The sequence below is a fragment of the Mchenga conophoros genome, linkage group LG1, assembly GCF_057382185.1.
Source record: "Mchenga conophoros isolate Kocher_MC1m ecotype Shallow Benthic linkage group LG1, M_conophoros_male_GT1.1, whole genome shotgun sequence".
Lineage (NCBI taxonomy): Eukaryota > Metazoa > Chordata > Actinopteri > Cichliformes > Cichlidae > Mchenga > Mchenga conophoros.
This window is the reverse complement of record NC_140526.1, coordinates 4,834,705-4,978,883: the sequence shown is the minus strand read 5'-3', so window position 1 is coordinate 4,978,883 and position 144,179 is coordinate 4,834,705. Positions and strand designations below refer to the sequence as shown.

At 39.6% G+C, this 144,179-nt stretch overlaps 5 protein-coding genes across 6 annotated transcripts in view; 1 reads left to right on the top strand and 4 right to left on the bottom strand.

The window, feature by feature from the left end:
• LOC146582777 (adhesion G protein-coupled receptor G1-like) overlaps window positions 1-19,266 on the bottom strand; it is a 20,800-nt gene extending 1,534 nt beyond the window's left edge. Inside the window, exons 1-13 of the mRNA XM_085289309.1 lie at window positions 19,214-19,266; window positions 16,243-16,361; window positions 11,549-11,624; window positions 11,249-11,390; window positions 10,424-10,543; window positions 9,604-9,729; window positions 9,436-9,481; window positions 6,904-6,998; window positions 4,280-4,398; window positions 3,787-4,055; window positions 3,612-3,699; window positions 3,193-3,322; window positions 2,878-3,034 (exon numbers count right to left, since the gene is read on the bottom strand). Of these exons, the coding sequence (XP_085145435.1) occupies window positions 2,878-3,034; window positions 3,193-3,322; window positions 3,612-3,699; window positions 3,787-4,055; window positions 4,280-4,398; window positions 6,904-6,998; window positions 9,436-9,481; window positions 9,604-9,729; window positions 10,424-10,543; window positions 11,249-11,390; window positions 11,549-11,624; window positions 16,243-16,361; window positions 19,214-19,221 (1,495 nt within the window). The 5' untranslated portion in view covers window positions 19,222-19,266. The remainder of the gene's footprint in view (window positions 1-2,877; window positions 3,035-3,192; window positions 3,323-3,611; window positions 3,700-3,786; window positions 4,056-4,279; window positions 4,399-6,903; window positions 6,999-9,435; window positions 9,482-9,603; window positions 9,730-10,423; window positions 10,544-11,248; window positions 11,391-11,548; window positions 11,625-16,242; window positions 16,362-19,213) is intronic.
• Window positions 19,267-22,926: 3,660 nt separating this feature from the next.
• LOC146582776 (adhesion G protein-coupled receptor G2-like) lies at window positions 22,927-38,379 on the bottom strand. Of its 2 annotated transcripts, XM_085280118.1 has the most exons (15): window positions 38,312-38,379; window positions 32,423-32,553; window positions 32,232-32,336; window positions 32,016-32,085; window positions 31,075-31,219; window positions 30,471-30,590; window positions 28,911-29,018; window positions 28,723-28,768; window positions 28,456-28,550; window positions 26,825-26,967; window positions 26,266-26,534; window positions 26,095-26,191; window positions 25,436-25,565; window positions 24,396-24,552; window positions 22,927-23,481 (listed from the first exon to the last, which is right to left on the bottom strand). In XM_085280118.1, the coding sequence occupies exons 1-15, from the start codon at window positions 38,317-38,319 to the stop codon at window positions 23,387-23,389; spliced, it is 1,719 nt and encodes a 572-aa protein (XP_085136244.1). In that variant the 5' UTR covers window positions 38,320-38,379; the 3' UTR covers window positions 22,927-23,386. The 2 variants fall into 2 exon arrangements, with proteins under 2 accessions (XP_085136244.1, XP_085136253.1); XM_085280127.1 differs by lacking the exons at window positions 31,075-31,219; window positions 32,016-32,085; window positions 32,232-32,336; window positions 32,423-32,553; window positions 38,312-38,379 and having other exon boundaries at window positions 30,471-30,602.
• Window positions 38,380-42,767: 4,388 nt separating this feature from the next.
• Window positions 42,768-44,113, bottom strand: LOC146582775 (uncharacterized). Its single transcript, XM_085289181.1, has 3 exons — window positions 43,483-44,113; window positions 43,056-43,224; window positions 42,768-42,944 (listed from the first exon to the last, which is right to left on the bottom strand). Exons 1-3 carry the CDS (start codon window positions 44,096-44,098, stop codon window positions 42,821-42,823), a joined length of 909 nt encoding a protein of 302 aa, XP_085145307.1. The 5' UTR covers window positions 44,099-44,113; the 3' UTR covers window positions 42,768-42,820.
• Window positions 44,114-58,374: 14,261 nt separating this feature from the next.
• On the bottom strand, window positions 58,375-76,208 carry LOC146582774 (adhesion G protein-coupled receptor G2-like). Its single transcript, XM_085279624.1, has 12 exons — window positions 76,196-76,208; window positions 74,245-74,386; window positions 73,614-73,733; window positions 65,746-65,871; window positions 65,558-65,603; window positions 65,296-65,390; window positions 63,195-63,310; window positions 62,594-62,862; window positions 62,356-62,446; window positions 61,953-62,082; window positions 59,210-59,366; window positions 58,375-58,457 (listed from the first exon to the last, which is right to left on the bottom strand). The coding sequence occupies exons 2-12, from the start codon at window positions 74,323-74,325 to the stop codon at window positions 58,375-58,377; spliced, it is 1,314 nt and encodes a 437-aa protein (XP_085135750.1). The 5' UTR covers window positions 74,326-74,386; window positions 76,196-76,208.
• A 23,344-nt stretch (window positions 76,209-99,552) lies between these two features.
• Window positions 99,553-133,525, top strand: mmp15b (matrix metallopeptidase 15b). The gene is made up of 10 exons (XM_085289055.1): window positions 99,553-100,495; window positions 110,740-110,888; window positions 111,205-111,327; window positions 111,652-111,959; window positions 118,500-118,661; window positions 118,789-118,985; window positions 121,685-121,823; window positions 124,880-125,030; window positions 126,642-126,760; window positions 127,879-133,525. The coding sequence occupies exons 1-10, from the start codon at window positions 100,379-100,381 to the stop codon at window positions 128,385-128,387; spliced, it is 1,974 nt and encodes a 657-aa protein (XP_085145181.1). The 5' UTR covers window positions 99,553-100,378; the 3' UTR covers window positions 128,388-133,525.
• The last annotated feature ends 10,654 nt before the right edge of the window (window positions 133,526-144,179 follow it).

The following is a 144,179-nucleotide window of genomic DNA, read 5'->3' as shown; positions in this document are numbered from 1 at the left end:
TTTAACAAAAATCTTAAATAGTTCATTGGTCCTCATTAGGCAGAAGAGAGAGTTCATGTCTCCCCTATAATGGAAAGTAACATCACATTTACAGTCTATTATTACACGGCAGACATTTAACAATAATGTGGATTTTATTGATTCCCATGGGGAAAGCACTCTCTCTCCATTTGACCCATACCTTGCCCAGAGGTATGGGTCAAATGCATACCTCTGAGCAAGCATACCTCAGTGGATTCGAACCCCCGCCCTTCCGATCATGGGGGCGGCCACTCTACCTACTGAGCTATGTGCGCCCTAAACTTCACAAGTCTTATACTATTACTTCCCCTTAAATGGTATCTATAAGGAAAATGCATTTGTGTATTAAGCAGCAGAGTTGAGTATGTGTGTCCACCCATAAAAAAACTTGTCAATACCAACAAAGTGGGCGTCCAAAGAAGACGACACCACAAAAAGACTGTGTCCTCATTCTGTCAGCACTTGGGAACTGCAGACAGACTTTCAAGGCAAAGTTTGCAGGACAATATGGCTGACAACTCTGTCCTCAGACAATCCTGAATAGGCTGAAAGCCGCCTATCCCAGACTCACAGGGCTTAACATGACTGAACTTCACAGTCCAGCCTGTTTAAGCTGGTGTCAGCAACATCTGCACTGGAATAGAATAGAATAGAATAGAATAGAATTCAACTTTATTGTCATTGCACATGCACAGGTACAGGGCAACGAAATGCAGTTTGCATCCATCCAGAAGTGCTTTAGTGATATAGATATATTACAATATATATTAGCAATAATATAGATATGTGAGTATATTACAGAAATGGGTCTATTATGGTATGTTATAATGTACACGGTATGAAGTATGTTGTGAATATTCTATAACTATAAGTATGTACAGGCTGTAGTGAGTACAAGCTATGTACAGGCTATGAACAGGATATAAATATGAAAAACTATACAGAATATGAAATAAATAACTTTACAGAATCTGGGATATACAGCTATACAGAAATGGGAACTATGCAAGTTGTAAACAGTTGTAGGATTAAAGATTATCGAATGTACAGAATGATTATTTACACAGAGCTATACAGTAGTGCAGTTAAGATAAGTGAGGGTGTAGATAGTTTCTACAGAGGCTATATAAAGTGCTAGTGGTTGTGAGTGGTGGTTCACTCCATGTTATTATTGTGTTTGAGGGTACAGTTCTCCATTGTGGGTGTGTGTATGTTCAGTCCATGAGTTTAACGTGGGTCAGATGTCAGGAGGCAGAGTTCAGGAGTCTGACAGCTGTGGGGAAGAAGCTGTTCCGGTACCTGGTGGTCTTAGTCCGGAGGCTCCTGTGGCGCCTCCCAGAGGGCAGGAGGGTGAAGAGTCCATGTGATGGGTGACTGGGGTCTTTGATGATTTTCCCAGCCCTTTTCAGACACCGCTTCCTGTAGATGTCTTTTATGGCAGGAAGTGGTGCTCCGGCGATGCGCTGGGCAGTTTTCACGACCCTCTGCAACGCCTTCCGGTCTGAGGCAGAGCAGTTCCCGTACCAGACTGTTATACAGTTGGTCAGGATGCTCTCGATGGTGCAGCGATAGAAGTTCACCAGGATGTCTGAGGACAGGTGGTTCTTCCTCAGAGTCCTCAAGAAGAAGAGGCGCTGGTGAGCCTTCTTGACCAGCTTGGAGCAGTTGGTCGTCCAGGTGAGATCCTCGGAGATGTGGACTCCCAGGAACTTGAAGCTGCTCACACGCTCCACAGCCGTCCCCTTAATGTGGATGGGTGGATGTGGGTCAGCATTCCTCCTGTAGTCCACGATGAGCTCCTTGGTCTTCTCGGTGTTAAGCAGCAGGTTGTTTCTGTCGCACCACTCAGCCAGACGATCCACCTCCTCCCTGTAGGCGGCCTCATCGTTGTCACTGATGAGGCCAATCACCGTGGTGTCATCTGCAAACTTAATGATGGTGTTGGAACCATCAGCAGGTCTGCAGTCGTGGGTGAAGAGGGAGTAGAGGAAAGGGCTCATCACACAGCCTTGTGGTACACTGGTGTTCATTGTGATGGTAGATGAGCAGCGGTTATCCAGCCGGACATGTTGGGGGCGGTTGGTCAGGAAGTCCAGTAACCATTTGCAGATGAGGGAACTGATGCCCAGGTCTGTCAGTTTCCTGATGAGTTGTGAGGGGTGGATTGTATTGAATGCTGAACTGAAGTCTATAAACAGCATTCTGGCGTAGGTGTTGTTGTTGTCCAGGTGTGAGAGGACAGAGTGCATTGTGATGGAGACTGCATCCTCTGTGCTCCTGTTCCGGCGGTATGCGAATTGGTGGGGGTCCAGGGTGGGGGGGAGACAGGATTTGAAGTGTGCTAGGACCAGTCGCTCTAAGCACTTAGTGATGATGGGGGGTGAGTGCTACTGGGCGGTAATCATGTAGAGGAATGTTATGTTCAGCAATGTGTCCTGAATCTGCCTAAGGCATGGAGTGAAAGTGTGGAGCAAACACAGAGAATGATGTGCTGATTGCTGCACCATGGGTGACAGCGTTTGGTGGAATCAGTGTGATGTTGTGAGGCAGCAGCTCCCTTACTAGAAAAGCAAGCCTTGTCATCAGTTTCATCCATGTCAAGGAACAGAGATATTGAGATGAGATTCTGCAACCAGTGGCAGTCCCATATCTCCACAGTCTGGGCCAGAACTCTATCCTCCAACATGCACTTCCACAAAGCGAGATTTAGCACATATGACTGAGAACCCTGTTTGTTGAATTAATAAACTGTGAAAATGGCAATATGTCTAGTTTCTAGAAACTTTAATCACAGTTTTTCTGTGGGCGCAATCCACATTGTCAACTCTGCCGCTATGATTGTGTGTGTTTACAGACCTTGCAGTGAGTTCAAGATGCAGAAGAGGTAGAGGACAGGAGTGGTCAGGAGGCCAAATGAGAAAAAGACCAGGCCCCAGGTAATGCCGAGGAGAGTCATGACTCCAGCCAGGGAGCAAATGTCTTTCTTTGCTTTCTCAAGGTTATTCTGCCCAAACTGATTTGCCAAATATAAAATGACATACCAGGTTACACACAATCTTAAGTTTGAGACCTTGAATTGTCATAAAAAAAAATACTTCATTCATTGCTGGTTTTGGGTTTCAAATGGATACACTGATGGATTAAATATTTCTTTTAAGACTACAGAATTACCTCTCTGGTGTGGTGGAGAATCAAAACACGTCTGATTGTCACCCCAAACATGATTACATTAAAAAGGAACACCAAGCTGAACAGTACCACTGTAGTCCATATTTTCACGTAGGAATTGGTTATATAGCATCTATTAAAAAAAGAGCAGATCATGTTTTAACCTCACAAACTGAAAAATTAACAATGTGCTCTGTAAAAGACACATTAATGCAGATCTATGTAGTAAAAGCATCCCCAGGGCTACAAAGGAAATAATGTTTCAATTTTAGCAAGTTAGATGCTTGGTGAAATGAAGCTTTCTGATTCTCCCTTAAAAAAATAAACATGCATGTATACAAAAACCCATGTGTAAAACAATTAATAAGTAAATAAGTAAATGTAAACTACTATTCCTGAATTTACATGCTAGCAAATCTTACATTGTAGAGTTAGATGTTTCCAGAGCAACCTGACCATAAAACTTTCTGTCTATGATCACCACCACTGACACAATCACTGCAGGGACGCCTGGAGCCAAAAAAAAAAAAAAGATTATTCACCATACCATTTCCAGATTGATAATGACAGGTTCCTGATTAAAATTATTCCACTCACCCCATCCCACCACGCTGAGTTTGAGCAGGTATTTCTTGACATAGATGTTGAAGACTTTGACCAGGAGAAGATATAAGTGGAAACCTTCCAAGGCCATCCAGCTGAAAGTGGCCAGCAGGGAATAATGAAGTAAAAGAGCCATGTATAAGCAAAGTCCAGAGGAAGACCCTGCTGCCGCTGCCTGACTGGGCAGGAAGTGCAGGTTGAGGAGCATCAGAGCAATTACAAGGTTGATGTGGACCTTCATAGAGACATCTTGTCTGAGTTTTCTGTCAAACAGAAACATACTGTATCACAACTGGAGAAATAGTAGGCCGTAAAAAGAGAAGAAAGAAAAGATGAAGTGATAAGTACAGAATAAAGAGAGCATTTGCTGTAAGAGATGATTCAGAAAAAGAGGACAGGAACTGAAGCAAATGAGATTACAGGAGGTACTAAAAACGAGTGGAAGAACTGATGAAGATGGGAAGAATATGAAAAATGAATTTATTACCTGTTTGTAATAAAGAGCAAAATGGCTATGACCAAAGCAAAAAGGGAAATACTACAGCCGATCACAGTAATGTGTGTTAAAATCTCTTGGTCTTTCTTTGTGATGGAAGGATCAGGTATCTGTGGAGAAAACACGTGATTATATCATCTTTCACTATTTGTATTATAACTAGGGATGCACCGATACCACTTTTTGGAAACGAGTACGAGTACTTGCATTTCAGTACTCGCCGATACCGATACAGAGTACTTAATAAAAACATGATTTAAATTTACAGGTAACAGCTTTAGTCCTATAATTTAACAAAAAAAACCAAAACAAACAAAAACAAACAAACAAGGGACTGGTTTGGAATTAAGAGCATTTATTTAAAATGAAAAGCATGTTGTATGCAGCATATTACAGAATAAATAATTATGAAAAAAAAATTAAACAGTGACAGTGCAACTCAAGTATTGTTTTCAGTTTATTTTAAACTCTGCCGCTTTGGACAACACAAGGGGCATTAATAAACATCTTTGCTATTTAGTGCACAATATTTGAATAAACTAACAACATCCACCAACATAGAACTGTGGCAGTCAGTGCAACTGAGGTAGGTATTAACATCATGTCTAAGATAACTCACTTAATGGAGAGAATAAGTGAGTGGCAGTTTTTTTTTTAAGAAAAGTAGCTTTTCTGCATTATCTCAGTCAGACTGTTTCTGTTTTCATCTATAATGTGTGACACTGAGCTACAAAGACTTTCACTTTCCACACTCCTACATGGGGCTGAGAGGTATTTACTCGGTATTTACTCGGCGCCTGTGATTAACCCCTTACATGCCGCTCAAACATAGACAGGTCTCAGACCGTGGTATCGGTCCCCAATATCGGGGGACTTTTAACGAGTACGAGTACTTTAGAAAATGGGGTATCGAGGCCGATACCCGATACCGGTATGGGTATCGGTGCAACCCTAATTATAACAATTAGTCACATTCCAGAAGCAAATACTTTCTTACTTATTATTTTTACACTGTAACTTTAACTTTAACCCATTAAGTTAATAAGTATGCTTGTTATTCCTAATGGTACAAGTCCCTTGAAGACAATGGGGGCAGGGCTAAAAAGAAAGTTAAAAGAACAGCTGAATACATCTGAAAAATAAAATAAAGCATTAAATAAATATGCTACATACAATCATAACAACAGAGGCAAACGGAGGCAAACGATAGGTAAGCAAGCACGAGCAACACACACAAACAATTAACATGAAAAGCAATACAACATAGCAGCAATACAGGAACGGCATGCAATAACAGACAGCACTGCACACTTCCTGTGTGTGTGATTACAGTGCAAACACTTTCTCTGTGTGAGTGTGGATAGTTTTGGCTGCAGTGTTTTCAAGTGCGGTCAGAGGAATAAAGGTGCAATGATGGGCTATGCCGCAAGCCAGACTGTGCCCTTAGCAGTTGCATGTAACATTGCCATGCTCTGACCAGGGCAGGATAGTAATTTGATTGAAAACAAGTTGAGCAGAGCAGGTGAAGGGAGAACACATTCTGTACAAGAAATCATTTCAGTTTGGTGTCATCTGGTGGCACCATCAAGAATGAAACCAAACTGAAAAGAAGAAAAGAAGGAAATGCACAACTAACGTATCTACATTTATAACAAATCATATTTGTTACTGTATTTTCATGCATAATTTTTACATTCAATGAATGTGTAGGTTATATAAACTGCACATTTATTACATACATGTGCAGTAACATGGCAAAATGTTTCTTTTCTTTGCATGCAGAGAGCAAACTACATTGTTTACTTTCACACACCGGATAAAGAGATTTGCTAACATATAAAAGATGCTTTTGGCTTTTTCTTTCATTAGTTGTACTAATACAATGAGCGCACAGTTACCCATGTTTTAGTCACTTTAATTTATAAATTTATATCACATGCGGATTTCCTGAATTGTTGTGTGTGTGGGTGTGTGTGTGGGTGGGTGTTTGTATGTGTGTGTAGCTGTGCAAGTTTATGGGTTTATTAATACTTCATCACCATTTCTGATAAAGGAAACTGAGGAAACCGAAGATCTAAAGAAGAAATCTAAAACACTTATCTTTCTGAGAAGCTGTGCGTCTTTCAGTCACCACTATGACTAAATTTTGCTGGGGTTTTTTTTAAGCTTGCTGTCTTTTGCCCCACATCACTTGACAAGCCTGTTTGAAGGTTTGAGGTAAAATTAAGGTAGATTGATTAATGGTCTGGCATGTCCTTGTGAAGCTAGCCAAACAAACATGTCTATATGTTAATGTGCCCCTCCCAAGCATGCTGTGCCAGAAATACATGGGGAAAACCAATTGACGGAGAATGGCTTCTTCTTTTTTTTTAACAGACTTATATGAGAACCACTCATCTGATGAACATCAACTCAGTAACACATTAACTTGAGACCCAAGAAATTCAGCTGCAAAGTTTGAAGCAGTTCAGATAAATGTTTGGTGACATAGGTGAGAAGAGATGGACAGACAGAAGGACAAGAGAGCTCTCAAATTCTTTACAAGATGTTGTATTTATACTTTGTTTTGCAGTTCACTGAATCCCTCTTTATATAATGAATGAGTCCAATCTTACTATGAGGACGCCAAAGTATGTGAGGTGGTTACAGGAACAGGTGATGTTAGTCTGACCACGTGTCCAGTGTGTGAGGCAGCCATCCTCACTAAAATCTGGTAAACAAAACAAACAGATCCATTATGCAAAAGATTAAATTTCTGAACATCAACTCAGTGTCGGGGCCCTGAGTGAAAACACAAACCCCAATGAGTCCAACTTATGAAAGAAATAGGTGTCTTGCTGCTCAGAAAAAGATTAAAGGAACACTTTAAAAACACATCAGATTTTGAGGGGGAAAAGAATCACGCTGGTTATCTATAATGATATCAACTGGGTAATGTGTTAAGAATGAACAGATCCCACATTTTTTGATAGAAAGGGAAATATAAACCTACAGTGGGTTGAATACCAATTCAAAATGGTACTCAGTAGTTCGCAGTGTTGGGGAAGTTACTTTGAAAAAGTAATTAATTATAGTTACTAGTTACTTCTCCAAAAAAGTTAGTAACTGTTAGTTAGTTAACATTTTTAACTACTCAAACTACTTTTGATTTTCCCTCCACATTTCACCTTTAAAAACTATTTACTTTGCCTTGTTTGGTATCATCCTTTTAAGCACAACCTCACGTGTCTGAATTTACAGTTATCTTTTCATTTAGACATACTGTATTAACACAATTGATCTAAAATCAGACAAAAAATGTAAAATCAGAGTAGAAAAAGTTATATTTTAACAACCACAAACATGTTTAATGAATCATATTTCAGAACTTTAAATGCAAATATAAATGATCAATTTTAAAATCCTATGCAAAAGTTTTGCAAACAACAAATTCATCAATTTACCTTTTACCTTGATTTTTTTTAAATAACCATTTCAATTACAGAACAACCAGCTGTTCTGCATTCAATAAGATGCCACACAAGTTATTTGTTCCACTCCAAAAACACAATTTATGTCCACTATAAAGGAGAACATCACAGCCTGATACCTGCAGGCCTGACAGCAGCAGGTGTATCACTCCTTTTTCTATTTGGAGACAGCAGTCGCCTCATTGTTCTGACACACAACACAAAACTATCCACATCACTACACACTAACTACACAAGACAACATATTAACTACACACTCCAAAGACGCTAAACGTCACAATTCTCTCACATCTCAAAACTCTCTCTCCCTCTTTTTCTGCTGTCTTACTCTCTCTCTCACTGTCACTCCTAAAACTTATCCTGTTTTTTTTTTTTTTTTTTTTTGGGGGGGGGGGGGGGGTGTTTGGGGGGGGGGGGGGGGGGTTGCTCAGAGGTCTCGCTGCGAAACTATTGAGGAAAAACACCGCGTATCTGTTGTTTATCATGACTCTGGTTTTATGTGGCCTATCAACGCAATTTATAAACTGGTATGAATCACCTTGTTGCTTTGTCTTTAAGTGGTCATGTGATTGGCTTACCACAGCTACTTTACTCTTCCTCAGTCAAACAGCAGCACTCATGCGATTGTTTTGCCCCCTTAGCTCCAGGTGTTGTGCTAGACAGTGATCGTGATCACCGTCCGCGGGAGCGCGCGCAGCTGCTTAAAGCTGTAGCGTCCAGATTACTTATGTAGTCAGCTACTTCCATGCAACTGATACAAGATGTGGTAAGCTGAACACAGCTTCAACCGTCTGTTTGTTGAAAAATAGTAACGGACCGCATTTTCTTGTTAGTAACTGTAACAGCATTGTAACGATAGGAATAGTAATTAGTTTGATTACTCGTTACTGAAAAAAGTAACGCCGTTAGTAACGCCGTTACTTGTAACGCCGTTATTCCCATCACTGGTAGTTCATATGTCCCCCACATGCTTCTGTGCTTGCCTGACAAAGCTGGGGCATGCTCCTAATGAGACTGGATGGTGTCCCTGGCGATCTCCTCCCAGATTTGGACAAAGGCATCAATGAGCCTACTTGAGGATGTCGGGTCTGCTGGAAGTCGTTTTGTAGGCCTCTATCTGTGCTCTTCCTGTTCTTCCTTACACAAAGGGCACATGTGGTACTTATGGATTAAGGACCTTTAACAGTCTTGTCCAGCTCTCTTAAAGTAACCTCCTGCCTCCTAGAATCTCTTCTATGCTCTTGCAAAGTGTGATGGGAGACATAGCAGATTTTCTGGCAATGACATGTCTTGATGCGCCATCTTGAAGGAGTTTGACTGCCTCTGCAACCTTTGTAGGGTTCATGTATGTCCTCATGTTAACAGTAATGAGAATGATCCCAGTCAAATGCAAAACTAGTGAAAAAACAGAATAGATGAAGATGGAAAGATATCGGTGTCCACCAACTGTAAAACCATTCTTTTTTGGGAGTTTGTCTCATTATTATCCATCTAGTACACCTGGTATTAATTTTATTAACGCCAAATTATCTACCCCCTCTGCTACTTAGCTGACCACACCTATAGCCCATAGGTTTAACTGACTTGATGCTGTACTCTGATTAAAAAGTGTTCCTTTACTTATTTTTTGAGCAGTGTACATTACTGTTCATGACAGATGTGATGCTTGTTACTTACTGCATGTTGAATAATTAAGGAAATGACACGAGGGTTTTTGAGTTTCCTATGACACAAACATATTTCATGTTTGTACAAAATGTACAGCATATTATATGTATCAATTAATTATGCAATAAAGTAACAAGAGGTAGAAATGAAATAAATGATCAAAAAAAGCATAGTTACGTCGATTTTCTTGGTAAACTCCATCGTGATGTTGATGCGCTCCTGCAGTCCTGATATCTCCTTGTTCTGCACACTCAGACCAACCAGTCTTTGATCATATACTTCATGTGGGCTTTCAAAAATGCTCTACAATAAAATGCAGATTTGTCAGCTGGTTTAACAATTTTGCAAAGACAGTTTTAATATTAGTTTCGGGGGGAAAAAACACACTACTCAATGATCTAGATGCACCGTTTGATATTCAAGTAATTTACATTTAGTTAAAAATGTGATTTTTCTTTCCTTGTGTACCCAGCTTCCTTCAAAAATATGCGTACTAATTTACATTTTATTTATCAATAAAAGATCAACACACAATAAATACAGAGGCTAACAAGGGAATACATAACAGAAGGGAGACACAGTTGAACCTAATCTGACAAACAAGACGGGGAGGAAGCAAAACAGAATACTCTAACCCGGGACACAGGACTGTCAAAGTAAACCAGGAAATACACAAAAATAGAGACAAGGATGACTAGACACACACAAGGGAAACAAAGGAGGCACAGTAACAAAACCTAAAGACTAGAAATCACCAAAAACACTAAAGAATTACTAAATTAGCTAGAAATACATATTTCCTAACAAGTGGTAAAAATAAGAAAAAATATAACCTGAAATCCAAATGTTATTAGACTAAAACAAGCAAAACCTCGAGCTCCATGAGCGGTAGTTTAAATTTAATGTGTAAATACAAAATTGGCAAAAATCCTATTGTTCTATAGCTCACCAAATCCTTTTCCTACATATTGTTATATAAGAAAATGTAGTTTATGACCTCGTTCATTTTAGGCCATTTAAACATGCAGAACACAATCTTGTTATTCGGTCCAGCATCCAGTTCTCTTGGCAGCTGGACAAGGACTTTACTGTTGAGAAGAGGCACATCTGGTGTTACCTGTATCAGCATCAACATGCCAAGAACAGAAAGAAAAAAACTGCATGTGAATAGCAGTAACATAATGCAACCCTTGCTACTGACATTGTAAATAAAATACATTGATGTCATGGTGTTGCTGTTTGGAAAGTGAACTGAATTTAAAAGTTCACTTTCCCAACTTTTTCACAAAAAGTATAATAAAATGTAAAATATAATATTTTATAAGAAATATAATAATTATAATATAAAAATATAATGTTGATAACTATCCAGACCTTAATCTGCACATAAACTAATGCCCACAGACTTCAGTGAAATAAACAATGTGTAAAGAAAAGTGGGCTGAATTTTTCTTCACTTCCTTGCACACAGATTTGAGCTGACAAATAGAAATGGAGTAAAACACTCAAGGTAATGCCAAGACGTTGTCATAAATTTAATAAAAGCTTTCCTAGTTTGACGTTTATTTCCATTATTTCCTTTTTTACAAAGAGTTAATTACCTGTTCGATGTAATTAAGTTCCCCATAATTACCTTGAACAGAACATTAGACTTATTACAATGTATCAGACCTTAAAAAAGCAGGTCCTAACCAATATCTGACCCAACCTCAAAATTGGATCCAAATATCAGCTCAGTAGTTGGTAGGTATTTCTGGCTACACTTTGAGTCTGACTACAAACCATTGTTCAATAGGATCATGTGATGTTCTTTTTTTTTTACCTGTGTGTCATCAGCATAAATTTTAAGGCCTCCAAAGGTATCATTGGGTTTGTGCAGAAGCGCCACAAAAGTTTTGACACACACTTGCATGCTCACATTCACCTCTGTTCTCTCTAGAACACTTTCTAGAGTCCTAATGGCTCTTGGGGAGGAGGATAGGAAAATATTAACAATATTAATGATTTACATCCTTTAATTAATGTAATTTTTTTCAAAATAATTAATAAACACAAAAAAACACACAAATTTGAAATCTTGTTTTAAATACTGAAAATTTTGTGTAATAATTAAAATGTTTACGTCATAGCGTCAGTGCGGTTTCCAGTTCTCAAAACCTTGTCTGTATAATCCATACAACACTCTGTATGATTACGACCTGTAGAGAAAATGTAAGAACACACATTTTACCCTTGTACAATTAAACCACCCACATGTCCCCAGAATGTATGAAAGTTTAATCTTAAAACATTATACAATTTCATATTTCGTTATGAAGACATTTATAGGGGAATGGAGATGTGAGAAGCAGAGTTGAAAGGTTCATTTTTAAATGCAATATCACCATGTAAGAAAAATGGCTGTTCAAAACCAGTTATAGTATATAAAACATGAATTCCAGAAAAGTAGGGATGTTCGTTAAATTTTGACAAAGATGAGAACCAAAAGACTTTCAAATCACACAAGCTAATATTTTATTTACAACAAAACATAAATAATAGATGTCTGAACTGAGAAATTTTACATTTCAAACTTGATGCTTGATACAGGTCACAAACAATGGCTGAAATAGCAAGAAAGATCAAAACGTTTCAGCTGGGAGAACATCTAGCAAGTAACACGATAAGCTATAAAACGGATGTCTTACAGAGAGCCAGAGTCTCTCAGAAGAAAAGATGGGCAGCGGCTCTTCAGTCTGTGAAAGAGTACCTTAAAAGATTGTGGAATACTTCAAATGTTCCTCAACATCATCATCTGCAATGCATGACATCATCAAAAGATTCAGAGAAACTGGAGATGCGTCTGTAACCATTTACACTGAAGGTGCTACAGTCTCTGTGCATAAAGGACAAGGCTGAAAATTTTTATTAAATGCCCATGGTCTTCGGGCCCTCAGACAACACTGCATCATTCATCGGCATGATTGTGTCACTGACATTACTAAGGGGCCCAGGAAACCACTGTCGATGAGCACAATCTGATATGATATCTGCAGATACTAACTAAAGCTCTGTCATGCAAAAAGGAAGCCATGTTTGAACATGATCGAGAGGCGGCGTCATATCTGTGAAATGTACTGTTTCAAAATGGAAACGTTTTCTATGGCCAGACGAGTCCAGATTTGACATAGTTGGTAATCACAGACGTCTCATCCTGCAGGCTAAAGAGTGGGAGACATTTTTTTATTTTTTTTTTTATTTATTTTTTTATTGATTAGCATTCAAATTCAAATCTCAGTGAAAACAGTGAAAAAAAAAACAGTGAAAAAAGAACAAAAATCTACCATAAAGAAAGAAAGCATGAGACAAGGCTAATCAAAAGGTATTGGCTGAAGCATTTGCTTATTACGCCAACCCTTTTCACAAAATATATTTTTGTATGCAGCTCCTGTACACAGGGCTTGAAGAAAATAATAAAACAAAGCAAAAACCAAACAAACAAACCAACAAAAAAAAAAAAAAACAAAGAAAAAAAAACTTTCCACCTTAGATAAGTAACTACATCAAAGCAAAAGAATCAAGAGGTTATTTTTTTTCTCCTTTTTGCTCTTTTCATTCTTGATTTATATATTTTTCTAATACTCTATTTTTAAACATGTTTTTAAGCAAGGAAAATGAACTACACCTTTTTAAATCACTGTCATAACTATTCCACAGGTTAACTCCTCTAACAGAAACACATCTCTGCTTTATATTTGTCCTTATCTTGTTTTTTTTAAAGAAATCTGTTCCCCTTAAGTCATATTGACTCTCTCTGACTTTGAACAGCTTCTGAGTACTGGGGCAAAGCAAGTTATTTTGTGCTTTATACATTATCTGTGCCATTTTATATTCAACTAAATCATAAAATTTCAGGGTATTCAGATTAATAAACAAAATGTTAGTTGGTTCTATATAGTTTGATTGGTTTATAATTCTTATAGCTCTTTTTTGTAACTTGAAAATACGAAGAGTGTTCGTTTTATATGCATTACCCCATATCTCCAGACAGTAAGTCATATATGGAAGCAACAGAGTACAATAAAGTGTGTATAATGTTTTTTTGTTCAGGACATGCTTTGTTTTATAGAGAATAGCAATGGTTTTTGACATTTTTGTTTTCACGTGGTTTATATGAGACTTCCAACTCAGCTTATCATCAATTATCACTCCAAGAAATTTGTTTTCGTACACTCTTTCAATTTCAATTCCATTAACCCTTATTTTAGATACATTTTTCATTTGTCTAGTGCCAAAAATAATCAATTTTGTTTTCTTTATATTTAATGATAACTTATTTACATCAAACCAGTTTTTTAATATATTTAACTCCTTTTCCGCTGTAGTCAGAAGCTGTTCTAAGTTTTTACCTGAGCAGTACAGAGTGGTGTCATCAGCAAACAATACACATTTTAACAGTTTGGAAACACTACATATGTCATTTATATATAATTTAAATAATTTAGGGCCCAGCACAGAGCCCTGAGGAACACCACAAGTTACCTTCAACTGCTTAGATTTTACATTATTGAATTCGACATATTGATATCTGTCATCCAGGTAACTTTTCATCCACTTGTATGCTATCCCTCTTATGCCATATCTCTCTAGTTTATTCATTAATATAGAATGATCAATTGTATCAAACGCCTTTTTTAAGTCTATAAAAACAGCAACAGTATATTCCTTATTATCTATTGCATTAGATATCCCTTCAACAAGTTCCATCACTGCCATCGAAGTGGACCTTTTCACTCTAAAGCCATATTGTTTATCACTTAGGAGATTATGCTTCTCAATATATTTATCAAGTCTATTAACAAATAACTTCTCTAAGATTTTTGAGAACTGTGGGAGTAGTGATATTGGCCTATAATTGGTAAACTGACATCTCTCTCCGTTTTTATGGATTGGAATAACTTTTGCTATTTTCATTTGTGAGGGAAACACACCAGTTTGAAAGGACAGATTACAAATGTATGCGAAAGGTTGCACTATATATTCTATAATACTTTTAACTAATATCATGTCAATACCAAAACAGTCAGTGGACTTTTTATTTTTAAATGTCTTCACAATGTTAATTATTTCTCTATGAGTTACAGCACCAATAAACATGGAGGACACATTCTGAGTAATATGTTTATTTAGGTCGTTATTATTTCTTGACTCTGGAATTTATTTTGCTAAATTAAAGCCAACATTTACAAAGAAATCATTAAATTCATTTGCAATGTCTTTAGTTTTATCAAGCACAATATCTTTATCTTTTTTAAAATAATCTGGATAATTCTTATTTTTTGAGCCCTTTTTGATTAGACTGTTTAATATCCTCCATGTTTCTTGTGTGTTACTTCTACTTTGCTCCAATAATTTGTGGTAATATTCTTTCTTACTTGTTCTTATAATATTTACTAATCTATTTTTATATAACTTGTACTTTATTTCAGCATCTTTTGTCCTCTGTTTTATGAATCTCTTATATAGATTATTTTTCTTTTTACATGCATCTTCTATCCCCTTTGTGATCCATGGCTTATTTGATCTGTGATGCTTTCTAGTGATTTTCATTAAAGGACAATGTTTTTCATATAGTGAAATTACAGTTGATAAGAATGCATCATACGCACTATTTGAATCTTCATTCAAAAAAATCTTCAAAAAAAAAACTACTTTGCACACACGAGTAATTACAGTAATATACAAAAATATCTTCATTCCAGCGTGTTATCAGCTTTCAATTCAAAAGTCAGCATCTTTGATGATATATGTTGGAATAAATGCATTCAGTATGGGCAACTTGCGTGTTTTGGAAGAAACAGTGAATGTTGAAAGGTTTTGGACCACCTTCTATTCGGGTTAGCTTTGGAGCCACTTGTTGGGTGGCGGGAGTGGAGGGCATCACCAGTGACACTGGAACTGTCATCTGCAATATGTTCTTTTTTCTGTATATAAACAAAATCCTCATAAAACGATTTATAAAATAAAATGCATAAAGGTTTTAGAGCAACATATGATCCCTTCCAGAGTACATCTGTTTCAGGGAAGGCCTTTTGTATTTCAGCAGGAAATTGCAAAACCACATACTGCCACTATTACAACAGCATTGCTTCATCGGAGAAGAGTCTGGGTGCTGAATTGCTATGCTTGCTTTCCAAATCTTTCACCTATAGAGGTGCATCATTAAATGAAAACTACATCAAACAAATTCCCACACCAAAACCCTAGAAACTCTAAACCTTGATGCCCAGACGTCTTCAAAATGTTTTGAAAAGAAGAGCAGATGCTACACTATTGTAAACATGTCCTGTAGCAAGCATCAAATTTAAAATGAACTAATTTTGTGCTTAAAATTGAAAAATGTCTCACTTTAAACATCTATTGTGTTATTTCTGTTCTGTTCTAAATAAAATATTGGCTCATGTGATTTGAAAGTGTTTTAGTTTATTTATTAAACTAAAACACTTGAAGAAATTTAAACTTAAAGAAATTTAAAGAACATTTAAATGAGGATTGAATCCTTTCTTCTAAAGTGTAGTAAAGTGATTTAAAGGGACATAACATTTTATGTCTGACATTTTAGGGCTGTGGTAGAATAGAAGAGGAGGAGGAGGAGTAGGAGAGAAATAAACACATGTAGCTAAAAGACTGACAGAAAACAAGCCGAGTTTATATAAACTCATAAAAGGCAAAAGGAAAAGTAAATAACTCACACCCCTTGTTTCTTGGGTTAGAATCTAAATTGTCTGCTGTCCCCAGATTTAAGTAATTATTTTATTACAGCAGTTAACAACTTACCTATGTTAGATGTTATATTGCACATAGTCTCACAGGAACCCTGTCCTGACACCCAATTCTCATAAAGCATTTCATAAGACACAAAAGACATCAGCCACCAGAATATCCAGCTCTTCTTCCTGTGAAGAGACTCACATTTAGAATGAAAAAAAAAATCTATGCTTTTCCGTCAAATGTTGTCAAAGTTCCTTTCAGATTTAAATTAGTTGATTCATTTACAAATGATCTTCTTATGGCCTCTGACAGTGGACTCATCTCTGTGCTTGTCCTGCTAGACCTCAGTGCAGCGTTCGATACTGTTGACCATAATATCCTATTAGAGCGATTAGAACATGCTGTAGGTATTACAGGTACTGCACTGCAGTGGTTTGTATCATATCTATCTAATAGACTCCAATTTGTGCATGTAAATGGAGAGTCCTCTTCACACACTGAGGTTAATTATGGAGTTCCACAGGGTTCAGTGCTAGGACCAATTCTGTTTACATTATACATGCTTCCCTTAGGCAGCATCATTAGAAGACATAGCATACATTTTCACTGTTATGCCGATGACACCCAGCTCTATCTGTCCATGAAGCCAGATAGCACACACTAATTAGTTAGACTGCAGGAATGTCTTAAAGACATAAAGACCTGGATGGCCGCTAACTTTCTGCTTCTTAATTCAGATAAAACTGAGGTTATTGTACTCGGCCCTGAAAATCTTAGAAATATGGTATCTAACCAGATTCTTACTCTGGATGGCATTACCTTGGCCTCCAGTAACACTGTGAGGAACCTTGGAGTCATTTTTGACCAGGACATGTCCTTCAACGCACATATTAAACAAATATGTAAGACTGCTTTCTTCCATTTGCGCAACATCTCTAAAATTAGAAATATCCTGTCTCAGAGTGACGCTGAAAAACTAGTTCATGCATTTATTACTTCCAGGCTGGACTACTGTAACTCATTATTATCAGGATGTCCAAAAAACTCGCTGAAAAGCCTTCAACTAATCCAAAATGCTGCAGCAAGAGTCCTGACAGGGACTAGAAAGAGAGAGCATATTTCTCCTGTTTTGGCTTCCCTTCATTGGCTTCCTGTTAAATCCAGGATTGAATTCAAAATCCTGCTCCTCACATACAAGGTCTTAAATAATCAGGCCCCATCTTATCTTAATGACCTTGTAGTACCATATCACCCTATTAGAGCACTTCGCTCTCGCTCTGCAGGCCTACTTGTTGTTCCTAGAGTATTTAAAAGTAGAATGGGAGGGAGAGCCTTCAGTTTTCAGGCCCCTCTTCTGTGGAACCAGCTTCCAGTTTGGATTCGGGAGACAGACACTATCTCTACTTTCAAGATTAGGCTTAAAACTTTCCTTTTTGCTAAAGCATATAGTTAGGGCTGGACCAGGTGACCCTGAATCCTCCCTTAGTTATGCTGCAATAGACTTAGGCTGCCGGGGGATTCCCATGATGCATTGAGTTTTTCCTTTCCAGTCACCTTTCTCACTCACTATGTATTAATAGACCTCTCTGCATTGAATCATATCTGTTATTAACCTCTGTCTCTCTTCCACAGCATGTCTTTTATCCTGTCTTCCTTCTCTCACCCCAACCGGTCGCAGCAGATGGCCGCCCCTCCCTGAGCCTGGTTCTGTCGGAGGTTTCTTCCTGTTAAAAGGGAGTTTTTCCTTCCCACTGTCGCCAAAGTGCTTGCTCATAGGGGGTCATATGATTGTTGGGTTTTTCTCTGTATCTATGAAGCGCCTTGAGGCGACTTTTGTTGTGATTTGGCGCTATATAAATAAAATTGAATTGAATTGAATTGAAAATTGAATTTAGATTAGCATTATTTTACAAAGCTATTCAAGCATTATGTTATTTGTCTTTTTTTATTTTGTTGCCATTATGATGAAGGTAGACAGAAAATCATTCCCACTGCATTTAAGGTTTCTAATTGATTAAAAACGGTAATTTGATTGTACAGTACGGGGAATGAAAAAGTGTTATGTTTTACTGTCTCACAGAATGTATGATTGGATAAAGGGATTTAAGTTGGTACTGAGCCATATAACCATATAACTGAGCCACAAGAGGAGGTCTCGGTGGATGGAGGGGTCATCAAACCTTTGGAAACTGCCCTCGCTCCTGTTTCAAACTGAAAGTCAATGTTCCTTTGATGTATGGCCATCCCATACCCTTAACTACATGTTTATTCTTAATTCTTTATTGTTTTCATTCTTAAATATTAGTAATACTTTTGCATTTCCACTAAAAGTAGGTGTAATAATTCAAGGAATGTTCCCACATCTTATATTCAAAAGACAGGGGGAAACCACCTATTACTGCAGATTGGAATGCAGCATGAGTAATGAATGCAGTGGTAATGTAACAGACCAGAACTTATTACATGTTATCAGTATCAACACTGTTTATAACCATTCAGCAAACTGATTGGTAAATGAGTAACAGGTTCAGATGTTCAAATTCCTCTAACTGGACACATGTGAGATGGTATGGGTTCCATGTCATAGCATCTTTCATTGTACTGTAGCACACTAATCGATTTAATGTTATACTGTTAAACAATTTGAAATTCAAATACTACAAAGATATTTAAAGCTAAATTATCATTGTGGTCTATTTGACAAAGTAAGACCTTTAGTCAATGTAGAGAAATTGAGACAGCCACCAAAGCTCTCACACCATCACCCTGAAGACTCATCAGTCAAAGTGCTACTCCACAAGATGTTTTCTATATAAAGATGTCCAGTTTTAGAGACTGCACCAACTTTTTTTTAAAAAAAACACAGATTAAGAAATAAAACTTATACAACTTCTTCTCCTCCTACTTCTACTATTAGTAATACTACCAATAATCCTAATAAATACATTGAAATAAAATGTATATTTTTTTATTCCTTGTTATTAGCATCAACACAAAAAGTGTAATGTACTTTAAAGTGAACCAAAGCGTAGCCTACCTTTGCATGTTGCTGTGGAAATCAGTTCATTAGGACAGAGAACACAGCAGAAGTGACAGCAGGGGGGGAAAAGAGCTGAATAGGAAGAGGTGTAAAGGAAGTTGATGAAACAAATGTAAATGACATTCTAAGTAAGAAAGCGGAAGTATCAACGTGCTAGAAAGCTAAAAATACACGTCTTCCCTTCCTTGTCACTACTGAGCATGCAGCAAATACAGGATGACGTTATTAAAATATAATACTGAACACTGTTCACATTTTCAGCACTAAAACACATTCTTTTCAAGCTACTTCTTCCCTTAAAGCAGGTCAAATTGAACAGAAAGTACCATGAAGTACCATGAAATTGTGACAAATACCTTATTTGTGTATAAAATTGGTAATAAAACTGATCCAAATTCTGATTTCAAAAAGAGATTAAGCTGAACAATTTATGTATATTGGAATTTTCCTCCCGTTGTTACAAGAATGAAATTCAAAGTTAAAGTCTTTGAGAAACTAGCTGTATCTAATCTCTTCATGTTAAAGTTTTGCATTTTGAATAAAAACCTTGATTTGCACTGCAAAGCATGAACAACAAAGTCATAGTGATGAAACCTGACATTGTCATAACCCTAAATTAAAGCTTCGTGCTAAAGGCTAGTGGACACATCTGAAGTGTGTCTACTCTGCATGCCTTTAATTACTGTGTGTTTGTGTCATTTCATCTATTTAGAGTAAAAATAGGATGACTAGGGACAAGGAAAAATAAATAGTTTCCTGGTAATTTCATTGAAATATTTTGCATTTAAGACTCATTAAAAGCAGATGCAGTAACAAGCTGGTCACAGTTAGGTGACCTTTTCCTATTTAATAATATGTTCCATCAAAAAAGGCTGTGCAGGCCCAAAGTGGGTCGGTCCAGATGAACTCTGAAGCTGTGTGGGCCACACAAACCCAGACTTATCCCACATGTATCTCAAGTGGATGTGCCCACACAGTTACAGTAAAGCTGTAAGGAGCAGACATAGCAAAACTAGATGAGTTTGAATAACTTGGTCAATCATCCAAAGCAACAAACAACACACAAGAAAATTGAAGAGGAGTGCGAAGGCAGGCTGAAGTGGGTGGAGAGTGTCACAGGTGATTTGTGAAATAAGGACAGCAGCAAGAGTGAAAAGGGTGAAAGGGAAGGTTACAAGATGGTCGTGAGACCTGCTGTGATGTATGGTTTGGATGCAGCAGCTCTGAAAAAAAGACAGTAGCCAGAAGTAGACAGGGAGATTTTTTTGGGAGTGACCAGGGTGGACTGACTTCAAGTATAACAAAGAAGTAGATCAGAGGTACAACTTAGGTTAACCAGTTTGGAGACAAAGTTAGAAAGGCAAGGTTGAGATGGTTTTGACATGTGCAGAGGAGAGGTAGTGGATATGTTGGAAAAAAGAGGCTGAATATGAAGCTGCCAGGTAAGAGGAAAAGAGGAAGACCACAGACAAGATTCATGGATGCAGTGAACGAGGACTTGTAGCGGGTTGTTGTGATGTTAGGGATAGGGTGGCTCTCCACCCTATATTGAGATATTGAACTGAGACAAGGACAAAAAATATGTCAGAAGCACATAGTTGTGTGTAAGCTAGGTGTTGGTGCTTCGTGTTTCATTGCTTGTCTTAGTAACTGCGGTTTTAGCCTTTTTCAGTGACATCATAAACCACAGGAAGATGAAGAAACCTGCATGGAACAAGAAAGAGCGAGAAAAACAACTGTTTAGACTTTATACAGGAGATGCAATGAGTACGCACATTTGAAAATGAAAGTAGTAATTCATCCGTGTGTCAGAATCTGCAGGATGTGCAGATTGTAGGTTGTGAAGGACCAAAATACAAGCATGTGGAGACAGAGTGCGTTAAACCTAAAGTGAGTCAATTTTTGAGTGAGTACAAAAGGAAAGTGAAGTCTAAAAATCTAGAATTTAAAAACACACACTAGCTAAGCATGAAGCTGAAGAGAGACGCAAGACTAGGGAGGAGCAAAAAAAAAAAAAAAACACTGAGAAGGGAGGAACAGAAGCATCTACTTTGACGAGGGAAGAAGAATCAAGACGACAAACAAGGAACACAAACTCTAAAATAACACAGAAAGTGAGATAACTAACTAGAGAAAACACAGACATATGAATGAACTAAATACAAGATGCCTGAAATAGAAGGAAGGGCACACAGTGGGGAACATTTGACATACTCCATGGTGCCATGTCAAACTAATTTGAACCGGTTAATAATAAATTGTGAAAACTTGTCATTTGAGCATATTTGTTTTCTCTCTCATAAAAAACTCAAGCACCATGTATAATAGAAAGTTCTTTCCCTTAAACTGAAATGCATTGGAAACAATATTATCCCCCTCCTAAGTTCCAGGGACTGAGCTTGAGTATCTTGTTCGAGTTCACTCTTGAGGCTCATCTGTCTGCGGACAGCACGTAGTGACAGTGCTGGGGGTGGACCTTTGGGTCATTGCCTTGCTCAGCCCTCCACTTCAGCAGGTCCCCTCCCTGTCTGTCAACAGCACTGGGCGGCTTTGGCTCTGTGGATGGACAGGTCTCATCCCTAGCTTGACCTGCTACTATAGGCTGTGCCCCCCTGGCCTGCTGCCCGCTTTGCTGGCTTACACTCGCTGTGGTGAGTAAGAGTTCTTCAGCCTGTAGCGCCGACTCTTTGTCTGGCATTGCCTGCATGTTGTAGGCCTATGCGACCAGCGGGATCCTATTTGGCAGCCCGGTGTGCTGCGCTCCCTGGTGGTCTGCCTCGTGGTTCCCGGGCTGACCTTGAGCGGCTGATCACTTGAGGTCCTGCATCCTGCACAACCAGTTCGGGCCAGTCTAGCATCTGCAGACTGCTGCCTCCAATCCCCCTGCTTGGCCTTCGCGTCTGGCGAATCCCTGACCGGGGTGGTCTGCTTATGGGTACTTTGTCAATAGTTTATTGCACCCTTCGCTCTCGGCGGTTCAGTTGTACTGTCTCATCGCGGGATGTCTTACAGAGTTACCCCGTACATATGTAACGGTGTGGAGAGATAGTCTTGATATGCTAGAGAACATACGATTACTGTGTAGCTTTGGTTCTTTTAGCGAGAAACCATCTCTCCACCGTCAGGCTGCTCGAAGACGCCCTCTGATCAAACTATCACCGGTGTCAAGTCTGCACAGCTGTTTTATACATGAGCTGTGGCCGGGCGTGCCGGAGTGTCTTAAGTAAGTATCCTTGTGCCACGACCAAGGGGAGTCGTACCCCGTACATATGGAATATGTGATGGTGTGGAGAGATAGTCTTTCACTAAGAGAACCAAGGTTGTACAGTAACCGTACGTTATCAAAGTGTGGGTAAAGAAGAGACCTTTCATGTTGTGTCTCTGAGCAGCCTTCGGTCCCACGAAGTGATATGACCACTGTTTACCCAAAATACACTTTTTAAAGGGTTCTCTACCTATATGCAGGGTCCCGCTGTTTTTTTTCTGACATTCTGTGTTGTAAACATTAAATTAGTACACTTTTGATATTTAAACTATGAGTTACCATATGATAATGATACTGAACAAAACTGAGATTTTCACTTTAGAATGCCCGTAACTCGTAAATGTCCATAGGGTGAAGGTAATAAGACAGCTATTACTGTTATTACTAACACCACAGCCTTTAGTGATTCACAATGTGCTTTAATATAAAATAATTTTCAGACCAGTTCAATTAAAATAAAGCAAAATGCTGTATGTGCAATCAATCAACATAACAGCCTCTTAAAATACTAAACTAATGCCAGGTGAGATTCATTTGAAACTAAGATCTAATGTGCAGACTGGTGAAAATGTGACAAAATAGCAATTTTATGTTGTTTTGCCTCTGATCTCTGAAAGCGAGTGTAAAAAGAGACAGGTGATCTATCCTCTAACAATAAGATAAACTGCTTGCCATAAAAACTCTGTCTATTGCAATAAAAAGAAAACTTCAAACTAAATTTGAGCTGTTAAAATCTTCACAATTAATACATTCACATACATTTTTTTAGTGTCAGCTGATATCTTATCTGATACAATTTCTTCTTGAACTCATGTATACAACAATGTTTCTAAGTTAATATTACATTAAACATTCCAACAGCACACACAAAGGAACTTCTCGGGGTATTGGTAGTTGTGTGTAAGCTAAGTGCTGGTGCTTCGTGTTTCACCGCTTGTCTTAGTAACTGCAGTTTTAGCCTTTCTCAGTGACATCATAAACCACAGGAAGATGAAGAAACCTGCATGGAACAAGCAAGAGAGAGGGAGAGAAGTAAATGTTTAGACTGTGTACAGGAGATGCAATGAGTACGCACATTTGACAATGAAAGTAGTAATTCATCTGTGTGTCAGAATCTGCAGGATGTGCAGATTGTAAGTTGTGAAGGACCAAAACGCAGACGCTTGGAGACAGATTGATTGAAACTTAAAGTAAGTCATTCATTTAGTAGAATAGTTTAATAGAATAGAATAGAATAGAATAGAATAGAATAGAATATACCTTCATTGTCATTGTACATGTACAATGCAAAAACACCACAGGCTGACTAACATGAGTACAAAGGGAAACTGAAGTCTACAGATTTAAAAACACACTAACTAGAACATAAAGCCAAGGAGAGATGCAGGAGCAAAGAAAGGAAGAACAAAAACACTGGGAAGCAAGTAACAGAAACAGGTGCTTTTTGAAAAGGATCCATGTAGACAGTGACAATATATATACTGAAGGTTGATTTGAGGAGCGAAGAGAGGTGGGGAGAACAAGACATGGCTGAACAGAATGATCAGACAACACAAGGGAAGTAAAACTCATGACAACAAACAGATATATGCTCCATATATCTGGAACAAACTCCCAGAAAGCCTCAGATCAGCTGAAACACTCCGTTTATTTAAATCCAGGTTGAAGACTCACCTATTCTCAGCTGCATTTGAATAAAGCACCAAATCCACACCGTTTTACTTTTAAGCTTAAATTTCAAAACTTACATTTTAACTACTGATTTTATCTACTGTTACTTCCTTTTTTTTATTTTAAATCATGCTTTTTATTTGTTTTTGTTTCTAATGTCTCTGTAAAGCACTTTGAATACCCTTGTTGTTGAATTGTGCTATATAAATAAACTTGCTTTAACATACAAATGGTTATACAGACCTTGCAGTGAGTTCAGGATGCAGAAGAGGTAGAGGCCAACAGTGGTCAGGTAGCCAAAAGAGAAGAAGACCAGGCCCCAGGTAATGCCGAGCAGAGTCATGACTCCCAGCAGGGTACAAATGTCTTTCTTGGCTCTATCACGGTTACTCTGCCCAAACTGATTTGCCAAATATATAGAATGACACAGGAGATTATATACAATCTCACACAGTAAGACAAATGTGTTTAAATAGTCAATACTAAAGTATGTTTTTTTTGTTTGTTTGTTTTTAAAAAAATGACTACAAAATACAATACAGTGCTGAAAAGATTTAAAGGAACACTTTAAAAACACAACAGATCTCATTGCAAAAAAATGAGATGTTGGAGGGTGTCTTTAAGGATCTCCTCACAGATCTGGACCAGTGCATCACTGAGCTTCGGGACAGTTAAGCTGTAACCTGGCACCATCGGATGGACCAAAACATAATGTCCCAGAGGTGTTCTATTGAATTTAGGTCAGATAGGTGTGGGAACAGTTAATGGTATCAGGTCTTTCTTCCTTCAGGAGCTGCCAAATGAGTCTTTGAATTGTCATGCACCAGGAGGAACCAAGAAACCACTGATCCAATTTAGGGTCTGACAATGGATCAAGGATATCCTGATATCTAATGGCATCCATAGCTCTCGCTGTTTATTTCATTAACGTCAAATCAGCTGAGGCTGATTAACACTCCCTCTGCTACTTAACTGACCAGATCAGTATCCCAGAAGTTTACTTCATCAAGTTGGCTTAATGCTACACTCTGAATAAAAAGTGTTCCTTTATTTTTTCTGAGAATTTACTTGGTCTTAAAAGCTAACAGACAACCCATCTCACAGTTCATCCTTTAAAAGGAACGACTAATGTAAAATAAAAATTAACAATAGTGATGACTAGAGTTAGCCTATATTTTTCTTGTTATATAAAACTACCAGTTGTTTATAAGACTAATTCATTAATGTTATTTTTAAGCTTTCATAGGACATGTTGACAATAGCAACATAAAACTGCACAGTACCTCTGTGCTTTTGCGTAGAGTCCAAACTCGTCTGATTGTCACTGCAAACATGATCATGTTAAAGAGGAACACCAAGATGAATGGTCCAAGTGTAGTCCCCATCTTGACGTCGTCATTGGTTATATAGCATCTAAAAGAAAGGGAGTTCAGATGACCCATGTTTCAGTTAAGAAGTACTTTCTATAATAGAAATCTTATTGCAGGCGTATTGATGCATGCCCAATCATCCAGGATGGGAAATCGCTCCAAAAGGTTGATTCTGTTCATATGGACGTGGTGTTTTCATTGCAAGAAACTTTTCGTCACTCATCCAAGTGACTTCTTCAGTCTCAGCTGACTGCAGGTTTCCCCAGCTTTTCCCGTCATTTGAATGAGTGATGAAACGTTTCTCCTACTGAAAACATTACATCCAGATGAACAGAATTAACTTTTTTGGGGGTGGGTATAGCGGATAATTTAGATGCATGTGGTGAAATATACCAGAGACTACTCCGTATAGGCAAATAAGTGTTTGGTAAAATTGAGTTTGATTCCTATCCCTTGTATGACACTTTCCCCTCTACACTCTGATGCGTACACCAACAGTTAATAAATAAATATGAATTGTTATTTTAAATTTTCTTTATTCAATTTTAGATGCTTGCAGATATTTTCCTTACATATAAGTGTTGTTGGATTTAGATGTGTCCAGAAAGACAAGACTGTAAAAGCCTCTGTCTATGATCACCACCACTGACACAATGACTGCAGGAACACCTGAAACACAAGAATAGTTATTCAGATGATGATGATGATGATAAACAGCTTCTTGCCTAAATTATTCCACTCACCCCATCCCACCACACTGAGTTTGAGCAGGTATCTCTTGATGTAGATGTTGAAGACTCTGACTAAGAGAAGGTAGAGATGGAATCCCTCCACAGCCATCCAGCTGAAAGTAGTCAGCAGGGAGTAGTGAAGGGCAAGAGCCATGTATAAACAGACCCCAGTGGAGGACACTGCTGCCACTGTGGAACTTAGCAGGAAGTGCAGGTTGAGGAGGATCAGGGCGATCACGAGGTTGATGTGGACCTTCATAGAAACATCTTCTCTGACCTTTCTGGCAAATGCAGATGTGATTCATGGTAAGTCACATCTTTTTTTGGTATTATTCTGTTTGGAATACAATTAGACCAAATCTACATGTATGGACAATAAAAATAGAAAGATGATGTGATAAGGAACAAAGATTAAAACAAAGAAAAAAGACAAAAAGGTTATTAATTGACAGTGGTGTTAAAAAGTCAGGACTGGAAGGCGATAGTACATGCTGAATAGTCAATGGGATAGGAGGAGTCTAATAAGAAAAGCAGAGACAGAAAGGATGAAGAATGTCATTAAATAAATTACCTGTTTGTGATGAAGAGCAAAACAGTGATGACCAGGGCAAAAAGAGAGAGACTGCAGCCAATCAGAGTGATGTATGTCAAAATCTCCTGGTCTTTAGGTGAGAGGGACCCAGTGCCATTTGTGTCAGAGCCAGAAACAGGCAGCTGTGCAGAAAATACACACTCACTTTTTTTTGCAGCATTTTGATTGTGAGACGTAGTCAGCGAGTAGAAATTAAACAAAAGACACGCAAACAGTGAAGCAGTAAAGTCAATAAAAAATAAGCCACAGGAATAGAGGAAGTGCATGTAACAGTACAGTTCGATACAATAAAATAAGCAGGAGACAGACACGTGATTGGGGAAATACAGTCTTGTTTGTCCAGTTTTAGTATTTCTTTTCTTCATCATTCAAGTCTTTGGCTATATCAAATCAAAATCACAACACCCTGAACATGGTTTTTATTTCAGAAAGTTTTCAGTAAATTAGGTGTTGTAAAACAAAGATGTAGATGAGGAAAAGTAAGTCACAGATAAGATAATCAATGACAAGTCAATGAGCCAATGAACTGTGCGTGAGAACAGATGACACTAACAAAAGAATGAAGATTGTAGTCATGGTGTAAAGGGAGCATTTGTAACAGAAAAAGATTACTTTTGTTCACATTGGGGCATCTAGTGATAGTATCAGGAATCACATGACGTAGGCAGGGCACACCCAGTGCAGCTACACTCTTAATAACACACTATAGTTGAGGAAACATTTTGGCAAGAGATGAGTGTTGTACGTTGTACAGTATAAATGAATCTTTTTTGTTTTAACATATATTAAACATACTGTAAAGTAAGTACTATGAAAGTCTTGAGTCACACCTCATGTCTTTATATTTAGCTTCTAATTCTTCAGAAAAGGCTGATGCACATTAAATTACATAAGAACTGTACTGAAAATCACTGGTAACATGCCTGATGGAGGAATGACATTTTTTGGTTCACATTTTTTTATATGGAGGAGGTCAGGAGAGAGGTACAACAGTGAGTGTCTGCAGCTGTCTGTAGAACACAGCGAGGGCTCTGTCATATTTACACAGTGGTGTTGACAATCTTATCAAAGTTGATGTAATTATGAACACAGTAAAGGTACTGTCAGATTTTGTTTGTCCATGCAATACTATGTGTTGACAGTTTCAGCATTAAAATGATTCAAAGATACTATTACGACAGTTAAAGAGTAGAAGAGAAGAAAAAAACCACAACATTATTGAAGCGTTATTATCCAATCATCCTGACAGAGAGTGGAGCAAGAGGCAGACAACATCCAAAAAGAGCTTTGAATGTCCTTCAAGAAGTTATTCTTCAAAAAATTGACAACTGCTTAAAGGAATTACAATAGAAAGTTTGACTATGTGAGTTAAGGCTGAAGTTGGCCATTACACACAACAACTTTTTACCAAAGCATCAGAACCAGATAGCTAAACTGTGTCCAACTCAGCATGAACTTGTTGGATTGTTAGCAACACACCTGCTAAAAGAGATTTCCCATTTTATTACTGAGGTGTTTGTCTATATTTTGTTGATCGAGTTTCCCTCAAGTCAAAAGACATGTAAGTCCTGAAATTCCACTTTTTTAGAATGAAAAATTGTCCCTCCTACCAGGAGCACAGCAAAGTATGTGAGATGGTCACAGGAACAGGTGACATTATTCTGACCACGACTCCATAGAGTAATGCATCCATCCTCACTAAAAGCTGATACATCAAAAATAGAGATCAGTGATACATAAGATGTTTTTATATCCAAGTCAGATCAGATCAGCTTTGTGATCTTAAGACAAAACACAAACAACAATGACTGAAGTTTATTTAAAAAAATATTAATGTTTTACATTATTCTTGGCAGATGTGATGCTTGGTTACTCACTGTTTGTTGAGAAGTTAATGAACTGACACGAGGGTTTTTGGGTGTCCTGTGACACAGAAATATTGCATGTTTAAATACTATATATGCCTAACTTTTTTTTATTAACTTTTGCTAAACAAAAGATAAAACATATTTAATAATATAATATTGTAAAAGGCACATCTGCAGTAAATGACAACATTAAGTACATTTATTTCCTTGGTTAGGTTTATGGTGATGTTGACACGCTGCTGTAGTCCTGATATGTTCTTGCGCTGCACACTCAGGCCAAACAGTCTTCTGTCATAAACGTCAGTCTACAATAAAACACACATTCATCAGTTTGTTTTTTGAGAAAATATTTATTTAAGATTTGTTGTCTATTATGAAATAATTTTAATGTAATTTACATTTTAATGTAATTTACATTTTATTAAAAGGTTGTAGTGATTTTTCCCTGGTGTACCAACTTTTCTACATAAAAATATACATAGAAGTGTCTTTAATATATACCACATTTATATTTTGTGCATTATTGCTAAAGACCTTCAGCACATTTGCGTTTAAATATATAACTCATCCTCTTTCTGTGTGAAAGTTGAACAAATTGATTAACTCTTACTGATTAGAGCAGTTCCCATAGCTGTCTTTTAATGTATTAAATTAAACTAATTTAATGTAAATAAATAAATGACTAACAATATTTCACTTATTGTTCCTGTGGCAAAACATTCTTTTATGTTTAAAATATGAAGACATTAAACCATAAAGAACAATGTTAAGTCTAAAACTTATTACTCCTTCATGAGACACATCCAATCCATTTATTAAATCGTGGAGGCAATAACGTACTGGACACAAAGTTATTTGTACATTGTTACGTGTGTTGGAGCTTTCATGTACTGCATATATGAATTAATATTTGTAGCTTGGGAGAAATGCTATTATATGGCATAAAGGTATTTTGAATACACAGCAGGGTAAATAATCATTGCAGTTTTAAAACTGTTTCTCCACATGAAGATATCTGTGCGAGTTAACTCAAAATAAATTGCTATATTTTTGTCACTAGTTTGATGTGCAGAGGCACGGCAGGTTCCAAATAAATCTTTATAAAATCTACACATCTGTCTTCCTGACATGAACATAAAAACAATCACTTTACTGTTCTGCCAGCAACTCTATCCGATAATTATCATATATTTCCAAATGAAGCTGAGGCTGAGGCACTTTTGGTGTATAAGCAGCTAAATTAGAACAATTGACATGTAATGTGTGTAGAATTGATTTTATTACAATGCAGTGTTTTACTACAAAAAACTATGAGACCTTGGGGCCTTTATGTGGATGTTACTTTAGCTATTCTAGTTTCCTAGAGGTCTGCACTAAGTAAAAAATCTATTATTTGTCTCCTGCTTTACTTCTGTAATGTCAAGGGTCAATTATGTATATATGCTTATATTTTGTTTGTTTGTTTGTTTTTAAATATTGTGACTTGAGCTGAATGGTGGCAGGTTTGAGTGCTCAGATGAAGGTCTGTTATCAAGATAGTGAGACAAAGGTCTCTTAATAATAAATAATGTTAAATGACTGGAAGATAAAATAAATATGGACCAAATGTTTGCTTATGTAAAAAGATTTAGTAATGTAATGTAATGTTACTTGGCTAAAACAAGCTAAATCAACAAACGATAGTAGTTTAATTTACAGTGTAAAATCTATGTCTGTATAAAATTCAAGATTTTGTATAACAGAGTTTAATTTCTGACCTGGTATGTTTCAGGCCACTTAATCATGCAGAACACAATCTTGTTGTTTGGTCCAGCTTGCAGTTCACTCGGCAGCTGAACTCTCACTCTGCTGCTGGGAGGAGACTGGCCTGGTTGTACCTGCATATGCATCAACGTGCCAAAAACAGGAAGATGATGTGAATAACAGTAACATTATTCTCAACTTAGCATATATCTAAACATGCATTATAAATTTAATGGAAATCCAAAACTGCTCTTCAGCCATTTTAGTCCAAATGATCTTAAATTGCTGGAACTTGAGGAAAGTCATTAAGGTTCACAGACTCCGAAATGCAAAGCAGCAGGAAAGTTTAATCTACAGTATAAAGAACATGTTCAGATAATTCATAGCTAAAGCAATATCAAACAAGCTGTTTTGTGGCTTAGGGAAAATAGGGACAAAAGTAACTAAAAATACATGCACATTTGGACATCAATAGGATATAAACAATCTCAACCATTCCCAGCAGTTTTCAAGACCAAAAATTTAAACAAAACAGATATTGCCAGTTTTGCTGCTAAAAAATGTGAACAGCTTAAAATATCATTGTCACATTACACTATGAAATAATTTTTTAAACACCTGATTATCGCTGGCATAAATGTCGAGGCCTCTAAAGGTACCATTGGGTTTATACTGTAGGGCAACAACAGTGTCAGAAATAATTGATGAACTGGTCCCGTTTATTTCTTCTTCCTCTAGAATCTCTTGCAGCTCCTTAATGGCACTTGTTGAAAAGGATAAGAAAAAAAATCAGAATGCCACATTCTGATTAAAAATCTTACATTAATTACACACCACAGACCAAAGGTGTCAAAGTCAAGGCCAGCAGGTCAAATCCCGGAAAATAGATTTAAAGTTTGGCAACATGGTGTATTTTACAAAGGTGCAGAAACTAAGTCAGAGAAAAGAGTTTGTGAGCAGAATGAGGAAATCTGCCAATTGCAGACTTGCATGATCACTGATGTGCTGATGCAGTGAAGGAGTTTCAAGTAAAGCTGCACTTATGAGTGCACACTGTGCTTTGGAAAGTAAACCAGAAAAAGAAAATAAATTTCAAGCTGCATCACAACCCATTTGCTGCCGACGACGGAACTGCATTTTTACAGGTTCAAATGGAGCTGATACAGTGGCAGTATAACGGGACAATAGTGACCTGTTTTTATTTTCATTTTTGGAGCACCTTCATATTTTAAATTTTTATACATTTGACAGGATGTATTTTTTTAGTTATTTCAGTCATTTTCTAAGAAAGAATATTGTATCCTGTCCTGTTTTTGTTCATATTTATGTTAGAAAAAACTTTCAGTTTTAATCTCTTCAGTAAATCCTGTTTGCCTGCGAACTAAAGTGTGCTTTGGGTTTTGGCCCCTTGTCTGATTGAGTTTGACACCCCTGCCATAAACCATCTGAAACACATTACCATCTCAACCCTTTTGATTTTGCTCCTATATACATATTTAATCTAACAGTTTTTCAAAATAGAAAACTCAAAAAAAGTTATTTAGAAGGAAAGTGTTTACTTGACAGCGTCATCACAGCTTCCGTTTTTAAAAATGTTGGCTAAAACTTCCTTACAGCATCTGCCATTCCCTGTAAAAATAAATAAATAAATAAATGAATCATATATACATTTTTACAACATTGAGTTTCACTTGAGAACTTTGGTAGCTTCTTAATTACTGTTTTATCTAATCACAAATATTTGAGTGTGTGTGTATGTGATTAAAATGCCTTACCACTTTTCCGTTCACTGCCTTCCTTATTACCGCCTCCCTGTTTACCGCCTTCCTGTTCACCGCCTTCCTGTTTATTGCCACAACTGTTATCTCCACCATGTTCTGCTACAGTACGGGGGGGGGGGGGTTACTTACTTATAACCTGAGGCATGGAAACATGAGCCTTAAATATTAATAGTAAAGCATCTTACCGTTGTACTTGTTCTTGCAGGAAAACTGACCTGATGAACCTTTCCTTTTACAGACTGGTGGTGAACTACGACATGCAGAAGGTTGGTGTGACAGGAAAAACACCAGCCAAAAGAGAAGCCACCACTTCATGCTGCGAAGTGCAGAGAATTAATTTAAAACAGTATCTGTGCTTTACAAACAATAATAGGCTTAGGTTATGGAAGAAGTTCACCCTCCGTCAAAGCAAATACTGCCTGATGAGCTGAAGGTGTTATTAAGAAGCACTAAAACATAATACTTTTGAATTTAAGAGACACATTTTTGTGAAATCTGTGGGTTCTAACAACTGTCTAAAGTCTACGAGGACACAGATAATTTTCTTCTGAAATGGAGAAACATCACCAACAATTATTATTATTATTATTATTATTATTATTTGACTGCTTGCTTTAGGGTTTGGCACACTGGATCATCTTCCTCCATCTCACCCAAACCATAGCATTCTCCTTTCTCACACCAACCCTCTGCATGTCCTCCTGTACTACATAGTTGTCCTCTGAGGTCTTCCTCTTTAACTTGCAGAGGTGGGACCAAGTCATTGTTTTGCAAGTCTCAAGTAAGTCTCAAGTCTTTATCCTCAAGTCTCAAGTCAAGTCTCAAGTAATGTCAGGCAAGTCCGAGTCGAGTCTCAAGTCACTGGTGTAAAAGTCCGAGTCAAGTCACAAGTCTGAAACTTTGAATTTCAAGTCCTTTCGAGTCTTTAAAAAAAAACAAACAAAAAAATAATGTTGCAGTTATGCTAAATGTAAATATTAGACCATGTAATTTTAAAATCTGTGTTTTTCTCAACACATGACAAAATAGTGAACTTAGAAAATATACACAAATTGTGAAATTGCACCTCTTTAAAATGCAGCTCAATTAAACCTAGCTCCTAGAATAATTTTCACCGACAGTTCTGAGATAAGCTGCATGTTATTCTTGGATGCGGTTGTAGGACCAGCTTTAAAATCGCATGACAAAAATATCATACACATTAAAAAAAACTGTATCACCAACGTAGCCTGGACAACATTTGCTAGTTAGATGAAGTCAGCTATCTCATCGTAGCATATTTATATGCATATTTATAATCATACGGTTCTTGGAGTGAGTGCATACACTCATGAAGTTTAGTAACTTCAGGTCACTGCAACAAGCCCAGGTACAGTTTACCGACGGATGGGTACAGGACCTTGAAATGCACCGTGTAGAACGAAAGACCATCGTACGTATCATAAGTTTACCAGTCTCACAAATTGTCGTTATAAATACACATTCCTTAACCGTTTATTAATAGGACCTTTGAGCTCAACGGTAATTAATTAGTAGTGGAAATAATTTCTGGTAGCATCACAGAAATGTAGCAGTGACAATAATACTGTATGCTGTAATCGTACTGGGCAATTAGTGATACAAAAAACCTGTTTTATCCTGTGAATAAAAGTATATGTTTTTGTCAATGTACCATAATAACAGAGGCGAAACGCAATATTGTGTCAGGACAATTCACTATTTATGCACAATAAACAAAGGAGCATAGCGCGACAATTTCTGTTCAGCGCCAGACTTGCTTGTAACCTATATCACCAATTATGTTAAGAAAAATGACGTATTAACTACTAAAAAACACTGACCTTCGTGTAAATGCTTGGAGCAGACTAACCTGTGAGCTGGAGTGTTCTGGGACGTTATATTTTATCTTTGAATGGCTGCAATCCAGGCCATCCGTCGCGTCTTTGTTACTTCGGAAACATGGTTTGAACAATTTCTCTTCAACGACGTAATCCGATAACAACCGATCTCTTTACCCGTCGGCTTCCCGTGGCTGTCATGCGACCGGCTATTGCAGTTAATAATACAACAGCTTCTTGACATTTTTGTGTTTCTTTTTATCGCTGTGTGACTGATTTTAATTGAAAGCCTGCGTGCGCTAGTACCGCTTGCCACGAGTTCCCAGAATCCTTTGCGGTTCTACCCGTGAATGACGTCACATTTTCAATCTCTATATAATATGCATGTTAAATTTTATATTTGGGGTAAAATATCAAGTCTTTTCAAGTAAACCGGTTCAAGTCCAATTCAAGTCCCAAGTCATTGGTGTAAAAGTCCAAGTCAAGTCACAAGTCTTAGAACATTTTTTCAAGTCAAGTCTAAAGTCATAAAATTAATGACTCGAGTCTGACTCGAGTCCAAGTCATGTGACTCGAGTCCACACCTCTGTTAACTTGTCCCTAGTTCTCACAATAATTAATAACTTCAGCAGCTTTTCTTTGTGCAGGATGTCAGCAGTTTCACAAGCTATCATGGTTGATGTCCATCTCCTATACACTGACACTATACTGTTTATACTGTTTTTACAATTGACAGCAACCTGCAGTTTATCAAGCGTCACTGAGCAGTGCTTATCTTTAAATCTGATCTGTCTTCTCCCTCTCCTGTCCTGTCTGTCTTTCTACAACTTTCTGGATCTCTGAATGAATTAAACTCGCACTCTTTTCTCTCTCCATGAAGTACAGCAGCTTTACCTTTAGCTAGCAACACACTGTGTAACAGAATCTTCTTCTGTATCTCCAGCTAGATTCTTAAGTACCACAACCAAATCTTGCGGACACCTGAACTCCTTCCAGCCCACTTTAACTCCCGAGTATAAACGCTAGAGAGCAGTGGTGTCAAACTCGTTTTACATTGATCTTAAGTGTGTGGGCAGGACCAGTGAAAGGTGGAGTTGCAACTAACCAAATACCCTTTAAACATCATTTCAAGAGATTAAGAACAGTTTTCTCTTGTTCCTCTTCTTTTTAGTGAAGGCCTCAGTTGTAATTTCTGTCTTGTAATTGTTATCTGTTGTTGCATTAAGATTGTTTAGAGTTAACTCAAAACGTGTGTGTTATCATCACATGCACTCATACTTGACTACTGAACCTAGAGTGAGGTGTACTTACTCAAGAGCGGGTTACATTTCGCCTGTCCATGATAATTCAAATAAAAAATTATTACCAAAATATACACTAGTCAAATCAAAATATGGGTAAAGTAGTAGAAAATTGACAAACTAACCTTTGTTAGATTAACCCTTGATAAAGTTTGAAAACTGAAGGCTCAACAGGAAGGAACAACAAGTAGGCCTGCAGTGTGAGAGCGAAGTGCTCTAATAGGGTGATATGGTACTACAAGGTCATTAAGATGGGGCCTGATTATTTAAGACCTTGTATGTGAGGAGCAGGATTTTGAATTCAATTCTGGATTTAACAGGAAGCCAATGAAGGGAAGCGAATACAGGAGAAATATGCTCTCTCTTTCTAGTCCCCGTCAGGACTCTTGCTGCAGCATTTTGGATTAACTGAAGGCTTTTCAGTGAGTTTTTTGGACATCCTGATAATAATGAAAAACAGTAGTCCAGCCTGGAAGTAAAAAATGCGTGAACTAGTTTGGACTGGTTCTTGTATAGCGCTTTTTTACTCTCCCGGAGTACTCAAAGCGCTCTATACAACACGCCACATTCACCCCATACACACCCATTCACACAAGCACTGTTTTATGGTGAGTGCTTTCTAACTATCATTCATCCGCATTCATACTCCAATGGATGCATCGGAGAGCAAGTTGGGCAAGTATCTTGCCCAAGGATATTTGGCATGCAAACATGGGGCCAGGGATAGAACCACCAACCAACCAGCAGCTGACCTGCTCTACCTCCTGAGCTACAGCCACCCCAAAGATGTTTCCTGCCACTTTTTATTACAATGATTTGGATTTAAGAAGTCTCCTTCTTTATAATTTTGATTTGAATATCAAAGGTGAAATATTATGCTGGATAACCTGTTAGTTTATACAGCTTTGTCTTTTTATATTGCATGTCAGGCACCAGCAGAACTGTTGACTGAAAAAATGTAAAAGCAGAACTTCAGAACCTGTAGCACCGGTCAGGAGGGGAAGGATTGGATTTTATTTCAGCTTTGAGAATTAAATGCATTTCTTCCTTTACACAAGCTGACCCCAGAATATGACCTCAGCACCACCCAGTGACAACAGACAAATAATCGTATATACCCACTCTTCATGCTGAATAAACTTTTATTTTAATATTGTAGCGTAAACGCGTTGCTGATTTTGGCATAATAACTAGTTACCGTGCTCGTTACCACAATAATAATGTAGTTACTGTAACGCGTTCCTTAATAACGCGTTAGTCCCTACACTGCCTACAGCGTAGGAAGGAGTGCTACCGCAGGTCATTCTTACCAGCAGCTGTTGCTGGCATGAATGGTTGTTTATGTATATAGGACCACTTTGTGTCTTCCTTCTATATTTCATAGTCCTCTTGCTATAAGAGCTGTGTAACACCCATATTTCTCATTAGTAGGATAATAAAGGTTTTCTATGCTATTCTATTCTATTGTAACTGAATCTCTCAGGCCTGAATGTGAAAAAAAGGAAGAAAACAACAACAAAAAAACTGGACAGTCTGGGCAATGAGCTGCGAGAGCTTTGTCTGGTAGAGTCATGCTGACAGATTTCAAATTATTAAGTATGTAACTTCCTTACACTGACAGAAAAGGGAGTGTTACTGGTCTGACCCATCAAATGAGTTTGACGCCACTGATCTATACTTCCCGTTTCCACAAAAAGCGAGGAAATGGGTCACATTCAAAGGTGTGAGATGTGTTATAATATTTACATATTAAATTGTATTTATATTTGTATTTATATTTACATTATTTGCTGCTTTATATACATATTGCTATATGACCATGTTTAACAGCAGACACGAGTTATCAAAGTTACTGTTATTAATTGGTAATCAAAAACAAATTTCTATATTGTAACAGAGTTCAAATTAATTTTATTGGAAACACACGAGGCCATATTAGCTTCAAAGATTAGAAAAGGCGGGGTGTCCAAGACTGAACCCATCTAGGGCAAAGGGCGTTGGGCCAATTATATTAATACTAATTCTACACCTTATACTACAACTGCTACACCACTAATAATGATAATATTAGCAATGGGATGCCTGATGTGAAGTAACACTTAAATAAAACCACTTAAAAAAAACTATCAAATCCACTTTTTATTAAATGTAATATTCTTAAATTTAAGAATTTGGCTAAACTCAGAACTGCACAATCAATGTACAAAGCAGAAAAAAAATCTTTGCCTCACAATATTCAGAACTTGTTCCAAATAAGGCCAAATACTAATAACCCAAGAGGAATCTTTATGTTCAGCAAGCCAGTGGTAAGGACAAATGTAAAATATCACAGACTTAGTGTGTGGAACACCTGTACAGATGAAGTTAATGATCATCAATACAAAAATTTGCACGAATATTTAAAAACAATAAATTGCAAGAATATAAGAAATTTTCCTCTCAGGGATTGAGCTGTCTCATTGTATTCTATTGAAGACTTGTCCTCATTTTGATGTATCGACTATATTATGTCAAATTCTGAATACTGACTTGTAAATAATGGAATTTGAAATAAGGGGGCAGGAACAGAAAAAGTGTATACTTCATCCTACTCTTTTTTGAGGATAAACATTTCGTAGACAGTTTTCTCTTCTTATTTGAGTTATATTTACATGTTCAAAATATATTATTCTAATTATCTTACAGCAATATATGTGTAATAAAATAAATAACACAACATTTACACACAAGGAACAGTTTGTTTAAAAAAGTACACATGGCTTAAACCCCTCCAAAAACCACAGAGATAGGCATTCACAAAATTTAAATCTTTACACATTAGAATAATAATTTTTTATTCAGAGTTTCAAAAATCTACAATATTATAGCTGTAATATTAGCATTTATTCAGAGAGACGAAGTAAATCTCTAACATAAATACAGCCAAACAGCCTACCTTTGCATGTTGCTCAGTCCCTGTTAAAATGATTTTATGCGAAATGAGAATTCGGAGCCCACCTGATGTGACAAAAAGGCAAATGAGTAACCCTGAAGAGGTTTATAGGAAGTTGTTGACATGTAAATTATTTTTTGAATAAAAAAGAGGAAGCATAAGCTGACATAAACCTAAAAATACATATATATCTTCTTCCACTGGGTGTACAGCAAATACAGGCTAACATTAAACTACTGAAAAATATTACACTGAGTTCTAGACACTGTTCTGTTCACACATTAAGCACTAAGTTATCCTTTTATAAACTAGTTTATCCTGAATTTTAAAGAAATTTGTCATTAGAGGCTAAATTGTGGTATGTCACTGCTATGACCAACAGATAGAAGGGGCTTGAGCACTTTTCTCTGGGATGCGCCAAGTGCCCTTTTCTTGAGGCATTTTTTTTATGTGTGTTTTTTTAAGGAGTCCTGCCTGTGCCTGCCTATCTCATTTAACTATTAATCACAATGTTTTGGTTCTGTGTCATTTTTCCATCATTATTTAATTTTGGATTAGGTGTAAGAGTTGTTAAGTGTGGATAATTAAATAATAGATTGACGCAATAGCAAATTGTGCCTTGTTCTTAGATGGATAGCAAGTGGAGAATGATAGATAGAAGGAGAAAGAGATGCAAAGAGTGAGTCACAGGTAGAGCCTAGTTTATGTCTCACAGTTTTTTTAATCTGTTGCCTAATCTGTTTCCAAGTGCTGACATCAATCTTTGCATTTTATTGTTATCTCATAACACTTTAACCCTTTAAGACCTACTATAGAACCAAGGCCGCCAGAGCTTACTTTATATCTTTACATGCTGTAGTGCCATTTTTGGGAGCATTTCAAGTTGCTACACAGCAATACAACATATTTTAATAATATGTATGCATTAAGTCCATAGTAACGACATAAATTTCAAAAAATTGCAATAAACTACAAAAGAATTGAAAATCGTTTTTGTTTGATGCATGATGCAAATTTGCAAAGAAAACAGCATGTGCATGAAAATAAACTATTTTAAGCAGTGCAATTTGAGTTCTAAGCATCCCAGCAACTATTCAGAAAAGCATAAAGTCAAACATCACTTATAAAAACACCAGTATGGACTTTTAAGGCCTACAAGTAAAAAACTACATTTCTGCGAAAATGACGTCACTTCCGGTTTCGGGCAGGTAATGGTGGACATGCGATCGTTGGCGCTGATGTGTTTCAATGTGGGAAGTGTTACGAACAGCTGATCGGATCAGCAAAGCGTGTTTCTTGAATATTATGTTTTTGTTGCTGCAAGCGCTTTTTATGCAATATTCGCAAAGCTATATGTGGAAGGAAACCGTGACCTAGGACAAGCTGATGGCATAAGATGTAAGTACAACTCCTCCGGTTTCATATGCAAAAAAAATATTGTGCTAGCTTACGTGGTTCCGGTTCTAGAGGGATTTAAAAATAGTTACGCAAAACGGAGCATGCCCGCTCCGACCGGCTTTAAGGGGTTAATAAGCTGCCATCTCTTCCATGGACTTTTCAATGTCCACAGTTTCAGATCAACACAGCCCTGCACTCCAGCACTATCAGCAGCAGGAGCAGCAACAGTGTACCCTATCAGTAGTGCATGGTACAGAAATATTCATTCATTCATAAATATTAGAATAAATAGTTAAATATAGAGATATACTGTAGTTATAAATATACATATAAATGTAAAAGAACAAATATGTTTCCAAATATATGTCATGGTGTAAAAAAGTGACAGGGTGCGTAAAGATGTGATCATGATGTTCATGAAGTGGTTCGAACTTTGCCGCGAGATATGACAGCGATATAAACCCCTCAGACTTCATTCAAAATGTGGGTTTTTGATGGAGAGTTGCGGTTAGTGAGAGTTTGGAGGTTTATGAGAGTGAGGAGAGAAAGTCAGGAGAGAATGGAGCCAGCTAAGAAGAGGAGGATGTCCTCCCCTGTGTGGGAACATTTTGATCTTATATCTCCCAAAAAGGTATGTAAATTTCTACAGAAGATGTATTTTCATAATACTGATGGTGCAATACAATTCATGTTAAGCTGTCTTTACTTTTGTACAAGGTGAAGTGTTTGCTATGTGCCAGGGAGCTGGGATATAACAACAACACCTCATCCATGCTTAGGCACTACAGAGCTTTGCATGAGAATAAGGGGAACACCGATTGTTGAGCAAGACCAGGTGAGCCATCAAATGCCATGATAATATAGCATTCAGTAATGTTACTAAATGATATAACAATATTATACAACTGTAATAAGTTACGTGTATGACATTTATATTTGTGCTTTGTCTTTATTGTCTTTCCTCAGGAGAACAATCTCAAATAGATGAAGACCTGGTCAGCATGGTGATTGAGGACTCCCAGCCATTTAGCATTGTGGAGGACAAAGGATTTAAAAGATTTGTTAAATCATTAAATCCTAGCTATGTTCTCCCCACTAAAAAGGCCATAAAAGCAGTGAAAATTTAGTTTTTACAGAATAAAATGCGAACAGGCAGTGTGTAGCTGTCCATACCTCAACGTTACAAAAGCACAACCACTGTCCACACCCCAACCACACCTCACCTCACAGTAAATGATCATTTCCATTTTAAGCATTTCCAAATAATCATTTTCCATACTGCCAGTATAAATATACAAAGTAGACTGCCATCGCTACAATATACATGTTTTACACACTCCTTTTGTTGTTGACATTTACAGGCTGTGTGCAAAAGGTCACACTTCAAATTCTTGCCAACTAATATTTTTACATCCAGTAGGTGTCCTGCTAGAGCAAATGAAGCTTCAAGAAGCTTGGCGCTGGGGTGAACCAATTGGATGAAAAGCTTCAGTGCTTCATGAAGCTTCATCTGCCCATCACTACGTAACACTACCTACTAATTGGAAGGTTGGTGGTTCGATCCCTGGCTCCTCCAGTCTGCATGCCAAGTATCCTTGGGCAAGATATTAACCCCAAGTTGCTCTCCAATGCATCCATCAGAGTATGAATGTGTGTATCAATGTGGTCTCTATGTTTAGAGAAAGTGCTTTTGAGAATGGGTGTGACTGGGTGAATTTGGCAAGTTGTATAGAGGAATTTGAGTACTCTGGGAGAGTAGGAAAGCACTATATCAGAATCAATCAGTCCTCACATAAAAGCAGTAAAACCAGCCTGCCTGACAACACACCTGAACAAGATTCAAATCAATTAACAAAAAGTGGAGGCAGAGGTGCACTGTAAAAAAACAAACTGTAGATTTTACGGTAAAACGCTGGCAGCTGTGGTTGCCAGAAATCTACCGTAAAATTACGGGTGGAACATTTTCTTCTTTAACGGTAAGAAGGTATTGTTATTGTTTATTTTACGGTTAAAAATAGTGCTAGGGTCAATATTTTACCGTAGAAGAAAATGTTTTAACTTGAAGAACAAATGTTTTTCCCTAGAATTAACATGAAAATAACATATAAAATAAAGTTTGTGCCAGAAAACACAACATTCTTTCCCTGTAAAATTAACTATCTAAATATAGAAAAACTACAATTTTATTCTGTAACCGTTTTTAGACTAGAGTGCTTTTAAGTCTTCTACTCTTTAAGTTTAATACACAAACCATGATTTTATTCAAATTACTAAATGTAACACAAAAATGTCCACCTTAAATTTCCAAAAAAGTATTTTATTTAACATCTTTGATGCTTTGAACATCAAACATTTATATTTTTACTCAACAAATCACAAATAGTTACTGGTTATCTCCATGACAGTAACAGTGAGGAATCACAGAATTCTTACAAGTTCTGTTCAAACTGTGCAAAACCAGTGCTGTAAGTTGAGCACACATTATACTTCACATTACCTTTTGCAGACAATTCAGACGCCATTAAGTGTGTTGGTGCTGTTCTCACTACATAAATGTCAGTACACGTAAAATCTTGACTTTTCAAATTATCCAAATACAAATATAGAGAATTAAAAAAATTTTCTATAATTGAAAGAAAGTCTGAATTGAAGAAATTACAGGAACAAGTTTACACCCACATATTTTGCACACAGAACTGAGTAGTAAAGCTGAAAATGTACATCTTAAAACTGCATCAGGTAACAAACGAAAACTTTACACTTGTTTTGAGAACGTCAACTGCAAATTTTTGGATAACTACAAAATGCCAGCAATGTACATGCAGCATACTTTTACACTATTGTAATACAAATATCTTTAAAACTGGGGAAATTAAAATCCAAGAAACAAAATCGCGGGTTTACCACATTTTCACCAGATACATTTTTCAGATATAAAACAGTGAATCAAAAGTAGAACATGTACTTTTACAAATTGTGTCTAGTAAAACTTCACATTGTTAAAAACTTCCCACTCACAATCAGAAATGTAACAATCGTTTCAAAAACATAACATCTGTAGAGTATGTAACATGGTATACCTTTATCACTTCGTCTCAAACAAGAGGGGTAGGACTAGATCCACTCATGGTCAGCAATGTCTGAGATGAGAGTGAGGACTCTGGGATTGACTGAGAACACTTTTTTCTTCTTGGATTCAACCTTGGTGCCTCTCTCAGGATTTATGGAAAAGAAACACCTTCATGAAAAAAGGGCAAGAGAGATTGAGGAAATTAACAACCTGAGGTGGGATATCAAATGGCCAAGTTTGATAAGCACAAAAATAAATCCATAATAAAAGAAATTTTACCGTTGAAGGAACTCCAGTGTTGATCGTAGTTCCACAGGGTAGTGTATGTTAAAGCAGTAGTAACTGCCAAACATTAGGCAGATAGCAGAGGTGAAGGTTGTGATGCGGTCGTTGACAATCTTCTTGTCAATGCTCAACATGAATGTCTCAGCAGCGAAGCAGGAGGAACCTGAGAATTAAAACAACAACAACAAATCAAAAACTTAAATAACAAGAGCTTTAATGTCAGTCATATATACAAATACAGAGATACTTGTTACATGGATCATAGGATGAGTTATGTTACTAGTTGAACTTACAGTATATGGTTGTGTTATCCAGTGTATTAGTGTGGAAGCAACAGAACATGAAACTAAACAAGTCAAGACTACAAGAACGTGGCAGTTACAACAGAAAAAAAAAGTTGAATTTTGCACTTTCGGCTTACCGCAAACAATGATGACGGGTGTTGGTGGCACTTTCTCCATCTGAACATCTTCTGCAAGGCTTGTCATCTCAACGCAGTGAAACAGAAGCGCTCCCTTCTCGTCAAAATGAGCCAGTAAAAGAAGCATCATCTCAATGACTTCTTGCAAGCAACCACTGGACTGCCCTCTTTCAGTCTGAAGTTTGAGAACAGCATTCAGGACTTGCTTGTGCTTTTGTGCATCAACATATTTGAGGAACTTTAACAGACGTGCACCCTTTTTGTCTACATTGGCAAGGAAGGTCTCCATCAGATTCACACCAGTCAGTTCTTGGAAATGTGCGGTCATACCAACTTCATTGAAGAGAAAGGGCCATTCCTGGCATAGTTTCTGGATGCTTGCCCCTTTGTTGATGTCTTTACGCTGCGTGTAATAGGTGCACTTGACTAGTTCTTTCACAACATCTGTACTGTAGTTATTCTTTTTAAACAGCTTCTTCATTTCTTCTTTTTTTTCAAGCTGACTCCACAGTCTCAGAGAGTGGCAAATGCTTTGGCTCCCAGCTAATACAGCCATATGTGTCTTGAACCCTTGCTTTTTGTTCAGCTGGTATTTCATCTGTGTCGTTGTCGTCATCTGATATTGCTTTGCGTTTTTTTACCTTTGGTGTGTCAGGTCGCTTGACATTTTCAACTCTTGCCTGAAGTTGCTGCAGTGACCTGCCCGTGAGCTCCGCCGGCAGCCAGCTGTGCCTGAGTGACCGAGCCCCAGGCCGAGAGGCCGGGGGCACCCCACCTCCGAAATGGCCCGAGCGTGCCCCAATAAGCGGCCGCCAAGGAGTGAGCCGGTGTGTACCCGGACGCCCACCCCCAGACACAAAGAACCACCAACGCACCGACACCTTAGGGAGTCCGCCACCGGCAGGGGAAGTGGTGGTGGGTGGAGATAGGCCCTCCAAGGTTTGGAGGCCTGAGATGTCCCCAGAGAGGTGGCGTCTGATACCCAACCTGACATATAGACACAGACATACAGGTACACACAGACACAAACATCCATTCCCACCCTCATGCTCTCATATGCACTTACACCACACTCAACCGACGTGGAGACAGACATAAAGAGACGCTGTATACACGATCACACTCCCCACGCGTACTCTACCAACCGGGTCTAGGTACCCTTGCCCCTGGAGGGGGGAACTGCACCCGGACCCAGGTGGTGTTACACTTTTCCCTGCAGTGGGGAGAGGCAGACCGCCCCGACTCCGCAGCAGCAGGGAGGCCCCACACCCCAGACCGCAGTCGGACGGCCAACTCCTCCTAGCCCCCCCGCTCCAGCAGGCCGCAGAGAACGGGGGTGAGAGAAGACTCCAAACCTCCCTCCACCCGCTCATTGTAGTGTTGATGCATGTGTGTTCTAAGGTGCAATTAAAACCCAGAAGGGCATGGAGCTACCTGCCAGAGAGCAGCAGGTAAGCGCATAGTCCCTCCTGCTAGCCCTCAATGTCTACGTAAAGAATTAAATACAGACCTGAACTTTATCCCCTGAACTTCTGACACGTCTTCTCTTTCCAGTTGTTCAGTGGCAGATCTATACGTTTCTGGGGTCCGCTGAGGTCCACACACTGCTGGATCAGCACCCTGAAATTCAGTTCGAGTTAACAGACAATATCTGCATAAGTACACTGATGAACTGAAATTTTCTGTAAAACCCCCAATACAATGAGAGCCCAGATTGTCTCCAGCAATGCAGTAGAGCGCTCCTTTCACAACAGTTTTGTCTGCCATTGTTATCCCATTCTCCTCTAGGCAAGGCAAGGCAAGGCAAGTTTATTTGTATAGCACAATTCAACAACAAGGTGATTCAAAGTGCTTTACAGAGACATTAGAAACAAAAACAAATAAAAAGCATGATTTAAAATTGATTAAAACAAGCAAATAAACTAACTAACTAACTAATTAACAAACAAACAAACAAAACAGTATATAAAATCAAAACAGATAAAATCAGAACAGTAGATAAAATCAGTAGTTAAATGTAAGTTTTGAAATTTAAGCTTAAAAGTGTGGATTTGGTGCTTTATTCAAATGCAGCTGAGAACAGGTGAGTCTTCAACCTGGATTTAAATAAACTGAGTGTTTCAGCTGATCTGAGGCTTTCTGGGAGTTTGTTCCAGATATAAGGAGCATAAAAGCTGAATGCAGCTTCTCCGTGTCTGGTTCTGACTCTGGGAACTGATAAAAGACCGGATCCAGATGACCTGAGGGATCTGGAAGGTTCATACTGGGTCAGGAGGTTATTGATGTATTTTGGTCCTAAACCATTCAGAGCTTTATAGACCAGCATCAGAACTTTAAAGTCTATCCTCTGACGGACAGGCAGCCAGTGTAAAGACCTCAGAGCTGGACTGATGTGGTCCACTTTTTTGGTCTTAGTGAGGACTCGAGCAGCAGAGTTCTGAATGAGCTGTAGTTGTCTGACTGATTTTTTCGGTAGACCTGTAAAGATGCTGTTACAGTAATCAAGCCTACTAAAGATGAATGCATGGACTAGTTTTTCCAGGTCCTGTTGAGACATCAGATCTTTTATCCTTGATATATTCTTGAGGTGATAGTAAGCTGACTTTGTTATTGTCTTAATGTGTTTTTCTAAGTTTAGGTCTGCATCCATCACTACACCCAAATTTCTCGCCTGGTTTGTGGTTTTTAGATGTATAGATAGAATATATAGTATAGAAGTTCTCTGGTGACCTGTAATCGTTTTTCTTTGGCGCCAAAGACTATTACCTCAGTTTTGTTTTTGTTTAGCTGGAGAAAATTGTGGCACAACCAGTCATTGATTTCCTCAATGCATTTACCAAGAGCCTGCACAGGGCCTTGGTCTCCTGGTGACATTGTGATATATATTTGTGTGTCATCTGCATAGCTGTGATAGTTTATTTTGTTGTTCTTTATAATCTGTGCCAGTGGGAGCATGTAAATGTTAAACAGAAGGGGTCCCAAGATGGAACCTTGGGGAACTCCACATGTGATACTTGTCTGCTCAGATGTGAAGTTACCTATTGATACAAAGTATTTCCTGTTTTCTAAGTATGTTTTGAACCAGTTTAGTACAGTTCCTGAAAGACCTGTCCAGTTCTCCAGTCGTTTGAGTAATATGTTGTGGTCAACTGTATCAAATGCTGCACTGAGATCCAGTAAAACTAAGACTGACATTTTTCCACTGTCTGTATTCAGACATATGTCATTAAACACTTTGGTCAGAGCGGTTTCAGTGCTGTGGTTCTGTCTAAAACCTGACTGGAAGGCATCGTAGCAATTATTCTGTTTTAAGAAGTAATTGAGCTGTTGAGAAACTGCTTTTTCAATGATCTTACTTAAAAATGGGAGATTTGAGATCGGCCTGTAGTTGTTCATTTGTGTCTTGTCAAGATTGTCCTTTTTCAGTATAGGTTTTATTACAGCAGTTTTTAGTGATTCTGGAAACACACCTGATAATAAAGAAAAGTTGACGATCTGTAACAGGTCTGACTCTAAAGTCTTTGAGACCTTTTTGAAAAAACTTGTTGGCAGGACATCTAAACAGCAGGAGGAGGAGTTCAGTTGACCTAAGATGTCCTCCAGGTCTTTGCTGTTAATAGGTTTAAACTGTTTCATGGTATTTAAGCAGTTTTTTGGTGGACACAGTATATATCCTGGATCTGCTGTTGATGTACCAATTGCTTGTCTAATTTTTTGGATTTTTTCTGTGAAGAATTTGGCAAAGTCATTGCAGGCCATGGTCGAATGAAGTTCAGCTGCCACTGACACAGGAGGGTTTGTTAGCCTGTCAACTGTAGAAAATAAGACCCGAGCATTATGGCTGTTTTTAGTGATTATGTCAGAGAAGTAGGACCTCCTTGCACTCCTCAGTTGTAAATTATAATTGTGAAGTTTCTCTTTATAGATGTCATAATGAACCTGGAGGTTTGTTTTTCTCCATCTGCGCTCAGCTTTCCTGCACTCTCTTTTTTCATTTTTCACCAGTGTGGAGTTTCTCCATGGAGACTTTTTCCTTCCAGAGATAACCTTCACCTTAATGGGAGCAATAGTGTCCATTACTTTTAACATGTTAGCATTGAAGCTATTGACGAGCTCATTGACTGACCCTCTGGACAGGTCAGGTGTTAATGGGAAGACCTGGTTAAAAATTGCACTACTGTGTTCAGTTATACACCGTTTTGTGATCACTGTTGTTGATATATTTGTGTGGGCTGAGATTTTACTTTCAAAGAAAACACAGTAATGATCAGACAGGCCCACATCAGACACAGTAATCTTTGAAATGCTCAGGCCTTTGGAGATCAGTAGGTCAAGAGTGTGTCCTCTATTATGTGTGGCCTCTGTTACATGCTGAGTCAGCCCAAAGTTGCCCAGAGTGTTACTTAGGTCTTTAGTCCCTTTGTCCTGAGGGTTGTCCACATGGATGTTAAAATCCCCAGCAATAATTACACAGTCAAAATCAACACAGATCACAGACAACAGTTCACTGAGGTCATTAAAAAAGTCTGTGCAGTATTTGGGAGGCCTGTAAACATTAAGAAACACAACTTTGGATGGGGCCTTCAGCTGCAAAGCCACATATTCAAAAGACTGAAAACTTCCAGGAGATAGCTGCTTACATTGAAATGATTCATTAAATAAGACAGCAACCCCCCCTCCTCTCCTGCTCACCCTGGCCTCACTGATAAAACTGTAGTTAGGAGGGGTCGTCTCGATGAGAACAGCTCCACTGTTACTTTGGTCCAACCAAGTTTCAGTTAAAAACATAAAATCAAGGCTGTGCTCAGTGATTAAATCATTAATTAAAAATGTTTTCCCAGCTAGAGATCTAATGTTTAATAAAGCCAACTTAAGTGTTTTAGAGGTATTACTTGTCCCCTCGTGTTTGGGAGCAGTCTGTGGCACACAAGGTATGTTTACTATATTTAAAGATCTTTTAGAGCGCAGCTCTCTGTGTTTTGACCAGGCCACATGTCTCCTTCTGTCACCTAAAAGTACAGAGATTTTAAAACCTTCTAGTAAACAGGGTCCCAGCTTCTCCTGGGAAAAGTCACCACTGCCATAATCCTCACAGCCCGGACCCTTCACACATCACACATCAGACTGCGGAGACAGAGCATGAAGGTGGTAAGGAGGAACTAAGGGGGGCGAGGCTGGGCAATGTGACTTCGATTGCTCTGTTGAGGGTGGGGCTCGATGGCGAACCTTTGGCCGCTCTGGTGGGGGGTTTATGGGGGACAAAAAGGGATTGGGACGGGGGGTAGATCTGAGCCCAGCATTGACCCGCTCCATCATCTCCTCAGTGAATTTCAGGTGTGGGGAGGAGGGAGAAAGGGAGGGGGAGGAGGGTGATGGCCTGTCAGGGGTTTTGGGGACTGGTCCCTTGTCCTGGTCGTTGGTGTTGTTGAGAGAGTTGGAGGCAAATAGGGACCCCTCTTCTTGCCTTAGATGTCTCTCCTTTCTGAGGCTCTTCCCGGGTGGGGGCAAATGGAGCTCCTCCTCAAGGTTTCTGCTGGGCTTTGTCTGTTCTTGGAGTACTGTTTGTTCCTCTTTATGAGATAACTCCTCGTTTATCTCAGCCTTGGCACCAAGCACAGATGGATGACGTATGGAATAAAACAAGTTGGAGGTGAACAGTTTCACCCCTGATTTGTTAAAATTAAATCCATTTGCTTTAAACAGATGCCTGCGTTCCCAAAAAATATTAAAGTTGTCGATAAAATGCACTGAGTGGTCGGCACATGCTGATATAAGCCATTTATTCAGTGTAAACAACCTGCTGAATCTCTCGTCTCCTCCTCTGACCGGCAGTACAGGTCCACTGATGAATACAGCTGCATTCAGAGAGTTTACAGTATTTAATAATCCAGTAAAGTCCCGCTTCAGAACCTCCGACTGTTGTTTGGACACATCGTTTGACCCTGTATGCAGAACAATGTTTGTCACAGTTGGATATTCATCTGCAATTTGAAGAATTCTCTCCTTCAGGTTGTTGACCATATCCTTAGAAAAGCAGAGGACTTTAGTGTTCTTACCGCACATCCTTTGTACATCCTTTACGGCAGAGTCACCCACAATCAGAGTTTCAGTACCTTCAAATCAGTCAGGAGTTCTGAAAAAACATTTTCATGGCCAAATTCTTTGAAATCCTTCTCCCTACACAGTAAGACGGTGGATGTTGAGTAGAGAGAAGTACACAGCCAAAACCTTGTGCTTCTTTTTGGCAGAACCAAGTGGGTTCACTACTTCAAATGCATCCTGGTATAGAACCAGCTTGAGGCAATGTGGATTTTCCTGAAAAAATTTGTTTGACACAAACACGTTACCATCACAACAGTCGCTGAGAACATCTGGGCCCTATTTCAGGAAGCCGGTTTAGTGCAAAGTCTGACTAAGTATACCCTGAGTTAACGAAAACTCTGGGTTTTCGGTTTCACAAAGCGAGTTTAGATTAATCCTGAGTGAGTCACTATGACGACACACTCCGTGAAGCTAACCTGCTCCCTAGCAGGTTTACTTCAACTAACCCTGACGTTCTCCACCTCTTTGTCAGAAACCTGACTGTAGGAAGTGTCAGACATGGCGTGCCCCTTCCTTGAAGAGCCAGTAGATGTTGAAGCCCAAATTCTCCGCAGAGCTCTCCGTTTGACACAAACACGTTACCATCACAACAGTCGCTGAGAACATCTGGGCCCTATTTCAGGAAGCCGGTTTAGTGCAAAGTCTGACTAAGTATACCCTGAGTTAACGAAAACTCTGGGTTTTCGGTTTCACAAAGCGAGTTTAGATTAATCCTGAGTGAGTCACTATGACGACACACTCCGTGAAGCTAACCTGCTCCCTAGCAGGTTTACTTCAACTAACCCTGACGTTCTCCACCTCTTTGTCAGAAACCTGACTGTAGGAAGTGTCAGACATGGCGTGCCCCTTCCTTGAAGAGCCAGTAGATGTTGAAGCCCAAATTCTCCGCAGAGCTCTCCGCCGGGAGAGAGTGATTAGAGCGCGTTTGGACATTTTATCATTTCCTGATGATTTTCTGTGTGAACGTTACCGTTTTTCAGCACAATCTATAATTTATTTGAATAACATCCTCAGGCCTAATATTGCTCATGTGACACATCGTGGACATTCTCTCAGTTCTGTACATATTATTTGTATTGCACTTCGGTTTTTTGCAAACGGGAGCTTTCTGTATAATATTGATGACGCTGAGCACGTTTCCAAGGCTACCGTCTGTCGGGCAGTCAGGAATGTTACAGTTGCACTGAAACGTCTCCTGTACTCGTCTGTGGTGTTCCCCGGTCATAGACCCACAAGATTTATCAAAGAGGGATTCCACAAAATTGCAGGTATCAGGATGAACAAAACTCAATTCATGATGTGGTGATACTTGAACTACTACTTAAATTTTACATTTATTTTCACGGTTCCCAGGCGTGATTGGCTGTATAGATGGCACTCACATTCCAATCATTGCTCCTTCAGTAAATGAAGGAGACTATGTGAACAGGAAGTCTTTCCACAGCATTAATGTACAGGTACATAGTTCCCTGTAGCATTTCAAACTAACAAATTATTTCATTACAGTAATGGATGCTAATTTGTGTTCTCTGCACTGTGAAGATCATATGTGATGCTGCCAACATTATCACAAATGTGGAAGCCAAGTGGCCAGGCTCTGTGAGTGGTGGTGGTGGAGGACTCCCACCTGTTTTTCGGGCCTCCGCTTTTTTTCTGTTGGCTATAACGGGTCACATTTGAGCATACAGAGTAAGCAAATATTTACTTGTAATGTGCTCAGATAATTTCAATAAGTGCTTACAGAAAGAAAATTAATGTAGCCTCTAACTGCAATTGATTTACATAGGACAAACAGACCAAGCACTATGGCTCATAATACAATTACACCTTACCTGTTTGGACTATATTTTTATATTTCATTTTTACTTGCTGCCAGGAACGTTTGGGGCCTGTTGGGTTGCACCTGCGCTCACATCACGTCACAAAATAAAATGTATAAAATAAAAAATGAAATATAATAAATAACGTGTTAAATGGGTGGAAATCCCTAGATCAATGTTTAGATTAACACTCACGCATTGACTCTGTCGGCTATGTTTTGCCATGCATGCTCCCTTTCTTTTGCAACTGAGGCTGTGTTACTTTTTTCCCGCAAAATTTGCATGTTATCGGCATATGCTGCCATCAGAATTTCGGCCTCAAGCGCTGTAACATACATTGACCGCGCCTTCTTTCCCTCCGTCTCCATGGTGACTCGCTTAATCTGTGCTCCACTAATCAGGGCTTTATGTATCCTCGTGCGCGCGCTTAACTTGGGGTTAAAGCAACTCCGCGTTGATTGAACTACTTGTTATCAGCTATTCTGAAACCGGATATTCCAAGTTGGACAGTTCGGGGTTACTCAACCCTGAGTATCGTTTTTCACTCTGAGTTTTCTAAACCGGCTTCCTGAAATAGGGCCCTGGTCTTGAAACATTATTAGGATCCACTGATACGAGACCTTGCCAAAAACTTGATTCCAGCATACCCTTCAAAGTATTTAGCAGAGGAACATAATAGGCAAATCTCTCCATCCTGTTCTCGTCCCTGCCCAAAAACACTTTTCTGGGTTCAACATACTTGAACACATCTTTAAAGCACTGAACTCTTGAATAAGCAGTTCTCATGGGCCCTGTGTGACAAGCTGAGAACAAGTCAGATTGTTTTACTGTGTCACAGATTTTTATAATGTCTTCATCTGAAACTGACATACCTTTTAGAAGTGACCTTAGTCTATTCAGTGTATACATCTGTCCCAATTCATGTATATTTTGTATTTCTTCAACAATGGTTTGAATGGTAGATGCTGGCAGAAGATGTTGTCCCTGTAGTTTAATGTAAAACATACATACATTTCTGAGATACAGGTCACTGAAATTAGACCCATCCATTCCAGGGTCTTCTATATCTGATACACTGGCACCTTCCTGTATGGTGGCACTTGTAGATGGACTCTCTGACTGAGTATCTTTGTTTAAACCACAAATCACATTTTCCAAACGTTTGTGTTTTCTAGACATATGGGAGGTAAATGTAGATTTTACAGAGAACACACTTTGGCATCCTCTCACTGGACAAGTTACATGCCGTCCCTCTTCTATGTGTTCCTTTAAGTGAGCAATCAAAGCTTTAGTTCCCTCACATTGGCGTTCACAAAGTGAGACAGTGCAATTCAAACCCATTAAGGTAGCATTCTGAGAAACAGTTGCAGTACCAGTGTGGTGGCGGTAGAAGTGAGACTTTAAAGCAGCATATCCAGAAAACACCTGCTTACAACTTACTTCAACACATTTAAAAATACACCGGGGTTCATTACGATGCAGTCTGCAATGCAAAACATAAGCTTTCACGGACTGAACCGATTCTCCACATATGCTGCAAAAATACATAGTCAATATGACACAGCTGCGAGGCTAGCTAACTTAAAGCTTCAGCCGGATGTTAAACAAGGCGGGAAAATCCAGGCCGCATTTAGACAAAGCATTCAAATATAGCTATACTAATTAGACGGTTTCCATTAATACACCCGTCTCCAAAACACGTCTCAAAACGCGCACTGCTGGTTTTGCAAGGCTCTTTTCAGCCTGATGTAGCTAACACTAATGCTAGAAATTAGCTAAAGCTAACGTAAATTTATCATTTGCGCCTTCACTGCCTGCAACACAATGCTGTCGATAAATAAACCAAGTTGTAGTGATGGCCCGCTTGAAGCTGACGCTCCGGAGCGTGTGTCGAAAAAACAACACACTGGTTCAGAAGCACTGTGTCGAGGCTTGCTTCGTTTGGCAAAAGTCACGTGACCAGTGACGTCCGAAGCTTCATTACGCACGTAACTGCTTCGGTACCTGATTCAAACGGATATAAGGAAGTGAATCATCCACGGGATTCCTGGAGTGTGTTGATGGTGACAGAGAGCGAAGAGGTGATCATTCCACTGACAGATATGGAGCCAGCGAGGAAGAGAGGACATTCTGGCGTGTGGGAATATTTTGAGTTGATTTTGCTCAATTCATTTTATCTGCCGAAGTGAAAAACTTGAAATGTCCAAAATCATGTTTTCATAATGTAAATATCATTACAGCATATGACTTTAGGAACACTTCCATGTGAATTAAAGCTAATGAAGACTACAACAATGTATTTGACACTATACGTACATTACATTGCTACAGTTTAGAAAATCATTTTGTTTATTGTTTTTAGGTGATAGTCTGCAGGACCCAGGAATACCTGCATATCTACCAGCTTGCAGTGTAGTTCCTGCACTCCACAGCCTCTTCTGTTCCATGCAAGTGGATTTTCTCCAGGGCAGGAGAAACTATTTCTAAGAAAAGAAACAGACTCAGCCAGCGCACAGTAACACTAATCCTCTTTTTAAATGTAAATAACAAAAGGGCTACCTGACATAGAGCATGTTTTTACTTTGCAAGTTCTTGATTAGGGGTGGGTTTTGATTATCGCCTTTCTGATTACAATCCATGCTAAATTGAATAAAGTGATATTGATTCATTAAAATCCCGTGTCGATTTGTAAATTAACGTTATTATGCCTGAAACGCCAGCATCTCAGGTTAAACCTCACAACATGTCGTCAAACACCATGCAGCTAAAACAGTAACTGGGAGCAGGTTTACGGATTCTGCATACAAACGTGAACACAGAGCGCGGACCCGACGCGTCAGAGTCAGATTTTGGTGCGTCGTCGGGTCCGCGCTGTGTTTGCCTCTTTTTTTTCCCGCTGGCTTCTGCAGCTGCAGGTTTCATAGCTCTCTGTTTACATCTCTAATTAAGTCTCACATGTGTCAGCTTTCTTTTAATAGATACGAAATTATGGATATATACTGTTAAATGATCAGAATTGTAATATTTCTGACTGAGGCAAAACTTTCCAGATTCCAATCAAATTGAATCGTATCCTGTATCGAATCAAAAATGATTCTACAAATCAGTGACGATGCAGCCGTACTCAGCTCCCTAAGCATTTTCCCTTTCCAGTTCACAATCAATCCCACCCCTAGGTCAAAAATATGTATAGGACAATTGGCCTCATCTAATATTTTGTATGAACCTGTCCAGCTGTCCAGTGATTAAACGACAAGTAGATGGAGGCAGGACTTCACAGCAGGGGCATACTCCATAATGTGCTGTGCATTCTCATATGTATATTATATATATTGCTCACTTATTGTATTTACCAACATCAAGGAGTTATGAGCAAAGAAAGGCCACACCATAGTGCATGTTTAAATAGGGAAAGTTTATTGATCAAAATGTATTACGCAGATACGCATTACATTTTTTTCAGCCCCCCAATCGAGAAAACAAAACCAATTACATGTTCAAAGCAACGGAACGGTGGCCCAATATCAGAGAGAACTCCACTCTTGAGTGAGCAGTGATAATTGAGCAGTCCGTTTTATTTTGCAGATTCAAGCTGCTCTTCAAAATTTTCACCACCAGATGTCACCGGAGAGGACTGTGTTGAAAAGCTTCGAGTAATGAACCGTTTTTCAATACAAGCTTCAGTGCTTCGGAAAGCTTCATTTGGCCATCACTACCAAGTTGGATTATTTTCTTACCGTAGTAACTGAAGATGAGCTGTGGCGGCAGACGTTAAATTTAAAAAATGAGAAACAAGTCCACGAAAATGAAGATAGCGTGCTGCCGTAGTCCAAAGCAAAACTTGTGTGGAGCTGTACAGACGTTATCTGCGGTGGAGCCTGATGCAGTGCGCTGATTGGCCGGTTTGAAATCAGGCACCTTGATGTGAAACGGTGCTCTAAACATCAGGGGAAAACGCCTAGTTTTGGGAGGAGGTGCTTTTAAAATCTTTTTTCTTCATATGATAATTAACTATGAATAAATAGAACAGACAACAGATTATTGTTTTAACACTTTTGGGATTATATGAATTCACTCAATAATATAGTATGTCTATCATTAGCTGTAGGTCTCTCAAGTTGTTGTTAGCTTTTACATTTTAAACTCATGGTTTATTGAGTTCAACAGAATGTAGATTTAACAGCTACATCCCATATTCTTTACAAAAACTACATCCAAAAATTGCCCTAATACATTTCTAGTACAAAGATCTTGGGACATATGAATATGCTGTATTAAATGTGCAATGAATCAAGAATGGATTTAATGTAAAGTGCTTTGGGCTTCTTGAAAACCGCTATCTAATCCATTATTATTATTATGTGAAATTAATGCAAAAATCACAAAGTCATATTACAGCATGTATCCATTACTAGCACAACCATGCTTACATTCAGCAATTAAAACCTGTATTTTTTTCAATAAATAAATGTAAAAAAAAATTGTGTTTGCCTGTTCTAAAGTTTATTGGAATCTTCTGTTAAAAAAACTATGAAAGAGTGATTTACAGTAGGTTTATGTATTTTTTTCAGAGAAAAAATGTACATATTACGGTTTTTCTACATTTCTTTATTTACGGCAATTTCACATCAAATCAACAGTTTTAAACTGTTTTATAGTTAACAGGTTTTTCCTGTCGTATTTTTACTGTCTTTCACTGTTAAATATACGGATCTTTTTTACAGTGTGATCCATCCCAGCTTCAAAATGTCCTCTTAACAGCAGTGTTGCAGCTCACTGAAATTTTTAATGACCAACACGTAGGACTAAAATGATGTCCTTTATGTTATCTAAAATGTACAAAATCTTCAATTTTACTTATTAACATTTTCTGGTCATTTCTAAATCAATTTTATCTATCCATTTTCTTATTCAGCTTGGGGCTGTAGGGGTACTGGAACTTATTTTTCATGGGACAAGAGAAAGGGAACATAAAAATACAAAATGCTATCATAACTTTATACAACTTTTATTTTATGTACATTTTATTGTAAGTTACTCTTTTGCAGTATTTTCTTCTCACACCACTTTGTGAATCTATATACAGTAGGTATTTCATATTTAATCAACAAATTCAATTTCAATTCAATTTTATTTATATAGCGCCAAATCACAACAACAGTCGCCTCAAGGTGCTTTATATTGTACAGTAGATCCTACAATAATACATACAGAGGAAAAGCCAACAATTATATGACCCCCAATGAGAAAGCACTTTGGCGACAGTGGGAAGGAAAAACTCCCTTTTAAAAGGAAGAAACCTCCGGCAGAACCAGGCTCAGGGAGGGGCGGGGCCATCTGCTGGGACCGGTTGGGGTGAGAGAAGGAAGACAGGATAGAAGACATGCTGTGTGTAGTGAAGTAGATTTTGGGGTAGGATTTTACGTGATGTCCGCAAATGCAGCACTAACATCAACGCCTTCCCAGCTGATAATTAGCAGCCTTATAAGAAACAGCTGCGCTTCACTATCACATGGAGGCATTTGGCAGTCTTTTCCCATCCAAGGTGGCTGAGAGCGTTAGGCAGCTAAGCACTGCAGATCTCCTGAAGAAAGCTGCTCATTAGTATTGCCCTTTAGTAGTGATGGCCAAATGAAGCTTTCTGAAGCACTGAAGCTTGTATTGAAAAACGGTTCATTACTCGAAGCTTTTCAACACAGTCCTCTCTGGTGACATCTGGTGCTGTCCATAGACAGGGAAGTAGCGACAGTGACACTGGAAACAGCCAGAAAGCCCAACCCAGTGGCCGCAGAAACCCGACATGCTGGTAATACCCCAGACAGGGAGCCATTGCTGCAGGCTCGAGAACTCACTAGCCGGCTGACATATCAGACACAGCGAGATCCAACTGGTGAGTAAACTGGCGAACCGCGGGCAATAGGCCAGGGGAACACAGCCTGCAGCAGCACAGCCACTGAAAGTGAAGGGCCAACTGGCCCTTCTCTACTTGTCAGATACACAGGATGCCAGTAATTTAATCTTTTACTCTGTGTAATAGACATGAAATTAAATAGAATTAAAAACCAAACGAAAACATGTACAGTTTTGCTATTTGAACTATGATATACAATTTAATAATGATACTGAACAAAACTGAGATCTGGGCTTTAGATTGCCAGTAACTATTCTACAAAAATATCAACCCAAAGGTTCTTTTTTTCCTGGAGTGACTGCTATTTTTTCAGTCATAAACTGGGTTAGCAAGAAAAAAATTGTTTGCAATAACGTCTTTATGATTAAACATTGAAAGGCAGCTATTACAATTATTATTGACACCACAGCCTTCAGTGATTCACAATGTTTTTAATATAAAATAAACCTCGAAACAGTCCAATTACAATAGAACATTAGAATGCTGTTCATGCAATTAACATAACAGCCTCCTAAAACACTAAACTAATGGCAGGTGAGTTTCATTTAAAACCTAGATTTGAGCTGGTATATAGAAATGTGAATGTGTGACTTAAGACAGAAAAATAAAAAGAGCAATTTTCTATTGTTATACCTCTGATCTCTGAAAGTGGGTGCAGAAGAGACACTTCATCTATCATCTGTCTTATTCTGGCCTTTCTTTCCTGCTTCGCTATTTCAATTTTTACTCTCAGAAGTGCTCCAAAAATGAAAAAGGCTCAAATGCGTTATCATCATATGTTACATGATCCGGTGGAACGTTAAACCCCTTGCCGCAAAGACTCTGTCTATTCTAATAACAAGAAAACTTCAAAATAAAGTGGAGCTGTTCAAATCTTCCCACTTAATACATTCATGTACATTTTTTAGTCTCAGTCACTGTCTTATCTGATACATTGTTTTATACATGAACTTAAGAAGAAAGAATGTTTCTAGATTTATATTACTTTACACATTTTAAAAGGAAACACATAGGCACTTCTTGGGTTACTGGTAGTTGTGTGTGAGCTAGGTGCTGGTGCTACGTTGTTTCACTGCTTGTATTAGTAACTGAGGTTTTAGCCTTTCTCAGTGACATCATAAACCACAGGAAGATGAAGAAACCTGCATGGAACAAGAAAGAGAGAGAGATAAGCAAATGTTTAGACTTTGTACAGGAGATACAATGAGTATGCACATTTGAAAATAAAAGCAGTAAATCAATGCTCAGTCAGGATCTGCAGGATGGAGACGTGATTAGAATGGAGATAGCTGGGGAGAACAAAACATGGCTGAGAAAAGAATCATAACAGACAAGAAAGGAAGAAGAACTCATGACAACAAACAAACACCACAAAAACAAGAATGAAATAAATACAAGGTGCTCGACACACAAGGAAGGGTACACAGAGGGTGATAGAAACTAACAAGAGGCTAAAAAAAACTAAAGAAGGAAAGCACCCAGGACTATAACCAGGAACAGAACTATATAGTAAAACTAGTAGGGTTCAAAATGCAGGATTACCATAAATGACACATTATAATAACACACTTTAATAACATTGCTGCTCATTATTGACACAATTTTAACTTGTCATTTAATATTTTACACATGTTAATATTAAACAATCTTTAATCACAAAGACAGTTGCCTCGAAGTGCTTTATATTATAAGGCAAAGACCCTAGCATACTGTAATAGAAAGAAAACAGAGAAAACTCCAATCATATGATCCCCCTATGACCAAGCACTTTAGCAACAGTGGGAAGGGAAAACTCCCTTTTAAGAGGGAGAAACCTATCACATAATCCTGGCAGGTAGAATAGCACTAATATGAGCCCAGAACTGAGCCTAACACATAAAATAGTTATACGGACCTTGAAATGAGTTCAGGATACAGAAGAGGTAGAGGCCAACAGTGGTCAGGTAGCCAAAAGAGAAGAAGACCAGGCCCCAGGTAATGCCGAGCAGAGTCATGACTCCCAGCAGGGTACAAATGTCTTTCTTTGCTCTGTCACGGTTACTCTGCCCAAACTGATTGGCCAAATATACAATTACACACAGATAGATAAATGTGTTTGAAGAAACATTTTTACTTATCAAGGTATGTGTTGCTTTTCCTTTGTAAATAAATGACTACAAATATAATGCATTGCTCAAAATAATTAGAGGAACAACATAACAGCAACAATGGCAAAAGAACATCTCATTGGGAAAAAAATCAATGCTGAAATGGACTGGTTAATGTGTTAGACGCGAAAGGATGCCATGCTATTTGAATAAAAATAATATTATCAACCTACACAGGTCTAAATTCACAGTAAGCCCAAACAATAAATGGAAAAATGATGCAACAGGCTTATTAGTTTTGCTGAAACTTCATTTCAGCCCCTCAAAGTGGTTCTTAGTAGTTTGTAGGCTCCCATGTGCTTATACGTATGTCTGGCAACATGCACATGCTCCTAATGAGATGATGGATGTCTTTGGGGAAATCCTCCCAGATCACCAGGGAATCATTGAACACTTGGACAGTTGAGCTGCAAATTGGCAGCATCGGATGGACCAAAAACACAATGTCCCAGAGGTGTTCTGTTGAATTTAGGTCAGATGTGTGTGGGGGCAGTGAATATTATCAGTTCCTTCATCCGACAGTAACTGTTTGCACACTCTCATCACATGAGGCCAAAATTGTCATGTGCCAGGAGGATCCAAGGGCCCAATGCTCCAGTTTAGGGTTGACAATGGGGCCAAGGATTTCAGTTTTATTTGTCATATGCAAGTTAGCACAGGGTCAACATTGGGTCAACATTTTAATAATAAAATGTATTTGACAAGCAGCAGACAGTCCCTCAGCGACAGATAGAGATCTCTCATTCCTGTAGTGTGTGTGTACACCTAATGGCAGTCAGGGTTCCTGTTGTTAATTTCATTAATACAGACGTCGACAAAATTGTTGGTACCCTTCGGTCAATGAAAGAAAAACTCACAATGGTCACAGAAATAACTAATCTGCCAAAAGTAATAATCAATTTTTAAAAAATCTATAAATCTTAACCAATGAATGTCAGTTATTGCTTTACAACCATGCTTCAACTGAGTTATTTCAAAAATAAATGGATGAAACAGGCCTGGACAAAAATGATGGTACCCACAACTTTATATTTTGTTCCACAACCTTTTGAGGCAATCACTGCAATCAAATGATTCCTGTAACTGTCAATGAGACTTCTGCACCTCTCAACAGGTATTTTGTCCCACTCCTCATGAGCAAACTGCTCCAGTTGTTTCCAGTTTGAAGGGCACCTTTTCCAGATTGCATGTTTCAGCTCCTTCCAAAGATGATCAATAGGAATGAGGTCAGGGCTCATAGAAGGCCACTTTAAAATAGTCCAAAGTTTCCCTCTTAGCCATCCTTGGGTGTTTCTAGCTGTGTGTGTTGTCCCGTTGTAAGACCCATGACCTGCGACTGAGACCAAGCTTTCTGACACTGGCCAGCACATTTCTCTCCAGAAGCCAACCTTTGTGGCTTGTCAACATGTAGTTTGGCATATTCCAGCCTGACTTTTTTATGATTTGTTTTCAACAATTGTGTCCTCCTTGGTTGTCTCCCATGTAGCCCACTTTGGCTCAAACGACAGTGCGATCTGACACTGATGTTCTTTGAGCATGAAGTTCAGCTTGGTTCTCTTTAGAAGTCTTTCTGGGCTCTTTTACCATTCAGGTTATCCGTCTCTTGGACTTGTCATAAAATTTCCTCCTGCAGCCACGTCAAGGGAGGTTGGCTACAGTCGCATGGATCTTGAATTTCTGAATGACATGGGCAACTGTAGTCACAGGAACATCTAGCTGCTTGGAGATGGTCTTATAGTCTTTACCTTTAACATGCTTGTCTATGATTTACTTTCTAATCTCCTGAGACAACTCTTTCTTTTACTTCCTCTGGTCCATGTTGAGTGTGGTACACACCATGTCACCAAACAACACAGTGACAACCTGGAGTCATAGGCACACTGACTGATTACAAGATTGTAGACACCTGCGATGGTGATTAGTGGACACACCTTGGATTAACATGTCCCTTTGGTCACATCATTTTTATTCTTTCCTAGGAGTACCATCATTTTTATCCAGGCCTGTTTCATGCATTTATATGTTAAATAACTCAGTTGAAGCATGGTTGAAAAGCAATGTTTGGCTTTCATTGGTTAAGATTTATAGATTTTTTTTTATTGATAATTACTTTTGGCAAATTAAAGTTATTTCTGTGACCATTGTGAGTTTTTTCTTTCATTGTCCGAAGGGTACCAACAATTTTGTCGACGTCTGTATCAAAGCAGTTGAAACTGATTAAGAACATTTAATAACTTCCTTTCCTACTTAAATGATCAGATCAATATTTTCATAGAATTTACTTTGACTTAAACGCTAACAGACAGCCCATCCTACAGTCTAACCTTTAAAAGGAAGCTATGCATATTAAATAAAAATTAATGGTGGTGACGAGGGATGGTCTTCATTTTTGTTGTTAAATAGACTAATTTCTTGTTGCGTTTTGAGATTTCACAGAACATATTGACATAGAAAACATCAATTTCAATAGCAACATAAAACTGCCTGTACCTCTGTGCTTTTGCGTAGAATCAAGACACGTCTGATTGTCGCTCCAAACATAAACATGTTAAAGAGGAACACCAAGCTGAACAGTCCCACTGTAGTTCCCATCTTTACATAGTTATTGGTTATATAGCATCTAAAAAAAAAAAAGGGAGTGTAGGTGATCCGTGTTTTAGTCTCTTACTCTGTGAAATTAAAAAGTACATTTTGTACTTCATAGAGGTGTTATTGCAGATGATTTAGATACATGTGGTTAAATATACCAGAAACTTCTCAGTATTTTAATTTTGGTGAAACTGGGTTTGCTGCCTAATGTTTATGTTACATTTATGACAAAGGACTACAGTGTGAACATGCCAAGATACAGAAAGTATGATGCATATTTATTTTATGAATAAATATGAATTACATTGCAGTTTTGTTGGAGCTGTCCAGAGGGACTTGGCCATAAAAGCCTCTGTCAATGATCACCACCACTGACACAATGACTGCAGCAACACCTGAAACACAAGAACTGAACAGTTATACAATATAAAGCACCTTGAGGTGACTGTTGTTGTGATTTAGCGCCATATGAATAAAATTGAATTGAATTATTCAGATGATGATGATGATAAACACTTTCATGCCTAAATTATTCCACTCACCCCATCCCACCACACTGAGTTTGAGCAGGTATCTCTTGATGTAGATGTTGAAGACTTTGACTAAGAGAAGGTAGAGGTGGAATCCCTCCAACGCCATCCAGATGAAAGTGGCCAGCAGGGAGTAGTGAAGGGCAAGAGCCATGTATAAACAGAGCCCAAAGGAGGACACTGCTGCCGCTGCTTGATTGATCAGGAAGTGCAGGTTGAGGAGGATAAGTGCAATCACGAGGTTGATGTGGACCCTCATAGAAACATCTTCTCTGACTTTTCTGGCAAATACAGGAGTTGTGATTCATGGTAAGTGACAACTTTCAAGCAGATTATTTGGTCATATTTTGTTTGGAAAAAAATGGAAAATCCAGTAAGGAAGAAAGAAGGAAAGGGAATAAAGACAATACAGATGAGAAACGATGGGATTAGAGGAAAAAAGATTAAAATAATGCAAAAAAAAGACAAAAAGGATAATTAATTGACAATAAGTGAGGCGAACCTGATGAGAGAAAATGCTAAAGAGTTGATGGGAGCAGGAGAGGAGGATGCTATTAGAAATGGGGAGGATTAAGTTTTGAAGGATGTCATCAATCAGAAAACAGAAAATTACCTATTTGTGATGAAGAGAAAAACAGTGATGACCAGGGTAAAAAGAGACAGACTGCAGCCAATCAGAGTGATGTATGTTAAAATCTCCTGGTCTTTAGGTGATGGGGAAGCAGTGACCTGTGGAGAAAATGCACTTTCACATTGTTTTGCAGCATCTCCATTGTGAGCTAAAATTCAAAACAAAAAGACACACAAAGTATAAAGAGCTGATGTAGATTAGAGAAAAATTACACAGATAAGATGGGGACAAATCAATTAAACAATGAACATTGGATGAGTACAGATGGCACTAACAGAGGAATAAAGGTTACAGTCATGAGTTGTGAGTATTTGTAGCAGGAAAAGATGACTATGTGGACATTTTTGTTTTGGCATCTAGTGGTAGTATCAGGAATGATACAGATCAAGGGCATCTTTCTATTTTGACAGAGTATCATTTTAAGCATGCAGTAATGTTAGTATCATGAAAGTCACCCCTCATTTCTTTATATTTAGCTTCTAAGGATTCTTCTTATAATTTTATTTTAAACTAGTTTGTATCATTGTTACTAGCAGTTTGTTGCAGAAGCACAGTTTTTTTTTCCCCATTTCTTCAGTTCATCCTATGAAAAATGGCAAAAGTAGCACAGGTTTAAGGGCATTGAATAATATATTTGCACCAACAAACTGATTCCAAACAAGCTTTTAGCAAATACACTATTCATGTTCCTAAAGTTAATCTAACTTTCAATTTATGTTTTTTCCTATGGGTCCCAAACCATATAGTTCTGTGACCTTGATCTACAACATACAAATGAAAAGGAAAAAAGAGATTAGGATGGGTAACAGAAGTAAAGGAAGAAAAGTACTGTAATATCGTTAAAAACACTCCAGGGTTGAAATGTTGAATTTCCAAGTTTTTCAGTAAATGCTCTATAAATCATTAAAATAATCAAAGTTAGTTTAATTTAGGACGTGATTTCTTATGATGGTTAAACTTTGAATTAAAGGACTTAGGAACAGATTAAATTCAGTGAAAGTCTTCCAGTGTTGGGCAAGTTACTTTGAAAAACTAATTAATTATAGTTACTAGTTACTTCTTCAAAAAATAAACTGAGTTAGTAACTGAGTTACAGTTTGCCTTGAAAAACTATTTACTTTGCCTTATTTGGTATCATCCTTTTCAGCACAACCTAACGTGTCTGAATTTAAAGTTGTGTTTTCATTTTGACATACTGTATTAACACAACTGATCTACAATCAGACAAAAAAACAAAATCAGAATAGAAAAAGTTATATATTTTACTGTAACAACCACAAACATGTTTAATGAATTGTATTTCAATGAATTGTATTTTCAATTTTAAAATCTTATGCACAAGTTTTGCAAACAACAAAGTTATTTGCAGGCATTTACCTTTTACCTTGATTTTTTTATAACCATTTCAAACTATTAACATAACAATCAGGTGTTCTGCATTCAATAAGATGTCACACAAATTATTTGTGCCACTCCAAATATTTCTTTCCACTACAAAGGAGAATATCACAGCCTGATACCTGCAGGTCTGACAGCAGCAGGTATATCACTCCTGTTTTCTACCTATATCATTTTTGATTGGTCGACATGGTGCATTTTCCACCAACACGAAAGGGCAGGTTTTTTGTTTTTTTGGTAATAAGCAGAGAGTGCTTGCTAGCTCTGTCCTTAGACAGTAAATGTAACAAAACTATTGATGAAAAAAACCACGCGTATATATTAGGCTGTTAGTAACGCCGTTACTTGTAATGCCGTTATTCCCATCACTGATGTCTTCACAAAGACAGAGAAACACATCTGTGTTGTTATGTTTGCCTCTCCACACACACAGTGTCACTACTGGGGAAAAAGTAACACAGAACAACTTTTTACCGAAGCATGAGAAACATGAACGTGTTGGATTATTAGTAACACACCTGCCAACTATGAAGAAGATCAGAAAATGGTTGTTAAGATAAATGAAGAGAGATTTCCCATTTTATTACTGAGGTGTTTGTCAATATTTTGTTGATGAAGTATTATTTAGTCTAAAGACACATAATTCTTGAATTAGACTTTTTATAATGAATATGTTGACTCCTACCAGGAGCACAGCAAAGTATGTGAGATGGTCACAGGAACAGGTGAGATGATTTTCACCACGTGTCCATAGGGTAATGCAGCCATCCTGACTGAAATCTGATAAGTCAAACAAAGAGATCAGTTATGCATAAGATGCTATTACATCCAGGTCATATCAGCGCATCTTTGTGATTTTGAGAAAAACCACAAACAACAATGACTCTGGTTTATAAAATAAATGTTCATGTTAGACACTAATGATAATGTGAAGCTTGGTTACTCACTTTTTCTTGACAAGTTAAAGAAGTGGCACAAGGCGTTTTGGGTTTCCTATGTCACAGAAATATTACATGTTAACATGTTTTTATTACACGTACCTAATTTATGTGAATTTGTTGAATATAAAATGTATTTAATAATATAATGTTAACAGGCCAAAATAGAGTAAATGATAAAATTCAGAAGCAGTTACATTTATTTCCCTGGTAAGTTTGATGGTGATATTGACACGCTGCTGTAGTCCTGATATGTTCTTGCCCTCCACACTCAGGCCAACCAGTAATCGATCATACACTTCATATTGGGATCCTAACATCCTCTACAATAAAACACAAATTCATCAGTTGGTTTTCACAAGAAAGATTAATCTAAGCTTTGTCTATTCTGAAATACATCTACTATTATTTGCATCATATTTAAAGGTGTTGTTGATTTTTTCCCTTAGGCATAAACCTTCTTACATAAACCTGCATATTAAATTGTATTTACTGTAATCACATTTTATGCATTATTGCAAAGAGCTAAAGAGCATCTATTTCTGCACAGTTGGTTGAATGTGCCACATCCTGTTTTGTAAAATATTACGGCCTGTGTGAAAGCTGAACTCTTAATATCTCCATATTTAAAAACAAAATGTAAAAAAATAATGGTAAATGGATTCGTTCTTATATAGCAATTTTTTACTCTGAATACTTAACGTGCTTTATATTCGCACTTTCATTAATAATTATTTTCATTTACACTCATTAATACTCTGATGGATACATCAGAGAGCAACTTGTGGTTACTATGTGCCCAACAATATTTGGCTCACAGACTGGAGCAGACAGGGATCAAACTGCCAACCTTAGGAGGTGACCTGCTCTACCTCCTGAGCTACAGCCACTGGCCCTGTTGTGTGTTTCTTCTTATCACTAAAATTGGAGCGGCTCCCAAAGGGGTCTTTAAATTTATAAGCTCAACATTAGAAAAGTTTAGAAACTAATGCACTGTTACTCACATCATCAGCATTTTTAAAATAAATAAATGACTGCACTATTATATCACTAAATTAAACATTAAATTAATGTTCCTGTAGTGAAAACGTTGACATATTCCACGTTTTCACCACAGTTTACTTAAACATTAGCTCATTGAGTCATAAGGTATGATGTTGAAAACAAACTTATTATGTCATGAGGGTCCTCTATCTGCATGATTTACAAAAATTTTAAATTCAAAAAAAAAGAAAAAAACCCAAAACACACTGGATATAAAATATTCTGAATACACAGCATACTAAAGGATCAGTACAAAAACAGTTTCTGCACACTAACAATACAATACAGCACCTGTGAAGTTGACTGCAAGTTCATATTTAGAGTGATCATGTTACGTCTGGCATAGCAGACGTGTGGAGTTGGAGAATATGACCCAAGATGCAACTTCTGATGAGAGTGAGCTTTATTTTATAAAGTGTGTGAAAACAAACAGAAACGGCGAGGCGAGAATACAACCTAAACTGGAAAAACTAACAAAACAAACCTGAAACCAAAAACAGAGATGCAGGGAGCCACCGAGAGAAAACATGAGACGGCGGGAGATCACACAGACGAACCAGCAACACACACGAAAACACAGGGCTTAAATACACACAGGGCAATCAGGGAATGGGAAACGCGGCTGGGATTAGTTGGACATAACGAGACAAGGGGAAGCGAAACTAGAAACACTGACAAGAGGCACAGACCTTCAAAATAAAACAGGAACTCACACATGCAAAGCCACAGACTAAGAAACACGGACTTTACACAGAGGAATACACAGGAAGAAATGACTAAACACTAAACTGAGGAAGAACAGAACCAAAATACATCACAATAATAGAAAACACAAAACGCTGGGTCAAAAGACCCAGGATCATGACAGATTATGCAAAATGGAATTGTAACAGAAGTACTCCAAAAGAATTTTTAAGAACAGCATAGAAACTTTTTAAACTGAATTTCAAATTCAATTATTTTCGCACTCATAATAATTTGTTGTGTTTCTCTTACTAGTATGATGTGCAGAGATCAGAGCACAGTCCATTTGAATTCCTTGGTAAAATTATATGATCGTAACATGAAAATGATGACTCTGCTGCTCTACCAGTAATACTAATAACAACAATCCACTAATTTTCATATATTTCCAGGCAAGAGAACATACTCGTTACAGAATAAGATTGACGAACTGTGCGCTCTGAACAACCACAGACTATACCGTGAGTGCAGCTTGTTTATCTTCACGGAGACGTGGCTAACCGAGCTAATGCCGCAGGCTAACGTAGACCTATGCGGTTTCACATCCGTGAGAGCCGATAGGGACACGCAGGCCAGCGGAAAAAGCAGAGGTGGGGGACTCATTGTTTACGTTAACAACAGATACTGTAACCCTGGACACGTCTCCGTTAAAGTTTCGGTATGCCGTCCGGACCTGGAGCTGCTAGCTGTTAGCTTGCGGCCATATTATCTACCTCGGGAGTTCAGTCATGTGATCTGTGTGTGTGTTTACATCCCTCCGAGGGCCGACGCAACAGCTGCCTGTGAGAAAATACACACAGTCACAGCAAGACTTCAGACACAAAACCCCGAGGCTTTCATTATTATATCTGGAGACTTTAACCATGCCACACTGGATTCTACTCTGGCTGCTTTTCACCAGTTTGTGAATTGTCCCACAAGGAGCAACAGGACAATTGACCTACTGTATGCTAATGTGAGAGATGCATACAGAGCCACCCCCCTCCCCCCACTAGGGAAGTCAGACCACAACCTGGTTTACCTACAGCCACAATACACACCCCTCGTCCAAAGGCAGCCTGTCACAACGCGCTCCATCCGGAGATGGACCCCAGAAAAGGAGGATGCTCTGAGAGACTGCTATGACACCACAGACTGGGATGTGCTCCTGAGCCCACATGGTGAGGACATAGAGGGGGCGACACACTGTCTTACAGACTACCTCAACTTTTGTGTGGACACAGTCGCCCCTGCTAAGACGGTACGGTGTTATCCTAATAACAAACCGTGGGTAACACAGGAAGTCAAAGCTGTCCTCAACATGAAGAAGAAGGCTTTCAGGAGCAAAGTGAAGGAGGAGATGAAAGCAGCACAGCGGGAGGTGAAACGCTGCCTGAGGGAAGCAAAGGACACCTACAGGAGGAAGGTGGAGCAGAAGTTGGAGAGGAACAATATGAGGGAGGTCTGGAATGGTGTGAAAACCATCACAGGCCACAACACCAAGAAAAGCACAGTGGGGGGGACTGTGGAGAAGGCAAACGAACTCAACAACTTCTTCAACAGGTTTGACCAGCCCACAACCCCCCCACCCTCACCTTCACTACAGAGTCCTCTCCCCACTCTCCTGCCTCCCTCGCTTCCCCCCCTTCCTGACACCATGACACCCCCCTCCTCCAATCCCTCTCTCAGCAGCAAGACATCTCCCCCCCTCCCCTCCTCCCAAACATCTCCCAGTGTCACAGTGGATCAGGTCAGGAGGCAACTGAGGAAGCTTCGCCCCAGAAAGGCAGCAGGCCCAGACAAGGTGTGTCCTAGGATGCTAAAGGCGTGTGCTGCTGAACTTGGGGAGCCGCTACAACGAGTCTTCAACCTCAGTCTGCGACTGGGGAGAGTGCCCGCCCTATGGAAGACATCCTGCATCGTCCCGGTCCCCAAAAAGAACCGGCCCAATGAGCTGAATGACTTCCGACCGGTGGCACTGACGTCACATCTTATGAAGACTCTAGAGCGGCTCTTCCTCAACTTCCTCCGACCACAGGTACAACATGCCCAGGACCCACTACAGTTTGCATACAAGGCGGGTGTCGGAGTGGAGGATGCCATCCTGTACCTCCTACACAGAGCCCACTCACACCTGGATGGGGGAAAAGGCACGGTCAGGATACTGTTTCTTGACTTTTCCAGTGCCTTTAATACCATCCGGCCCTGTATGCTTCAGGAAAAACTGAACAGGATGGAGGTGGACCCCTGCCTGGTGGCTTGGATCTCCGACTACCTCACCGACAGACCACAGTACGTCAGGCTGAAGGACATCACGTCTGGCACTGTGGTCAGCAGCACAGGAGCACCACAGGGAACTGTGCTGTCCCCTCTTCTCTTCACCCTGTACACCTCTGACTTCTGCTACAACTCTGAATTATGCCATATTCAGAAGTTTGCAGATGACACGGCCATCATGGGGTGTATCTGGGATGATCAGGAAGAGGAGTACAGAAGTCTGGTGAGGAACTTTGTCGCATGGAGTCACACAAACCACCTGCAACTCAACACCTCAAAGACTAAGGAACTGGTTGTGGACTTCGGGAGGTCCAGAGAAGGTCCACTGCCGGTTCAGATAGAGGGGGAGGAGGTGGAGGTGGTCAACAAGTACAAGTACCTCAGGCTGTGGGTGGACAATAAACTGGACTGGTCATGCAACACAGAGCACCTGTATAAAAAAAGCCCAAAGCCGACTGTACTTCCTCAGGAGGCTGAGGTCTTTTAACATCTGCAGGAAGCTCCTGAGGATGTTTTACCAGTCGGTGGTTGCTGGAGTACTTTTCTATGCTGTGGTGTGCTGGGGGAGCAGCACAGCAAAGAAGGACTCATCCAGGCTGGAGAAACTGATCAGGAAGGCTAGCTCTGTGGTCGGCATGAAGCTGGACACTCTGGTGACAGTGGCAGAGAAAAGGACATTAAAGAAACTGATGGACATTATGAACACTGCTGGGCATCCTCTGCACACGGCCATAAACAATCAGAAGAGTCTGTTCAGTGACAGGTTGCTTCTCCCCAAGACAAGAACTAACAGACTTAAAAACGCCTTTGTCCCACACGCCATCAAACTGTTTAACTCCTCTCTGGAGGGGAGAGGGAGGGGAAACAGGAGGACAAAGGAGGGGGGAACAACTAAGCTGTAGTGCCTCTTCACCTCACTGTACAATACCTTGTGCAATACTTTTTGTAAATAGTCAACAGTGCAATAGACTCAATACTTGAAATGTGCAATTCACTTGTATTTTTATTTTTTATTCCTATTTATTCTATTTATCCCCTTTGTATATTTTATTTATATTTGTCTCTGTATTTGTGTGTGTGTGTGTGTGTGTGTGTGTGTGTGTGTGTGTGTGTGTGTGTGTGTGTGTGTATATATATATATATATATATATATGTATGTATGTATGTATGTATGTATGTATGTATGTATGTATGTATATATATATATATGTGTGTATATATATATATATATATATATATATATATGTGTATATATATATATATATATATATGTATATATATATATATATATATATATATATGTATGTGTATATATATAAAAAAAAACAATTCTGTAACTGTAACTTCGGTCGTTGCTGTGCTTTTTGGAAGTCGAATTTCCCAGAGGAACCCACCCGAGGGATTAATAAAGTTCTATCTTATCTTATCTTATCTTATCTCTCTTACTCCAATAAATAGCACTATTAAATCATTGAGACCTGAAGTGTCTACAATTTATTTCAATATAATGCAGAGATTTACTAGAAAACATTGGGGCCTGGCATTCATGTGGACTTGTTACTTGAGCACCTTGGTGTCACGGTCTGCGGAGGGTGGACCGTGTGTGGGAGTGGAAGGATCCAGGTGCAGACACAGACGAGGAGACTGTACTGAACTTGAAATGAAAAGCGAGCCTTAAACCAACCAACAATAAAACCCCAACAAGGACCCCAGACCAAACATGAGCAGAGAAAAAAAGAAAAGAAAAAAGGTCAAGAAAGCATAACTTTGAAGGTTCAAGGTACGCAGTTCAAAACAAGATGGTTCTGGAGGTCGACCCAGAGGTCAGCAAGACAAGAGTCCATGAAGCTTCCATTCCAAAGGTCGACCCGACGGCTGACAACACAAGAGTCCAAAGCAAAACTGCTCCTGAGGCTGGCTGCACGAAAAGCACCGGCGACGGAGGCTCAGGAGGATGTCTATGACACCACAGATGGCCTGAAAAGTTGCCACCGACCGTGCGGTGCTGGTACGTGGCCGCCAACCGTGCGATGCTGGACTTGCATGGGCCAGATGGCGACGGATCAGGTGGTGTTGATGGTGGCACTGAGGGCTGAACGAGCCCCACAGACCCTCCAGCATTGGCAGATGGCTGGACAGGCCCCTTGGAACCTCCAGCTGGCGAAACATGAGGCTGGACAGGCCCCTCAGGCCCCCCAGCTGACTTGACCTGATGCTGGCTGGGTTCTCTGGCTGGAGCAGATGCAAGGCCAGACGGTGTGGAAACCTCTGGCTGAGGCGAAGTTAGCTGGATCTCTGTGAAATGGACAGCCAGCTCGGGTTGCCTTTCAGGCTCCGGCAACACATAGTCTATTGTGGGCTGGATTGGCTTGCCTGAGCCCTCGGTGAAAGTTGCTGCAGACTGTGGGGACAGCACGCACGAGGTCTCAGTAGAGACAGAACACTGAGACAGCCCAGCAGAGCTCCCAGGGGAAGCAGCTGAGGTGGGCTGAGAGAATTCAGTAGAGCTCTCAGGCGATAGAAAACGAAACGAGAAACGAGGCAGGCGACAGGTGGTCAGACCGAGACAGTGAGGGCGAGTGGCTGGCCCCTGGCGGAGACGTGGATTCAGAGGACTCCGGGTTGGAGTGCAGCCTCAGCAAGTCGACCCAAATCCCCTTGGGGCCGTGAGGCAGTGATGCTGAGCACTGAGGCAAGGCAGCGCCCCTGACAGCTTGAGCTAGCACGTGGGCATGGAGCCCCTCTTTTAGCGGGGCTAGAGAATCAAAAGTTTCCACAAGTTGCGTCATCTGGCTGAGGCGCGGCTCTTTTAGAGAAGTGGCGTCCGCAGCCACCAATCCAATGCTCACTGCCATAGGATCCCTGGACCCGCAGATGGAATCGCAGATGTGGCGGAGCCTCCCCAGCTCCTCCCCAACCTCCTTTGGATTGTCTACCGGAACTGACATGGTCGAGTCGTACTATCACGGTCTGCGGGAGGCGGGCCGGGTGTGGGAGTGTGAGGATCCAGGTGCAGACACAGACAAGGAGACAGTACTAAACTTGAAATGAAAAGTGAGCCTTGATTTTGGCTGATTAACGTGGCAAACAACAGAAAGCAGGCAAAACAAAACTAAAAGCTGAAATGGGAAAACTAAAAACTGACACAGGGAAGGCTAAGACAAGGTGACAATAATGAATATGACTGAGTCAGCTATAAACAGGACTCTGTGCTGGAACATGAAACCACTATGAAACGTATACATGAAAGCAACAGGACCAGCACGGAGTCCTGAAACCTGACATAACTTGGGGAAGTTAAATAGACGACTCAACCCTGACTGAAAGAAACACAAAGACTAAATACACACAAGGGATGATCAAGGGAAGTGGCCACACATGGGAGCACAGCTGAAACACATGAACCCAATGACAGGACAGCGGAAGTGAAACTAAATACAATGAACAAAGAACACTGGAGTCTTTCAAAATAGAACAGGAAACATGGAGATGTAAACATGACACATGGGGAACCTGATAAACCATGAACTAAACTGCAAACTACGCATGACCGAATAACTAGATAACTGAAAAGAAACTCGAATACAGATGAAATAACAAAATAACATGAAACTCAGAAACACTGGGTCACATGACCCAAGACCATGACACCAGTCATTGATCTAAGCCCACACATTAAAGTCACTGCGCCTCCTCAGCTGATACATTTCAACTGTAAGTTATTGTGATTCATGTTGTGTGGTAATGGAAAACTTGTGGAGAATAAGTTACTGCAGTGCAATTTTACTTTAATTATTTTATTAGTGGTTCAGCATTTAAGATAGTTGTATAGCATGACCCATGACAATTGTAAAATAAAAAATAAAAATGTAATGTTGAGGATAATGTGCACTCAAAGTCAGCATTTCTGGTGCATATGTCTAGTTCATATGGTCTGCAAACAAAGAAGTTGAGTTAGCATTGTGAAATCTATGTACATACACAAAATGTAAATTTTATAACACAAAATCATTTCCCTGACCTGTTTCTTTTCAGGCCACTTGAGCTTGAGGAACACAATCGTGTTGTTCAGTCCAGGATTCAGTTCTTTCGGCAGCTGAACACTAACTGTTCTGCTTGGAAGATGATCATATGATATTTCCTATATTATCAAACAAGAAGAGAAACATTCATTCATGTGAATGCCTGTAATAACACAATGAAACTCTCAACTAAGACTGATGGGTATGATTTCTTTGTTGCAAAAAAACTAAGATAATGTTCTGACAATGAATATTAGGAAAATAATTAAATATATTTAAGCATCTAATCTGGAACAACATAACACATCATTAAGATTCATACTCTTTGAAGCAGCACCAAATTTTAATCTATAAAGTAAATGTTGAGGTGCTACATAGCAAAAGTAATAATATACAACCTGTTTTGTTGCTTATGAAAAATGTAAGCAATATACATGTACACTGTTTGTATCCTATTGATTTCCCAATGTCAAACATTCCATCTTTTTTTCTTCAGTGATAATAAATATTTTCATATAAAAAAAAATCATAACCAGAAAGTGAATGTATGTATGCACATCCTTTTAAAGCAAGTTAGTTACTGTCACAATCATTTTTAAATTAATATGAAATCAGATTTTTTTTAAATACCTCATCACTCGCATGAATATCGAAGCCGTTGAACATGTCATTGGGTTCATACTGGAGAGCAACAATATGGTCAGAAGTCATTGATAAATGGCTCCCGTTTATTTTTCCTTTCGCTATGAAATCTTCTAGTTCCTCAATTGCGCTTGTGGAAAAGGACAAGAAAATATTAGCGTGACTCATTTTGCTGTCTCTCATTAATTCTTATACTACATACATAAGGTATACTTAAGGTATATACTTAAGGTATATACATACCAGGGCTCTAGAGTGCGACCAATTTGGTCGCAAATGCGACCAAATTTTTCAGTGGTGCGACTAAAAATAAATATTTGGTCGCACAGGTGCGACCAACTGTTCCGGTAACAAAAAAAAAATCTCTGTAACTCTCCGTGTGGTCAACAACAGACACACATTATGCCCCTATCGTGGACTAAACCAATCAGAGATAGTCAGGGGCGGGACCTCTCTGATTGGCCGTGGTCCAGTTGAAAGTGCAGGTGGAAGAGAGAGGTGAGTAGCTTGAATAAAGCGATATCAATTCATTAACGGATTCCACACAAAGACCTAAACACGGAGCGGACCCAACACATCAGAATCAGCTTCGTCTTTCTCGGCTTTCTCACCCGACGGCCTGAACACGGACACGCTGTCGGAGCTTAGCGATTCTTCGGGTCCGCACTGTGTTTACGTCTTTTTGCGCTGATTCTGAGCTGCAGGTTTTGCCTCTCTCCAACCAAAATTCACCGAGCCTGCAGCAAAAGAAGCAGCAAACTGCGCTTCACATTTGATCAATGTCGTCATGAATTCCCTCTGACTTTTGCTGTTTTGCTTCCACTACGATAAAAATCACACTTCCTGCACAGCTCTCTCTCTCTCTGTACTTCAGGAACAGTTTCCCGTCTCAAATCTGTTTTCTGCATTATTCATTCGCTTATTACCCACCAGTCTAGCGTTGTTTACAGCGCTTTTTCTTTTTTCACTTAAATGACCTCGGACAAGAAAGCCTAATTTCTGCTGTTCAATACTGAAGAAATTTTAATTTCTTAAAATTATGCAAAATTGCAGAATATTTTTAAGGTTATCTGCTATAAAAAGCCAGACCAGGAAAATCTCCTTCATGTTTTCCTGTGTTTTATTCTCAGTTACTTTCACACAAAGGCATCTGCTGTGATTTTCACAATTCTGATGAAGTCTCATGTGTATCAGTACTGATAAATGATCAGAATTATAATATTTCTGACTGTCTGAGGCTAAATTGAATCAAATCAGGACTTTGAGAACCGGAATTGAATGGATTATAGAAATCAGTGATGATACTCAGCCCTAGTGAGCAGCCTAGGCCTGAGAGAAGTGGATGTACTGTAGCTGTGGGTAATAAGAAAAGATGAAAAGAACTATTGATAACTTTTTTGTTAAGTTAAGGCCTGATCTGTCTGAAATTCATAGCCAGTGCTCTGACACGGTGCCATCAATATTTGAATGCTGAAAAAGCACATTATATGCTGCAGTAAATGCACTGCCCAAGTGTCCCCTCTCCCCACGGCCTTTCAGCAGCAGACAGCAGCAAACAGGTCGTCAGAGGAGGCCAAGATGATGATTAAGTTTTTAACATTTTCTACAATATTGACAAAGCACTTTAAGCACAAGTTTGTTAGTTAATAATTTAGAAATTAATATTGTCTGTATGGACTTCCCCCCCCAAAGAAAGTGCACATGTAAAACTGCGGTGTTAAGCGATGCGGTTGAAAAATTTGAGTGCGCCTAACTTTTGTGCCGGTACGCCTAAATTTTTTAAGTTAGGCGTACCGGTGCGCCCATGTCAAAAAGTTAGTCTAGAGCCCTGCATACTATATACCTTAAAATCTTAACTCTGTGTTGTACTCCTACGTACATAAAACTCCAAACAATTGAAATAAAAAAGTGTGCTGTGATTTGGAATGAGAGTGTTTACTTGATAGTGTCATCCATGCTTCCAGTTTCCAAAATGTTGTCTACATAGTTCATACAGCAGCAGGAATCATCTGTAAAATAACATCAATTTTCACATTTTTACTACATTCAATATATTAATTTAATATCTAAAAGTCCTACAGGAGTTCTCACATTTTCACCTGTAAACTCTGGTACATTTTTATTTACTGTATTACCCAAGAACAAAGATGCGTGGGAGAGACACTTCAAACCTAAAGCATAGAAACAAGCATCTTAGTCACAGGTCAGTCACAAGCCCCGAGTTCTTTTTAAAATGTTTAATTCTGTGATTAACCCCTGTGCCACTGTTCCCATGGAGACTTCCTCTGCACTTTATTAAAAGAATATCCGCTTTACGGTCTCCACATTCACAGGCAGTGTTTGACCTAGATCTTCTCTCTAAGAACTCAGCTCATTTTCATCAGTTTGAGCCTGTGACTTTTTCTGTCTTAACGGAAGTAATTGATCATTTAAGACCTTCTAATACCCCTCAGGATATTCTTCCTTCTCGCCTTTTCGAGGAAGCTCTTCACATTATTGGGCCTAATGTTTTACTCTTATTAAATTCCTTGTCATTAGGTTGTGTACCAGCTGCTTTCAACATGCTGTTGTGCAACCCATTATTAAGAAGAAAAATCATAATCCAAATGTTCTTTTTTAACTACAGGCCAGTTTCTAAACTCTTTTATGTCCAGAATTTTGGAAAAGGTAGTTTTTTAGCAACTTCAGACCTTTTTAGATGATCATGGCATTTGGGAAGGGTTCCAATCTGGTTCTCATCACAGTACTGAAATTGCACTTTTAAGAATTTTTAATGATCTTCTTTTAACTGTCGACACGCACAACGAGAGAGTAAACCTCAAGTAGTCTAAGGAGCTTGGAAAGAAAAGCATCTGGACTTCTTTAAGTTGCTTGAAGACGTTTCAAATGACATCCGAGAAGCTTCTTCAATTCTAAGGTCAAATGGTGGAGAGTTCCAGATTAAAGCCCTATGGGACTCTCCACCATTTGACCTTAGAATTGAAGAAGCTCCAGATGCTTTTCTTTCCAAGCTCCTCAGACTACAATGACCTGGATGACTGAGAACCTTCACAGACAAACCTCAAGTAGGCTACTTCTGAAAGTTTTGGTGTTTTTCTAGAAAGGCAGCTAATTTTGTGTTACTTTTCAAGTACCTTGATGATTTCAAGTGTTAATAATCAAAGACAGTATTTTGGCTGCTGCGTAGACTCACAACTTAGGAATAAAAAAAATGCATACAGCAGACATAAATTTAATTTAAAAAATGTAATTTATTCAAATCCGACATCTGCGTTGAGATTTAGGTTGTGAGAGCGTCTGTGTTGAATGGAGAAGTTTACTCTGACGCCTCTGTCTTTTTAAATGGAGGGACAGTTACTGTGTTTGTATATGTAAGCATGTAAAAACTAGATTAACAGCAACAGCAATTTGTCTATATCCGCCATTGTAGAAATTAATCTCATGTAAACAATAACCTGGCGCACAGCATAACGTCAAAAAAGGCAAACACCTTTGATGTTGCGTGACTAAAGCGGTGTCTCAAATCAGGGGCTGCATCCTTTAGAGGACCTGGCCTTCGTGGTCTTCACGTGGGCCAGGTCCTCCAAAGACCAACAAGGCCGTAAGTGCGAATCTGTGAAATTGGACAGTGTAGCCTTCAGATTTACGTCACCGCTGTCTCAGCAGAATTTAATAAACTCAGCCATCTACTCCTTGCTATGTAAACTATAACAGGACACTGGAGTAAATTCTCTACCATCTCACACTTCTGTTTAATCAGTTTTCTGTTTGACGTTTATTCAACTGTGTGAAAACTATAACTTTAATCTCAGCCAAACCAGTTTATTCAGGAACAAATAAAATACTGAAAAAAGCTAAACAATAACATTTTAAAGTTATCTAAGTGACTTATATATCATGTTTAACCTGAGTAGCGAGTAGTCTGAAAACAATGTGCCGGGAGTCTGGGGTTCTCGCCTACTCTAGTGAGCCTTGACCTCCCGGTCAGCTATCGAGCTGGTGGGTAACAGATGTCTCCAAAATCGTCAGGGTACTTTTGCAAATATATGATGTCTTGATAAACAGAGCAGATATTTGAAGTTTACACAGCTACATTCTCGCCTGATGTTCAAAGTTTATTTTGTGACCCAGAAAGAGTAATATTTCAAACTTTTTAGTTGCGCTCCTCCGCTATTGCCGCATTTGAAAAGTATTTTTATATTATTGTCCAAATATTATAAATAATAGTTTAAATAATAAATTATTGAAAAGGGTAATACCAGTAATATTACAACTAAGTAGCTGCTGCCATTGTAGAAAGTGGAATTGGCTGGGCTGCGCTATGAATTCTGGAATAATTTGGGCCACGAAGGATACACCCGACGCATCCTTCAAATTTGGGGAAATGAAGGACGCATTTGTTGTCGCATTTGGAGAAGCCTTTGAATTGGGACAGCCTTCGTTGCATCGCTGTGACATAATCGGCCTTCAAATCCAGCCTCCAAAGGAGGCAGCCCTTGAATTGAGACACAGCCCAAATCTCTCACCTAAACACAAAAACTGAGTTTTCGCAAATCTCCACCATGGGAGGAGTTTTTAAAAATCTCCATTTTCAGTGATCGAAAACACAGTAAAACAATAAGACAGCAGTTATTGTTTTTGGAAGTTATGTCCCTTTGGATAAGTTAACTGATACCCTTGGTCCTCTTGGTCCATCATTCTCACACTGTAAGAAATCTCAGTGTTTTTAGATGGCTCTTTTAAATTAGAGAAGCAAGTGTCCACAGTTGTGGAAAACAGTTTTTACAAGTTACGTGAAATTGCCAAGCGAAGCCTTATCTTTCTCCTAAGGACCCTATTCATGCCTTCATCACCTCTAGACTGGATTACTGCAGTTCTCTCTATTTGGGTCTTCAACACTCACCTGTCCATTGCTTGCAGTTATTCCAAAATGCTGCTGCATGTCTTTTAACAGTTGTTAGATTGTATGAACACATTGCTCCAGTGAGCAACTTGACACTGGCTCCTTCTCTGTATTCGTATTGATTTTAAGATTCTTTTAAACATTTAAATGGCATGGCACCCAGTTATTTAAGCAAACTCCTCAACATATATAACCCCAAAAGAGCACTGAGATCATCTATCCAGATGCTCTTAGTATAGCTGATGTCTCGACTGAATCATAGAGGAGATCGGGCCTTCGTAGGTGCAGCATTTAGACTCTGGATTAAGTTTCCAGTCAATATTCATATTCAGAGTCTATACAGCCTTTCAGATCCCGTCTTAAAACTCACTTTTTTATGTTGGCTTTTAATTCAATTTAAGTTTGAGTACCATCAAACTTGTTTTATATTTTTTATATTTGTTTGTTTTTTCTTATGTTAAATATATTGTCTTTTTCTGTATATGTTTTTCTATTGTTCTTCACTAATTGTGAAGCACTTTGGTCAATTTTGTTGCTTTTAAATGTGCCGCAGAAATACAAATGATATTGATATTGATTAAAACATCCTACCTATATTGTGACTATTGTGACACCGATCCTTGCAGGAACCCTGACCTAATGAATTTTTATATTGCGTTGTGTTGCAGGGTGTTTTTGGAGGAGAATCCGTAGAAGTTTGTTGTGACAGAAAAAACACCAGCGACCAGAGAAGCCACCACTTCATCCTGTGAAGTAGAGAGAATTCATTTGAAAGTATCTGTGCTTTACAACCAATCATAAGCTATGTCATGGAAGAAGTTCACCCTTCATCAAAGCAACTTTGAATTTTTATAACTTTTATTAAGATATAGTGGAACATAAGACTTTTGGATTCAAGAGTGAAATTTGTCTGAAGTCTGTGGGTTCTTAGAGCTTTTAAGTCTATGAAGGATGCAGATACTAATACCGGTAGACTTTCTTTGAGGAAAAAACTCTTTATCCTCATCAATACTGATGTGGCAACACCAACAAAAATAATCGATAAATAACTCTTTTTCTGTCAGCTGCTCCCTTTGAGGGTCACCACAGTGGATCATCTTCCTTTAGCTCACCCAATCTGTAGCATCCTCCTTTGTCATACTAACAATCTGCATACCATACTACCGTCTTGTAAATCTTCCCTTATACTACCATCTGAGAGAGAACAAAGGACGCGACCCTAAGCGACGGCCTCGAGGTAAAAGAGCCGGCATCAGGAACAGGCTACGGGCTCGCGCACACCGCGCACCCATGCCCAGTATCCTGCTAGCCAATGTTCAATCCATCGAGAACAAGCTTGATGACCCCAGAGCCAGAATCAAGTTCCAGAGAGACATTCGGGACTGCAACCTCCTCTGCTTCACCGAGACTTGGCTGAACCCAGCGATACCAGACCACGCCGTGCAGCCGACGGGGTTCTTTTCGGTTTACCGCATGGACAGGACAATGGAGTCGGGGAAGAAAAGAGGTGGTGGAGTGTGTTTGATGGTGAACAACAGATGGTGCGACAGCACAAACATCTCCCCACTCACACGCTCTTGCTCGCCCAATCTGGAGCTTTTGATCGTTAAGTGTCGCCCTTTCTATCTCCCTCGGGAATTCACTGCGGTCATTGCCTGCACTGTTTACATTCCGCCTCACGCGGACTCGGACACTGCCTTATGTGAGCTACATGAGGCTCTCACACATCAACAAACACTTCACCGAGATGCCGCACTCATTGTTATGGGAGATTTTAACAGAGTGAATCTCAAACGGACATTTCACAACCTTCACCAGCACATCAACTGCCCCACCCGGGGCACGAGGACATTAGACCACTGCTACACCCCGTTCAAGAACTGTTACAAGGCTCAACCCCTGCCGGCATTTGGAAAATCGGACCATTCCGCCATCTTCCTCATACCTGCTTACAAACAAAGGCTAAAGCAGCAACCACCAATCAGGAGGGAGGTCGCTCGCTGGACGGACCAATCGGTGGCCGCGCTGCAGGACGCACTGGATGACGCAGACTGGGACATGTTTCGGCGCAGCTCTGATGACATCAACATGTTTACGGAAACGGTTGTGGGATTTATCGGGAAACTAGCGGACGACACAGCAGAAAGAACTATCATCCGAACGTTTCCCAACCAGAAGCCGTGGGTGGATAAAAACATCCGCGACGCTCTGAGATCACGCACCGCTGCCTAAAATGAAGGGCTTGTCTCCGGTAATATGGACCTATACAAGGCTGCGTCCTACAACGTGCGCAGCGCGGTCCGAAAGGCAAAGCGGAGCTACGGGGAAAAACTAGAGTCACAGCTACGACAGTGCGACTCTAGGAGCCTGTGGAAAGGACTGCGGACTATAACGGACTATAAACGACCAGCTTCTTCAATGATGAATGCCGATGCTTCACTGGCTGATGAGCTGAACACGTTTTATGCTCGCTTCGACGCCGCAGCAATTAAAACAACAAACGGCTGCGCGCGCTCGGAGTGCACCAGTGAAGAAAATGCATTCGTCATCACAGAGCATGCCGTGAGGAACACCTTCAGGAGGGTGAACACCAGGAAGGCAGCAGGACCAGATGCAATCCCTGGCCGGGTCCTTAGAGCCTGCGCTGATCAACTAGCACCGGTGTTCACGGAGATCTTCAACCTCTCCCTGGCCCAAGCTGTGGTTCCCACATGCTTCAAACGGTCCATTATTGTCCCTGTTCCAAAGAAACAACAGCCCGCTTGCCACAATGACTACCGTCCAGTAGCACTAACTTCAATTGTGATGAAGTGTTTTGAAAGACTGATGAGAGATCACATCACTTCTTCACTTCCTCCCACCATCGACTCACTTCAGTTTGCTTACCGGACTAATCGTTCCACAGATGATGCCATATCTCACCTGCTCCACACATCCCTGAGTCACCTGGACACTGGCAGAGGGAATTATGTTAGGATGCTGTTCGTGGACTACAGTTCAGCATTCAACACAATAATTCCCTCTAAGCTCATCACTGTGTCAGTGGATCCTCAACTTCCTCACAGACAGACCCCAATCAGTGAGGGTGGGAAAACAAGTCTCCCCCTCCATCTCACTCAGCACTGGAGTGCCTCAGGGCTGTGTTTTAAGCCCCCTGCTGTACTCACTGTACACTTATGACTGTGTAGCCACATCCGACACCACCTCCATTGTCAAGTTTGCTGACGACACTGCTGTTGTGGGCCTGATCTCCGACAACATCGAGACGGCCTACCTGGAGGAGATTAGGAACCTGGAGACCTGGTGCCAGGAGAATAACCTCCTCCTAAACATCAGCAAGACTAAGGAGCTGATCGTGGACTTCACTACAAAGCAGGCGAGGAATTACAAACCCCTCATCATCAGTGGCACGCCAGTGGAGAGAGTGGACAGTTTCCGATACCTGGGTGTCCACATCACTCAGGACCTGTCATGGTCCTGTCACATCAACACCTTGGTTAAGAAAGCCCGTCAGCGTCTCTTCTTCCTCAGAAGACTTAGAGACTTCCATCTGCCACTGAAGGTGCTCAAGAACTTCTACTCCTGCACCATCGAGAGCGTCCTGACGGCAAACATCTGCACCTGGTTTGGGAACAGCACCAAGGAGGACAGACGAGATCTGCAAAGTGTGGTGCGCTCGGCAGAACGCATCATTCAATCAGAGCTCCCTGACCTGCTGTCCATCTACACCAAGCGGTGCAAGTCCAAAGCTAGGAAGATTATGATGGACCTCTCCCATCCCAACAATGGACTCTTCTCACTGTTGAGGTCTGGGAAGCGCTTCCGCTCCCTTAAGGCCAAAACAGAGAGAATGAAGAGGAGCTTCTTCCCCCAGGCTATTCGGGGCCTGAACCAGGTGTAGGACTGGACTCTCCCAAACACGTCACTATAAGACTGGACTCTCACACACGTCACCACACGCACCACCACACATTTCCTATAATCCTATAATTCCTATAATTTATAATCCTTATCTTTATAATCTCTTCTGCTATTTGCACATTCTTTACTGTAAATTCCTAAGTTAATTTGTAAATTTTTGTAGTAAATTGTAAATATTGTAGAACTTTTCTTCTGTCATTTAATGGTCGGGCATTGTACAGCTACAAGCATTTCACCCCCATGTCATACTGTGTATGGTTGTGTGTGTGTGACAAATAAAATTTGAATTTGAATTTGAATTTATCTTTCTGGAACATATCACCATGACCCTCAGCTCTTCCTACTCCATCACAGGTACAGTCTCTTTTTCACCTCTGTAGTGAATTGTCCATTGCTTTGAAAGGTTGAAGGTATTACCTTCACTACCTCATCTTCACTGTTACACCTGTCTCCCTCTCACACTGGTAGTCAGGACTACACATGTCTCTATTGTAGTTGAAATAAACCACAAAAGTCTGTTTTGTAGCTTAAAAAAAAACACAAACATTTATTCAGAGTGTGTCACAGGCTTAAACCCATGACACTCAGGCTGAGTATCACTATAGTCGACAAGACACAGTGTGTAAACTGAGGGCCTCCACTAACACACAGTGCAGAAGTCTGATTTCACATGTGGCGCACTGTTGCAGTATATGAAAGCTATAGTACCAGGATACTGAAACTAAACCATAAAATATTAAAAAATTACTGAATTAGTTTTTGTTTCGGCCGTATCATTCTATTTTGTTGTATTAATCCGCGGAACGTTAAGGCCGTTCTGTGAAAATATTGTCTGACATTAAACCGTTCTGTGGCGCAAAAAGGTTGGGGACCGCTGATCTGAGTGGCTTATATATTATATGTTTAACCCGAGTAGTGAAAGACCACGGGGGTTTGAAAACGATGTGCCGGGAGCCGCGCTTTCACCACCCGGTCAGCTGGTGGGTAACAGGCATCTCCAAGAACGTTAGAGCACTTTTGCAAATATGTGATGTCTTGATTAATCGAGCAGATATTTGAAGTTTACACAGCACCATTCTCGCCTGAAAATATCTTAAAAGTTTATTTTGTGATCCAAAAAGAGTAATATTTCAAACTCCGCCACTCTGCGTTCCTCCAACACTGCCTCGTTTGAGTTTTGGACGAAATGCATTCTGGGATATTGAATTTCGTCATTTCGAGCTGACTGGAGACCAAAACAGCCAATCAAAATTTTTTGCATCCAAGCCTGTGATTGGTTGGTTTTGTGGCACAAATATAAGTGCCACAAATATAAGCAAACCGTTTGTACGTGTTTTGGAGTTCGTACATGTTTTGGAGTTTGTACGTGCTTTCTCTCTAGGGGCCACCGTAAATATATTTTTATTTATTCACTCCACATAAAATAAATCATATAATACAAAAACCAACTATTTACATTCAACTTTTAACTATTTACATTTTTTGCTTTTTCCTTTTAAACAAATTTAAAGTGAAACAACACTAAACACTGCAAACCACAACACAATTAAATAGAAATATGAAAAATGCACATTCTCTGTCATATGGGCCTGCATGAATAAACTTTCTAAATCCTTTAACAACCACATGTTAGGATGCCTGGGTCGTTGACCCAGGGTTTTTGAGTTTATTATATTATTTATTATTTCCAGTCTTTGGTTTCTTGGTTCTGTCTTATGGTTTATGTCTCTGTCTTCTCTAGTTGCTCTGTCTCCCCTGTCAGCTGTATCCCCTTGTCTAGTTCACGTCTCTGTGTATCCTTAGTTGCTATATCCCCGTGTCCAGTCAGTGTCTGTGTCTGCCCTGGTCCCACGTCTCTGTTCCCTCTGTTGTAGTGCCTGCATGTGAGTCTGTGTCTTTTGTTCAGTCTGTGTTATGGGTTTCCTGTTTTACTTTGAAAGTCCATGTCTGATGTCTGTCCATGTTTCGCTTCCCCTTGTCTCGTTAGGCCTGATTTGCCCCAGCTGTGTTTCCCTCCTGTTACCCATTCCCTGATTGCTCCCTCTGTGTATTTAAGCCCTGTGTTTCTCTGTGTCTGTGTCGTGATCTACCGTTTATTTAGCTGTGTGTGTTCTGTCAGTCCTCTGGTTTAAGTTTATTTTGATTTCTTCCAGTTATGTTATGTTACGTTTGAGTTCAGCATTAAAGCTATTTCAGTTTACGTTTGTCTCTGGAGTCTACACCTTGGGTCCTATTCCTGTCTGCACACAGCCGCCACACAACACCGCAACTGAAAATAGTTGTGGATGATTACTATACCTTTCTAATGTGACGTTGTTGTCCCTGGCTCTCTTTCTCTCTCTCTCTCTCTCCCTCCTGCTCTGTTCCTATGCTACTGCGAGTGTAACTACCGCCCCTCCCCCCCCACGGCTCGCATTGTTCACTTCAAAGAGAGTTTTAGCCAAATTACATTGGCTCCCTGTTAAATATCATATAGATTTTAAAATTCTTTTGTTCACTTTTAATATTTTGAATAATTTAGCGCCCAGTTATCTTTCTGATTTACTCCATTCATACAATCCCAACAGAGCACTTAGATCGTCCAACCACAGGCTCCTAGCACAACCTAGGACTCGAATGAAGTCGAGAGGCGACCGGGCCTTTGCATCCGTGGCACCCAGACTCTGGAATAACCTCCCTGTTCATATTCACACTGCTGAGTCTATCCAGTCTTTTAAATTACGTCTTAAAACTTATTTTTTTACTTTGGCTTTTGATTCTGTCTAGTTGGCTGTTTTAGCTTGTTGCGTTGTTACCTATTGTTTGTTGTCCTTTTATTGTTTGTTTTAACTGTCTCATGTTTTTATTGACTGTGAAGCACTATGGTCAACACTGTTGTTTTAATATGTGCTATATAAATAAATTTTGATTTGATTTGATTTGATTTGAAAGAGTCGGCTCTAAGAGCAGTTTCGTTCGCGACCGACACATCAATACTAGAAAGAGGAGACCAGCGGATAAACAACAGCAGCACGTTTAAGCTTGATCAGCTGTTGTTAGAATTGATTTAATATTACTTTCTAGTAGCAGTTGATGTTTGTTGGAGCCACAGCTGTAAAAGCTGCTGGTCATGATATCGGTTTGGATATGTGGTGAGAGGGAAACATGAAGATGAAACCAGGAGATGTCCTTACTGAATCATCAGAGCTGAACAGGTGATGGAGAAACAGGTTTAACTTTCAGGTGACATGAATGAGTTGAAGGGAAGTTGTGAACTGTTTCTGAGAGACAAATAACACCAGGATCCTTTTTTAAGCAGCTGACAGCTGGTAACTGTGCAGGGGCGGGTCTAGCAAAGTGTGGCCAGGGGGCCACGCAGGGCATTAGCAGAGAAAGGGGGGGCACAAAAAATACTTTACTTTGTTATTTCATTTAAAATGACTAACTTTTAATAGTTATCTGAATCTTACAACTAAAGTGGTCATCTGACTAAATGTATAGAAATCCATTATTGTATCTGGTAACTATGAAGTCTAACATATAACCCAGTAAGCTATACTACTTTTTCCTTTGGGAAGGCACCATCTGTACAGTCTGCAATTCTGTTGAATAGAGAGTCTATTTAATTATTGTAGAAAAATAATTGATTTCTGGGCATTAGTTTTACACGTGCATTAAATTAAAGTTGATTACGTTAAGCATCGTGAGGGTGGGGGGTGGTTCCCTAATATTTCTGCTGGGAGTTGGCAACCCTATTAGTTAGGTTGCTTAATATTTATGCTAAGTACTCTTTAAAATACCAGAATAGGGAGGATGGTGCAGGTTTAAGTTTATTAGATTGATCAGTGTTGCTGAACTATAAAATATTTTGGGTGTAGGGTATTTTTTGCATACAGGTATAACAAAGTAGCTTTAGTGTTTTGTTTTTTTAAAACTGGAGTATGAACTTATATAAAATGCAGCAAGATATTTATAAAAAACATTTTTATTGATTACAAAACACACTATATCGGATTCATATTGGTATCGGCAGATATCCAAATTTATGATATCGGTATCGGACATAAAAAAGTGGTATCGTGCCATCTCTAGTCTATATATTTTCTAACTGAGAGTTTGTGTCAAATAGCTGGGTTAAAAAGAAGTTTGAATTATTCTGAATGAGTTTTGGGTCACAAAATTGCTTACACAAGTCTGCACATTTTACATCATTTGAAAGAAATAATATGAAGCCTTAATATGTTGTTGAATGCTGAAGCAGCTGATCAGAGCACTGCTGATATTATCTCCATATGCTTCATCGTCCATGATTCATCATGACTGAACCAAAACTGGTAACCTAACAAATTTTATGTGATCTTTGCATCTCTCCATTAAAAAAAATTAAAGTCTAGACTTTATTTCAGCTTTTCAGCTTTTAGAATCTGACCTCATACAGTGACAACAGACAAAGAATCCTATATGCCCACTGTTTATACTAAATTAATTTATTTGTTTTATTATTGGAGTAAATTTATAATAATTCCCACATTAACTGGGGACATTCTTCCATGGTCACATCCAAGCACATGCACAAACAACCTGCTGTGAGTCAACCATGGGTGACACACAACAGGATGTTATATGTTATTTACATATTATTTGCATAATGTTCCTAGAAAGAGCATTATGGGAATCAGCAGACCTGCCTCTCTATAATATCGACCTCATTGCTGTTAATAATCATTCAAAAAACATTTCTAAATAGTAATAGGGTCGAGAGTTCTTGTCTTAGTGGAAACACATGAAGAAATATTAGTTCCAAAGAATAGATACAGCAGGAAATACAACTACAACAAGACATCTCAGGAAGCTAACCTTCAAAGTAAGGCCTAAAAAAAGCCAAATTTTATAGACTGTGTCCACTTGTGCTACATCTCTTACACTACCACTACTAAAGATTAGAATATTAATTAATGGAATACCTGATGTTAAACATTAACACAATAAATGGACTGGTTCTTATATAACACTTTTCTACTCTCACAAAGCACTGAAAACACACAACATGCCTCATTCATGCAAGCCCTTTTTATATGCCTGCGTGTTGTCTATTGAACAATCAAACTCTGATGGATTCCTCAGAAAGCAACATGGCATTAGTATCTTGCCCAAGGACACTTAGTATGCAGACGTAGCAGCCAGGGATTGAACCACCAACCAAACTTAGCAGATGGCCTCCTCTACCTCCTGAGCTACAGTATTTACATTTATATGTCTTCATATTACCAATTTTTTCTGCAAGAAAAGGACGAAAACCTGAATTAGATCTGTAACATAAAGACAACCAAAGCATAGCCTACCTTTGCATGTTGCAGAGTCCGTTTTATCTGAGCAGAATCAGGAGCAGAGCTGATGTGCCAGCAGAGAAAAAACAAATGAGTAACTCTGAAAAGATTGTTTGGATCTTGCTGACATTTCATGTAAATTACTTTTAGAATAAAAAAGAGGAAGCATCAGCTGACAGAAAACTAAAAATATATTCATCTCTTCTTCCACAGATGCAGCAGTGTCGAGCAAATACAGGCTTACATTAAATTAGTGAAACTTGCACTTCAAATTGCACTTAGTACTGGACACTGTATTTACATTCTTTAGAAACATTCAACACTAAGTTTTCTTTTTAGATGATAATTTTAATTTGATTTAATTTGAACCAATTTGTCATAAGAGGCCAAGTGTTGTATTTCACTGCTGCGACCCACACCCCTCCTAAAACAGCCAAAAAACCAAACTGAACATAAACTATGAAATTTCCAGTTTTGTGTGTATTGTGATTTTCTTAAGATAAGTATGAAAAAATATTTTGTTTTATTTTATTTTTTACATTGTAAATGATGAATAATAACAAGACACAGACAGATATGTGAGATATATGAGCCTCGTATGAGCCTGTTATCATATAAACTTGAATTCAAGCCACTGTGTCAAATCAGATGTAGATGTATAGACCAACCATAGATTTACTGACTGTTTGTTTGTTACTTCAAGCCCTGTGTCAGGATGGTGACCTGTCCAGGGTGTACCTGACCTCTCGCTCTATGGTAGCTGGGATAGCCCCCCCATGTTTAAAATACAGAGGTGATTCTGCGTGGTCCGTGGGAGGTATTTCTTTTAAACAAACATTCTTTATGGGGGCAACATAATGACTGTTTTAACTTTAGCATCAGTCTGCTCTAAACTAGTTGTGTTAACAGGAATATTATTACATCTGAACAACAAACAAAGCAAATTTTTTAGGTTTTATGCAGTTTTTATGAATTAGCAAAGGATTTAGAAATGCATGTAGAAGGTAATAGGTAACCCTTCACTGTTTTGTAAGCTTTAGAAGCATTATATTACAGTTGTTTTGTGCACATAGACACGGCAGTTTTGTGCCTCAATTTTATACAGTATAATGGCCATTAAGCTAACGGCAGGAGCTACAACCATTTTGTCAGGAAACCTGTTCAGGTATATGTATAGAAAGCACTTTATCATTTTGGTTTATTATTTAGCTTTTCCTTCCACCATGTGACATTAAGCAGTACAGAATGTGAAATATTTATGTTCATTTTGATTGCAATAAACAACTGCATGAGAGAAGCATGTCAAAATCACTCTTGTAATTCTTTTCCCCCTGTTTTCAGGGGTGTAACATGCGCACGTTAACTAGTGACTTTTTGGGCAAATTATGGTTTGCCCATGTTGCATATGATCAGAAGTTTACCTTAACTTTGTTGAAAGGCTAATCCTCATAAGTCCCTTCAACAGAAACACACATAGTGGCAGACTGTACAGACCTTGCAGTGAGTTCAGGATGCAGAAGAGGTACAGGCCAGCAGTGGACAGCTGTCCAAATGAGAAGGAGACCAGGCCCCAGGGAAGGTTAAGCAGAATGCCTACTCCCAGAAGGGGACACATGCTGTGCATGGCTCTATTGCATTCAGTCTGTCCAAAAATGATTTAACAAATATAGAAAGAAACATAATACAGCAGGCTATAGATGACCTGCAGAGTCCTTGAAAAGAAAACTTTCAGTTTGTTTGAAATTTCGTTCTCTTAACAGACGGCTGTTTACTCATACAGTGTGTGTGTAATGGAAACGAAATTTTAAGTCGTGATGGTAAAATATTACAAGTACATAAAATTTTATTTAAAAAAGCCAAATTAGACAACCCATTGTAGAGTATTTTTATCAAGTAAAAAGAGGATAGAAATTTAAAAAAGGTGAATGATCTTGATTGATTGATTGATTGATTGATTGATTGATTGATTGAACGTTATTAATCCCTAAGGAAATTATGGGTTAAAGGCTGCCTTCACTCCTACACCATCTTGATAATATCGGACTTATCTTCAAGATCGTTTTAAAAAGATGAAAAAAATTACCTCTCTGCTTTGGCCAACAGTGAAAACACATCTGATTGTCACCGCAAACTTAATCATGTTAAAGAGAAACACAATGACGAACGGTCCCACTGTAGTCACCATTTTCACTATGCCTTGGGTAATATAGCACCTACAAAGAAAGGAAATAGATGATGATAAAAATGTTACACATTGAAAAGCAATTAAGGCATTCTGTTACAAATATGTAGGTGAGTCAGTGTATCAACCAAAACAAATTGTATTCTTTTTTTTTCTAACAATGCAAGTAAACAGAAATTCTGATGCACATACAAAAAAGTTAATAAATAAAAATTAGTTAAGATTTTGCATCCAAATTTGTTTCTTAGATTGCAGTTTCATGGAAGCTGGAGATGCCAAAAACTGAATGTAAAATATTTCACGAGTTTTTACATGCTGGCAAATTCATTCCTTACATTGCATTTTCATTGGTCTGCCTGATAAAGACGATAATCTGATAAAGAGAACTTCCTGTTTGGAGTACTCGACTCCACCCCATTCCACCACGCTGAGTTTGAGCAGGTATCTGCTGACATTGATGTAAAAGATTTGGACAAAGTAAAGGTAGAGGTGGAATCCCTCCAAAGCCATCCAGCTGAAAGTGGCCAGCAGGGAGTAGTGAAGAGCAAGAGCCATGTGGACCTTCATAGAGACACGTTCTCTGACTTTTCTGGCAAATACAGGAGATGTGATTCATGGTAAGTCACAACTTTCACATAGATTATTTGGTCATATCCTGTTTGGTCAAAATCCAGTCAGAGAAGAAAGAATGTATAATATAAATATAGAAGAAAATCTGAAATTTCTTGCAAGATGAAAAGAGACGATGGGATAAGGAAAAAAGGATAATTAACTGATAAAACATCAGAAGCAGATGCTGGAGAAATCATGGGACCAGGACAGGAGGATGCTACTAAAAATGTGGAGGAAAGGAGGGTTAAAGTTTAAAGAATGTCATCAAGCAAAAAATAATAATAATTACCTATTTGTGATGAAGAGCAAAACAGTGATGATGAGGGCAAAAAGAGAGCGACTGCAGCCAATCAGAGAAATGTATGTTAAAATCTTCTGGTCTGTAGAGAAGAAGGACTCAGTGCCATTTGTGTCAGAGCCAGAAACAGGCACCTGTGGAGAAAATACACTTTCATTTTATTTTGCAGCATTTCCATTAACGGTGGTTTAAATTAAAAACAAAAAAGGAAGTGCATGGCAAAGTCCAGTTTAATAGACCATAATAAGCAGGAGACAGACAGGTGATTGAGGAAACACTGCACTGGTCAAATATTCCAGTTTTTCCATGTTTAATATTTTTTACAGATCATCAGCTGATCTTTGGCAGCAGAAACTTTAAATGAAAACAGACTAAAAAATTTTCAAGTGAGCAACACGAGCGATGTAAAGACCAGATGTAGATTAAAATGGAACATTTAATATGGGCACAAGTTAATGAACCAATGAACATTGAGTGAGAGCAGATGGCAGAACATAGCATGTCCAGCTGAAGAGCTCGGATAACATCCTGAGCAGCACAGGGGTGCCTCGGGGTACTGTCATATCATCCTTCCTCTTCCCCCTCTATACGTCTAACTAAAATAGGAAAATAGGAACATAAACAGTGCCATCATTGCCAGACCTGGCCTACATCTGGTTGACATACACCCTGCCTGCTTGATGCCGGATCTGGCCCAGACCTGTTTTCTATGAGTCAGGGCCACATAAACCAAACCACAATCTGGCCAGATGTAGCATGCCATCACATAAACAGTGCCATCTATGCCAGACCTGGCCCAAATCTGGATGACATACCACTTACCATGCCAGAAGTCAGCCACCAGTGCTGGTGATACACCAGAGCCGGGCCAGACCTGTCTGCTATGTGGGCATGAGGTTAACTGCACAGCCTCCAGGAGGCACGAGACAGCTGTATCGGTCAACCAGCAAACTTTCTAATGTTAGGTTTTCTACCCTTTTGATGCCCTCTGCTGAGGCAAGCCCACCACAGGTTGATCAATCCTGTGTGTGTATCTCTGGGTTAGTTGACGGCCTTAGCTGCCCAGTTGATGTCAGCCCTTTTTATCCATAGCCAGTGACTGGTCCTCTCAGCATTGTTAGCTAATTCTCTTATAGCCTGCCATAGTGCCTGTCCTCTGATCCCAATCTCTCTAAGCAGTTTCACTGTTGTACTGGCAACAAAGCCCCTGGACCCCACTTCCACCGAGCGCATCTTGATCTTCCAGCCTCTGTCCTCTGCCTCAGCTGCTAAGTTGGCATACTGCAGCTTCTTACGCTCAAATGCTTCCTCAATTGCATCATCCCATGGTACCGTCAGCTCAGTGATGTATGCAAGTTTTTGGGAGTTAGCCCAAAGGACAAGGTCTAGCCGCAGAGTAGTCGTTATGATCTCTGTGGGAAAAATTAGCCTCTGATCCAAGTCCACTTGCATCTGCCAATCCCTGGCAACCTTCAGCGGGCCCAGTTCCAGGGTTGAAGAGCTAGTCCTCAGCTTGTCCCCTTCCCGGACAAATGCTGATGAAAACTGACAGACCTGGTTGTGTCTCCATGTGTATCTGCCCTGAGTAAGGCTAGTCCTATAACCAACCAAGATGTGCTTGAGTGTTGCTGGGACTGTACACAGAGGGCAGGATGGGTCCTTTCCAAACCACAGCTGCAGATTTATTGGGGAATTACATGGGAATCCATTACTGCTGTTTAGACATTTTAATCAAAACGATGTCAAATTTGTGGAATTAGATGACAAGTTATCAAGATTCTTAGATTCCTAAATGTGAAACAGCATCAACTTTAATGCATAAATGTTGTGGTTAAAACAAGGAAACAAGGAATGTTGAGTAAGTAATATACAACATTTTGCGTTGATTAGGGGAAATCAGAGCAAAGGTAATCAAAATACATGTACATTAACAATCCATCTTGTTTTCTTAACAGTGATAGAATAAAAATGTCATCATTTTTTAACCAAATCTATGGATGTCATTTTAAAGCAAGTCATCCAGTGTCATGGTCTTTTGACCCAGTGTTTTCAGTTTTCTTGTGTTTTTTGTCATTTTGTATTATGTTTAAGTCCACTTGTTATTCTTAAAGTTTATATTCTGTTTAGCTTTTGTGATTTAGATTCCTCCTTGTGTGGTTGCCCTCTGTCTCCCTCTGTGCATCTGGGTTTATGTTTCCCCGGCCCGTCATTTTGGCTCTCTCTCCCCCGTGTTCCCTCGCTCCCTCTCGTCTGCCTCTCCTCCACTTCTGCATCATGTTCCTCTGTTTCCTGTCTTATTGTGAAGGTCTCGTGTTTCCATGTTCATTCTGTTCGGTCTTGCTTCCCGCATCTCGTTATGGTTATTTGTGTCAGGTGTGTTCCCCATGTGTTCTCACTTCCTGGTTATCCCTCTGTGTATTTATGTCAGTGTCTTCCAGTGTCTTCCTCAGTTCCATGAGGAACTCCCTTATTGCTGTGTACCTCTCTATGTGTTCCCCTGTGTAAATTATTATTAGATTTTTCCAGTTTAGTTTTGTATTGTTTTGCATCCAGCAATAAAGCTGTGATTTTTGAATTCACGTCCTGCCTTTCAGTCTGCATTTGGATCCTTTTCCTGTCTGCACACAGCCACATTCATGACAATCCAGTAGTTGCCAAGACATTTCAGTCTGGACCAAAATGGTATACAAAACTGATATTTCCAGTTCTGCTTCTTAAAAATGATTAGCAAGTTAAAATATCAGTGTCACAGTAATTCTGAATTACTCTGAAATCATATTTTTTAAAAATACCTCATTATAGCTGGCATAAATGTCGAGGCCTTCAAAGGAACCACTGGGTTTATACACGAGGGTAACAACATTGTCAGAACTCATTGATGAAACAGTTCCTTTTATTTGATCTTCTAGTGGAAACTCTTCCAGCTGCATAATTGCTCTTGTGAAAAAGGACAAGAAAATATTAGGTTGTTGTAAAGACTTTCATTATTTTCATACCACAAACAGTCTTAAATACCTTAAAATCTCAACTCTCTGTCGTTCACTCTTACATACATATTTGATCAAAGAGTTTTCAAAAGTATTAAACTCCAAAAGGGTAAAAACAATCAAAAAAACGATGCTATGATTTGGAACGAATGAGTTTACTTGATAGCGTCATCAAGGCTTCCCTTTTTAAGAATGTTGTCTACATGGTTCATACAGCAACAGGAATCATCTGTAAAATAAAAGAATTAAAATATATGCACATTTTCACTAAATTCAAGTTGATTGAGTCCTACAGAATCTGTCACATTTCCACCTGAAAACTTTGGTACATTCTGATTTACTTGTGTTACAGAAGAACAAAGGTGTAGGTGCGACATTTCACCCTGAAGCATGGAAACAACAGCCTTCGGACAAAATGAAAGCAGCCTACCTTTCTGACACTGATCCTCGCAGGAACCCTGACCTCCTGAACTTTGATCTTCCATTGTGTTCAGTCTGTTTTTGGGGGAGGACATGCAGAGGGTTGGTGTGACACAAAAAACACCAGCCACCAGAGAAGCCAGCACTTCATCCTGTATAGTGGACAGAAATGATTCGAAAAAATTAAAATGGTAGATGATGCCTGATGAGGTTTAAGTTTTATTGAGCTATAATAGAACATAAAACCTTTTAATTTAAGAGACAAATTTGTGGAAGGTCTGTGGGCTTTAAGACCACTCTAAACTCTATGATGCATGCCTCCCCTGAGGTCTTCTTCTTTACTCTCTCCCTAGCAGCTCCATGTTCAACATCCTTTGTGTAACATATCCACTATCCCTCCACATGGCCAAAGTATCCCATCCTTGCCTCTCTAACTTTGTCTCCAAACAGCTCACACTGATCTGTCCCACTGATAGATCTGTTTTTAATCTTGTCTATTCTGGTCACTCCCAATGAAAATCGTAACAGCTTCAGTTTCACTTGGTGCAATCGATCTATCACAAATCCCCCCCTGACAATCTTCTGCACCCATCACTGGACAAAAAAAGAAATAAATAAAAATTGGCCCTGACATTTCTAGTTGGTTAAAACAGCATATGGTCCAGTTAAGTGTGCACACTATTTGTGCAACAAAAAAAATAATTCCATACACATAATATGTATATTGATACTAAAACAGTATTTCTTTCTAATCATGCTGGTACACCTGTTGGGTTAGGACATCTCAGTTTCACTGCAGTGCAGCATGTGACACTTGAAAACTGCACACTTGCTATTAATTTTATTTCCCTTCTTTCTTAGTTATGTCCATATTAATTATACCTTGCCCCGCTGCACTGTTTCTGGGGCTGCTTTCCCTCCTAGAGTACTTCTTGGTAGCACTAGAAACAGCACCCTCTTGTGTCCGCAGGGCTTACTTGGCACATTTTTCTTTGACTATTTCTTTTTTCTTTTTCTATTTCTCTTTCAACATTTTAGCTTTTCTTTGTCCATCTGTATCAACCACTTCAATACTAAACGTTGTTCTACAAGGTGCACAAACAAATAGGGAAGGTATGGGAGGGGCCCGTTACATTAAGAGATTTGATTGGACAGTGTCAGCAATGGAAATTAACAAATGGTCTGCTGTCACCGCTCACAGGGCCTGTGTAATAATATTGACAACGAAAAAGAAATATTGGCATATCGGCCCACAGGTACATTAGCAGCCCTCAAGAGTACTGGAAACCTGAGGCCATACATACCACCAGCAACTGCACGTCTATCCCAGCAGAAGTAGGGAGGCCCAAGAAGAAGTCCAAGCAACCCTGGACCACCACCCTGTAATCAAAAAACACTTCTTTGACCACGGGTAAAATATTTTTTGTCATTCTATCTCAGGAATACTTCCTAATACCAATCAGGATACCGATTAACACTGATTTCTATCGGTCACAGTGAAAAGACTTGAACAAACAGCCTGTTGTGAATCAACAAGTGGTTACTTACAACAATAAATTAACATAACATCATGTTATGTTAAAATATAACATATACAATATAATATGTATGTGTAATAAAATGTTTAACAACATACTTTTCACAAACAATGCACAAAAGTATGTTGTTTTAAAAAGTACCTATGGCGGAAAAAAGAAGACTAACACCTACAACATTTACATCTGAACATATTAACAATTATTTTTTAAATGCAGAGTAAAAAGAAAACAACAATAATATTACAGCTGTAATAGGAACTTGTTGCCATTTCATGTAAATTATTTTTTAAATAAAAACGTGCTGTTAGAGATCTATCTATCTATCTATCTATCTATCTGTTTACACATTCAGCACTAAGTTATCTTTTTAGATGCTAATTTATTCTGAAATTTAAGGCAATTTATCGTCACAGGCCAATTGCAGTATGTCACCGCTATGACCAACAGATGGCAGTAGTGCATCAAAACAACCTTAAAAACAACTTCAGCTGGTTGTTTTTCTTTTTTTTTTATATATATTTTTTATACTAAATATTATGAACTTTTTTCATAAATATACAAATGAGTGAACACATCCCACTTTTTCCACTGTGACAACAAAGTTCCTGAGTCTGATGCCAGGCCACAGACGAGGTTGTGAGAGATGCATGAACCTGGTATTGTTATTATATGAAGTAGAATTAAAGCCACCAACTCAAGTCTAATGTAGATTTAGAGGCCATCTATATGTTTGTGTATTTGTGGCACTTCATGTTAGTCTGTTGGCAGCTGTACTGGCTCATCATGCAGGTGTCCATTCTGGCAGGTGGCCCTCACATTATAGAAACGATGAAAAACACTAAAGTGGAATAAACATGATCATACTGAATAAACCAGACTGTAGACATTTACATTTTACATATACACTGTGTACATTGAGGTCTTACAAGTGCATGTATGGTACGCATATGATGATATATAACCTGTTTTTATTACTGGACTACAGTAAATAGAATAACGGAATTACGCATTCCAGTGTTTCTGATAAATTTCTGTAATCTATACAATAGCATAGCACAAAATAATACATATCCAATACACTATTAGTATGTATTGCAGTGCTTATATGAGCTATTGTGTTTTGCATGATTTCCCTTTTCTTGTTGAGATACAAATGCTGCCCGTAAAATATGGATTTTGTGTGTTTGGTTAGTTGATGTGAACATAGCTCACCTTCAGTCTGTAATGTAAGCAGTATCTAATGGCTGCTCACCTGGAGGAAGATCAAAACCAAAAAAACCAAAAAAAAAAAGTGATAACACAAAATTTCTATTTGTAAAATCAGAAAAGAGAACTACAAACCATATTAATGTGGATATTCCCAAGATGTGAAATTCCTATTTGTCAAAACATGTTTACTGATTTGCTGTCGCTTATGTTTTTTTTAATTTTTCACAAAGCTGGATGAAAATTCTTTAGCACTAGTTAACCTTTCTCCAAACTTCAATAAAGCGCTTAAGTCTAACAGAGTAAGTTTTTTCAAACACTGTGTTTATTTAAAAAATTTGAAGTACTTGTGCTTTATTTTAGATTATGAATGATGAAACTCTCCTGAGTGGAACTGCTCCAATTTAAATTCACAAACAACAACAACAATAATGTTGTCACAGTTATATAGTTTATCTCAGTGTGTCGATTACATTACTTTTTCTTTTTAATTTATGTGTGTATAAACTGATGTATAAGGTCAAAGAAATCATGCAAAGCCCCTAATTACCACTAATGCCCATGATGAGTGTATGTACTTATGACCACAACTGTAAATACTCAACACACACATGCAACACAGTTTACAATAAAAAGTGTTTGGAACAGTCGACTTTGAATGTACTATATGCTGATTTGTATGTGCTGACATTCAAGTTCTGAAGAAATAATTCTTTACAAACACTGTGCAAACTGATTGAAAACATCACCTCTTCCCAATGACAGACTTCTAGCTCTCGGTTATGGGCAAAAGACCTTTAACTGACAAATAAAGGCTATCTCATCATCTCATCATCATCATCATCATCAGCTAAAAGTTCACTGAACTGTTTTGCTGCACTATCCTGCAATATCAAGCACTGCATACATGACATATTCTTAAAACATCAAGACCCCATTAACCCTTATGTTTGGATTTGGAAGCAGTTAAAGGGTTTTATTGTTAAACTGGAGACATTCAGCAGGGAGGTGTTTCCTCTTGTCTTAGATTAGATCCACTGATAGGGACATCTCTGTCTAAGCAACCTCTCTGACTGATGACAAGTGCTTTCATCTCACCCTAATCCATGCTGACTGCCTATCAGCCACCTTCTTAGTTTCTAAACAAAACAAAGTTTGTTCTTTTTTGTTAACTTATAACAATAGCAGAAATTCTGTGGAACAATATTCAAGGAATGTTACTCAAGGGATCTTACAATATCAATGATGTCAAATTGATGACTGAGTTTATAGAAGTATACTCACCTTATACATCGCATATCTTATAACTAGTAGTGTGTGTGTGTGTGTGTGTGTGTGTGTGTGTGTGTGTGTGTGTGTGTGTGTGTCCAATGTAGTCGATTATCTCGTTTTGGTGGAAAACCACATCGGTCCGACTAATAAAAGCGTCAATTTTGAATCAGATAAGCTAATACCGGAAGTGCATTGCCTTCAAAATATAAAAAAAAATCATGTATAGCTATCATTAATAGAAGATAGTGGAGTTATGCTACACTTTCGTTGATGCCTATATCAAATGCTTATCAAGTTTATCAAATAAGTGCACCTTAAAAAAAAGTCTTTCCTTACCCAGCAGCACTTTCTCACTCTTTCACTGCTTAAAACTGAATTCCGTATTTTTATGGACCCAAGTTCTCATGTTAATTAATGTGTGCTATTTGTGCTCCTTTTGGATAAGCCAAAACATTATTTCATCACTTTCCTTCTTAATATTCTTTTTGGTGGTGAGATGAAATATTATAATGAAAATAAATGAGAAAATCTGGAGAATATAAGTTTTGCATCCTCTTTGACTCCTCCCCACAATCAAGCCCGACTATGTGTTTATTTTGAAAGGCACTGCAGGAAAACGCCGTTAGCGTGATCCAGGTGCAGTAACAGCAGGATCCGAGGACCATTGTCCGTCCCGGTCCCGGAGGGTGACAACACGGGACCTGTTTCAGGACAGGACTGAACGCAACTAACAAAGTACCGGGCTCCCGAGAACATTTCCTCCGAGAACAGGGAAAACTGGATATTTAAAGGGCAAAGAAACCGTCTAATATGTGTTTTTAAAGGACAGGTCCCGATCTGAAACATTCATATTCGACTGTTTACTTCTTGCAACTGCTGCTGAAGTAATCGGTCGAGTGTGCTGAACTTTGGACTTTGCAACTTTGCTGCTCTGGTTAAATTCAGCTGCACTATTTTGGGCATTATTATCACGAGACGCGGTTATTAGCTCACCGGATCTGGACATGATCGCAGTAAAATTAATGTCAAGCTTTCCCGTGGTAAACGCAGTTTCCTGATAATGGTCATTGCTGGTTCTTTTTTTGAAGTGCACGTTGGAGGTTACTAATTAAGGAGCGACTTTGATTTAAATTAAATGCGTGCGCTCTCGTGGGCAACTCCCGCTTCTGTTAAGAGCTCAGTCCGCGAAGGAAGGTGACACTCGCTGCCAGCGGAGTAAAAAAGAAAACGAGTGAAGCTGTGTGCACTCACGGGAACATTTTGCTTACTTTTATGTAGAAATTGTAACTGTATCAGGGATGGAGCTGTTTGGCAGTTAGCAGATGCGCTCTTGAAGATTGCTGCAGACTGTAGGGACTAGTTTACTAAAGTTTGGGTTCTTTTTACGGCACAAACCAGCGAGTAAAACACGACTGAGAGATCTTATTTAACCCTTGGGATCGAACTACAACGAAGGAGGTCCCCTCGAGCCCGCACCATGGCCACTAGCTCGCGGGACAGCTGCTTCTGGTTGCTCTGGAGACGCACCCTCCTCGCGCTTTGGCTGTGCGCTGTAGGAGCGCGTGCAGCGGAAGAGAGCGCGTTTAACACAGAGGTAAGACGGCACAGAAGATGTGAGAGGCTTCGGGCGCCTTTAGGCATCGCAAATGATCGAAATGCTTTATTTTAAGCAGTCAACACAAAGCAGGGATTCTCCACTGTTTTGCCATAAAGAATTCTGTTTGACTTGGGTGTATATTTCTATAATATCACGTTAATTAAATTAACCATAGTTGTGCTAAATGTTACTCATCTGTTAAACGGCGTACTGACTTGATAGTTATTCTTGGAAGCGCAATATGTCCATGCCTATCAAAAATAAGGCAGAGCACACGATCCATTTACCGCCTGTTACACGATGATGTTGGTTTTGTATGAGTATTTCGAGGGAACACCTTGAACATTTGACGGTCCATCCCCAGCAAATGTGCATCAGACACTTAATTTTGCTTTTCTCCTCTTTTTAATACTCGTATTTCTGCATTTTTCACAGTTTGAAAACTCTAGCACAGTCGGCGATAATTTGATACTGGAGTGATATATTGGAACACGATTTTGTTTCGCTTTCAAACAAAAATATATCGTTTATTTCTTTCATTTAATCTTAGTGTTTCCCCGCTGAGTTAACACAGATTTAGGCATGGTTTCCTTTTGTGCTCTTTTTTCTGTTTGCTTGGGTGCAGATGTGAGAGTCAAGAGTGCAACAAGCCACTATGTCTATTATCAGGTTTGGGAAAGTCACCTGCTTACATGCGCGTGTGTCACCTGTTGATTACAGGTTAATTACACACACTGTAGACTTTTGATAGCAGATAAATGTTTCTGTACACATTTAAAACTTTTCCCTCCATTAAACACACATCACATATATCTGCATATATCTGTGTGCGAAGAGTGGGTGGCAACAACAACAACACTTGGCAATAGTAGTTCTATGTTGTAATTAAAACTTTCTCACAAATAATGTTTTTAGACATTTTGTGAAAAAAAAAAAGTCCTAGTATTGGACCTCCTCCATGGTTCACCTGGAGTGCACACAGTGCTGGGCAGCTGATGGCTCAGAAATTATGCATCTTTTAGTAAATGTATATATCGTAGTTTTTCTGTTTTTGTTGTCCTCCTTTAATGAGCACTATGCCTGAATGTAGGAGTGCTGCCAGTTAACTTAAGTAAATGGTTAATCTTATGTACACACATGCAAAGATGCTTTGTGACTAATCATTACCTGAAGAGCCAAAGTTTCATAAACTGTTTTGGAAGCGAGCTCATTTCTCAAATATCCACTGGCTATTTCTTTTTTTGTAGGTTTCGCTTCCTTGTAACCAGTGAAACCATTGGTACACATTTATTCCATGTGTACTTAGGTGTGTCAGTAAATGCCAGAGTATCAAGTTGGAACTTGAACCACTGCTTCTTGTACCCTTACTTCACCAGTCCAGCAGTTCATCCATCACACTTGTTTGTTTTGAGAGACAAAAACAGATAAGAGTTGACAAAAAGTTGACCAGTGCTGGAGTTTCTGTTGTGTGTAGATTGAGAAAGAGAAAGAGACAGACTGACAGACACTGAGACCTCCCAATCATTAGAGGTGAGCTTGCATTACCAAACTCACTGACCTTGGTGTGGGGGTGTTGCTGTCTGGTTGTCGGTCAGTTTACAACATTTCCTGATTAGCTGTTAACATAGTTGTGGTGAATGTGTGTGTGTGTCTGTGTGTGTGCAGGTGTGTGCTTATGCACAAAGGCAGACAAAGAGTTTCCACATTGTGTGGACTGATGAGAAATTCCTAGCCGCTTGTTGCTAAATGTGCATGTGTGTTTGTAACAATTGAACCCATGTTGTCAGTTTAACCTTAGGAGTGCTCCATACATGCAGAGGTTGGTGGTCGGTGCATCCTGGGAACTGTGCTTTTCTAATTTGTTGAGGCACATACGGTTTGAGTATCTGGAGAAATGCTTGACCGCTTCCAACTTAGGATATTTTAAAAAAGAAAAAAAAACATGGCTCAGAAAAAATTAATATGTATGAAAATCAGGACAGAGATGAGTACTGTTACCCTCCAAATGTTAGGATGCCTGGGTCGTTGACCCAGGGTTTTTGAGTTTATTATATTATTTATACTTTCTAGTCTTTGGTTTCTTTGAGTTCTGTCTTATGGTTTATGTCTCTGTCTTCTCTAGTTGCTCTGTCTCCCCTGTCACCTGTATCCCCTTGTCTAGTTTGCGTCTCTGTGTATCCTTAGTTGCTATATCCCCGTGTCCAGTCAGTGTCTGTGTCTGCCCTGGTCCCATGTCTCTGTTCCCTCTGTTGCAGTGCGTGCGAGTCTGTGTCTTTAGTTCAGTCTGTGTCATGTTTCCTGTTTTATTTTGAAGGTCCTTGTCTGAGGTTAATGCATCTGGTTTTGCTTCCCCTTGTCTCGTTAGGCCTGATTTGCTCCAGCTGTGTTTCCCTCCTGTTACCCATTCCCTGATTGCGCCCTCTGTGTATTTAAGCCCTGTGTTTCTCTGTATCTGTGTTGCGATCTACTGGTTACCTAGCTGTGTGTTCTGTCAGTCCACTGGTGTAAGTTTATTTTGATTTTTTCCAGTTATGTTATATTTGAGTTTAACATTAAAGCTGTTTTGAGTTCACATCTGTCTCCGGAGTCTGCACCTTGGGTCCTATTCCTGCCCGCCCAATTAAAGTCAGTATGCAGAAAACAATTGTGCTATGCCATAAGCGCTATGATTCATTTTGCAAATATACAAATGCTGCCTTAAAGTAAATTATAATAGGCACCTGTAGCATCCATCTTTCCACTTGACCAGCTAAGATAATCTTAGTGTTTCGCAGCAACACAAAAACTGATCGCTTAGTCTAAAAATCAGAAATTGTTCAGTAAATCTTGCAGAGTGGAGACTGTCAGATTACAGTATGTTATTTGACAACCTTAGAAGAAGAGCTGTTGTTTGTTGATGACTCAGCTAATTTTTCACACAATTTAATGGGAGGCAAGAACTTGCTTTAGTGAATAAATGAAGTCTAAGAGCATTCGCCATCACTAACTATAGATTTATGTTTTGGTATTTTCAATGTGTGAGTGCAAAATATGCTTGAATTTCAGTAGTAATAACAGAAGAAAGAAGAAATGAGTGTATATTGTGCAACGTAATCAACATAGAAAATTAAATAATATATATTTTGGTTTGTTTTAAAGAAGCCAATCTGTGTTGTATTGTGTTAAAATTAAATTAAATACCTGTTTTGAAATCTATACACATATTGAAGTACTCTATCTGGAAGTCTGATCCTCTCTTCAGGCTGTGTTTTTAGAATGTGGCCCCAACTCCTACTCTGTCTGGACAAAAAGGATGAAGTGGGAGGTTAAAAGAAAAGAGGGAAAAAGAGAGGGATTATTAGTGTGTGTGACAAGAATCTGAGATATTTTGATTAGCAGAAGGGAAACACAGAGGGGAATTGGATAGATTTGTTTATAAAAGAGGGAAGGAGGGACAAAGATGGAGGGAGTTGACGGGGAAGGTAGCGCTCTGTCTCAGCTGTGCGGCATGTGATGGCTGAATGTGACAGCTGTTCTCTAACTGGGACACACACACACACACACACACACTGTGCAAATGCATGCTGGGCCTGGGACTCCAGGGCATGTCAGGAAATACAATGGACCCTCTTGTCTGAGGAGAGGGAACTGTGAGCGAAAAGTTTTGAATAAGAGGGAGAGAGAGCGGATGAGGGAGTGCAGACATGGACATGATAAGAAAAGCTTGGTTTATAGAGAGAATGCAAAATGTGTTCAGCAACAATTTGTAGCTGAAACAGTGAGAGTGGTAAGAGGAGGGGGTAATAGGTGACTTATTGCAGCACACAAGTAGACTGCTATTCTCTTTGCAGCCATCCAATCTGCAAACTTCCATCTCTTCAGGTTCTGCACACTGTCCCTCCACTTCCTTGTGATTGACTATCATATTCACACATATATACTACAATGACGGTTGGGGATGTGATGGAAGGGGAATGATATTTCTTATCGTGCATTAGAGACATTGTGCTCTTGTGTATATGTGTTTTTGTGTTTACAAGTATTTGAATATGATAAACGACAGCGACAGCCGTTAATTCTGTGCTATTTTCCACAAGAAGTGTCAAAAATAGTGACGCAACTGTGCACTACTGTAGGCTAAAATAATCAAGGTTTACCTATCGTGTGTTTCAATGGTGAGAGAAACCAGTGCAAACTTGTAGATAGTTTGTACGCTTCATTACTCTGAGGTAAAAATGCTAAACATCAGATCATTGCATGATTGACTCCACTGTGGATTAATCTAAACTTTTTATTGCTGTTATTATTTGTCATGTGAACAGCGGGTAATGTTGCTCAGCACTGGACACTCCTTTGAACTGCAGCGCAAGCTTGTCAGTTTTTTATGATTCAAACCACAAGTGTTTAGATCAGCTCACAAAAAGAGAGAAACAGAGAAGTCTAAATGAAATGCAAGTCTTAAGAGTTGACTGCTGAATCCACACCGACGCCACAACAGCTTCTGTCCGACCTCAGCTTTGCTATTGTGTGAGATATGTCTTGGGCTGAATCTAGCCCATAACACTTCTAGCAGCATGAAATAATTTAAAAATTACAATTACATGTCTGGATGTAAAATCAGAGTGTGGTTCATACCTTGATTTTTGATTGAGAATTTCAGTTTTTATTTTTGTATCTGGATGGAAGAACGCTGATAACAAGACAAGAAATTCTTAATTATTAAAGCATAGGTGAGAATGAATTAGTTCATATTAACTAGCTAGTTATTGAGCATTGAGCCAACGGTAGTTTGTTTAAGGTCATTACAAGCAGCTGTGATAAGACTAATGTTATGGTTAGATTTACATCATTTTTCTTTTTAAATCACATAACTTATTTCCATTATGTGTTAAATGAAGCCCCACTGATAGACTGCACTGCTGCACTTCTTGCATTTCTGATCCCTCCAAATTAAACAAATACAAATCTCTTCTGTTTCCTCCTCCTCTGTCGGTCTCACTTTCTCTAACACTTCTCATTTACTTATCCATCCTCTTGGTAGGACGTCAGAAGGTAAAAGATGGCAGCAGACCAAGCCTCGGAATAAAAGCTGTTAGTATCTTGGCTGACATTGTGGTGGGCACACACAAATGCTCTCTCACTTCCACACACACACACACTGCCAGGTTTTACAACTCCCTGTATATCGCTGGGTCTGGTTTTGGCAGGTAAGCTCAAGGACTCTTTGAAAGACCATTTAATAGACGAGGCCCAACGTGTACGCACACACATACACACACGAGGCCTCTCCTATTCCTTACGTTGTTTTGTATTCAGCTCAGCTGACGAGGGAAAGTGAGCAGCCAGGCAGAAGTACTTTACTACTTTAGACGATGGAGGTGAGGGTTCATAAGCCCCCATACGTCTTCCTAATAGCACTGAAACTCTGCCCTTGTACCTGACAACAGCCTGTTGTAAATATACATAGATTTAAAAGCAATGGGACAGAGAAAACACATGTAGAGACAACAGCAGATGCCTTCCACAAAAACACTGAACATAAAGGCATGAAGTAGAGCTGGGCGATATAAGATTTTTTCATATCACGATATGTTTTTTTCATTTCAGGCGATAACGATATCTATCACGATATAAGCCAAATAACTATATTTGTAAGATTTAAATGTGCCGTTGCTCACAAGTAAAATGTGAAATAATCAGCAGCTTGTTTTTATTTAAATATTTATTTCCCATAATAAGTTCAACAGGGTAGATGTACTTAAGGAACATGAGACTTTTTCAGATAAATAAAGGCAAATATTGCAAACTACACAAAAGGCAGCCACTAAAGCGTTTAAGTTTCAAAATAGAACAAACGAATCAGACTCCTAAATTGTCAATTCTACTTAGAAACAAAATATTAATTCTAAAAATAAATCTTAGTTTGTTTTACAGAAGAACAGACAAAACTGACTAACTTTTGTCAATATCAAATAAACTGAGAACTAAAAGGAAATTCTCAATCTCTCCTTGTTGTATAGCTTAGCTTTTCAAACAGTTTTAACAGTTACTTTAGTCTGACAAAAGCCGAATGACGAATTAGCGCTTCCAGTCAGAGACTGAGGCTACGTCCACACGTACACGGGTATTTTTGAAAACGGAGATTTTCCGTTTTCGTTTTAAAAAATAATCCCGTCCACACATAAAGGCAGAAATGAAGGAATGCTATGAACATGCCAAAGCAGCAGGTGGCGCTAGATTCCTAACTGTGCAGAAATGTTGGCCAATCAGAAGTCTAGAAGCCTCGGTGGGAAAAAGTAAACAAAGCTGGGGCATAGAAGCAGAACCGAGTCGTATGTGTAGAGGGACAGTAACTGTGTGTATATGTAAGCATTTAAACACTGCAGAGAGTAGAATTAACAGTATTGTAGAAATTCATTTCACCGAAACAATAACGTGGCGCACAGTGTAACGTCAAAAAATGCGCACACCTTTGACGCTGCGTTTTCTCAGTTTTTCTAGTCCACACGTAAATGCAAAAACTGAGTTTTTAAAAATCTTCGTTTTCAGTGACCAAAAACGCCGTTTACGTGTGGACGAAAGGTGCAAACGCATAGAAAAATCTGCGTTTACAAAAATACCCGGGTACGTGTGGACGTAGCGCATGCACCAGTTTATTGTATTTCCAGACTAGCTTTCGGCACAATTTACAGTGCACGCTACTCTGTTTTTTGTCAGACTTGAAATAGCCAAAATACCTTCACACTACGGAACTTCTCTGGCTCTTCCGTTCGACAATCTCTCCGGCATTGGAACCATCATCTGTTTTCTCTTCGGTAACCTTCGGTCACGCTCGGTTGATTTCTCTAGTCGGCTCACTCTTTTCCATAATTACCCGGGCAGTACGGTGGCTGGCTGCTTCCCAAACAAATACACATGTGCGGCTTGGCACTTACGCTGTACGTAACAAGTCACGTGACGTGACGCTGCGGCTGTGATTGGTTCGGCTCTGCGCTACTTAATTTGGATTGGCTGTTCTTTTTTCTTTTTTTTAAGAGGACAAGAGCGGCGAGGTCTATCGCGATAGTTTAATTTTTCTATCGAGAAAGTTATATCGCGATACATATCGTTATCGTTCTATCGCCCAGCTCTAGCATGAAGGCAATTACTGTTTTTATCAGGTATTATTACAGCAACCATGTGGAGATGCTGATCACAGAGGAGAAAAGCAAGTGGCTGACATGACAAAAGATTCTTTAGAAGGCAGACTTTTCTTTGCATTGCAGAGTTTCTATCAGTGCATTGTGCACTCAGTGGGCAGCCTCAGTTAAATCTGGCTGGGCTTAGGCAGCATAGATATGGTAAACTGTTCTGTGATATACAGTGCTGTGAAAAAAATATCTGCCCCTTCCTGGTTTCTTAATTTTTTGCATATTTATCGTAGTTAAATGTCAAAAGCAAAAAACGAAGAAATCAGGAAAGCAGCAAATACTTTTTCACAGCACTGTATGTGATGTTACCTGTGATTCAGTCTTCTGCATAGAGGGAAATAAACTCAGGGTCTTTCTCGGCTCACCCACTCTGTGTGTGTGTGTGTGTGCATGCTTTTATAGAAATTGATATTTCTCTCCACTGCTCCTTCCTCTGTGCCTGCTCTGGTCAATTGTCCATTGGTTGCTCTATTACAGTGTTGCAAACTGCTTGGTTTGCTTTGATGGGCAGTAGGAAATGTGAAGAGCATTTGCTGAGATGAAGTGAAAAGTAATTCTTTTTACAGATTCTCTGTCATTTGGGTGATGTGTTTTTGACATTTAACATTTAAAAATTGAGAAGTGAAACGTGCAGTCTGGTGTGCATTCTCTAATGGCAACATTTTTTCCGATCTTTGAGTAACTGCAGCTGTAGAAAGTATAAGAGGGGTGTCTGTCTTTGTTAAATAGTAAAAACATACATGCTAAAGTTAATTGAAAGGAAAAGAGCGCCTTTTCAACAACAACACCTGTTTTCTTTGCCTTGACTTTGTAAGAGAGAGAGAGAGTCCTTAGATAAGTCTTTCAGGAAATGTAAGTTAGTTTGTACGTGTGTGTTTGCAACCTCCTTATCTTAAGTCAGAGGTGGGTCAGGGTCACATCCAGTTGACCTCTCTACACTTCTTCCTGCTCCAAAACACGAACGCACACATATGCACACTTAATCACAGTGCTAACAAATGACTCTACTGCCAGAAAAGCTTTTGTTCTGAGGTTTTCTTACCAATGCAAACAAACAACAATGTTATTAGTGTGTAAATGGCAAGTATTAGATCACATAACCTTTGGTTAAAACCTGTAAGGTGGTGAATGAAGAAGCTCCTGGGCCAAAGTGCTTCACTGGCTTAGAGCTGAAATGCTTTGGTTTTTCATGCTTGAACTTCAGCTGGTGATTGAATAGACCGCAGTGTAAATACAAAGCTCTCAGGTGCTGTATAATGATCTGTTTGCCTCACTGTACTTTACCTTTGTGTTACTTGTGTTTTCACTGGGAACCTTTTCATTTGAAAGACCCAGACCAAGCACAGAAATACTGGAGCTTGTGAGGTTTTGGGGAAACTAACTGTGTTTTACTAAAAGATAATCTTTTTTTGGAAGATGAGTTTTCTAAATGATCTGCAGCTGTATAACGTTGGTGAAGCACCTAATAATATGTAGTTTTTTTAACGAAACAAACCTGTTGGCTTCAGGTAAATAGATAGAAGGTGCTGATCCAACAAACACCATAAGTTAAAGGGTGACAGGAGTCATTCACTACCTTAATTGAGCTCATGAAATGCCATGAGAACCTGGAGTGAATAATCAGTCAGGCGTTATGTTCCCTTTATGGTAGTTCAGCTCATCTAATCATAGAAGAACACAAACAGGCAAAGTATTTCTTGTTTTGTCCACTGTGAAGTAGTAGCATTTGCCCTTATGGCTTGTTTATTACCATCATCCACTAATCCATCATTCGGTTTTCTTCCCCTTATCCAGCTCAAGCTGCAGGGGGAGGGGTAACAAGCCTATCATGGTTATAAGATGAATGTGAGACAAAAAGAAAAAAACATTGAAAAGGACGAGTCAGTTTATGCCTCTGAAGGAGTGGTCAAGTAAATAAAGGCCTTTATCAGGTAGCATTTTGCATTGTGAAAGATGGGTGTGATCTTGAGAGCTGAGAACAGAGATGTAGCTATAGCACATGCGTTACCAAACGTGCAGACACACACACACACAGTAACAAGTCCCTGAACTACCCCTGGGAATGTGACTATGTGTATGAGTGTCAGTATCACAGACTACCCCAATATGGAGGGGTTTTTCTGTGTGTGCATGTGTGTGCATGTTTGCATGTGTGAGTGTGTGTGCACAAACGCGTGTGATATTGGGTTTCTACATAACAGGTGGAATAGTCTTTGCGTCATCTATGATTGAGACAAGTATCATGTTTTCTCCCTCAAGTCTGTCATTAACCCCCACCCTCCACACTACTGGGCTCATGCTCCACTAATACATCACATGCTGAAGGCCCCACTAAGTTTTCTTCAGTTTGTATACCAAGCATTAAATACAGCACAACTCACAGCAGAATACGTTTTGAAAGAGCAATTTACTTTTTTAAGAGGCAGGGTTTACACAGTAAAAGTTATTAGATCAGGCGGAGAGAAGAGGGAAACAGACACACAGGGGAGTGTACTACCAACTTCCAGCATGGCCTACACAAGCACACTCAGTCACATTTAACCCTGTTTACATACAGTGATGAATGTGTTTAACCTACTTTGAATAGGTGACATAAGTGGACAGTTATCATGTGAACAGGTAAAACAGTACGAGGTATAGCAAATGCCTTTGAGACATTTTTATACACAGAAACAGGAAAAGTAAGCTAAGAAAATATATTAACACACTTAACCAAAAATATGGTGGGTCAGCTCAGGCTTGGTGGGAAACCAGGATTGTACACTTGCAGAAATAATAAATATGAGCAGCTTTCCCACAAAGATCAAGGCAACATGTCAACATGTTACAGAAGCCAAGTAGAAGTCAGACGTTATGGTTTTTAGCTCTTCAGTGCTTTAACTGCTAATATGCTTATAAAACAGCTGTTGCTGTGTTCTTCTTAAAAGTCTCTTGTTCCACAGGCTCGTCTGTGTAGACTAAGCTGTTAAAATGAAAAGTATGCTATTTTTGATAATATTTAGTTCTTTCTAATGAGCTTAAATTCAAATAAACATGCTCCAGATGATACAGTTTTTGTAATGTTGATTATAGGCATGGCTGAGGATGTACGGTTACCTGCCCCAGGCTAGCAGACAGATGTCAACCATGCGATCAGCTCAGATCCTGTCCGACGCTATCAGCGACATGCAGCGATTCTACGATTTGGAGGTCACTGGACAGATCGACGCTCAAACTCTAAGGTCAGCATGACTTAACTGTAGTGTTTTAGTACAGTATATCCATTAATGAGGCCCAAATAAACTGGCAGTACACACGAGTCCTAAATTTTAACTAAACAATCCATTTTAATCCTTTATTCATTGATTTGTCTCAGAATGCTGGTAAAAAAAAATCCTCTGTAGTGTGAAAGAATAGACAGCTGCTTCAGACAAACTGCTCACGAAAATATAGCAGGACAAGAAGGTTTAATGTAATGCTCCCCTTCATCTCTTCTCTTGGTTGCTTCATCCTCCCAACATAAACACACACACACACCACTTCTTTCATCTCCTACAGTGCTATGAAGAGACCCCGCTGCGGTGTGCCTGACAAGTTTGGAGGCCAGATCAAAACCAACGTTCGGCGGAAACGTTATGCCCTCACTGGACATAAATGGAACAAAAAGCACCTCACTTACAGGTAACAACAAAGATGAGCCGATCTGCCACAAATGTACAGTACAGAGAGGAAGTGAATGTAATCTCTGTCTGTTTGAGGCTTGAGTAAAGTCGGCTTTTATATGTTGCTTTTTTTTTTGTTTTTTGTATTAAGTATACATTTGCCGCAGTGTGCTAGAACTCAAACTTGCCTCGTCTGAAGATCTTTGCTCTCATCTTCTTCAAACTTTCCAGACACTGACAATTTCTAACAGCATATAAATGAAAAACATTAATGCTTAATACATTTTACTTCAAACTTATATTGGCCACTCTCCTTTTTCTATTTCTCTCTTTTTCCCCATAGTATTCAGAACTACACTCCAAAAATTGGAGAGTATAACTCGTTTGAGGCCATCAGGCGGGCCTTTAAAGTCTGGGAGAGGGTCACCCCACTGAGCTTTGACGAAATCCCCTACCGGGACATCAAATATGGACGCCGTAAGGAGCCCGACATCATGATCTTCTTCGCTTCAGGTTTTCATGGAGACAGCTCTCCTTTTGATGGGGAGGGGGGCTTTCTGGCTCATGCCTACTTCCCTGGACCTGGAATGGGTGGAGACACGCATTTTGACTCTGATGAACCATGGACCATAGGGAACCATAATGTACAAGGTAAAAGATTTCTGTCAATCTGTTACATTATGGATTTTATTATTTTTTAGACTTTAAAAATCATCTTGGCTGATAATATAGGAGAACGTTTTATTGCCAAGAGACAGATTGTTTTGTGGCTTTTGTCTTAAGGGTTTGGATATCAACAGTGTGTTATTTGGTTAAATTCTTTGTAGAAGTGGATGATTGAGGCGTTTTTGTGGAGGCCCAGCTGATGAGCAGTTTTCATCACTGGTCGTGTCATGTTGTGCCGGTTGTAATGGATCTATATAACAGCTGTCCCCGTGGATTTCCCCCACAGCTAACTGGAGTTGGCAAGGCTCAGCCACTTACATCATCTCTCATTTGTCAGGCTCGGCTGCTCCACTTACCTTTAAAAGTGGACTCCCTGTGACATCTCTCAGTCTTTATCCTAATGAACTCCCTATAAATTTGAAATATACCCCAAGTGATAATGTTAACATCTTTGTCCTGACTAGAGCCATAGCCATGACTCTCCCCTAAAAACAAAAATCCTTAAAATTCTAAAATAAATTCTCAAAATGTCTTAAAAACGCATTTACTATTAGAAGGTCTTAAAAAAATCAAAACTGTTCATAATTTAACTTGGATCATAAATGTTTTTAGTCATGTAGCTACATTGGTAAACCCATCTGGACAATGTTCTTACACTGAGTCAAAAACTCATAATTTGCCTCACTGTTAAATTTGAGCCAGTACTAGTATGCTTACTTGGAAGGGGTATATTGTCTTTTTATTTAAAATCCCATACAAAAAAGGTTGAATTCTAACTTCCTCATACCTGAAAAGACCCTGAGGTGACCTGCCAAACTTTAAGATAAATTATTACTCACCCTAAAAAGCTACAAAGTATATTTACCCATTCTGTCTTAGTCATTTGTATACTGAATGATTACAACAGATGCAGAACAGATCAGGATGGTGCTGCCCATTTTTATGTGATTTTGAAAATAATACTGTATCAAGAAGTGATCCCATTAGAGGATTCACTAAGGACCGACTTAAACAGGCGTTATGTCTGGAGGAAAAACTATTCTATAAGTCACCATAATGTAATAATTCTGGGTTAATGAGAGAAGAAGCTTCGTTTCTAGCTTGGTCTGGGTGTAGATGCTGCTTCTAGCAGTTATTGGCTTTAAAGACAAATTATTAGACGGATCATATCGAAGTAAGTCAAATATTTTATGCTCATATTTACGCCCTCAGGCATCCTTTGGTAGGATGAGCCCATGTTGACCAGTTAAAAACCTTAACAACAGTGACAAGCACTAAGCTAGTTATATGCAGAAGTGAAGAATGACAAAAATGCTGTTGCTGATTAAATGGGGACTTTACTTTTCAACAAAAGCCTTTTTTGGCCTGTCTGTTATCTGCATATCCAGCTGACACACACAGCTAAGTATTGTGTGTGTGTGCATGTACAAGCCTGTATCTGTGTGATCAGTTGTGTGTGGGATGTGTTGCAGGATCACAGGGATGGATGGAATGCCACTCTAAGTGGGAGTGTGTTCCACTTGGGAGATGTGGAGACTGGTCTTTTTGCTGCACCATGCTACTTACACCGCTTGAAAGCAAAGTGCCGCTAAATTTCATTGTGGTCTTCACTTTAGTTGCCGCGTCTAAGTAGTCAGTCTTGTCAAAAATGTAGCCTTTTATGTGACATGCAAGTTTTTCTTTGTTATTTTCTTTCGGAGGACAGAGGTCATGCAGATTGGTCTAGTACAGGGGTGGTGGAACTCCAGGCCTCAAGGGCCAGTGTCCTGCAGGTTTTAGATGTGTCCTTGATCCAGCATAGCTGATTTAAAGGGTAAATTACCTCCTCAACATGTCTAAAAGATCTCCAGAGGCCTGGCAATGAACTGATCATTTGATTCAGGTGTGTTGACCCAGGGTGAGCTCTAAAACTCGCAAGACACCAGCCCTTGAGGCCTGGAGTTCCCCACCCCTGGTCTAGTATGTGCCTGATGGAGTGACAATTGAAAGTCACAAGTATTTATTTTTAACAGCAACAATTTTCTTTCTCAGTTTTTTAAACCTTTAAATATCATATATGTAGTCCACCCATTTTCTTCCACTTTCAATTGAAGTTCATGTTGGATGGTTAGCAGTCAAAATTGTATAATTTTAATTGTAATTATAATGGATAAATAATAACCGGTTAAAATAGAAATACAATTACAAATACAGGTTTCTAACAATTGAATGGATAGCTGTATGGATAAACCAATTGAATTTTTTTGCATAAGAAAATAATTGAGGCATAATAGTTTCAACTTTTTTTTTAAAAAAAACGGTCAAAAAATATGTGGATTAGCTGTTAGTAGTAACTAAAGTCAGTGGACTGAAAAAAGGCTGAAATAATAAATCAGTTTGTCTGGTCCCATTTTAGGACGAGTTCAAATGAACACAATGAAACAAAGAAATGATGTTGATGAAGACTTTTAGTCAACATAACAGGGGTTATTTGTCTAACGTGCAGAAAGAAGATTATTCTTAGAGCAGCAGATGTGCTGAAAGAAAAAGCGAGACTTGAAGAGTGACGTTAAAGCCTTAGTCAGCATATGCTTTGCTGAAGGGTCCTCAGAACAAAATGAGCTCTCACCTCTGACCTCTTTTTGAGTTGTATCAGACAAACCAACCCGTTCTCACTCCCAAAGCGTAACATTTTACGCTAGGTGACAAATCGTCACCATATTACGTTTTCGGCTACCCACCACGTTCCTAGATGACGACCTCGGAAAAAAGAGGAAATATGAGAACCGTCTGGACTGAATCTACACATGTTTGCTCTTTTTCTTCAAATCACTTAGAAACACGCTATTTAACATCATTAAAGTCCTGGTTAAGGTCAAGAATAAGGTTATGGTCAGGGCTAGGGATAAGGTTAGGTTTAGGGCTGGAATACAGGGCTGGAACGTCTATTACCGCGGGAGCGTCATTGCACTGGATTCCAGCCATAACCCGCCGCGTACCATAAGAACGCCGAAGGTCTCCTTTCGCGTTCCTCAGGAACGCCGCGGGACGTGACAAAACGTCGACATGTTACACCTCGGGAGTGAGAACGCTCTGGACAAACACAGCTTAGCAATCAATAGAAAAATTATAGACAGCAGCTGACGATAAAGCACAAATGCATTTGATCCACTCATCATGGTGTTTTCTTTCCCTTTCCTTGACCTCAGCTTCAGAAAGAGCTCTTTTACTAGGCTAAAGAGTTTTGGTGTGAACCTTGTGACGCACAGTGTGATTAATCAGGCTTTCTGGCAGGGAAAACAAAAACAGCTTTTACACGTTATCCACAAAACTCAAACACCTTTCGCTCAGATAAAATGTGGTAAGCTGGTAACGGGAAAAGGTCAGAAGCTTTTGTGGTCAGATGAGACTGATGATGATGAGTAAGTTTCTGGCAAAAGGCAGAGCAAACTTGGGTAGTGGATTTTGGTTGTCTAGGTGGTGCTTTAGTCTGCCCTTTTTTACACTGATAGTCTCCCTGTGGCAGATGAATGAGGTGTGAGGCATGATAAACAAGGGAACAAAGCTTTAGGGAGTTGAAATAGGTCAAATGTATGTGTGTGAATTAGCAGTAGAGGAACCGGCTGAACCTAACCAGGCTAAAGCATTTGAAGTGCAATCTTGCTTTTCTCTTTCAAACTGGTAGTCACAGTTACCTCACAAAGGGCTCTTTATCTCTCTTCATTCATCCTGAGCTATCTCTACCACTCTGTCTTACCCTCTTCTATTTTCTCCCCTCGAGTGTTAGCTGGCGCTTAGCATGCCGTGAGGACATTCATGTGACTCTGGACTTACAAGATGAACTGTGTGCATCCTGTGTGTGTTTCAAAGAGGAAATGAGGAGATGCACAAAATAAGGAATCTACAGCACCCCCCCCCCCCCTTCTGTTCCACGTACAGCAGTGACATCACCAGTACACCCAACAGCATGATGTCACTGGCACCAATCTGACCAATCTGTATGGCCAATTATAGGGTGAACAAAATGGGTAGGAAGTTCAAAGGTCGCTCAGGCCGGAGCCTAGGGTGAAAAGCAACAAAGAGGTATTGACTGGAAGGGAAGTACCCAGCTGTGTGCTGGCTTCGCTTTAGAGATGAACTTATAGAATATGACATGAAAAATGTAAACCTGGTTTCTCTCTATTTTTCTTTAAAAAAAAATCTCAAAGTAGTCTTTTGTTCTGAGAGGATGTTGGTCTGCAGTGGTCACTACGTCACAGCTGCACAGAGTGATATTATTGCAGTGGCAGTGGATAACAGGATGTCTTGGTGGGTTAAACGGGACAGAAATGCATACAGATTCATATCAGCAGTCATTAGCATGCCTGTGTGTGATTAATGTTTTAGATCTAAGGAGATTTTTGTGTGATAAATAGAAAAGAATGAACAGACGTTCCTATTCGTTTTATCTGATATGTTACAGATACGTAGACTTGTTATACGTTGTTCTGTCATGTATGTGTAAGATGCTCAAGAATGCATGTTGAATTTTCCATCATTCTGTACAAAGTTATACATCCCCAGTTTTTTCATGAACTTTGATCATCCCTGTATGTCTGTAAACCAACAGTTTTTATGTATTGTTTAATATTTTGGGATTTATTTGGGATTTTTCATCTATCAAAGACAATGATCAGTTTACCACCAGACAGTCCCCTTGCTCTTAGTTTGAAAGTTGTTAATCACCTACCACAGTACTTCCTTTCTCGTGTTTTGCTGTGGGCTCGCTGGTCAGGTCACAATGTTGTGGCCCTTGATGTCTCTCAGCTTCCTTGATTCTCTTATGGTCTCCTGTGGTCGAACAAACTCCAATTCCACCATCTTGGATTGCAGTTGGATGGATTACTCGAAAGATCGACTGCATGTTTGAGGGTCAATGTTAATAGAACTTGCTGCAAGTTGAAAATTACACTTGGTTGCAGATAAGGATGGGCGGTATGAACGGTATATGGTAGAAACGATACAAATCTGGCGAACGGTAGAGATTTTGACTATACCGCTCTACTGCGATAGCACATGTTGATGGTGTCATCAAGCTGCGCCTGTTTTGGTTGAAAGCATGGCAGCGGCTATAAGCAATATCTTCTGCAAATTATGCCGGGCGACAGTAATAACAAAGAGAAGGAGCACTTTTATCGAGTGGAAAAACGTTAGCGTTCATCCTCCAGCTTCACTGTTTATATTATGCTAATATTATGCTAAGATAGCTGTGTCACTAGCGATCAAGTAGGACACAATTATATACCAGCTAGTCCAACTTCAGTAACCCTACAAAAGTCACTGCTGTTTAGTTTTCTGTCTTCATTTATGTTGGAAGTGATAGCAGCTTTATGTTTTAATGTTTTTTAGAAATCTCTCAGTCAGAACATGGCATATCATGTTTAGGTGGAAACCTGCTTCCTGCTAACTGGATTTAATAAATTCTGTTTTCATGAATGCCTGGATGTTAAACTTAATTGTTACACCTGGTAAAGCAGCAATGCTGATCATTTTATTAAAGATGAAAGAATTTAGCATTAGTTTTTAACTCTCAGTGATGCTGCAGTGTTCGTTTGACTTTGGGACCTGAAGCAGACAGAGTTTTGGACCCAAATTACTCCGCAGGGCTCCTGATTACGGCAGCCGTAATGCTCCGACAATCCAACAAGTGGTGCGGCTTCGTAGCTTACCAAAGTCGTACTAAAACATTTTTGCCAGATTTCTGTGCACTGTATACCACATGAAATCGGTTCAAGGTTAGTAAGCACAACCAGAATTCATAGATAAGGCACATTAAAGGATTTTAAGTGCCCCTTATAATATGGAAAATACGTTATACAGAAGAAAAGAATATATGGCGATATATATCGTTACCCCACATGCTTCAAATTATACCGCGATATGGCTTTTAGACCATATCGCCCAGCCCTAGTTGCAGATGTGCTTGCGAATGCTGTGGAAACTACACATTCTGCCTGGAGGATGTGAAGATGTGTGCACAGCTGGTGCACTGAAGTGTAGTGACTGTGGAGACAAGCTGAGTTTACGACACAGAACTCTGTAAAGAGTGTTGTGTTTACACTTTGATAACAACATTTTCATGACTCTAACAATGACTGAACTCTACAACACCTACACCCCAAGCAAACTGAGCGTTCTGTGAATTTGAGAATCTTGATACATCCACATAATCCAAGAAACTAAAGATCCAGACATCTTTGTTCTTCATGACAAGAAATAAAACCGTCACAACAGGAAAATCTCTATCTTAAAGGCTATTGTGTCTGATATTACCAATTTGTTAAATCCTCTGCCTATAAAAATCTCTCTATGTTTAGGGATAGGGATTGTGGAAACTTTGAGACCGGATTGAACCCACTAAGCAAGCACTGGGTGTGGTTTACTTTGTTGGGGGTTTCCATCTTGCATTTTGTACTGCAGTGCAACTTGAACTCGGTTAGCTTTTGTGAGCCCTTTATTTGTTTGCCTCTCTCCCCTTTTATTCTAACTTATCTCTCATTCATACAGGTAATGACCTCTTCCTGGTAGCAGTCCACGAGCTGGGACACGCCCTGGGCTTAGAGCATTCCAACAATCCTCTAGCCATCATGGCTCCCTTCTACCAGTGGATGGAAACGGAGAACTTCCAGTTGCCAGAGGATGACCGGCGGGGGATACAACAGATCTATGGTAGGAGTTTATTTTTCATCCTCACACGTATCTTTTAAATGATGCAGACATGAAATCTTATTCTTGATATTAAATTGTGACCAGTTATCCACTCAGTTTAAAGTATTGTGTCTGTGACTTCCTGAAGGTCCTCCTGACAGCAGTCCCACCCAGGCCTTGCCTACAGTTGCACCACGTCGCCCAGAGCCCAGACCACCTCAAACACCTCCTCGGCAACCTGATAGGCCCAGGACCACCGAAAGGCCAGATCATTATGGACCCAATATCTGTGAGGGAAACTTTGACACTGTTGCTATGCTCCGAGGAGAGATGTTTGTCTTCAAGGTAAATGGTTTGCGGATTAAGAAATTGAGAGTCTTTGTAAAGTGGTGAACATTAAATTCAATTAAATTCAATTTTATGCATATAACGCCAAATCATAGCAGCTGCTTCAGGGTGCTTCATTAAGCAATACATGGAAAAGTTCTGCCACCATGAGTTTATTTCCAAGTATGACCTTCCTTGGAAATTAAGTCATCTTCCAGGAAAGGAGCTTTCATGACAACTCCACCGTTTCAATATATTAGTTATTATTTTCCTGAGAAACGAGTTACGACAAATGGCGTGTACGCAGCCAACAAGGGGTCTGTTTTCAATCAGGTGCTTGTGGATTGTAAACCCACGGAGCTGGTGTTCTTTTATGAGACTGAGAACAGTTAAAAGGGTTTGAGGGTTGGTCAGGTGTTTAAAGAGCCTCTGGGCCCACACAAAACATTAGCTGCGGCAGCAGTTAGATATTAACTGAGTCTTAACCTTTATGAGATTTGTCTTGTAGATGCTAGTATTTAAACTGATCGTGTTATTGGCTGCAGCTCCTCTCTCATTATTTATTATATGGGTATTTTGATATTATTTAATCAGCTTTTCCAGTACTTTTTCACTGTGCAGGTGCTGTGTGTTCAATTGAATTTATTGAACTTTCAGCAGCAAGTAGGGCTCCATTTCCTCCCATCCATTTCAGATCTTCTTTTTTCTGGCGTTGGTTTATACATAGTGCAGCTCTGCAAAGATAAGTAATTACGTGTTTCCATGGGAGAGGCCAGAAAAGGTGTCCAGTGTTGATAGCATTGACTAGTGAAGAGAGCTGCAGATATTATACTGAGTGGGGCAGGGGACATGCAGGCTTTACTTTAAAGAAGCCTCAGTTTCACCTCCAGAAATGTTGCTCTGCTGTTTTGACGTCTGACATTGAACTGAAGCATTAGGGCTCACAGCAGCTGTAGATAGCAAACTTGATCTGGGGTGTTTGCAGAGCTGAAAAAACACACAGATGTGAATATTTCTTGCTTGTGGGATCTTTCATTTGCTTTGTAGTCCACACAGCAGACCACTGCACCCCCCCTCCCTCCCCAAGTACTCAGATCAGTCTATGAATAGCTCCTGTCTTGGACTCTTAAGTGTGTGCGACACTGACCAGTCATTACACACTCTGAAATCTGACTGGCTGGACATATGCTCAAGCAGGTCAAGCAGTTATATTTGTACTCTTGGGTTTCATCGCAGACGTTAATGTCTGTCTTCATGGGTTTCATTAACGTCATGAGACATTATTATTCATTGTCCAAAATTAACCAGTTCTTAATGAGCTTCAAAAATAGAAATTACCTGATCAGAGCAAATGCAGACAAAAAGCAATAAATATATATTCATGGTTAGATTAATGCATGTGGTTATATCAAGGTTTGTTGATTTTGAGCTGTAATTATCATTTATTCAAATTTCTCTCTATCACTCCTCCCCAGCTTGGCCTGAAAGTTAATTGCAAGGTTGTAATATTATAATACAGTCGTCTTTATTTCTTCATTTTTAGCCGAGGACAGTGTGGCTTTATGCGTGGAAACATTTGTCTGTCGGTCAGCTTTCGTCCAAATTCAAATAAATTATATGACATTGGTTTTCTCTGCTATTATTCTGCACAGACAAAATTGCTCCCTGAATGAGTAGGAGTAATTCGGAGCACACCAGTTCCACTCTTTTCTCTATGGAGTCCTGTTCATTAAAGGAAAAAAGGTGCTGTCATTCTTCAGGAAAAGTTTCTTTCTTTTGTCCACTTCACAGCAGAAGGTCTCGACATAAAGAGAGCCAGCACACTGAGCAGTTCTCAGTAATGAAACTCCCACACTGAGATCTGCTCTAATATGGTTAATTCTGTAGGAAAGGAGCTGTCCGACCAGACAAACGGTTGAGCATCCAGTTGGATTCAGCCCTGTTCTGTCTCACTCACCAACACATCTCCAGTGTGTTCTGTTCTGTGCCGCGCCGTGCTGTCTGCGAGTGTGTCCTGCATGAAGGACAAAACTAGCAGTGCTTGCCAGAAAGAAGCAGCACCCAGCATTTTACTGTTATAGCATCCAGGACAAACAGGGCTACTGACTCACCAGTTATGAATGAGTCGAGGGGCTGCTGGTTAAACTCTGTCTGCTGCTTGTTTGCAGTAGATATGAGAGTTCACTAACCAAAGTGTCACGAAGGGTAAAAATATGCATTTTCTTTTTCTTTGTTTTGTGTCACTGACGTGACGAACAAACACCACAGTTCTTTATTAAAGTGCATCTCATGGCAGACTGATCAACAGAGAGACTGCAGTGAGGGAACATGATAAAACCAGCAGAGCAGAGACTGACTATTATTAGCCTGCTAGTGTTCTGCTATTGTTAGTTTATTGTACATTCTGGACTAATTATCCTGCAGAGCTCAGTTTGCTTGACATAGAGGACAAAAAAGCAACAGTGTATGTGACCTCAGCTGGGGTGACTGCATGGATGACTTGAGAAAATATTTCTTATTGTGTCTTTTTGCATGTTCTCTGAATAGAATTGTTTTTAAAGCTAAGGATGTGATATGAAGCTTTTCCCCTCCTGCACTCCTGTCATCGATTTACTTCGCAGTCATTGTATTTCCTTGAGTCTCAGCTAGGAGCGAGTTCTTAAAACTAACTGAAAAGATAAGAAACTAAGCCAAACTTTCGTACTGTGTCCCCTCAGGGCCGCTGGTTCTGGCGTGTGCGTAGGAACAGGGTTCTGGATAACTACCCCATGCCAATCGGTCACTTTTGGAGGGGTCTCCCTGGCGACATTGATGCTGCATATGAGAGACATGATGGCAGGTTCGTCTTCTTTAAAGGTAAGCAGATAATACTGGTGCACATACCGATGGATGCATGCTTCCTATTCTGTAAATGATGACTATGATGACTTGTCTTGCACACTCATGCTGTTACTATTCTTACATGTATTCTCTTTTTGTAAAGGATTTATGTCACCTTGATACCAAATATGAGAAGTCAAATGGGATTAATTCAGTTTATTGCTTAGTAACTGTAAAGAAAAATGCATATTAGTGGATGTAAGCTTGCAGTTTTCAGCCTCCAACAATCAGTGGAAACAGCGGAGATGACTGATTAGATTTTGGTAAAAAGAGGTCAAAGGTCAGGGTCCCTTTGACCGCACATCCATCCCAATCACGAATGTGCTAATGAATGACTGGAGGAATTTATTTATTTATTTAATTTGGCACAACCATTCACTTAGACTCAAGGCTGAACTGATCAGATTGTAGAGGTCAAAGGTTAAGGTCAAAATTCATAATAAAAGAATTCATGCATTGGGCATTTATAACAAGGCATCCAGGCTTGAGAAAGTAATTCCAGGTTATGCAGTTTAAAAAATAAAAAGATAAAAGTTAGATAAAGAAGATAAGCGATGTGAGATAAACACATCTGTATCTAGTGTGTAGGTCCAGGTGTTATCATAAATCAGTCTGTCTTGCTAATGTCAAAGTTGAAATATTCTATTTGTTTCACCTTTATAGATCAGGTATTTACTTTTTCTGGACATATGGACCATAAATATATCTCACATAAACATGTGCACTCTCGTGCATAGAAAACAAAAAAACCCTCACATCTGGTTTCTTTTTTACAACCCGAGTACAGTTTCAATCCATCATATGAGCAGTAAAACTGACTGCAGCTTTTTCTATCTTCTACAGATAATGTTGAAGATATCCTTAGTCCCACTTCCTTAAGAAAGCAACAGTACATAATGTGTTCACCATGCTGAGTATTAATCTTTTTTAGAACAGCTCATTATTTTGGCACAGACTCTGAGAGCAGCTTGTCTTTTACAACAGCGAATAAAGTTGAATGAAAAAAGAAGAACTCGGCTGCTTGATTCTGGGTGCTTCGGGCTTTCAGGCAGCTGTTGATAATGAGGAGAATGATGTCATCGGCAAGACTCTGCATGACATTTGGCGAGAAGCCATTAAGCAAAGGAAGAGGAAAGAGGGAGGGAAGAAAGGAAACTGGCAGAGTATAAGATTAAGGGGGACAAGCACAACAATAGGATGCCTATTATGAACACCTGTATTTAAACCCATCGCATCAGTCAATGCATTTACTTTCTCTGGTGGTGACTAAAGCAATCACTCATCACTGTTGTGCACAAGTTCTTGCAGACTTGTGAAATAGAGTTTTCAATCATGGGCCAAGAAACAAGCACAGCTTCAGGCACAACCAGCTGATCTTAAGACAAGCCCACATCAGCTGATACCATTCAACACCTCCAAGTTCCAAACCTCATATTGCCTGCGCTCTTTATGGTGCATCTGCAAGCCACTTCTCAACCCACCTCAACTCAATCCTAAGTTTTCATGATACTTTGACTCAGTGACATATCTTTGTGATTAATGAGCAATATTATGTGCTACTACTTTGAATTGAAATACTAAAACAGGTTTCACTTAAATTGTGTGTCAATGCTGATGAATTTTGTGGCTCCAGCTAAGACATGTTTTGTTATAAACTCTGGATTATAGTAGTCTCGACCGTTGTAGCTACAAATAATGGCCCAAAAGGATTTTCTTCCTTTGGTGATTTTGGGATCTGAAATGTGGTTTTGAGTAATAGTTATGGCAACTGTTTTAATTCAGACACCAAATATTAACACTGTACATGTTTTTACATTAGCAATAAACTGAACTGTTTTTTGTTTATTATTTTATATCCAAACTAGAAACTAGAAGCACAGAAAAGCCAACCTGACAAATCAAACTAAAGCACAATGGAGACAGTAAAGAAACCCTGACACACAGTCTAGAGATCTGCTCATGCAGAAAAATTGCTGTTTCTACCGCTCCACCAGCCCTTCAATCAACCTGTAAGGCTCCTGGGTATATTTTTTCATCACTGCCCAATTTCTACATTCGAGCTCATCGCTTAAGCCAAAACACAAAGTCTTACGATATTCTGCTGTTGTACAAATATCCTGCATCTGTGCATTCTCTGAAATACAGTAATACATGGATGAATTGATGTTTGTATTGTACTGATTTACTGTAGTGTACTGTAAAGTAAATCTTTACTGTAAGCCAGTTGCACAGCTGTTGTGTTACCCAGAGGTTTCCCTGCTGCTCTGGTCCAAAACAAGGCCAGCTGTAATAGAAACAACATTCATCCCTGTAGAAAAAGATTTCCAGGGGAAAAAAAGGCATCGGATTTTTATGTCACTGAAGTGCTCTGGCATTGCCTTGAAAAGCTGTGGAGTAAGTCATGGGATTTTACATGAGGGCTGTGCACCGCAGGAACCCTGGGAAGCATTGCGTCAACCTCTTGTACTATCCAGATGCTGAGTGTAGAGCTTTCTTTTTAAATGAGGAGCAAGGGGCCAGAAGTGGGTGGATGGATGGGCGGGTGAGGGAAAGGCAGAATGAAGCCAAAAGGAGATGTAATGGTGAAACACAGTCCCCCTGTCAGATACTGTGAGAAACAATAAAACGTTGCCTTCAGCAACAAAATGTGCTTTAGCCTGACATGAGACAAGCCACTCCTTGTGCATAATTACAGGCCAAACCCAAACTCTGTAATCAGGGATGTCGTACTCACTTCTGCTGAGTTTTTTTTTGATTGCTTGCCAATAATCCATTATTGCATTCTTATTATTTACAAGTGTGTGTAAATGCTGGCTTGGTTTGTGGGACTGTTCTTATCCGTAATTGCTAGCAAATTAAACATGTGTGCACGAGCATTCTCGAAGGTTTATGATGTGTGGGTAACCATATATATGTCATATACAATGTGATTGTGTGTGGTAACATTTTCCATATAAGGGTAAGAGTGGATAGGGGAATGCTCCAATGTATACATCAGAAAGCATCACATAAAATTTCTCTCCTCTCCTCAGGAAACAGATTCTGGCTTTTCAGAGAGGCTAACCTGGAACCAGGCTACCCACTTGAGCTAGTCGATTATGGTATAGATATTCCCTACGACCGAATAGATACAGCCATCTGGTGGGAGCCATCCGGCTACACTTACTTCTTTCAAGGAGACAGGTAATATAGCCCTATACTCTGTCTGAGTGACACTGAACTGTGAGTATATTGCATTAAAAGGATATCAGTAGTTTGGTTGCTTTTGGCAAGTTCTTGCAGGGTCACTTGACAAATCAAATGTTTAATCTAAGGAGTGTTAAACACAATAGGGTCATGTTTATCACTGTGTAGCATCTCCTTTGTTTAACAACAGTCCACAAATGTGTGGGAACCGACGTTTACAGACTCATGAGAGACCGCTTGCTGAAATTTTCAGAGAGGAATATCGTCCCACTCTTGTGTGACGTGGGATATGAGCTGCTCAACAGTCCTGGGCCTTCTGTGTTGTACTGTTGGTTTCATGATGTGCCAAACATTTTTAGCTGGTGACTGCAGGCAGCCCAGTTCAACACCCAGACACTTCTACTACAAAACCTCCCTTTGTAAGAGATGCAGTATGCAGTTTAACATTGTCTTCTTCAAATATATAATTTCTTCCCTTAAAAAACAAAAAAAGGGCATCTGGTGGGAACATTTGTTTCTGTAAAAACTGTAGAAAACTTTCAGTGGTAATGGTGCCTTTTGATGCCTTTAGGCTCTCCTGGTACACAGTCATGTTACCAATCTGTTGTCCGTTAGCCTAATTAGTTGCTTCACCTGTTTTTTCTTAGTCCTACTTGCATTTCCAGCCCTTTGTTGCTCTCGCTGCATTTTTTCCGAGATATATTAATGTCCTCAAATTCAAAATTTGCTTTTTCATGAAACAGTGAAATGTGTCAATTTAAGAATTTGATACTTTGTGTTCTGTTGTTAATAAAATTAGTGTTTATGAGCAAATTATTGCATTCTGTTTTTATTGAGGGCAGCAATGTCTTGAAAAACCTAGTGATCAACTTGCACTCGTCCCAGCTACAAAGGTCAACAGCAATTTGTTGATTGGTCCAGCTTTGTTCCAGACTGGAATATCTCACCAGTTAGATGCTAAATTGCTACGACATCTAGTACAGACCGTCATGCTCCATAAATGATGAATCTTACTCATTTTGGCAGTCCACAGACTTTTCCTCTGTCACTATCATGATATCAGTATCATGATTGTAGTGAATTCACTCTCATCCTGGCTGATGTGAGATGGATTTCAGACATTGACTCCCTAGATTTTATGACCAAATACCAGCAGAAATAAAACTGTAAGAACAGCCTTTTTTTCACTCATCTGTTTTTATTCTATATAGAATAAAAATCTACTCCTTTTGGAAATCATGTTTCAGTTACTCAGAAGCCATCCATAAACCTTGTTGTGAGCTGATTGATGTAGGAACTATTTTTAACTGAACTACAGCCCGTAACCGTACCACTGTGCAGAAAAGCTCATGTCAAACATACTTTATTTTCACTACCATGAAGTGAGTGGTTTGACTTTGGTGCATGAAAATACACGCCCTGAAGGTTTATGTGTACAGAACGCTCACAGCATATTAACTCACAGAACTACAAGTATTCTGTGGAAGCGGTACTGTGATATGCACTCTGTGCAGACCCAGCATGTAGTGTACTGAGGAAGACGTCTGCTCTGTTCTTGTTTAGACAGTTGATAAACAGTATCAACCTTCTCCCGCTTTCTGTCTTCAGGTACTGGCGCTTCAACGAGCAGTCTCGCTCAGCTGACAGAGGCTACCCGAAGTCAATCAGTGTCTGGGGAACGTCAGTGCCCTCTAATCCCAAGGGGGCCTTCCTCAGCGATGATGGAGGTGAGCGGTGTGGTTTCTGTGTATGTGTTTGTGTTTGGAAAGGGGAGAAGAGGGTTTGTGGCAGACTGAGACATGCCTGAAACAAAGAATCAGGGTGTGGTCAGTCATCAGGAGATGGGGGAGGGTGTGGGTGTGATTTTGAACTGACATGTGAAATGCTTCTGGCTTTACTGTGCATTATTGGAGAGGAGTGATTCAGTGTCTTGACTCCTAGGGACGCAAATTTATAGTTTATGAGTTTCATGTAATTGAATTATTTTGAATTCTATTCTTGTCAATTTGAATTATTTTTTGCTCACTATTTGTTTAACTTGGTAGCTGACTTCTATTAAGAGTTGTTGTGCACACTCTTGTTGAGATAATTTATGAAATCACTGATTTCATAAAACGTGCTGTCTTTAGTGGCTGTTCTTCAGTTGAATGGTGTTCAAAAGCAACATCAATTCATAAATAATAGATGAAAACTAGACCAAAACTGCATACTTTTATAGCATACAGTTTGTACTTCCACCTCTTTGTTGATTAAGAGAGTGCAAACAGGGATTCTTCATCTGATTGCCTCATTGAAGTCCCTCAGCTTGTTAGTTTTATTGATTTTAATACTATAATAATCCAAAAAAGGTGATTTTGAGCTTTGCTATGATTGGATTTATTGAACATTCTGGGTGGGGAGTTCTTTTTCTTTGCAGATATGTTAGAAATAAGCAATTATTGGACTGACAGTAGCCACTTGAGTAATTTTAATTGCCTCAACTGAACACAGAGAGAATTTAGAGTAAAATATTGAAGTTATTAAAGCAACAGTTTGACTTTTTGATAAATATATTAATCTTATTTTTTTGCCAAGAGGCTCAATATAATTTAGATTTTTTTTTTAAATGATCATGTTAGCGTAGCTCAGTATAAACCTTCAAATTATGGAGAAACCACCTACTTCTCTCTAATGGGGAACAAATACAGACTGTTATTCTCTCTAAGATGTACAAATATCTTGTTTAATCACGTACAGCTGTCAGTTATCTGGTAACTCTTTAAAGATCTCTCAAAAACTCTAATTATTCTTTTAGTCATGCTTTAACATTCTTTGTGGGCTCATGTTTTCTCCATTTATATTTCAGCATACACCTACTTCTATAAGGGTTCCAAGTACTGGAAGTTTGACAACCACCGTATGAAAAGCGAACCGGGCTATCCAAAATCCATCCTGAGAGATTTCATGGGCTGCAGCGTGGACCTGGATCCCGACAGAGACACGGACACAGACTCGGGCCGCAAATACCCAGACGTAAGCCGCCCGCCATTTAACCCCGACGCAGGACGTGATGGCGACAAGGGCAAAGACCGGGACGGAACAGATCGCGGGGGAACGGACAAAGACAAAGGCTCAGACGGTGACAAAGATCAAGACTCTCGCGAGGGACGTGAGGAGAAGACCAATGAGGTGGATGTGGTACTGAAGGTGGACGACAGCCAAGAGCGGACCATGAGCATCCTGATGGTAACCATCCCACTGGTCCTGGTGCTGTGCATCCTGGGACTGATCTATGCCATCATCAACACGCTGCAGAGCAAAGGGGCACCACGCCTGCTGGTGCACTGCAAACGCTCACTTCAGGACTGGGTCTGACCCCTGATGTTAGGTCTTTGAACGCTGAACTTGATTTAAACCTTAGATGCCCCCTCCTCCTCTAATCTAGCCCTCTTCCCAGTGATCCATCTGTCTCCAGTCTCTGTGCTCAGTGGCTCCTGCAGCTCTGTGGTAGTAGATCCATGCAAATACTGTAATGATACATACACACAAACTAGACGCGAGCGTAACTTATGTCTTACATTTTCAAACACACACACAGACACACACCTCTCTAACCTCCTCCTGTCTCCCATGGTGCTCTACAATGCAGTGACTGTAGTCTATTTATATGAGAGAAGTTTGCACATAGTTTTGTTCTTTTTGTTTTGGTTCATTTTATGTGACTTTTTTGTTGTTGTTGTTATTATTACTTCTAAAGCAGGAAGGCCGGTCTATTCTCTCTCACATCTCTGCTCCGCCCTCCTCCTTCCCCTAATCTCCGTAGGGGCTTTTTCCTCGCTAATAACCTGACATCAGCTTATGCTATCTCAGTTGCCACAAAAGGAAGAAATTTAAAGCATTAAAAAGATTTGTAGACAGGCCACAGTGCTTCAAGTGGGGTCCAGAAGGGTTCTTTCCTTCCTCTCATCAGCTCCGTGTTTCTTGTCTTTCCTTTTCTCTGCAGGAGAATCTGTGAAGAGGTGTTTTGGGACCTGCAACAAGCTCAGATATTATTCTCTTTGACTCTTGTTGATGGTGATTAGGGTGTGATTGTAAGTCTGAAGGTTAATTCAGAGTTCAGATTGTTAGACAGAGGAGGGCAGGTTTGTTTTTAAACCATTAAATCTTATTGTTGCAGTCTCTCCTATTTATGTTAATAATAACTCTGTATTCACTGTGAGATCTGAGAAGGTTACATGTATATCAGTCAAACAGGGTTTAAACAAACAAGATAATAAAGCCAGAGCTGTGTGGCTATTACATACTTTTAATTTCTTGTAACCTTCTGGTGAACATATTATTTATTTAGACAATGCAAAGTAGTGAAAAAAGACATTTTTCTAGGTATATGATACAGTAGCCTAAGACTGACAATTGGCTGTTTAACTTCATTGACAAACACATCGATGCACTCTGCAGACACCCAGTGTTGCTCTGTCTATGTCTATATCCACTTTTGTCTCCGGAAAAGATTTAGTTTTCCAGTCCGGCAGCTATAAAAGCTTTTAAGCTTTTCAACCTCACTCATGTTTTTTATGCCAGTAGACAGAATTAACTAGCAACACAGTCACATAATTCTATAGATAATTCTAGATAGAAACACTGGCACTGCAAATAAATTAACCCTTTAAGGTCAGATGACTAATGCCTTCCATATCTTGTGTTCACACTGATGGACAGTAGGTCTGCCTTCTTTCTTTCCCTTATTTGGAAGCTTGTCTTGTTAAAGAGCTCTCTGGCTGAAAGGATAAATAGACTATAAAGGGGACCTCTTCCTTTAGTTCTCAACTGTGGGGCTAATTCTCAGAGATCCTCTTTTATGTCAAAAATAAGACCTGTCCTTTGTGCCGTGAAGGAGACGGACTAATAGTTAATGAACAAAGTCAGCTCACTGTGAAATAACACAGGAGGGAGAGCATCTGGGTGTGCGAGAGACATAAAAGGGGGAAACAAAGCTAAGGCTGTTACAGAGCATTCACGGAGTGCAGCTCGTCTACCATGCAGTACATAATGCATCTTTTACTGCTAGTATTTTTTAAAGAGACTTCTGGGATGATATGCAGTCTTACTGTAAGCACCAGGGTGGGCTCAGGCCATGAGGGCTTATGTGAACACAGACTAATCCTCCTCATCAAATAACAGCAGGTGTGCGCAAATGCCGTTAACCTCTAAACTAAACTTTGACCTTACTGAGTCAAAACAGTCGGCTTTCGTTTCATCTCTCAAGAAGGCATGCACAGAAAATTGCCTCTTTATTACACGGAGTTCTCAGTCTTTGTCAGTGCATTCAGACACACACTGGAAAATTGGTGTAAAACGGTGACTACGCTGATAAAGAGTCATGAAAGGCTAAAACCAGGTGTGGTGACCTTTTAAAGTCAACATTTTTCTTAATGGCAGCAATTTATCTCATCGTGATGAGTTTATGCCTGAAGATAAGGCATAAAATGAGTGTGTGAGTGAAAGTGTTTAGAAGTTTGATTTCAGACATAAATTGGAGGAAGGTTTATCTGAAGTAGCATTTAGAACTAAGCTGCCACTCTGACCTGGGGGGTGGGGGGTTGGCTCAGCTCACCCAGCTCAGGTTACACAAATGGGGAGGGTATCGAGAGTCTGAATTTCTTGCAGCTGAGAAAAGGAAAGGGGGAAGGAGGACTGAGGGAACACGCCTGACCTCGGCTCCCTGAGCTTGCAAAGTTTAGATCTCAGGAATAAGGAAGGGTGGGAAGAAGGAGGAGACAAAGAGAAGAGGGAGAGAGAGTTGGCAACAACCCATGTGACCCAGATTCCCTTGCAAGTTCAGCAGCAGTGCTGGCCAAAGAGGAAACTTTCGCTTAGAGTAGGTGACAGGCCTCGTTTAAGAAAGCTTGTCAAAGTGTTTCACTTGTAGTTTTGTATAAGCACATGCATGCTTTAGAGCCTCCTTATTGGCAGCATTCATACTTATTTTCCATGGATCCAGTGCTCATGTCAGTGCAGGTGCAAAGCCATTTCTGCCTCGGTGCCTTTTAATAAAGCCCACATTTCCACAGGTGAAGAATCAAATATTCTAAAAGATTTTAAATAGTAGTTGGGGTCATTTCTGTGTTGCGGATATTATGGCAGACAGTCATGGGAGAATTTTTCTGTAGAGCATTGTCATATCCAAAACAATGTTTGGTGCCAGCTTTTTGCAGTTCTTGTCATTTTTTGGCTGAAATACATTAAACTTCTAAACTGGACACCAGCACTCTGTCCATGGATAAAGGTGTAAGTGCATTGGCCTAACCTGATACTGCTGTTCTGCTAGGCCTCCCACTAAGAGAAGATAGAGCAAAGTGAGACACCTAAGTAGTCAGACCTGAAGTTAACAGGATACCCATACTGAAAGGAGGAAAAGGAAGAGCAAACTCAGCCGTCACCAGAAGTCTGGAGATTGATCTGAGGCAGGTCGATAGCAGTTGCCAGGAAACGGTGTCCCGTGTCCATCCCTCATCTCCTCATCATGAAGCTTTTGTGGGGAAGGAGGGGTTGGCGGACGCAGCTAATCAGCTTTAAAAGCACTCCCTCCCCCTCTCCTCTACTGTCCTGCTCTTCCATTTGGTCCTTCAGGCACATCAATGAGCGTTCAGACAGCCCAGCGTCTGGACAGGCTCAGAAAGTGCCTACTCATTGCGCTAGACACCCAGTTGTTTATGGAGTTCTTCTTTATTAAGCCTCCTATTCTCCTCTATAACCTCCAAACAGAGAGCCCACAGGGAGTTAACCACTTCAAAGCTAAAGTAACCACTTCAAAAGTCTGAAAGAGAGGTCCAGTGCACCTGAGTTTGCCTCACGCAGAAACACAGTTTTGGTGATTCAGCAGTTTGAGCGATTTTCTGTGAGGGGACACTGGCGGGTTTAATACAGTTTATTTGTCTCAGGACACCAAGCAGAAGAGAAGTATTGAAAGGTTAGGAAAGAGATCTGTAAGATTGATTGATGCCTGTTTGTGTGCATGTAGAGGTGTTGAGTTAATCAGCCCTCCTCTCTATAAGCTAGGCCTGTGTTCTGACTGTAAATCTCCCACACGCCACGTCTCTCCACGCTCGGCCCAGCCCTCAAAGCCCGAGGGGATCATAATAAAAACAATGGCCTTCTCTCTCACTCTCTTTGTCCTCCCCCTATTTTCTGTCTCTCTAATACATACACACTAACACATTATTGTCACACACAACAAAGCTTGCTAGTAGATCCACCTACTTGTTCAGCAACTTTTAACACGATTTGCTTTGATTTTTGTTGATGTCACATTCAGATTCAAAGCTTGCAAAAGCTGAAGTTCATTTTGAAGTGCATACCCTTAATGCAAATTTTAGGTAAGGTTAGGATATGCTGATCTCAGTCTGAGCTTTCATCTCTCTCAGGATGTGTTTCTGTAAAGACTGCACGTTAAGCATTTCTCATTCAACCCTGATGTTTTGTTCTTTTTAATGAACATCTGTTAAAATCTCCACAATCGGTCTGAAGCCAGGTTGTATTGTAGCCGTGTCTTCTCTCTCCACACAGTGTGCTTTTTAGCTTGCAGCTTCCCACTGTCACAGTGTATCTCTGCACTGCCTAATCACTGCAAGCTTCAAAAAGTCGTTGCATCAGCCCTGTGCAAAACCCAAACTCTAGGAGAAAAAACAGATTAATAAATAACGAACTAAAAAAGATTAAAACAAAATCTGTTGGACTTGACAGACTGTTTTCCTGTTTCAGTTTGTCTTGGGTTAACTTTGTGGCTTACAGTGACCCCAGCCAAGGGGATTGTGGGTTGTCCAGATGCTTCTCTCTTTTCCCAGAGTGCATCTCAGCTTGCTCTCTGAGCCCATCCACTCTGAAACCACTCATCTGAAATCACCACTCGGCAAACCCGACCGCTCAGCTCGGGAATGAAACAAAAACAGCACCTGACAAATGACTTTCAGCATCCGTCTGCAGCGGATCAGCTCTCGTCGTGCTTCAAACAGACACTGAAACTGTTGAGTAACTTAGGAAAACTGTTTCCATCCACTAACTGCAGCTACTATAGAGAAGAGTATATTTTGAAGGATTCAGTCACTTCTGTGCTGACCATCGATAATGAACCATGGCATCTCACAGCATCTCTTTTCATTACTGCCGGAGTAATGTTTCAGTGATTTTCTGAAAAAAAGAAAGAAAAAAAAAAACAAACAGAAAAAAAAACCTTCAACCCTGCGTGGGACTAGATGGAAAAAAAAAACTCTGTTTGTCTTTGATCATTTGTCTTATTTTGATTTGATTTGTGCATATTTTTCTCTCCAAACTTGATTTGTTTCTGTTAATAACATTCCAATTATTTTAATTTTGGGGGGTTTGGTTGTGTTTTTATTTTCTTTAGAAAATGTAAGATTTTATACATTTGTGTTGTGTGTTCACCTCTAGTAGAGTGTGTTAACAAGCCATGCTGGACATGTACACATTAAAATTTTCCTCTGAAAATATACAAATTTGTGTCTTTGTTCAGTTTGTGTAGTGACTGCGGCAGCACAACCTACAATCCTGCACAACTGCATACAGTACACACACCCTCTACTTTCTTCCTGCGGTGAGGTCACTGTCCATAGGGCCTTGCTTCCTGTCTCACACGGGACAGGCAGCACAACGGCCTTATGGACCCAGGGAAGGGAGGATGAGAGAGGGGAGGGGGGCATGGCAGATTGCCAGGAAACCATGTGAGCAAGAAGGAAGTTAGCAAGCAGTTTTTAGAGGCCTTATGAAGCAGCACAGGCAATGTTGTCATCACACAGAGAGGAAATTTCATTGTTCAAAGCACCACAACACAAACAGCAGAACTGCAGCCTGACAGCAAACTTTAATGAGATATTTCTGTGCAAGCAAGTTGTCTGCAAGACTAAATAAAGTGACACCTACTCTCATTCATGCAGGTGTAATTGCCCCAAATTCTTGCTACACTCAGAAAATAAAGCACCTTATTGTACCTTTAGGGTTACAAAAGTTTGCCACAGAAGCGGTACTCCCTAAAGGATTGCCATTGTACCTAATGGCAACTTCCAGAGCTGAAAAATAAAACCAACTGTCAAAATCTGCAGTTTCTGGCATTTGACTTGAGTCAGTCCCAACAGACTAAAACACCCAACTAAACAGTATCAAATAGCAAGTTTACGGCCTGTTACAAAGAACATTTGACCTGTATGGATAGTTTCCTACTTTATATCAAATGTGCTATCAACCTTTTGCTATCAACAGTACATTCAATGATGATTAACTTCTTTGTAACTGCTTTGATTAACAGGTGTCCCAAAGCAACGAGCTGTACAATAACTTATTGACTATTTGATGGCCCATTGGGAGTTTTTTAAAGGGGAGGTTTGTACTTCAGACAGGGCTGGACCGGGACAAAAGATCAGCCCGGGCATTTTGACTAGAGACCGGCCTACCAGGTATTAAAGCCATAATGACTTTTAATGAAAACAAACGCTGTTGTGACAGTGATGCACAGTCTTGTTGGTATATATATGATTTCTGTACATTTTACATCAGATAAAAACTTTGGTTGTAAGATTCAGATAATTATTTATTAAAAGCTAGAAATTTTAAATGAGAAAAAGAAAGAAAAGTATTTATTTGTGCCCCCCTTTTCCCTACATGGACCACTGGCAAGACTTTGCTAGACCCGCCCCTGCACAGTTACCAGCTGTCAGCTACTTAGAAAAGGATCTTGGTGTTATTTGTCTCTCAGAAACAGTTCATAACTTCCCTTCAACTCATTCATGTCACCTAAAAGGTAAACCTGTTTCTCCATCACCTGTTCAGCTCTGATGATTCAGTAAGGACATCTCCTGGTTTCATCTTCATGTTTCCCTCTCACCACATATCCAAACCGACATCATGACCAGCAGCTTTTACAGCTGTGGCTCCAGCAAACATCAGCTGATACTAGAAATTAATATTAAAAAAATTCTAACAACAGCTGATCGAGCTTAAATGTGCTGCTGTTGTTTAGCGCGACATCCACTGGTTTCCTCTTTCTGGCGCAAAGTGGGCAATAAACAAACAAGAGAGAAAAGCCGATCAGCTGATCATTGATCAGTTTCATGATTGAAGTAGCAACAGGAGAGGGAGGGGAGAGAATGAGAGAAGAAGAGGCAGCTGACAGCGTAAACACACAGAATAACTCCAGCTTTGTGTCTTTTTCATTCTAGCTGAAGTTCGGGACAAACTGTGTTCCTTTTCAGCTCAATACGAACTGCATAATATTTTCTCTGAGTATGGACATTCCTTTTTTACCGGATGGTTGGCAACTCTACTAACCTAATGAATCAAGTTCACTATCAGTAACATCATAGCACCCAGTAAAAAGTCAGCACAACAAAATTAAACTACACCTAAACTTGGTTTACATCTGACCCAGACAGACTGCAGGTCATAACTTCTTACTTGAAGTTCAGTTCACCTGATACTCGGACTGGCAGCCACCTCGGGTCTCTGCTCCTCCTGCCTCCCCTTTCCCTCAACCAGCTCCGCCATATCCACCACCAAACAACTGAGTTATTTTTACATTTTACACATGGACTAGCATCTGGCCAATCCATGACTTTTCGTTGTTTATGCCGTTTGAAAAAAGAAGAAGAAAAAAAAAAAAGACAAAGGCCTATAAAAACGAAAAATCCCCATCGGCCCACCAGGCAAATGCCCGGTATGCCCGATGGCCAGTCCAGCTATGTTCGTACCCTTAACATGACATACTATTTTAACTCTTGTACTTCTAACAAACTACAAGTGTAGGAACCTTTTTGTCATAATTTTGTACCTTAATGTACAAAAAAAAGAGAACCTACTAAAACAGGTAAGTATTTATTCATTCAAACACGAATGAAGTGTTACTGAAATGGGACACTCTTCTCAATTAAAGTTTTATTTATCTCACATCTGTACATAAGAATTTAACCTGACCAATCGACATATTTGCTGTGTTAATTTCTGCACCATTGTGCTTCCAGCATACACAATAGAGCTTACAGTATGCATGAATAAACAAGAAAGCTATAAATTCTAAAAATCGAAGAGTAAATTTGAAATTTTACTAAATTTCTTCTTGGATTTGAAGTTTCTTTAGTTATTTTATCCTAAAATATTGAAGACGTGTCACGGTTGATGCTGGCCAACCATGGGGGTGTGAGGAAGGAGGACCCAAATGCTGGACTCTTTAATGAAGACAGTGCGTTTATCTACAGTGAAGTAAATAACCAGCACACCCCATGCGTGCTGTCCTCTTCTGCTCCACGCTCCTCCTGCAGGGAAACAACAGCCGTCAAACACAACTCCCGCGGGCCTGCACGACACTACACTAGACACACACTAACTTGGAGTGTAACTCAATGATCCCGCGTCAAGGAGCTCTCAGCTACACCCCTATGTAGCTCCCCCGACGAACCAGATCAGCTGCAGGTGTGTGAGGTCCTTAGGCGTGGCCAGCCACCTGGCAGGACACACCCACCAGGCATGAAGACTCCTGTAGACCAGTGCTCAGCACACACACACATCCACACACACGAACAAACCCACAAACCAGGAAGTCGAGGAACATCAGCACCAAAAATACATATGTCCATCACTCCTCAGGGACCCTGGGTCGCTCAGTAAGCAGTGTAAATAGGCTATTCAGCTTTCAGTACTGGGTAACGTACATGTGCATTTTCATACTTGAAAAATGACACAGATTGACGTCCTGATCGGTTAGTCAAGGAGGTGTTAGTCAAGATGTTTCAGGTGAACACTGTGTCTCATACAGTAATCCAGAGTGAAAAATCTATCCAACTGTTGGATGTAATGTTACAAATGTGTAAAGATGACATTAAATCCTAAAGGATATAACCAATAAATCACCAAAATATATATCAACATTAGTGTGTATTGTTTGCTTCCCTGTCCTATTATTCTGCACCTGTTTTTCCCTCCTTTGTTGATATAGGCTGTGTTTTCTCCTTAGTGCCATTGTCCACGTACTCAGCACTCCATAGCATAGCACAGTTTCCTCGTAATAGGCTTCTATGACCTTGTTTTCTTGTTATTATTATTATTATTATTATTATTGATTTTCTTCCTCTGTCTGTTTTTTCTGCTTTAGCATGCCAGCCAACTGACTAGTTGTGTAGCAAACCTTGAAATCCTAATGGACCTATTCTGTGACAGATGTTATTTTCCCTGGTCTCCTGAGTTGGGCAGAGTAATTTTTTTCTGTGTGAAATGTTTAAAAAAGAAAGGTCACAAATGGGTCCTTTAATTTGTGAAAATGCCAACAAATTCAGTGGAGATGAACACTAGTCTCTACTTTTAAATGGTATATCTACTGAAGTTATCAAACACTCAGACACGCCAGCAGAAAATCAAACAAAAAGTTCCTTTGCACACCCAGACCACAGTGGCTTCATTTGCAGTCATTCTGGCCGCCTGACCGATGCAAAGCTGTAACCGTGTGTGAGAATACAATGTAGTTAGATGTGACAGCCACACTCTTTTCATCGTCAGCTCGCTTCCACAAAGTCTGTGTGATGTCCGATTGCGCCTACATGAAAGCAGAGCGAGTCACTGTCAAAGTGAGGTTATAGGTTGCTCCATCTACTGCACGCTGGATCCAGCAGAACACTCTTTCTTGTGTGCTCCATGTGTCAAAGAGCAACTGTGGAAAGGACTCGGGCCTGATTCATGTGTAAAATCAACTCATTTCAATGCTGAGTGAAATATCTGGCTCTCTAGCTGGTTGTAAGGTCCCTTTTGGTTTTGGAGCATTTTTGATGCATGTTGATCACTGCCTTTAAAAAACAAGGTTGTGGGCAAAGCAAGCTGAAACATATTTTAAAAAATGTGAATAATTTAGTAAGACATCACTTTGTAAACAAGCAGCTTTATTTGTGAATGTCCCGTGTGTACATCATATTTGAGTGTGGCTTGCTTTCTGCTGTGTTTACATGCTTTTAATGCTTTCCTGCTGCGTACATAAAGTCCAAGGATTGCTTGTTAAATCTGTCTGCCACAGTTATCACCTGGTACACCCTGCGGAGTGTCGTAATTACTTACAGTCATCTCTTTCCGCCAGGTGGAAATGTAACTTTCCTTCAGGCCCATGAGACACACATGCTTAAAGGACAGGAACTTAATCAGTAACAGCTACAGTTACTGGCTCTGCTGCAGGAGTCTGACGGTGGTGCCACCTGTTTAAGAGGACTTTTACTGGCATACACCTGTTGGGCATCCTGATCACATTGGCTCATCTGTGTGTCACTGGGCTTTAACAGATTCAAATGTAGTTTATAATTTCAATTATATATTATTTTCCTTAAAGAAAAGGAACATCGATGCTAAAGCAAACTTTTCACAGGGAAAAAAAGCACATTTTCAGCAGCATGACAGGTAAGTGTTTTTTAAGCTTATGCGTAAGTTCCGTGAGGAAGATCTGTAATCACTCTGCCTGCTTTCCTGGGTGTTGGGCTACTTTTCTTTTCTTTACATCACTAACACTTTCCCAAGTTGTCAGTCTCAATACTAACATGTAGTCCAATCACCTTCTCACCTGCCTTGTTTGAGCCGATCAGCCTCTGCTTCGCATGGTTTAAATCTATGCTCTCTGCCATTCACCCTTTCCAACTCTCTTTTATGAAACCCACCTCCTCCTCATCTTCCCCTCAGACACCTCAGCCCGAGCTCTACTTAAGCCTCAGTCTTCATCTTCACCACCACCAGCGTCTAGACTCTGGAGGGGGATTCGGTTCTGCCATGATGGGTCATCGGAGTCTAATCGCCAAACACATTAATTTCTCTACCTCATTAAATCATGTTCAGTTTTCAAAGTGATGTCTCCTTGTTGGAATCTCATCTGTCAGAAGTTTACTGAAGTTTATTGAAGCAACTGTTGTTAAGAGTTGGCACTGTAAAAATAAAACTGAATTGAACTTAAATCTAGGTTTTAGGTGTTTTTACTGGCAGGTGGATGCGGATACAGAGAGCTTTAGCCTCTCACCTCCTCTAAATCGAGTTGCTGAGCTGGACTTCTTGAAGGCTTGCCAGAGTTTTTAAAGGGGGACCTATCATGTCTACTATGCCCAGTTATATTTTTGCATTCTTTTCATTTATTTTCCAGTTTAAAATAATCTTTGTTAATTTGTCATAGATCTTAGTGCAGCCTCTGAGTGTAACCGCAGTCTGTAATGAGCAGGTTTAGCTCCACTTCCTTTTAGGGCCACACTCTCTTTGAGCCAGCTGTCCTCCTATTGGCTGCCCCTCTTAAACAGAATTCTTTAGTAGCAGGTGGGTTGGGCTTCTGACGTGCCATCCTGTCTTCTGATATCCACTCACTGACATGTCACTGATGATGCTTTAGTGTCATGGTCCTAAGGGTTTTCTGATAATTTTGGAGTTATTTGTATTTTTATTGAATATATTTGTGTCTATGATGATCTTAAGGTTTCAGAGTCATTTCAGTTTTGAATTTAGTTAATTACTATATACTTTTATTTCTTTTCTTCACATTTATCTGCACATTTCTTCACATTTATCCCAGGAAAGAAAAATCCTACTATACTCACATACAGCCCTTGTTGTAAAGTATTGTGAAGAAATGTAATATGGGTGTGTAATGCACTAAAAATCCAAAGAACAATGTACTTTGGCTTATTTCTTTAGGTGTGACATAACTTATTTAGATTAGCTGATTAAATAAGATGAAACTTTAATGAGGCTGGGGTAAATCTGCTGCGGTAGATAATGAGATACAGCAGGGGAAGATAAGAGCAGACTGGATGAGCGTCCATAAATTAAGTAAAGCCATTTAAGCAGGCTACAACAAAAGCATCGGGCATGTACAGTATGCAACCATATTAGGATTGTTGACACATGCGCAGCATTGAAACCTATCCACCAGACTTCTTCGAACTTCTTTCAGATAAACACAACTCCCTGGAGACACCTGGAGATTCCAGCTGTCACGGGCAGGTCACCATTCTATCACAGTGCCAACGCTGGCAGAGAGAGGCAATCATTAAAACTTTGAAATTACCAGTTAACCTAACATGCAGGTCAGTGTGCTGTGGAAGGAAGCCGTAGCACTCAGAAAGAACCCCATGCATGCTTTGACCTTCTTGTTCTGAGGCTACAGTGCTGCTGACTGCACTGCTAAAATGATGAAACACATTTTTGTTTTTCTTTGAATCATTTTCATTTTTAATAAAACACATTTTCTATCCAATATTCATGTTTTGCCCAACAAAGGCTGCCAACCTATGTCCACAGTGTGCTCTGCTGCCTCTCATCCTATCCCAGTCTTGTTACCATATCCTTTTATTTAATCCTTTTTTTCTCTGCCAGAAATGTTTGTAGCTGTTTTTTCTATTTATTTTTTTTAAAGTGTGTATATAATTTAAAAAAACACTGTACCAGGCCATTAAAAGGAAAACTGAGTATTTTACTCCTAATTTTACTACACATGCAGAAACTGTGGACTCCACCTGAAGGATGCTTACACAGTTGGCGTATTGCTATTTAGTGTCACGCAGATGAATCTGTGCAGTCACAAAATGAAATGAAACTTGGATTGCAATCAAACGGTGGCTCAAGCAGAACACTGGCGGAAGAGTTTAATCTTAAATTTAAACTTATTCAGGAAGCTACTTGGAAACCTATTTCAGTTGTACCTTCTATAACCTAATTATGCTATCAAACCAGTGTTTATTGCATTAAATTTAAAAAAGAAAAGCTTACTTGCCATAAGAGGATCTGTCCTGAATTATCTAACGCTCGTGATTTTGTATGATTCCCCAAAGGAGTAGTCTGGGTTATATAATTACTGTAATTAAGCCAAAACTAGACTTTGAGCCTAAACTGAGACATTTACTCAGCATGTACCTGTGAAGGATTTTCTATTAAAGCTTTGTGCTTGACATGGGGATTTGTCGCTTAGTTTGCTGCTGAGGGAGAACATCTGGACTCCTTCATGAGACCACATACAACACCTGGATGCGCTTATAAACAGGCAAAGAATGTGTGAATTAACATGCTCACACGCAGGTGAATGGGTATTTTAAAAGCACATTTAGCAAAGCAGAGCATGTGGTGTAATGATAGATAATTATACATTACTGATTTTTACTCCTCTATGTATGCCATTTGGGATTTTTTAGTGTAAGGCTACATTTTTCTTCACTGTCCATTACAGAACCATTTTCTCAGCTGTCATCTTCGCACAAAGAGATTATTAAACTAAATTATGACAACCAAAAAAAGATTACAGCCTGTGTTGTTGATGTGAAGTGACATAAAATGCAAGTTAGAATATGCAAAAAGTACATGAAAATCAAGAAAAAGTGAAAAACAATGAGCGTTAGAGATACTGAACATGTAGGTTTGTGTCTTGTGGTGCTGACACTGCTGCAGTTTTCCACAAGATTTCCACCGTTTGTCCATTTTCCTTTCCTGAGAGACATTTTTGACCTCATCTCCACACCAGATGAGTCCAGAAGACAGATGAGCTTCCCACAGTCTCTTGTGTTTTTAACTTTTTTTTAACCTGCACAGAATCAAAGCAGTGAAGAAGAAGAAGCGAAGAAATGATGCTCACTTTAGACGACTAATTTCTTCATAATGACTTAATAGGACAATTAAACTTTGTTTAGATGAAAGAGTAAAATCTTGTGCCTTTCCCACAGGTCATTCTAGTTATTATGGACTTACATCATCGTGTCCTAGATAAACCACAATCTGTCACCCTGTAGGTTTCACTTACAGCTTTAAAAGGGGAGATATCTAACTTTCTACATTCAACTCATGCATAAAAATCCACTGGGAATTACAGCAACAGCCTTGGGAAGACTTACCTGGTCATTCCATTCTCCTGACTTTATATTACTGTCTTTATATAACTGTCGAAACTTTTTATTACATCCCACATCAACTCTGCAGTGGCTGATGTGAAATTCTGTGCAGAGATGTGCTCTGTGAAGCTGAGATTGCAAAGAGGAGCCAGATGAGGTGGTGAGAGTTGAAGCAAACCTGCTCCTGTGTTTTACTGTGATCTGAAGTTTCCCCATCTGTATAATAAAAACTGCATCTGTGTGAGGATGTGCGCAGCTGATCTCTCTTATGCATAGCATTAGGAAGTGTATGCGGATAATGTGGATGCTATCATAACAACTGGCAGGAAAGCTCATATAATTAAGGAATGCAATAAAGTTAATGAGGAAAACATCACAGGGGAGACAGCCGTATACCTGTGTGAGCGATAGTGCAGCGTGCTTGTATCAAAGAGCAGTCTTCACAATACAAGAGAGGAGTGCTGATGATGAGCAGCAACACATTTCAGTTACATCTAGGGTCTGAAACGATTCATCAAAGCAGCAGTTAGTTTGGCTTCTGTGCTCAAAGCTCATCTCTCCCCACAAATATGATGCACATAGAAATTGGGGAGTGATGAGTACACATCCTCCAGAGCCTAAAAGTGGATGCTGGGGTGGTGGAGGGTTTGAAACAGCAGGCAGCGATGCGGAGCAGCTGCACCACTGAAGTGTGAGAGGAGAGATGGGAGATTCTGCAGCTTAAATAGACTGGGTACCGTGTACAACACAGTCTGTGTGTGTGTAGGTGTGTGTCTGTGCACACTGCTCCTACATTACCAACACTGACTGAGATTTGCTGCAGGCTGGCTTTAAGTCCCAAATCGGCCATGAGTGAGTATGTCTGAACCGGTGTTCTCAAAGTGCGGCCTGCGGGCCAAGGGCAGCCCCGAGTGACGCTTTGTGCAACTTGTGAGTGAATAAAAAATAACTACGTATTTCATTCATGGTTCCCTTCATTCATTCATTCGATTCAGCAATGCAGCATTGTAGATATTCATACATACTAATCTTTCTTATTCCTCAATACAGCTTACGTTACTTTTTTTTTACCCTGAATAAATTACTAGTTTGGGAATAGTTTTGTTTAATGTATGCATACTCAGAGTCAAAAGTGGTTTAATTGGTTCAAATGATCAGAGCAGCAATTTCCAAGTAATCAAATTGCAAAGTAATAAAATAAAAGAAACAACTAAAAAAACTTTTCAATAAAGAACTTTGCATTTTGGAATCTCTTCAGTGTTGGGGTGTAGTTCTAGATCCTTACACATTCAATGCATAAGACATGAGGTGTGAGCATAGCACATAAAATATATGAGTTTCAAGTTTCCCAGTTAATGAACTGGGACACGCAGATTCATACTTGTGGCTGCTTAAAGATCTCTTAACTAAGCTGTAAAGCTGAAACACAGTGGCAGGTTTTGGAACGTATTCACTTCTCTGACAGAAACAGGAACATGAATAGCATCTTTCTGCAATGTTGCTATAAAATACATGTATTAAGATCATTGCTCACTGGAAAATACACCGGATCGTTTTCTGACCCAATATCTATCTTTTTCGTTCTCTTCTTCTGTCTTGTTATTTTTGCGGGATGTTATGGTTAATATGGCTCGATGGGTTGATTGACAGAGTTGATGCCAGTTCACTAATCAATCTCTGTTCCTCAAAACCCAACATGCATGCCGTGCAGCAGTTATAGTCACACCAGGCTGTATGTATGTGAGTGTGAGTCACACAAGTGTTTGTTTAGCTTGTTGAGTCTGAATGTAGTGCAGAAATAAGCCAATCTGCTGTCTAAATTCAGGACTTCTCGACTGACTAGACCAAAGAGTAGCAGAACACCTGCTACACTTGTTTAGTTTTCAGAGTGTTACTGATGGAGTCCTTCTGAATTAATCATATGGGACTATTATCTGTCAGTGTGGAGTTTCCAGCATATCAACAAAAAACAGGTGCTTAATCACTCACTTCAGTTTAGTTGACTTTGAACAGCAGTTAATGTGGTAGGCCCTCCACACAAATGCTTAAACAAAAAGTGCAAAGGGGTCAGATGGGGACTGGGTTATTGAGTCATCCTGGAATACACAATTAACCGAAGAGCTCCGAAAACTATCTCCATCCATAGCCTTCAGAAATGTGTTCGGACCTCTGGATTTCTGTTATTACTCTTTGTTCTTCTGTTGTCACATTAAAACAGCAGCTTCCAATACAGACTGTAAATGCATGCTAGTGTTTGTTGTAAGGGTGTGTATTTATG

What these genes read in the sequence shown, in the direction of transcription:
- LOC146582776 (XM_085280118.1), bottom strand. An exon ending in CATTAACTTCTCAACAAACA is followed by an intron (nt 28,551 to 28,722) that starts GTGAGTAACCAA and finishes TTGATGTATCAG; the next exon opens with CTTTTAGTGAGGATGGATGC. An exon ending in TTGCTCTTCATCACAAACAG is followed by an intron (nt 26,535 to 26,824) that starts GTAATTTATTTA and finishes TGCATTTGCCAG; the next exon opens with AAAGGTCAGAGAAGATGTTT.
- LOC146582775 (XM_085289181.1), bottom strand. Translation starts at nt 44,098, where the DNA reads ATGACGACAACGACACAGATGAAATACCAGCTGAACAAAAAGCAAGGG. An exon ending in ACCCGTCATCATTGTTTGCG is followed by an intron (nt 43,225 to 43,482) that starts GTAAGCCGAAAG and finishes TTTAATTCTCAG; the next exon opens with GTTCCTCCTGCTTCGCTGCT. An exon ending in ACACTGGAGTTCCTTCAACG is followed by an intron (nt 42,945 to 43,055) that starts GTAAAATTTCTT and finishes TTTTTCATGAAG; the next exon opens with GTGTTTCTTTTCCATAAATC.
- LOC146582774 (XM_085279624.1), bottom strand. Translation starts at nt 74,325, where the DNA reads ATGACTTCTGACCATATTGTTGCTCTCCAGTATGAACCCAATGACATG. An exon ending in AACTTACCAGGGAAATAAAT is followed by an intron (nt 65,604 to 65,745) that starts GTAACTGCTTCT and finishes TCTGTGACATAG; the next exon opens with GAAACCCAAAACGCCTTGTG. An exon ending in TTTCTCTTCATCACAAATAG is followed by an intron (nt 62,863 to 63,194) that starts GTAATTTTCTGT and finishes TGTATTTGCCAG; the next exon opens with AAAAGTCAGAGAAGATGTTT.
- mmp15b (XM_085289055.1), top strand. Translation starts at nt 100,379, where the DNA reads ATGGCCACTAGCTCGCGGGACAGCTGCTTCTGGTTGCTCTGGAGACGC. An exon ending in CAGGTTCGTCTTCTTTAAAG is followed by an intron (nt 121,824 to 124,879) that starts GTAAGCAGATAA and finishes TCCTCTCCTCAG; the next exon opens with GAAACAGATTCTGGCTTTTC. An exon ending in TACTTCTTTCAAGGAGACAG is followed by an intron (nt 125,031 to 126,641) that starts GTAATATAGCCC and finishes TTCTGTCTTCAG; the next exon opens with GTACTGGCGCTTCAACGAGC.